Consider the following 144,179-nt stretch of genomic DNA (forward strand, 5'->3'; position numbering starts at 1 on the left):
AGTTCTCGTTGCCGGTTTCCAACCTCAACAACAATGAATGTTACGCAGAAATCAATCTGTAGTACCTAATAATTTCCTTTATTCTTTCAGTTAAAAAAAATCATACATTTCAAATAGTTTGGTTAAAAGTAAGCCTGCAATTCATACAAGATGAAATATCTGTGCCCACCCCTGCGAGGCTATCTGACAATTCTTGGAAATTTAAAAAAAAATAGAAAAGGTAATGCTCGGGATAGAAATTCAGACTGGCCAGGCGTCCCTCTTGATCCCCATGTAATCTACACTTTTCCGACGTGGAGTCATCTACTTCTGCAATGATTGTTCTCCAGTGATTTCTCTGCGTCGACACCTGAAATCTTCGATTCTTCTGCTGTTTTCTTGACAGATCGACTTCCTGCGTTTCGATTTTTTGGCTCTCGTTTATCTGGATAGACTGTGTTGGCTTCCCATTGGATCTAGCCGAGGCAACATTAGCAGTGCCTTATTGATCTTCCACCAGACAAGTACCTGTGCTTCATTTCAATTTGTTATTTTTCTCCCAGTCAGGCCAGTTCAAATCAATTCAATGAGGTCAGCCAAACACTTGGCTCATGTTACGTCGGGACACAGTCTGCTCATTAAATCAGCCTAAATTTTCCACCAAACAATAAAAAAACAGTTCACAAACAGCGTCTAATTTGGAAATTATTTCTGCTTCAGCAGATTATCGCAGGGTCCATATTGCCATTCCTGAGCAAGAACCAGTTCACAAGACAGTTCACAAAATAGCGGTCGCTAGAACAATCTCACAAAATGACAACCTCCATTCCTGTCACCTCATGACAACGAGAAAGACGTTTGTTTTGTCCACTCTTACTGTCGTTGATTCATTCTAATTAGCTCTATTGAAGATCATTATGCCTTCATGCCCAACACTCTCGTCATGTAATGCTGTCCCACTTGATGCATTTTATCCGCCCAGTAACTTCTGCATTTTCACAGTTAATTATTTGACGTTCCATTACACCCATCGTAGCATTAATTTCATAACTACTGCGTCACCATTTTCTTTTGCTCTCTGCTTTTCTTTGGAAACGGAAATTGTCCTCAACATTTTTTTTTTCAATTCCTTGCTTGATTTTAAAGTCCATTGGATCCTTGTGCGTCCTAGCATATATATTATGATCAATATTTTATCGTTGCTTTAACGTTAGATTAGGTTACAGGAAAAACCAACGACAGCTACAAAACTGATTTGACAGCAGCAATTCGTCAAATAGAACAGGACTGTCCTGAAGTGTAGAATTAGGATCAGTTGATTGATACTGAATACGGCTGTAGATTCCAGGCCTACAGGTCATATCGTCCCTGTTCAATACAATACAGGCTCCAAATGTGATTTTATTCTGGCAATTGCGCCGTATGTGTTGCCTGAGTGTGATGGTTAGACATGATGGACCGCACTTTGGTCGGGGGAATCGGTGTTGATTGCAGGCTGTCCCAAATATGTGCTCGAACTTTGATACATGTCAGAAAAATAAAAACAGGCCTGTGGATTGGGAGCAGTTTAGAATTAATCATATTGGGAAAAATAATACTGATTAGAGGGCGCATGGTGTATGAGAGTACACTGACAAAGGATGTACCAACTGACCCGAATATTTCCATAATTATCCGAAAGGGGAAGGGAAGTTTTGTGGAAAGAAACATATGTCCACCTAAAATGTGAGCCAGGAAATTATAATCGGGATCAAGCAATAAGCAGAATAAACATATGCTTCTGTTTTTTATTTTAACAAGAATGGCAGGAAATTATAATCGGGATCAAGCAATAAGCAGAATAAACTTATGCTTCTGTTATTTATTTTAACAAGAATGGCACATTCCAGATGTCCAATGGAACAAAGCATCTAAATGAGGTGGTGGAGTGATAACTAGACAAAAGGAGAATTAGTATAGAAATAGGACAATTAATGGGACTAATGTCCAATAACTTCCACCGGGCCTGATAATCTGCATCCAGGTGGAAAACGACGTGACTCTATTAAGAAGCATTTCCTTGCGGTAATGAACCCTGATACACTGCTGGTTATTTATATATACAGAAACTTAAAATAATATTCCATAGAAATCCACTGTATTTTCAACATAGTTATAACAGCAATGGAATAATGGAAGTGCCGTGAAATCTCTGTTTTATAAATGAATCTCACTGGAAAAATGGTACCGGAAGTTAGTAGTTTTCAGCTAATTATGCAAGAGAGTGAGGAAGTTTCAGCAGAAGATGGGGCTGGGGGAGAATGCGTTTGGGATTAGTCTGGAATTCGGACATTAAGGGATCTAACTGAGATTCAATAAAATAACTGCGGATTATTTGATATAAAAAAATTTGAGCTGCTCCCCGCGTCAGTAATTCATTGTTGTGACTCCATATATTGCTTCTGAAGCAATTAGTACGTTTAAAGCCATTTACCCCCAGCGCATTGTCCTGTCCTAAACTGTAAATCATTTGTACACTGAAAAATATCGCATATTATAGGTCGATATTTATTCTGTGAAAACTTGAGAGCTTTGGGCGCACGCGTGTCTTTCCACTCCCCCCCCTACTAAAAACATTGCGCTTTCCATTTCTCTGCAAAGTTGATGAATGTGCACTCTTCCATATCCACGTTCTTTACATTATGTTATTCCCTGTGAAATTTGTCTCCCCGAAGGCTGCTAAACGTCTCTGCATCGTGCTTTCAGGAAATATTGACCGCAGCCTTGTAGCTTCTGCACATCGGAATGCGTTGACCTTGATTCGTTATCAAAATCATCGATTGTAAATGTTTGCGAATAGAAATCTTGTACCGGCGGCAGTACAACAGTCGTTGTCTATAAATCGCAAAATGTACTGCTTATATTTTTTCTCAGTTTTCTGCTGATTAATTGACCCTCAGTCGATAGCAGGCTATAATTCACAAATTCTGTGAACAATATTTCTATTCCTTGGTGTTTCGTGTTCTAGAAAAGTTCAAAAAACTTTGATAAATTAGAACACATGAAATTCAGTGTAACATGCTGCCATAGATTAAGAGCTGGTTTACGGAGAGTAAACGGAAAGCAAGGCAAGACAAATTGTCTCATGTAGGAGGTCATAACAAATAAACTGCTGAAATAATGCACTGAGGCCACAGCTCTTCACAATCTAAATATGATATCCGGGATGCAGGATGTACATAGCTGCTTGACCGTTAGCAGGGGGAAGAAGATTAGGATTCAGAATACCCCGGTGGGCCTTTCCCTTGATAACAGGTATATGGTTTGTGATACTGCTTCGGGGTGGGGGTGAGCGGTTGGGTATGAATCACCGGTGGAGAACCACAGCAGCATGATGTCTGGTCTGTATTCTGGCTCTGTGGCTCAGAAATGAAGGAGAGGGGAGTGAGATAGTGACAGGGGATCCGTTGGTTTGGGGAACAGACAGGAGTTACTGTGGAGAAGAGCGAGACTGCCAGATGGTAGGTTGCTCTCCAGGTGCCAGCTTCAGGGATATCGCGTATCGAGTGCATAGTATTCTTAAACGGGACGGTGAGCAGCCAGAAGTCATGGTACAGATTAGCACCAACGAAATAGTTGAGATAAGAGATGAGGTCCTGAAGAGTGAGTTTTGGGAGTTAAGAAAGAAGTTAAAGTAGGACTCAAGCGTGGTAATCTGCCTGTGCCACGCGCCAGGGAGGCAAGGGACAGGAGGATACGACAGGTAAGTGAGTGGCTGAAGCATTGGTGCAAGGGTTCAGATATGTGGATCATTAGGATCTCTTCTGGGGTAGATAAGACCTGTACAGAAAGGACGGGTTACACCTGAACTCGACAGGGACCAATCTCCTTGCGGGAAGGTTTGCGAGATTGTTGAGGTGGGTTCAAACTAGGTTTGCAGGGGGATGGAAAACAGAGTGTTAGATTAGTTTATCGGTCAGTTTGTAAGGAGTAGTTGCAGTGTGTGCGGTGAACGTGAGGAAGGGTAGGTAAGGGAAAAGGCATACATGCAGTCAGTTAGATGGATTGAAATGCGAGACGTGTTGATAATAAAGTGATGAACTGTGAACATAGATCAGTGCATGGAATTATGATGTTGTGGCTATTACAGAGACTTGGCTTTCGCAAAGGCAGGAGTAGCTACTTGAGGTTCCGGGGTTTAGATGATGCAAAAGAGATAGGGAGGGAGGTAGAAGGTGTGGGGGTTGACATTGCTAATTCGGGATATTACCACTGCTTTAAGAGGGAGAACATTACAGAGGGATTGTCTGTGTGGGTGGAAGTTAGAAACAGAAAGGGAACAGTCACTCTGTTGGGAGTATTCTACCCGCCCCCAAAATAGCCACCGGGACACCGTGGAGCATATCAGTAGCCTGATGTTGGAATATGCACAAATAATATGGCTGTTATCATGGGTGACTTCAACTTTCCTAATATTTATTGGCGCCTCCTTCTTGAAAAAGCTTAAATGGGGCAGAATTTTTTAGGGGTGTACAGGAATAATTCAGGATGAAGACAGTCCGGATGGAGTATGGCCATGCTGGATCTGGTACCAGGCAATGAACATGGTCAGGTGACAGACCTTTCGCTTGCAAGCATTTCAGGGGTAGTGACGATAACATCCTGACCTTTAACATAGTCATGGACAAGGATAGGAGCAGATATCATGGAAAAGTATTTAATTAGTGGAGAGAAATTACAATGATATCAGGCAGGAACTTGGGAGGAAATTTTCTCTCGTAATTGCACTACAGAAATGTGGAGAATTTTTAAAGATCACTTGCATAAGGTTCTAGATGGGTTTGTCCCACAGTCCCACGATGTTTAACATGAGAGATGGAAGACTCAGTCAAGGGGAAGAAGGACGCTTATTTCAGCTTTGGGAAGCAAAAATCAATCAGGGCTCTTGAGAGTTATACTGTAGTCAGGAATGAGCTTAAGAAGGGACTAAGGATAGTTAGAAGGAGGTATGAGATGGTCTTGGCAAGTAGGGTTCATTAAAACCCGCAGACGTTCTATACAGATCTGAGGAACAAGAGGACGACGAGGGTGAAGGTAAGGCCGCTCACAGATATGGGGGGAAAATGTGTCTGGACACGAATGAGGTAGGGGAGAACCTGAATGAATACTTTCCTTCACTGTTCATCGAGGAGAGGGACTTGAGGGACTTAGATGAAGTGGAGGTCAGCGTAGAACAGACAATATGTTGGAGCACGTTGAAGTTAAGGTAGAAGCAGTGTTGAAACTACTAAAAAGCATGATGATAGATATCCAATGGATCGGATAGGATATACCCCAGGATACTCTGGTAAGGGAGGGAAAAGATTGCTGGAGAGTTAACAATGATCAACGATCAGGCCACAGGAATGGAGGATGGAAAATGTTGTGCCATTGTTCAAGGAAGGTAACATGGATAAACCTGGGAATTATAGACCAGTTAGTCTTACATTAGTGCTCGACAGACTATTGGGGAGGATTCTTAGGGACAAGATTTATGAACATTTGGAGACGCATAGTCCTATAAGGGATAGCCTGTATGGTTTTGTGAAGGGCACGTCGTGCCTCACGAGATTAATAGAGTTTTTCGAGGAAGCAACAAGACTGAATGATGGAGGTAGAGCGGTGAAAGTAGCATATGTGGATTTTAGCAAGGTATTTGATAAGGATCCCCTTGGTAGGCTACTCCAGAAGGTCATGAGGTATAGGGTCACTGGAAAATTGGTTATGTGGATTCGGAATTAACTTACCAACCGAAGGCAGAGAGTGGTTGTCGAAGGAGAGTATTCGACCTGGAGGTCGGTGACTAGTGGTGCTCCGCGCGGATCTGTGCTATTTGTGATTTTTTTAATAACTTGGATGGAGAATTGGAAGGATGGGTTGGTAAGTTTGCAGATATCACGAAGGTTGGTGACATTGCAGATTGTGCAGAAGGTTGTCGTAGGTTGCAACTGGATAATGACAGGATGCAGAGCTGGGCAGAGCAGAGGCAGATGAAGTTCAACCTGAGGTGTGAAGTTATACACTTTGGAGGATATAACTTGAAGGCAGAGCAAATGGTTAATGACAAGATTGTTAGCAGTGTAGAGGAACAGAGAGATCTTGAGGCTCTAGTATATAAATCCCTCAAAGTTGCTGCGCGAGTGGATAGTGTATTTAAAAAGGCATATAGTGTGCTGGCCTTCATTAGCTGGGGGATTGAATTCAGGAGAAGAGAGGTAATGTTGCAGCTCTCTAAGACCCTGGTCGACCACATCTGGAATATTGTTGTCATTTCTGGTCACCACATTATAGGAAGAATGTGGAAACCTTGCAGAGGATCTATAGGAGATTTAAATGAATGCTACCTGGATTGGAGAACATGCCTTATGAGGAGAGTCTGCAAGTTAAGACTTTTCTGCTTGGAAAGACGAAAGCTGAGAGGAAAATTGACAGAGGTATTTCAGATTATGAGAGGCACAGACAGAGTGGACAGCCAGCATCTTTTTCCAGGGCGGTAATACTAGAGATCACCCGTTTTGGGTGGGTGGAGGAAAGTTCAGAAGGAATGTCAGAATATTTTTATTTAACACGGAGTGGTGGGTGCCTGCAATGCATTACCGGGGGTGGTGTTAGGGGCTGATACGATAGGGTCATTTAAGCGACTCTTAGATTGGCACATGGATGAATGAAAAATGGGGGTTATGGCAGGTGAAGTAGAATGGGGGATAGATAGAATGTGGATAAGGTTAATATAGGTCGTCGCAACATTTTGGGCCGAAGGGCCCGTACTGTGTTCTACTTTCGATGTTCTATTTGTTATTTTAGCCTGTGGCCAGTCCAATACATGTATGTTCAGGGATTATATAGAATTGGATGACAGTAGGAGCTTAGAGAAGTCGCAGGGAGATTTTAGTAGCATCTCGAAAAGAAGTATCTTATTTAGTATATTCTGAGTTGGATATATTGCCATTTTCTTTTAAATTAACATGTGACGGAATTTGCAACGGTTATCCTCTCATATATTAAACAAAATCTTTGTTTAGACTTTTAAAAGTTTTGAAAATATCCCATCCTACATATTTTTTGGCTGGAGCGCGGGAAGAAGTCAATTGCTGCAACGTTATTTTATTCAACAGCGTACTGAACAACGAACTGAGAATTACCACTTATCAGCCCTACATGTTTCTCATATGAAAGCTTATTATGTATTTATTTGAAGCTTCTTTCCAGGAGATATCAATTTACATTTTCAAACCCTCTCTTGCAACGCAATTTTTATCACGGATGTACACCTATTTGCACTATGACTGGACAAACAATATATTATGCAGAGCAACTATGTCACAGAGGGAGTTGTCAAAAGTTTGAACTTCCTCTAAAGTAAACGGGGGCCGTGCCCAGATTAGGAATCAAGAACAAGTCAAGTGAACCTCGAGGAACATATGGCGTAATCGCAGAGAAAAATCACGGGCATGGGATAAAATGGTTTTCATTGGGATAGGGATTTTGCAGAAACACTATCCTCACACTGCATTTCGATCTACGGAATCAAATTCGTATTTTGAATATGTATCAACTTGTCAAGATCAATTCATTGCAGATGTATATATTTTTTATTAGAGGAGAGGTTGAAATTAAAGGAACATGGTGAGTTATTTTAAAAAATATCAAGAGCAAACTTTCTTGACCTGGCACTTCTTTCAACGTGGCATTTCCACTCTTGCGTCACAGATTTACACTGCAGGTAAAGGGACCCTTCGTCCCATTAGGTCCATATCGGCATTTTTTCCCATTTACAATATTCCTTTTCGGCAGCATTCGTTCTCTATCCTTCTTTATCTTGCCTATTCACGTCTTCGCCTAATTATAGTTTAAAGGTCGTGATTGCATGTGATTCTACTCTACCACGTCGTTTGGCAGAGAGATCCAGATATTAACCGTGCTCTGTGTAAAAAAAAAGCTTTTTATTGAAAACCCTATTTAAAACTCATTGCTTTCCTCTTAAACGTCCTCTGCCTTCCTTGTGATAATCGTACCAACAGAGACAAAGAAGATCCTGACAACTTCCACAACTTATGCCTCCTATAATTCCACACAATTGGACAAGTTCTCCTTTCAGCTTCCTTTACTCCAGGGGAAGAAAACCCGCAGCCAATCCTATCTCTCCCTTTCAGTAGTCCCACAATCCAGGCAACATCCCGAAGAATCTCATTGTCAAACTCCTCAGGGCAGCGGTTTCTTTCTTGCAATGTGATCAGCAGAACTGCACACAGTACCGCAAATCTGGTCGTATCGGTGTTGTGCAAATTTGAAACTTTCCATCTTATCTCTACTTGATATCGAATTACACAACCGTCCCAGCTCTCCGCAACACCGACAATGTTCGTGGCATCCGTAAGCATACCAAACCATTTTTCTGCATTCACGTGAAAATCCTTTGTCGAATTCCCATCACCATTAGTCTGTGATTTTTCGCCATTGTTGACCAGTAGTCGTTGACTTCTAAATCAGAAAAAAACAAACTTTCACCACCAGCTTCTGCCACCCATCACTTGGCCAATGTTTGTTCCAATTACCCTGATCACATTGGTTCCCACGTTCCTTAACTTTCTGGACTAGTCAACTGTGTGGCACTTTCTCAAATTGCTCACAAATGTCAGATAGACATTGTCTGCTTCAGTGCCTTCATCGATATTCTCAGCTACGTTCCTATAAAAATCAATCAAGTTAATGAGACAGGATTTCCTTCGGACACAGCAATGCTGATCACTACCGCAGTTCCAATGTACATAAATCCTATTAATTCGAATTTCCTTCAACAGTTACCTGGATTATCCTTTCTGCCTTCTTTAGTATGAGAAGAACTTTATCTAAAGTTAACTCGTCTGCTATCCCATCTGTGGATAATGAAGATGGAAATAACTCTGTCAGGTCTCCTGCCTTGCTTCCCTTCGTATCCTGAGATCAACCCCATTGTGACTGCGGTTATATCCATCCCGTTGTGTTTCATAACATTGAACGGCACCTTTTTTAATATTGAATTTTTTCGAAATGTCGATATACGCTTCCCCGATCTCATGATCTTCCATGACCTTGTAATTGGTGAATACTGATGAAACGTATTCTTTTAGAACATCGCCCACGTCCGAAGTCTCCATATGTACGTTGCACTTTGGACTTGTGGAAACCAGCCTGTCCGTGGCTACCTTTTTGTTCCGCTTCACATTGAATGGCTTACGATTCGTCTTACCCTTACTTGCCAGCAGTCTTTTATGTACTCTCTTTGCCCTCAGAATGTCTGTCTTAAATTATATTCTGTACCCTCTATATTCCTTATGAATATCACTCCAGTCTACTTGCCCACACCTGCCTTTTCTTTCCTAGTTTTCAGACGAAATCTTCAATATATTTGTCATCCAGTGTTCCAACACCAGACCCCATGTTCCTTCAATCCTTACTGTAAGTTCCTGGCACTGAACTTCTCTAACTCATTTAAAGTACTCCCACATTTAAGATGTCGTTTCAATCACTATATATTAACTGTGATATTGAAGTGCATTGTGACGTATTGTAGGATAAACGATTGTTAACTTACACTGTGGTCCATTTGGTCATGTATGCTGTCTTCAAGTGCACGCGAAAAAAATGAGTACCAGGAGCTTTGAACTTCAATGCACAATTTAAAGGAGATCTGTATTGTCAGTGATATCGATTATGAGATGTAACGTTAACGAAATCGTTCTTTTTGTATCCTCGGGAGTGTGAACATTCAATCAGGACAATTTTCGATATTGTAGTTATTTTTGTAATTCAGTATCTGACTCGCCAGTGACAAATAATTTAGTCAATACAGACTTATTGTCGGCAACTGTTCTGCCCAGGACTGCAAAAAACTGCAGAGAGTTGTGGGCACAGCCCAGCGCATCACGGGCACCAGCCTCTCCTCCTTGGACTCTGCCTTTACCTCTTCTTTTCCTGGTGAAGTAGCCAGCATAATCAAAGATCCCATCCACCCGGGACATTCTCTATTCTCTCGACTTCCATCGGGTAGAAGATACAGGAGCCTGAGGACACGTACCACAGACTTAAGGACAGCTTCTACCCCACTGTGATAAGACTATTGAACAGTTCCCTTATACAATGAGATGGACTATGACCTCACGATCTACCTTGTTGTGACCTTGCACTTTATTGCGCTGCACCTTCTCTATAGCTGTGACACTTTACTCTGTACTGTTATTGTTTTTACCTGTACTACATCAATTCACTCAGTAGTAACTCAATGTAACTGCACTGTGCAATGAATTGACCTGTACGATCGGTTTGCAAGACCAGTTTTTCACTGTACCTCGGTTTCAAGTGACAATAGTAAACCAATACCAATACCAACATTTAATTCCACGTCTTTGATGTTGGATCAGCAGCTAAATTTTGGAAGTTGATTCACGTCAGTGGTAAGAAGTCTTTGAAAAATAAACAAAGTAAGAGTGTTAATCGGCACTTGCAAAGGAATGGATTAGTCAAAGATATTCAACAGAATTTATTGAATGGGATATCCATTCTGATCCATTAAATTGTTTTTTTTTGACATGTATTGACATCAGTAGTGCAGTAGATGCAGTTTTCATGAATTTCAGTAAGGTATTTTTCTCCCAGATGAGAGACTATTGGGAAAGGTTAGTGCCCATTGACACCAAGGCAAATTATGTTGATGATCGCATGAACGTGATATGCTGAAGGGCCTGTTTCAGTGTTGTATGACTCGATTACAATCATCCAGTCGCTCTATAACTCCGTGAAATATTAGTTCTTTGTTTACTCACTTCAATCCTGCAAATTAAAGTGAATTGTTTCTGTTCTTTAAAATTGATAGTTTTTAACATTTCCATTTTAGAGCTCATGGCATGCAAAGAATCAATGAAGATATTAGGTGAGAAAATAACTTTGTTTGGTTTCCAGGAAGGCTAAACACAGGAAGCATCTGAAAAAGTCTGATATTGTTGCTGGAAAATGCCTTGTTACATGCAGAGTCGCTGGAGTTGAACCAGTATAGAGACTTGGATGCAGTATTTGAATAAGTGCCACGTGAAATTCTCGAGTAAAAGCTAACTGTTCTGTCATGGGATTGGAGGTGGTGGTAACGAGTATTGCATACGGTCTATAATATAAATTTCAGTTTTATGGCTCTTTTCAAGATGTTCGGATGCATGTATTGGAGTGGGACAAGTATGAGACCTTCGACCTCGCATTGTGCCATCTAAATTAATGAATTGGGGGGGGGGGGGTAAAATGTAAGATATCCAAATATGTTGATCACAAATTATAGGTGGGGCGTATGAATGTTATGATGGGAATTCCTGGACGCTGCAACACGTTATAGAAAGTTTGGCTGACTGGGTAGTATCTTGGCAAATGAAATTTAATGGAAGGAATTAAGAGCTCATTTTTTTTATAGGAATAACGGACACGACGAATATTATTGAAATACATAATAATTGCATTTATGTGGAGTTCAGAATATTCTTGGGTTACTTGTAAATGAAGTATAAGATGTTGGTATGCGACCACAGGACGTGGCTGGGTGATGTTGTATTGCGTTTATTGCAAGGGGTTTGGTTTTGTTATAGAGAAATATGTACCATACGTGCAGGGTGTTGGCGTGACTGCACACGCAATTATATAGTTCTGATCTTCTTGTTTAAAGAATGTAAATACGGACATTGGAGGCAGTCCAACAGGAAATGGTTATGCATATTCCTTGGACGAACGTGATAATTAGCAATAAACGACTAAATAAATTGTGTTTTTTGGGAGTGTTGAAGAATGCGTGCGATCTTGTTGAACCTTATAAAATCCTAAGTGAGATTGACAGGGTGGACGATGAGGTGTTTTCACGAGTGAGAAAAGGTCACACGTTGGGACCCGGATAAAAAGTTTCGGGACAGCAACCTAAAACTATGTTGCCCAGAAATTTCTTCTCGAAAAGTGCAGTAAACATCCGAAATTCTCTATCTGGGAAGTTAATCACACGGGGTCACTGAATGTTTATATAATGGAGAGAGATGTTTTATTTTGAAAGGTCTCGGAAACGGAAGTGAAGTGAAACTACCATGGAAGTGAAGATGAGGCCTAGGAAAAATGAACCATGATAATTTCGAAAGACGAGGCAGCCTTGACAGTCCAGTTAGTCCACTCCGCCTACTATGTGTAGTGTATTGCGTTCTTATCCATGGTCTTTATTTCGCTGTTCTGGATAGAACTCATTACAAACAAAATAGGTCGTGTCTCACTTATAGAATGTAATCAATGTTGCTGCTACTCAAGCTCCAACATGACGATCTCCCACCATTTGCTCCACCTAACCCTATGAACAGAACCTTCTTTGTTAATTTCTATCTCGTGCTGATGACTGTTTCTTACAAGAAAAAAAATGATGGGGCAACAATCAAATGTATTTAAAATTAAAATGATCGTGGTCATAGCTTCTTGATAAATGTTTCCATTGGATTCCGAGGAAGATAAACTCAGATTTGTATTCTATTATTGCAGAGGGAAAGCTGAAGCATATGGAGAACGGTAAATGACCTTGACATTCAATTATTGTGCACATCTATAAATCATTTCAATGATCCATTAGCACTAGGAAGAGTGCGCCCAGAACCCCGCCAACTTGCAATCAAACAAATTGAAAAAAAATCGAAAGGGAAATGTGGAAAAAGGTACAAGGGCATTCTTTTCGAAATGAGCTAATTGGGATTTTTGATGAATATCCGTGATAATTGGAGATAATATAATCATGACAGCGATAGTGAAAATGACAATCATAGCATGATGATGGTGAGTATATTTCTCGGAATAATGACTGGTTTTCCAATCGATGGTAATCCAAGTTATGACGTAGGCCCTCAACAAAAAGGATTTTAGAATGATGGCAGTATGTCATGGGTAAGTATTAAGATGTGCGTAGTAACTTTGATTGCGTTATTGGAGATGATGCTGATCTTGATTTCGGAGGTCCTGTTGATAGGAAACATGAAAATGGTGATGTTGATGCTTTGTTTCTTCTTTTTCTTTCGTTGTTGTTGGTCCTGACCATTCTGAAAGCTATGATGATATAAATTCTAATGTAGACATTATCAAGACGAAATAATAGTTAAAGAAAATTTTGTCACGGCATTTGCTATCATGATGACTCTGTCATCACGTTTTAATATGGTATTGATGGTGATGGTAATGTAATTATGTTTGACCCATATTGGAACAACGGCTTGCCCCGAGAGACGTAGTGAACTTTTATGAAACATTCGTTGAGTTAGTGCCTGAACAGTAAAATGATGGTTTCACATTACGAGCAGCTTTGATGGATATTCCTTTTTACCTTTTATTTTGCAAGAAAGTCGGTGCTGGGGTGGGTTTGTCTGAATTGCATCAGGAGCATGTTAGCACCAAATAATGGAGGGCCATGAGGATGCACAGAAATAAATGCATTACATATCAATCTTGCATTTACGTTAACATTCTATAACAACTGACCGCTCTAAGAAAAGACATAACAATGTAAATTCTAATACTGTTTTGTCTTAAATACCAGCATTTTTAATGTCCAAGACTTCAGTCTTGAAAATTGCGTTTTGGTGACAATGATTGGTTGTGACATTATGGGATAATCTAAACATATCTGGTTTCATTTAAACTTCAGAACTGGAAGATTATAAGAAAATTCCATCTGGAGAAGGTTAGCCTCCATTGAACAGAGACTCGAAACTATAGTACAAGATGCCAAAGAAAATCAGAATAATACTTGACGATTTGCTCCTTCAAGCCTGCTCCGCTATTGAATGCGATAATGACAGATGTTCTGTCAAAACAATATTCCTCATCGGTTCTCACTCAGGATTGTCAACCCACGAGTGAACAAACTTCTTAGTTCAAATTATCTCTCCTCATACTCTGTGGTTATGACCCTTCTTCTCAGATATGACGGCCAGTGTAAACATTCTCCCTCCGCCATTGTATCTATCCTTGCTGGTGTTTTTCTTTAACATTTCAATGAGATCCCTAGGACCATTTGAGTGAATACACGCCGTATCAACCCAGTCTCTCCTGCTGTAACATTATACCATTTGATCAATCAGCCTCGTGAAGATTTTCTCCATCCATCTGTGGCAAGTTTAACCTGACTTAAGAAAGCCAAAAACTCAAAGTAACTCAGGCGTTGTTTCATCGAGTCGATGTATAATTGGAGCAATATATCATCCCTATACTCGTAATGAAGGCTAAAATGCCACGACGTCCTACGTCCCTGCTGTGCATTCATGATTGCTGACAGTAACTGAATGTAAAAGAACTGCAACGTTTCTTCATATATCAACTTTCCTCAATTGATGTCCATTAAAATAAGATGCTGCCTTTCTGTTTATTTTAATCAGAGATTGGCACTTCACCTTTATCTACTTTGGGATGAATCTGCCTTAATCTCGCCACTGAATCAATTTGTTTATATCTTGATGAAGCCTCTTTGTGTCATCCATTTTATGACACCCGCCATCATAAGGATAATGCAGTTAGCTCTTTCAACCTCATAACTGGTTCTTAGTGCCAATAGTTGTTGTTCGAGCTCAGATTCCAATGGCACGGCACTAGGTATTGTCTGCCACAACAAAGAAATTACATTTATTCTTACTGTCTTTTTTTCTTGTCCGACATTACATTTTTCAAATCAAAGTAGTATATTTTTCTGAGCTCAATTTGTTAGCTCTGCTGATCAAAGACGATCGAACCATCCAAATATACCTCAGTCAATTTTTCTCCCTTCTCTGTTCTGCAAATTGCATCCATGGGGTTTTGCGGCTTCAAGTGTCCTTAAATTCCTTCAATATCTGTTCTATGCATAGAAATTGCATTTCATTTCTACTTTACAATTGTTTTCTGTGATGGCGTTTGGCTCCTGTTCTCCGAATACAGAAACAACATATTTCTCTAATTTCCTTGCCACTTATTTGCCCATTGTAATTTTTATGTCACTATCTTCACTAGTACGTTGTCACGACTATCTTGTTTACTCCTTTTTACATCTTTGTAGAAACCTTGCATGTTTATATTTCTTGGCAGCTGACGCTCATTTTCTAATTTCCTTCCTTTAATGAAACTGTTTTTCTGGTGGAAATTTAAATTAATCTTAATACATTTATGGTGAGTTTTTATTCACCAACTTTTACTTTTCTACCAGCAACACTGCAACTATGAGCAATAATTTGTTAGCGGGATGGAAATACTGATTTTTTTGGTGCCACGAAGGATTCGTTGTTACACAACGATAAGTCCATATTGTTTTTACAATAATTCAGTAGTGTTGTCGTTTGATGTACACGAAAAAAGTTTGATTCTTTAAGATAACCACCATATCCTATACTGTTCTTGGGAGATTTGTATCTTGGTTCTAATGTTTATTCAGCCATCAATACTCGATCGGAAATTCAGGTATGCTAAGCGCTCAGAGAGACCTTGGAAATAAGCAGAAAATCGGTTTGATAGAAGTGATTGGGCCGCCCAATAAAATGAGCAAAAACCTGGCCTCCATTCGGATACCATTCTCATATCTGAACAGAGCCGGATATACTACGGAATCTGTATGGGGGGGAAACCAATTGTTTACACCTGCCATGTTTTTAGAATCTCATTCCTTGATCTTTGACGGCCAACCTAATTGTTAAACTTAAGCAGTAGTCAGAAGATTTCTGAATTTTTTGTGTTTATCGTGCACCTTTCCACTTAAAACACATCACGTGAGGATCTAATATGTTAAGATTCCTGTTAAACATGCCGTATTACTCTGCAATCTGATGTTTGAAAAAGTTCTTTACTTCAATAAACATCACCTCATACGGCGGATTGGCAGAGGAAGTAACCTGCTCCTGAAAGCCATTGCAACAATACATATTGGTTAACCTAGAAACTGTACAATTGAAATTTTGAAGCAGTGGAAATATTGTTTTCGTTGAAAAATTTTGCAAGTTTCAGCTTGGTCAAAATACTTGAGTAGTTCCTGAGCTGAATGGTCGTCCTTGTTCACGTATCCTATTGCAGTTATCGCCGCGTGCAAAAGTCGTTTGGAGAATAAAGGTAATGAATAACAATCCTTCACTGGATGTCTAGGCGTATTATTCCATGCCTATTTTGTGTAAAAAAAAATCTCACAACACAAATATGCAATGTGATTTTCTTTAATTCGCAGGGTATTTTTTAATGAGTATTAGATATCCGTTTTGTCACCACTTTGGATGGCGTTTTTCATACTTAAGCCATACTTTCCCACCAACAAGCATTTAAGATAATTGTGGCTAAGACATTGGAAACGAAAATGCTACGTCTATTTTAATGTATCTGCCCAGTGAGTTCTGCCTTCCCTATATCTCTAAGAGGGGTATTAGATATCATTGGACATTATTTTGAACAAGGATGTGAACTTCTGAAACAAGTCCCGAAGCGATTTTGATCAACCACACTTTCGAAGTCACCGTTTCGCACCTTTCTACTGATGCATTGTTTATTAGTTCAGTAAGCTTGCGGTCAAAGAAAATGACATGGACGATGACTTGATGTAAATCATATATCAGAATATAATTGTACACAGGGTATGGAGTGAAAATTACTAAGCAATCACTCGACGTCAAAATTGAACTGCACTGTTTGGCCTGCTCAAAAACCAAAACAATCATGTACTTTCCAACTTGGAAACGAACTGAAAAGCAAGAATGCATACCCAATTCATGCTGGAATTTGGGTACATTAATTGCTTGCACTGAATTAATTCCACAATAAATACAATAAAACGTTGGAAGGGAAAGCTTTATCTGTCTTATATTGTGGCCAGCCAATCTGTAAACGCATCTCCCACCTTTTTGGGGGAATATGTTTGCCTGAACGAAATTTCAATCTTCTACCTGTATCTCAGATTTTCAAAATATGCATCGTTCGTTTTGACCGTATTGCTGTAACTGAAATTATCCCTTTTAGTGTATCCATGAAACTGCTTGTGTAAGATTCGGTAGTGTCGAAGCAACGTTAGTTTCAAAGAAAATTAAAATTGGTAAATAAACAATGAGATGATGATCAGGTAGCTACGAATTAATGGCAGTATATCTGGTGGATCTTTCCTGACACACATATTAACAATACAAAGCAAACGTACTGAATTCCGTGGAGGTGTGTAACGCATGAGCTTTCTTTGACTATGTTCAGGAATTTGAAATTCGCGGATCCTATTTGCCGAATGCATTTTATTTCTAGTTCCTCAGCAGGAGCCATTGGATCTTAATGAGTTCACCATATTGCTATTTCCTTTAATGTAATACATCTAATATTTGAGGCAGAGCCAATTATTTATTTATTGAGTAACATTATTATACAGTGTCTATGAATACCCAATTTTCTTACGAAAATATCGGCATGAAACCGCGGTGAATTGTTCCAAATTATCTCAATCAGTGGTGCAGTAGTTACTCGTGCTGACAAACGGTTTCTGAGACTCTGGGTGGAAAATCATATTGAGTATTGTCCATCGAGTTTGCACGTTCTGCCTATAAACTTGAGAGTTTCGTAAATTAATGGAATTTTGCAATTTCCTCCAGTTTCCTTCCATACTCCATGGATATGCTGATAGTTTGACTGGCTACAGTAAATTGCCCCTTACTGTGCCTAAGTATCGAATGAATGAAGGATGAGTTGTTGAATCAGTAACAGAATAAATTGCAGTCCGATAGAGAGAATTAAAAAAAATAGGAGTGGAACTGATGGGTGTGCCCTGTTGGGAATTGGCTGTTACTGGATGGGGAAAATATCTTCCTTCTGTGTTGTAATACGTAAAAACCAATAAAAGGCATTTGATAAATAAAATATTTTTTATATCACTCACGTTAGTTTCCGCCTCAGGTGCCAACAGCTAGTATACAATCAAATCTGCTGCATTGAGATGGGGGAGTGCAGAGTGACAGGGTGTTTAAAGTCCTGTGTGTATAAACATATTGTTGGTCTAACATTATGTGTGCCAGCAAATGTATACTGGACAACGATTGCAAGTCATTGTCCAGATTGAAGGCAGGCTGTCCGATCTGCTGAGATACAACGGTCCAATATTACGAAAGCAGCTGTAAATTTGGAGGCTCACGATCGCCCGAGATGAAGTGTTATCCGCCAGTTCCAACAGTGTCCCTCCCCGCTTGACACATGCTCCCTTCATCGTTCTTTCAACGTTTCTAAGGCTCCATTTTTAATATTCCTTCTCTTGTTCTTCTTCATACTCCGACCACTCCCAATATGATGGCGCCATACCACAGATGAAGACTAACGAATTCTCCTTCTACATTAACTCGCTTTTTTAGTCTGTATCAGGACCGGACTTCCTTTGTCAAGACATTCACTTGTGATATTGACACTAGTTTTTTTTTTCTCTCCATTGCAATAACCTATCTATTTGCACGTCGTCTTCCACCATCCAGGGACTGAATTAACGATTCCATTGCGCTTCCATTAATTTAACTGTGCTAGTCAAAAAAAGGTCTCCGGTGCATTGTCAACACCGCTGATTTGTGATTGGTTGTAGGACACCTGCTTTGAGTTCAGTCCGGTGGATGACCATGAGATCCTGTTTTCTTCTGCTTTATTTCTCCACCCCTCTTACTCCGATACAATTGCTAAAACGAGGCACAATACATGCCTTGGCAGCAACATTTTATCTTCCGACTGTACATGTAGCAGCCCACGGGTCAATAACGAATGCTCCCTCTTCAGGTAACTCTCTTTGCCTGTATCAGGACTGGATTTTCTATTCCAAGTCAGCCATTTGTGATATTGTATCAGATTTTCTCTCTCCACTGATTCAGCCTAATATGTTAGGACTCCCTATGCTCCCAGTTACTCGCAGCACGTTACCCAGGATGCCTGTATTTTCACCTTCTAACTGCCAAATTAAGGGAAACGAATGGTCATCCTTGAGAACCCCGGCCTAACAGTGTCATGGTTACTCAGTTTCTCCTGTTCATTCCTTCTGACTGCCTTGTCTACAACGTCAAACATTTTAAAAAATATTTCTTTCCCAGTCCGGCCAAACATTCTTAATTCTGAAATTACACTTTTTCTCTTTCCAAACATATTGACTGACCAACGAATTTTGCATATTTTCTGCATTATTTTATTGCCAACGAAGGAATATTTGGTGTGACGTGGCACTGATTCTCAAAATGAAGCTACATGATCACCAATTTACCTGCAGTGAAATGGTCTGGAAAAACATTCATGCATAGAAAAACGAGGGTTGCCGTTTTCATTTTCGGTATCGTGCTGCTCTCAATTAGAATCGAGATGTATTGAATATAATGACCCAATTTTTCTGTGGTGGTTGGGGAAGGAAATACCCGTCATCTTCTTTTCAGGGTTTCGCCCATCAGACTAAAGACGTCGGAGCTGAGGGCGTGCTAGAGTAAATACGCAATTTTTAGGTGTCAATCTGACTCGAGCATGAGAACTGGAAGAGCCAGATTTTCTTAGCAAATTATAACGATAGGAATATTAAAATAATTGTAGATATAGACTCAGGTGTTAAATTGCAAAACAGTAGAATGCGAAAGATCACGTTTGCGAAAGGGACAAAATATTATGGGGATACTTGGCAGTGCTGGCAAAATAATGCAAGCTGATGATTCCTAAGAAATTGATTAGCGAATCTGGGGCAAGCGTTGTGTATTGTATAACTGTGCATTTGGGAACCTTGTCCGGAATAAAATATTTCAAAGCAATTGCAGAGAAATATGGTGGTTGATATCTTTATTTCCCCGACGGATAGAAGTCTGCTAAAATGCATGACTTCAAGACATATCTGGCAGGTTCAAACAGAACATACATAAACATATGCAATTCAGCATCAAAAATCTTAGTTTTTCATCAAAATGTAAGCTAGTTAACCAGCACAACCGTAATCTTATGGTACCACCGTACAAAGGGGCAAATTGATTTTGTTCCATATATCGCATGGTGTGAACAGTGAACACGTTTGCACGAAGAGAGAACAGAAACATAGGTTAAACTAATCGGTCGCTTGCTTTACAACAAATCGACAAACATTAAATTGCTAGTTTAAGGTTTCAGAGCTTTTATTTTAGTTCCAATTAAGTAGATACCGAGAAAATGTTTGGCTATTTATAATGAAAATGGCTCATGTTTCCATATTAACCCGTAAATAACGTATTGCTCTCCGGCTGGATTTGTGCCAAATATCGAAAAATGCTATCATATACGACAAAAATAATATTGTGTACCAGCACCGCAATCAACACTGAGAACCTAGGGGATAAATAAGGGAAGAACGTGGTGGCCATTAAACGTGAGGATATTGCAAAAATAACAAAAAAAGAACGAAATGTTGTTTCTTACGTCAGTACATTCCTGAAAAACTAACAACAGTGCAACATGGGACACTGAAAGACGATGAATGTGGAAGTTTGGATTTACAAGCCCGGATAAAATGCAGATTCCATAGATTATAGATGCAAGGAAACATATCAACTGAATAGTTAATTCAACGTTTTGTTGGAATTAACTAAGGTTCTATCGAAAACAGTTTTGTTACATCATTTACAGATTTTACACTCCTATCGATAGCAAGATACACTTATTACAGAAGGAAATCAACACACTTCACATGAATTAATGAAAATGCGGTCTAATGTAGATCATACTACTGCAATGGGAATTCGTGTTTCGAGTGTGAATGGAAGGTGGTATTATAATAGAAAACAAACTCCCTATTAACACAGACAACGACACGGGATGCTGTAAAATCATCAACACATTTTGATTACCTGTCTACAATCTTGTGCGGTATGTTGCCCCGAACATTTCTTTTCGGTCTACATAACGCTTTTGATGATTAGAAACAAAAAAAAATTCTTGTTTCACTTTCTTCAGAAGAGAAACTTAAATCGAAACTAGAAGGTCAGTACTTTGCAGATTTGCAGATATTACTTTTCTCCTGCATTTATGTTACCGCAATTGGTTTTGTGAAATACTTTGCATGTAGTTCTTTTTGAAACGCGGCAAGTGTCCGCAAGTGATGTTTAGCATAAGTGGCTATGTTAGCACAACATGATAATGAGAATGTTTCGCCACCATGTACACGGTGTGGGAGAGAAAAACGGTCAAGAATTACCTGGAAATCGCTTTGAAAAACATAATATTCCCCTGAATCTCTGGCCAAAAAAATGAAGAGACACCATTCACAAAGGTATTGAAAACTGAAAGGCCATGTTTTGGAAGCACGCGGAAGCGCAGAAGTGTAACTCCTTCCAAAAAATAGTCTCTGGCTCACCATTAATTTTCTGTCCAATTAATTACCGAGTCCTCGTGTCCCACATTGGGTAGCCAAATGCTGGAGTAAAAGGAAGCGATGCACATGTACAATTAAATGCCCTAAAATGCATAGCAAATGTTATTCTTATGTTTTGTTGATCATGCCAATATTTGGTGGTTCTCTACTAGAGTCAGAACCTATCCTGCTGCAACAAGTCACAACAATGTTCTGTAGTTCATGGCAAAATATAAATTTCTCTAAAAGTCCTCAATGTATTGTTGGTACTCATTCGATTACATAGCCATAGGTTAATGGAGATTGATTCTGGAACGTCCGGGAATCGCAGATTCGTTTGTGTTTATTGAACTTCTGCTGAACATTTTTTTTCAGAGTTAAGCACACGCGAAGAACGCTTAGAAGATTTAGGTAAGAGATAAACTTGATGAATGATTCAAGCAAGTGACGTGTGGCCTAAAACAGTTGAAGTGCCTGGTAAGAAGTGGGCCATCTACATCTTAGGTTTCTTCCCTTTCTCATTTGTGGTGCAGTAAGAACTTATTTAAGGACAAATACCATTCTGTGGTTAATTGCACCCGAAAATTAGTTACACATAAAGAAAACTCGAAATCATATTTTCAAAATTAGCATGCGACTTGCTTTAATATTTATTTGTGGAATAGAGATTTTTTTTTCAGACTATCGTTACTAATAAGACAAGGCCACTCAAAACTTACTTCACTTTTCATCAACGTCAGTTCGATTTATCAGAACTTACATATTCTTTACTATTGAGAATTGACACAGATGAACGGATTCCTTCGTTTTTCCAGATGATCACGGGTTACATCCATCACGATGGACGCCAGATATTTCTCAACTGTTGATGCCGGACTGAATTATCTAATATTGCTTTGTTCCAGTCATGCATTCATTTTGCTAAATGTCATTTGAAAATTTTCAACTGAAAACATTTGCTGAAACAAAGGAGTTGTAAAGAGTAAGGCTTGTGACAACGGCCTTGTTCCTCCTTCAAAGTGCTTCAAGATTGGGCATAGAGTGCACCTCGGGGAAACTGTGACCGTTTTCTGTCGACATTTTTTACTTCTATTTTTCCAAAAATTTCAGTAGTTGCAAAAGCGGGGTAGCAATACTTAAAACAAATAGGAATTCTCTGATGGAGTGAGTGCAAATGAGATAGTATGGAGCTTCAATACCTTGTTTCCAGATGCACAAATGACAACGACCGCATATTTGTCAGTTCCACCGGAAACCACTCAGCAAACGAAGCAGTAGTCATCGTACAGACTGTCAGCTGAGCAAGTAATTAAATATTGCAGCTGCATGTAAATGTCTGAAGTTGCGTATTCAATGGAAAGTGATCGCTTCCAAACACCCCGACGTCTTTCCACTATCGAGAAGTAAAAAAGTCAGGAGAGTGACGGAATTCCTTACACTAACTAGAATCTGCATGTTTTTAACAATGAGCAAGAAGCTTGATGCCATTCAGTAAAAAAATTAACAGCCCGTTTGTGCAGCACCACTTTGAGCTCCCGAAGCATCCTTACAGTCCACCACCAGCATATAGTGGTTGATGTGGGGGACAGTTAGAAAATGCAATGTCGTTCTGAAAACAACACCAAGCTCTGGATCTCGACGCGACCAAGAATGAGTGAGACCACGCACAGTTACCGGACACAACGCCGCGAAAAATAGGCACGATATCTGGTTCAAAAATATGTTGAATTTCATTTTTACCTCTGGGTCTAAATGCGGAAAATCACATTCCAAGAATTGTGCAGTAGTAACTTCAACATGAGGCCTCAGAAGCTGCCACAAAAGTTCCTCTCAACCACTTTTTCAATTGCTGTTAGAGATGGACAAGAGATACGGCCCTTCACTGCGAAAGCGAAATTGTGGGAACATGAAACATAAAAGGAAAATATGCGCAAGTCACAATGTTGTTATTTCTTTACTACGTGGTCATTTCATTTTAGAGAACATCGACATTAAATGCATCAACTCTCCGTAAAATAATATTCTAATAGTAATAAGCATATGTATTCGTTGTTAAGTAATTAATTTCGTGGATAAACTAGCACGTTTCTAAACTTATCAATATTGTCCCCTCTTTCCAATGAAGCTAATGAAATCGATATTTGCGCTGAGAGAGAAAAAAGATTGAGTATTTCCAGAGCTAGTGGCGAAAAAAGACTATAAAAGAAAATATTAATTCATTTCCTCTCCTTGGCGTTGCTTGAGCTTGTAGTTGCTAATGTTTGTTGGAATTGATAAAGATGTCCGCTGTTATGAAACTGCGATCCAGAGAATTGTTTCGATGTTCAGATCTAAGTACCAAAAGCGTTAATTCAGTGTGTTGGTAGGTTTGCCTCTGTGTACCCAATTTGTCATATTCCTTGTCTGGCATGTCGTGCGTCAACATAAACTCCTGCATTGTGGTTTACACCTCTTCGGGTTGGTGAGGTGTTCCACGCCAACTACATTTTTCCAAGACTGTGTCGCTTTATGATTCAATTAACTAATTTTTATTTTGGATTTCTTCCTCACCATCAAACACGCGACCAATATTTATTTAATTGCAAGTGTTCCATTCAGTTTACCCTTGATGTCTGTCGCAATGATTTTGAAATCCAGGAAATAGTTACAGCTCAGTTCTGCAATTATGACTGCCAATAAGTACTTATACTCTCCTCCCTGTCTCAACATCAGCTTTTCAATATGGAAAACATTGTTCTCCCCAAACTAACCGGCACATAATCGTACTTTAGGGAGTAAATATATGTGTACAGCACCTCAAAGCTCTCCCACATGGAACTACTGAGTCCATCGTTGGATGCGTCAGTCCATATCAAATTTTATGAACTTATTTGGAGATAAAATAGTGTATGCTAGTCCTGATAAAAAATTAATCTAACAACATAACATAATAATAACATAAATGTAGATCCTTAAAGTTCTGTTTTCCTCTTGCTATATACTAAAGGTCAAAAACATGGTAAAGGGTGCACAGGAGGTCATGATGCAAAGGACATTACAAGATAAAATGATACAGTTTATGTGATTGCAGCTTTCATTCACGTGATTTACACCCGCGCAACTGAAATTATTCCCTTGTTAACAGAAGGAAAGCTGAAAGCAAGTCAAAAAGGTAGCTGTCTTCCCGTTTTTATCTGATTAATAACTGCACAAGTCAAAAGTGTCACAAACCAGCAACAAAAGAAACAAACTGAGCATGATTCAGTGTTAAAAACTATTTTATTAATCACTACTTATGATAATACGTAAAATAAAAGTAAAAATGTTAGTATGTTAGAATTCAAAAATGTTAAACCTCGAACATTAACCCCAAAACTAAACTCGTCGTGTGTGTGTGTGACAAAGTCCAAAACTCCCAGTTCCTGAATGGTTCTTAAAGTTCAGTTCCGCAAGCCATAAGGTGAAACATGAGCAAGGGCTTCTTCAACAACCACTGTTGTCTGAAGATAAGATGTAGATGTAGAAAAACATAGAGAGAGTACATACGAAATCCTAATGTTCCATGATGGAACCCAAATGACACTTCAGTGTTTACTCGGTAGTGACTTCCTCACCCCGAAAAGCATCCGAACCGTGGTCGTCCACACACAAATACCTGTTTCCTTCTACAGGTCAGCAACAAAGTGAACTCCACCGGATTACTTCCAACTTCCATACATGGATTTCAGTGGCAAACACAGTTATTGTTTCTCATCCATCGATAGAGAAAACAAGCAGGCTGGTGTCTCTCTCCCTTCTCTCTCTCTCCTTCTTCTTCTTCTGACTTCTTCAACAACGTCATTACGTCCTTTATCTTCTATTGACGTAAGCACGCCCCACACACACATACACACACACTCTCTATCTTAAAGGGACTTTCACTGAGTCCGTAACACCTCCCACCTAAAAAAAAAATTTCCCAAGAAAATTTTAACCGCGCATAGTTAGTAATGTTAATAATTATCATGCTACACAACTACAGACTATCAGATTAGTATAGATACATGTTTCCCATTTAACATCGGGAAAGACAATCAGCAATCACATTATCTTTGCCTTTAATGTGAGTTATCATGAGATCAAACTCTTGCAAAATTAAACTCCAGTTTAACAGCCTTCTGTTCTTGTTTTTTTGACTCGGCTCAGAAACACCAATGGGTTATGATCTGTATACACAGTCAATGGTTTCTGAGCGGTGCAAACATATACACTGAAATGTTGCAAGGCTAAAACAAGTGACAGTAATTCTTTCTCTATGGTGGAATAATTCTTTTGATGCTCATTAAATTTCTTTGAAAAGTAAGCTACAGGATGGTCAATATCATCAAGGTCACCCTTCTGCAACAACACAGCTCCTGCAGCTTCATCACTGGCATCTACTGCTAATGAAAATGGCTATTCAAAGTCAGGTGTTCTGAGCACAGGATGGTAGCATAAAATGGCTTTCAGCTTCTTAAATGCTTCTTGACAAGAATCTGTCCAAACAAACTTTACTCCCTTCTTCAGAAGATTAGTTAGGGGAAGAGCAATATCAGCAAAACTTTTACAAAATTTTCGATAATATCCAACCATTCCCAAAAATCTTCTAACAGTCCTCGTACCTGTGGGAATAGGGAACTCAGATATTGCTTGAACCTTTGCCTGAACAGGAGCTTGCTTGCCTTGACCTACAACATAACCAAGGTACGTCACAGTGGCATGGCCAAATTCACTTTTAGCCAAGTTAACTGTAAGGTTAGCCTTGGAAAGTCTTTCAAACAACCTTTCTAACGCAGAGATGTGATCTTCCCAAGTATCATTCCCAGTCACTAAGTCGTCAATGTAGGCATCTGTATGTTTTAACCCATGAATCACTGAATTAATCATTCTTTGAAATGTTGCCGGAGCATTTTTCATTCCAAATGGCAAAACATTGTATTCATACAATCCAGAAGGGGTTACAAAGGCTGAAATTTCCCTTCCTCTATCTGTTAATGGAACACACCAGTACCCTTTTAATAGGTCAATCTTTGTAAGAAATTTTGCCTTTCCCACTCTGTCTATGCAATCATCCACTCAAGGAATAGGGTAAGCATCTGACTTTGTTACAGCATTCACTTTCCTGTAATCTGTGCAAAATCTAACAGTTCCATCAGGTTTAGGTACAATAACACAGGGCGAACTCCAATTTGAAGTAGAATGTCTAATAATATCATTTTCCAACATGTATTTTATTTCCTGATCAACAAGTTTACTTTTTTCCACATTCATTCGATATGGGTGTTGTTTGATTGGTTTTGCATCCCCAACATCAACATCATGGGTAATTATCGATGTTCTGTTTGGAACATCTGGGAACAGATTTTTAAATTTTAAAATTAATTCTCTCATCTGTTGTTTTTGTGAAAGTTGTAAATGGTCCAACCTCGTTTCAAGGTTCTCCAGGATATTTTGGTTTTTCAGTTTCGATGGAACAATATTTGGTCTAAATTGGCCTTCCTCAACATCAACATCAAGCATTCTAGAAACAACCTTTTCACCATCCACCAAGGCCACAACTGAATCCCTCTCATAATAAGGTTTTAGCATGTTTACATGACAGAGTTGTGTTTTCTTGCGTCTATCTGGTGTTTTGATTATATATGTTTGATCAGTCACTCGAGATTCAATAACATAGGGTCCAGAAAAACGAGCTTGCAAGGGATTATTTTGGCTAGGGAAAAATACCAATACCTTTTGCCCCACTGCGAATGTCCTAGGCCGAGCACGTCTGTCAAAATATGTCTTCATTCTTATCTGGCTTGTTTTCAAATTCTCTCTCGCTAGCTGGCAGACTCTCTCCAACCGAGTTTTAAATTTTTGGACATAGTCCAACAGACTCAAGTGAACTTCCTCATTAACCCATTGCTCTCTTAACAGCTCCAAAGGTCCTCTCACCCTATGTCCAAATACAAGCTCAAACGGACTAAATCCTATTGACTCCTGGATCGATTCTCTAACGGCAAACAAAAGTAAATGGATACCTTCGTCCCAATCCTTGGTGTTTTCAAAGCAATAAGTCTTCAGCATATTTTTGAGAGTAGAATGAAATCTCTCCAGAGCTCCTTGAGATTCTGGGTGATATGCAGATGATACAATCTGCTTTGCTCCCAGCTCATAGACTGTTTGTTGAAAACTTTTTGACATAAAATTACTACCTTGATCAGATTGGATTTCTTTTGGCAAACCAAACAAGATAAAACATTTTACAAGAGCCTTTGACACCGTCTTGGCCTTAATATTTCTAAGGGGTATTGCCTCTGGAAATCTAGAAGTGGCACACATGATGGTTAACAAATACTGATTTCCAGTCTTAGACTTTGGTAATGGACCAACACAGTCCACAATCACCTTCGAAAAGGGTTCACCAAAAGCAGGAATTGGTTTCAAAGGAGCCACAGGGGGTTTTTGATTTGGTTTACCTACCATCTGACATGTGTGGCAGGTTCGACAAAACATCACCACATCTTTTCTCAAACCAGGCCAATAGAATTGTTTCAAGATCTTCCCTACAGTTTTATTCACCCCAAAATGACCACCAAAAGGCATACTATGGGCCAGGTTTAAAATCTCATCCCTATAAACTTTTGGAACAACAACCTGATGAATAACTTCCCATTCCTCAGTAACAGGAACATGAGGAGGTCTCCATTTCCTCATTAACACTCCAGTTTTGACATAGTATCCAGTTGGCACCTTTTCAATCTCCTCACATGAGAGAGCTTTTTCTTTCAATTCTGTCAACTCAGGGTCCTTTGTCTGTTCCACCATAAAATCCTTCCTCGACAAAGACAAATCTTTAAATTCAGGCTCACTATAAGGATGTTGATCCTCCAGTGAAGACATAAAAGTCTCAGATAAGGCATCATAATTTTCTTCCTGTTTAGGACTGTCACAAGGAACTACATCAGACTGCACCGGACTGTCTGTCTTGGCTAATTCTCTAGCTCTAGCTCGAGTCACCGCACATGATGGGTAAACATCTGGATCATTCTCAGACTCATCAATCCTTGGTTTGGTTGTTAACCGTACCACAGGATCACTTTCTCCATTTGCAAGGTCATTTCCCAATAACAAAGAAACTCCTTCCACTGGGAAACTAGGTCTTATCCCTATCTCGACTGGTCCTTCTACGAACTTTGACTTTAAAATCACCCTGTGAAAAGGGACAGACATGGTCTCACCTGTAACGCCTCGTACTAGATTTACTTCACCAGTGTCACTTTCTTCACCAAAATTTAAAACACTGTCCAGCAAGAGAGATTGACTAGCCCCAGTATCTCTAAGAATTTTCACTGGCACCTGGGGTGACTCATCATTCAGTGAAACAAAACCCTCTGATACATACGAACGGAATTCTTTTCTCACCTCCTCCAACTTTTCCGCTTTTCCCTCTTGCAAGGACTGATCTTTAACAGCATCTCCTAAACCTTTTTGATTTTTAATTGCCTGAAAGCAAGCATTGGGCCCAGCTTCCTTCTTTTTCTTCAAAAGGGCACAATTAGATATCACGTGGCCAGGTTTCCTACAGTAATAACAAGTACGCTCAACAGGTTTCTCCAGCCCTGGCTTCTTTTCATCTTTTCCTTTTTGATTACTTCCCAATTTAATCTCTGGTTTACCTGGATTGTCTTTGTAACTCTTTTGAAAGGTTTTAGGTTGTCCCCATTTGGATTTATGGGTTAAAGCATAATCATCTGCCAACCTAGCAGTTTCTTGTAAAGTTTCCACTGCCTTTTCATTTAAATATGTTGTTAATTCAGCTGGAACACATCTTTTAAAGTCTTCCACCAGTATCAATTCTGTCAATTTATCATAATCCCCATCTACATTTTTAGCCAGGCACCATCGTTCAAAACATATTCTCTTTCCATTGGCAAATTCCATATAAGTCTGATCTGCAGATTTCCTCAAGTCTCTGAATTTTTGTCTATAAGCCTCAGGGACCAATTCATAGGCCTTCAAAATAGCTTGTTTTACCTTGGTATAATCAGCTGCATCCTCAACAGACAAAGCAGAATAAGCTTTTTGAGCTTTACCTTTAATCACACTCTGTACCATAAGAGCCCATCCTTTCCTTGGCCAGTTTGAACTCACAGCAACCTTTTCAAAATGTTGGAAATACTGATCAACCTGATCTTCTTCAAAAGGAGGGACTAATCGAACCTCCCTGCTGGCTGAAAAACCATCTTCAGAATCAGATTCCAAACTCCTATGCTTCATTTGTAACTCATGCTGCCTCTGTTTCTCCTTCTCCTCACTATCCAGCTCCATCCTCTTCAATTCCATCTGCTTCATTGCTAGATCAGCCTCTATCTTCATCTGAGTTAGCTTTTGTTCAGTCTCTAATTTCTTTTGTTCGGCCTCTAATCTCTTTTGCTCTCGTTCAGCTTCTATCTTTAACTGGGTTTGCTCGCGTTCAGCTTCTATCTTTAACTGGGTTTGTTCTCGTTCAGCCGCTATCTTTGCCAGCTGCACCTGTGCCTCAGAAATTGCTATTTCACTGCCAGGAAACTGTTTTAACACTTCCTTCTCAAACACCTTCTTTTCCACATAATGGCCAGCTATCAGTCTCTGAATATCTGCCTTTCTCATAGACTGCTTTACTTCTGTAAGGTTTAGCCTTGTAGCAATCTTTATCAAATCATCCTTTTTCGCCACCTCCAATCCATTTTGGGTTGGTGACTCCAAAAATGCCTTAATATCCATTGATGCTGGTTTCCACACACACAAGCCAATTAAAAAGAATTTATCAGACCTCCCTCAAAAATCTTTGGATTGAATCTCGAACAAATCTCATCAATCTGGGGAACAATCCCAGACGACACTCGTTAACCTTGGGAACTATCCCGGACCAGCCCCCAATTTTGTCACAAACCAGCAACAAAAGAAACACACTGAGCATGATTCAGTGTTAAAAACTATTTTATTAATCACTACTTATGATAATACGTAAAATAAAAGTAAAAATGTTAGTATGTTAGAATTAAAAAATGTTAAACCTCGAACATTAACCCCAAAACTAAACTCTTCGTGTGTGTGTGTGACAAAGTCCAAAACTCCCAGTTCCTGAATGGTTCTTAAAGTTCAGTTCCGCAAGCCATAAGGTGAAACATGAGCAAGGGCTTCTTCAACAACCATTGTTGTCTGAAGATAAGATGTAGATGTAGAAAAACATAGAGAGAGTACATACGAAATCCAAATGTTCCATGATGGAACCCAAATGACACTTCAGTGTTTACTCGGTAGTGACTTCCTCACCCCGAAAAGCATCCGAACCGTGGTCGTCCACACACAAATACCTGTTTCCTTCTACAGGTCAGCAACAAAGTGAACTCCACCGGATTACTTCCAACTTCCATACATGGATTTCAGTGGCAAACACAGTTATTGTTTCTCATCCATCGATAGAGAAAACAAGCAGGCTGGTGTCTCTCTCCCTTCTCTCTCTCTCCTTCTTCTTCTTCTGACTTCTTCAACAACGTCATTACGTCCTTTATCTTCTATTGACGTAAGCACGCCCCACACACACATACACACACACACTCTATCTTAAAGGGACTTTCACTGAGTCCGTAACAAAAGCTATTGGACTTTTCAAAAATCTTGTTAGAGCATGAAATATTGTGGGATGAAAATAATGTATATCATGCGAATTTTTAATTGGGTAAAAAGCGACGGTACATTTTTCTTGCGAATGGGCGACCAGAAAGTTTATATTTTGCGATTCATAGCTGTGGATTTGAACGGCCATTTTCTTCAATAAGATCTGGAATAGCCAATTGGACTGCATTGCCTGAAAGTTAATTTGTCATTTCCAAAGAGAAATTTTCAACGAACTAACCGTATGTATATTGCCCGTTGGTCACCGTACATATTTTTGGACAATTCGTCCTGTTTCTTCAAAGAGCATAAAGGAACACGACAACCGAAGGGCAGTCTGTGATTCTTTGTTCATGCATTACTCGGTAACGAATGCTAAGTGCTCGCCGACTTTGCAAACGTGATATACGGTAACGCTTGCAGGCTGGGACCAGTGTTTCTATCTGTCCTCTGTGTGCTCCACTGCCAGTGTGAGGCCAAACGCATTGCAAAAGAAAAACACCCATATTCCGCCGAGATCGTCTACAACCCATTCGTATGAACAAAATGTCCAATTTCACTCCCTGTGTTCCTTTGTCTCTCGTTCTGAGTTATCCATGTGGTCCCTCCTGCATCTGGTTCCATCTGACTAGCACCTACTAGGTTTCCTATCCAATATAAAAACGGATTACTCCTGCCCGAAATCTCTTTCTTATCTGGTTCCAATTATCGCCTTCTTCTGGTTATCAGATTCCATCATCTGCAACATTGTGTGTCTCTGCTTTTCATATTCCTACCTCTGTTTCCCCAAGGCTCAATCTACAGCTAGTTGTCTCTCTCCATATGTATCTCTATCTCTATCTATCACCGACCAAGCGGTGTCTCCCACCTTCGCCGCTCACTCTCTCCCTCCTGGCTCATCTGCCCTCTATCTCCCTCATCACGTTTACATCTATCGACTTCACCACTCCCTCTTAACTCTTTTTTGCCGGTTATCCTCTCTCCACACACTCAAACCTGATATGGGATCTCGACCCGAACCCACAGCAATTTCTTTGCCTGACAGTTGCTTCTCCACCTGCTGAGTTTCTCCAGCAGTTTGTTGTTTGTGCAGAAAATTGTTCGCATTTCTTTCTTGCTTTCCGCATGTTAAACGTTCTAGGTCAGTAATGATATATTAACCCATCGGTACATTTAGCATGGTCAAAGTACAGGATAATCATATTCATAAGTAGTTCCCTGAAAGTGTACACAGTTAGACAAGATGATGAAACAGACATATGACACGCCTGCTTTCATCAGTTGGGGCACTACGTGAAAGAGCCTGGACGTAAAGTTACAGCGGTGTAAGACCTCAGCGATACAGTACCTGCGTGCCGTTCTGGTCTCCATACTATATGAAGGATATGATTAGGTTACAGAAGGAGAAATAAAAGAATCACGAGGATGTTTCCAGCACTGGAGCGCTTGTGTTAAAAGTAAATGCATGATAGGTTGAGGATGTTTTCCCTGGAGCTAAGGAGGCAGAGTTTTAATTTGGCCGGACAAATGACACAGCATTAGTTCATTAATAGTCAACACTGCTCAGCTTACAACATACCCATCCGATAACTGATGTATTAAGCGAGATGAAGAAATAAGGAAGATGTCCATGATATGTGCTAATCACGTGCTTTTCATTTCCCAGGCCATTCTGCCGAAAACTCCAACAATAATCGACTGTCGTATCCATGCGCCACTGCGAATGGATGTTTTGATTTGAATAAAGACTTTGCATGCATAATTCGCTGCTAATTTGACATTATTGACGTGCATTGTGCCCTGAGGTGTAAAGTATGATTCAAGCAAATACCTGTCTTTTCTTTTAGTGTCATGGACTGCGATATATACCCTTTTAACCGTGGTACATTTTGCATACTTTTAACTCTTCTGACATGATTTGGGTCGTGCATAGCACGGAGCAACTATATATCGGTTTTCCCAGGAATACATTATCATTGTCTGCGTTCACAGGTCATAGGTATCGGTTGATTTGACAGTAGACTAAATCACATATATAAATGTCATGCTCCGAAAAAATAATTGGAAATCTGAAATATAACTTTACGAACTAGTCTTGGGTTGGCCAAGTGACAGAGAAAGTACTGTCACTTTCAGATGAAGATGTCCTGATTTCTCTGCGATTATTAATCGACCTTGGTTTACTATGTTTTCTGCACATTTGTGGATTTTATGCAATTTAATGAAATATATTTTGAATTTACTCTGCAGCCCCATGATAACCATGGATTATTTCTTTATTGATTGATTAATATGCAGCATGCTCCAGTATTTTATTTTCAGGGCCAGTATCATACTTCTTTTTCGTTTTGCAGAACTATTCTATTGCAAACAAAATTTAAGAGCTGCAGGTGAGAGATGCAGTACCTGCATATTTTAGGCCGTTACATATATCGCTTTGTAAATGTTTTTCAGCGTATCAGAAGGAACACATGTGCATTCGTGCTCCACGTCCATGCCAATTGTCACTTAAACTCATCGTGTAATTAATACAACAGAACTTCATTTCGTCGCTCCATTCTGCACAATTGAGTTATGTATTGCGCGACATTAATCTTTACTGAAGGGAAGCAACATTTCGGAGGCTGGCTTACTTTGATTCGCCTGTGTGACAAACAGCACTGTCTGACTGACGAAGTAAACCTTGTTTTCTTTAATCGTCCCTTCTTCTGTTGCATTGACTGAAATAAATACGTTTAGTGAAATACCTCATACTATTTTGAGCGAAAGTTTAATGTCAAATAGAAACACTGAATATATTTAAATCTATATATTTTTCATAGTTTTTTTTACTGGTCCTCCTTGTACCGTATTAAAATTCGGACGAAACAGATTTAATTGAACAAGTTTAATTGCATAACGTGAAGTCAAATATATCAATGCGGACAGATTAATAGACAACCTGAATTCTTTACGACTTACTCCAATTAAAATTCCACGAAAACCGATTAGTTTGTTTGACAACTCGCTTTCGTTACAATTTGTCCTTTTTTGCAGAAGAAAAGCTGAAAAAGAAATCTGATGGTAGTGAAATTCAATATTGACGAACCGCAGTTTCAAGTATTGCAATTTCCAATACATTAATTTATCTAAAATTTTTGGTAACTTCTGCAAGTGGTGTACACAGGCGTTGTATGCTTGAAGTGTCCTGCATCGACGAGGCATTAACTGGAAATCCAATATACCAACACAAATAAATAGTAAAGATGGAATGCCAATGAACTCGACGAAATGCAAATGAATATCCACTCAGTTTTGCAAAATGATTTTTCGTATCACTAACTCCCCGATAATAGGCTTGAATTTAACCTGTATATGTGTGACGATTCACAGGGTAGAAGTTGATTGTATCCCAAATCGCAGCACTACATGCTGTCATAAAACAACGTTTTTTTTCATCCTTTGTTCATGAGAAATGCCAAACAGTTCTTCCCAATGTTTTATCTGATGTCACTTGATTTTTATTTTTAATATGTTGACATTGAACGATGTACATTCATTTTGGCTATGAAGCGGCAACAGTTTAATAAAGCTAGAGACACAAACCAACCCCTCACCCATATTCTAATTCTGGTCGTGATATTTCAAGTTACAATCCATTTTTCTTCAAAACATTGAAGCTGTCTTTCCACTTGCGTGGATGTAAATACGTATTACAAATGGACGGGTAGGAATTATATATATTACTACCAAATTTGTGATAAGCGAGCCACAACTACTGCTGATCCTCGTTTATTTTTTTCTCTTTTCTCCCACACGGCAAACCTAGCACGACAAGAACACCGAGTATTTCGTTAAAAAAAATCTTCAGAAAACGAGGAACCTTCGCTTAAAACCGTTAAATGTCTCCATGTTATGTTGACCAACATTTCGAATGTGCATCCTTCTTGCACGTTCCAGTTCTCCCAAATGACAAAACGCGTCACTCTTTAATATCGCATGATTATTTGCTGATGTTTTAATTACCATGATGAATCTGACAATTGTGAAAAAATAAAATATACTTTGAGGTTGCGCAATACAGATATAAGTCTTGTGCATGGAAGGAATACATATGCAAGCCTACATGCAAAATATTCTTTAGAAAATCAAGGACGGTTTCCATTGAATCGTTTTAAAAGTAGACTCATGAATATGTGCGAAACGGAAATGCCAATTTTGCCTGATACATCTCTCTCTCTCACACACACACATACACACACACACACACACACACACACACACACACACACAAACACACACACGTAGAGAAGAAATGGGTGCCTCGGCTCAAAGAGTGGAATTGTGGTGACGTTAAACTGTGGGACTCGGAAGATGGAATGAAGGTCTTCGTTCTTTTCTGTAAATTCTGTGAAATTCTACAACTAATAAACAGTACTGCACTATATGTCATTGGACGAAGTATACTTCGATCATTTGTTGCTTTGGACTGGACTTTGATTCAAAGACAATTGTGCTCGATAAGACTTCACAGAACTGTCTTTGGTTAGAAGGACGTCATTCCGCACATAATGTCCAAGTGAGATGCAGGAAAGAACAATTCCGTTCTTTCCACATGATCCCGAAACATGTCGTTTAACTGCAATTTTAATTTGTTTTTGAAGGTACTGATTATCTTTCTCTCCAGTACCTCACTAGTATTTAATCCCGATTACAGAGATTCCATTGGCACCTTTCAAGCGTCATTCTCCAAATCACCAATATGATGATTTTAATATTTCTTATGGAATGACTGCAGTATTTAATTTGTACTTGGTACTGTTTTTTTACACATCCTTCCAGTTTGTGGAGAGTATTCCACCAATATCGAGTTGCCCGACTCCAAATATTCCAAAACATATTCTCCTCAAGACGGTGCACTTACGGAATTTATATCCTTCTACTTCATACCACTTACAATGGTGTTGTTTTACAGTCTATTGATGGTTAATATATGATCAACGAACTGATAAAATAAATCTGTGAAGAAATTTGAAGTTTAAAAGAACTCGAAGTTCAGTTGAAACGCAATTGATCAGAGTTTCTTACTTATATCTTGCAGCCTTAAGCGAATGCGAAGATAATTTAGGCGAACTAGGTGGGGAACTCGAATTTCACTTGATTTAGTTCAATTGTTACATATTCAAAGTGTCATATCAATATATTTGGTTTCTACTGCACGCATGACGACAGACGATAGAGATTGAAAATGTGCATTAATGAAACATGGCACACTGATTACTCTGGAATTGACAGTTAAGTAACGTAAGCATTTCCATGTCAATTTAACAAGATAATTTGATCAATTCATATCGGACAACCGTTTCTTTAGTTACACTGAATCAGTTACCAAGTGTTCAATTTTATTATAGCTTGACATCAGATGTGTACGATTGTATGGTGTGTTGTAGCCCAAGTTCAATTGCTTCCCCATTCAAACGTCATCAACCAAGAGCCTGTTTGTTCACAGTTAGCATGTTCGTAATTAGCATGTTGAATGCTATTCTAGAAGACACTCGATTGTATCGACAAGTACAGAATGTGGGATTTTTCGTAAAGCAAGGTCTGATTCGTTAGGCAAAGGCCAGATGATTGTTCTTGCGAATTAATGGTATATTTTAACCGCGTTAATTTGTAAAAAATTGTGTCCTTGCCAGAGGGAAAACTACAGTCACAATCTCGAGGTAGTGTAAACATAGAATCACGAAATTATGAACATTATTCGAGAAAACTGCCTCCAATGTAGTTGCAAAAAGAATCTGGCTCTCTGCAAAATGTTTCTCGTTTTAATGAACCTGAAGATGGTATTTGCGAGAATGTGCAAGTGATGAGTTGTTTCATCGGACCAGGAAAGTATAACAAAAATAATAGCGTGCCTTTGATAGATTTATTGTGAATGTTTAAAACGTCAGTAGTTTTGACTAGCCGTCACTGATGCATTGGTATACGTTACCAAGGTGCAATGAACAAAACACACAGAATGAAAGGAGTCTAATTCAATTGGCTGTGAGGAACTAGAGAGAAGACGAGTAAATTATTTCCCCATATGGAAGGAATCATTTGGATCTGAAGGCGATGCCTGAAAATGGTAGGATTAGAGTTAATAGAGTCAATCACTTGTGTTTTCAGTTGAGGGTGAATTTTAATAATGACAAATGTCATTAAGATGAGAGCAGAATGCCCAGAAGTCGCTTATGCCGGTAGCTGGGCATCGCTGCTTGCAGCAGCGTGATCCAGCATGAAAACATGCTAGGAGTGCTTGACTCCCAGAATATTGGAGTAGACGGGATATTCCTGTCAAAAAAAGACGTGATCGACAGTAAGGCATTGTCTGTAGATTTTCCAGCTGCCACATATTTTACTCTTATTTGCGAATGGAATTTATGCATGTTAAATACATTCAGAATCATTCAGTTTTTGCACTTGTTATGTAATTTAATTTCAGACAGGCATTATGACAATGAAAAATGCGACATGAACAAATCATTTATAAACATACATGATGCATATTCATTGAAAAATAACGTTCACATTCAATTACACTTTATTTGTCAACTTGCACTGCACTTTCTCTGTGACTGTAACATGAAATTCTGCATTTTTATTTAACTTTTTGTACTGCCTCTGCTTGAAAAAATGTACTGATGAATGGAATTATAGATTTGGATGACATGTAATCAAATTTTTTTTTTGCCCTATATCTCGGCATATGTGACCATAGAACCATAGAACCATTCAGCACACAACAGGCCCTTCGGCCCACCATGTTGTGCCGTCCATCAGACCACCCTCACACTACCTAACCCCTTCCTCCTGCATATCCCTCTATCTCACGTTCCTCCATATGCCTATCCAACAAGCTCTTGAACCTGTTCAGTGTATCTGCCTCCACCACCACCCCAGGCAGTGAATTCCATGTACCAACCACTCTTTGGGTGAAAAACCTCCTTCTGACATCTCCCCTGAACCTCCTACCCATAACCTTAAAGCCATGACCTCTCGTCTTGAGCATTGGTGCCCTGGAAAGGAGGCGCTGACTGTCTACTCTATCTATTCCTCTCAATATTTTGCATACCTCTATCATGTCTCCTCTCATCCTCCTCCTTTCCAGTGAATAAAATCCTAGCACCTTAAGCCTCTCCTCATATTCAATACTCTACAATCCAGGCAGCATCCTGGTAAATCTCCTCTGCACCCTCTCCAATGCCTCCACATCCTTGCTATAATGAGGCGACCAGAACTGAACACAGTACTCTAAGTGTGGCCTAACTAGAGTTTTGTAAAGCTGCATCATCACCTCGCGGCTCTTAAACTCAATCCCGCGACTTATGAAAGCCAACATCCCATTGGCCTTCTTAACTGCTCTTTCCACCTGTGAGGCAACTTTCAATGAACTGTGAATATGAACCCACAGATCCCTCTGCTCCTCCACACTGCCAAGTACCTTGCCGTTTACCCTGTACTCTGCCCTGGAGTTTGTCCTTCTAAAGTGTACCACCTCACGCTTCTCCGGATTGAACTCCATATGCCACTTGTCAGCCCAGCTCTGCATCCTATCAATATCCCTCTGTAGGCTCCGACGGCCCTCCACACTATCCACAACACCGCCTATCTTAGTGTCGTCCGCAAACTTAATAACCCAGCCCTCCATCCCCTCATCTAAGTAATCTATAAATATCACAAAAAGTAGAGGTCCCAGAACCGATCCCTGCGGGACACCACTGGTCACTGCCTTCCAATCCGAGGGCACTCCTTCCACAACAACCTTCTGCTTTCTACATGCAAGCCAATTCCTAATCCACACAGCCAAGCTTCCTTGGATCCCTTGGCCTCTGACCTTCTGAAGAAGCCTACCATGAGGAACCTTATCAAATGCCTTACTAAAATCCATGTAAACCACATCCACCGCACTGCCCTCATCAATCTTCCTGGTCACCTCCTCAAAGAACTCTATCAGGCTTGTGAGGCAAGATCTTCCCTTCACAAAGCCATGCTGGCTGTCCCTAATCAGTCCATGATTCTCAAGGTGTTCATAAATCCTATCCCTGAGAATACTTCCTAACAGCTTACCCACCACAGACGTGAGACTCACCTGTCTATAATTTCCTGGCCTATACCTATTATCTTTTTTGAACAAGGGGACCACATTCGCAACCCTCCAATCCTCCAGCACCACCCCCGTAGACAACGAGGACTCAACGATCTTTACCAGCGGTTCAGCAATATCCTCCCTAGCCTCTCGAAGCAGCCTTGGGAAAATACCGTCAGGCCCCGGAGATTTATCTGTATTAATATTATTTAACAACTTCAACACATTCTCTCTCTTGATATCAACAACCTCGAGAACATTACCCCTACCAGCACTCCCTTCCGCATCATCAAGACCCCTCTCCCTGGTGAATACCGAAGAGAAGTACTCATTCAGAACTTCTCCCACTTCCGCCGCCTCCAGGAAAATTCTCCCACCTTTGTCCTTAATCGGACCTACCTTCACCCTAGCCATCCTCCTACCCTTCACGTACTTGAAAAAGGCCTTGGGATTTTCCTTAACCCTACTAGCCAAAGCCTTTTCATGCCCCCTTCTAGCTCTCCTCAGCCCTTTCTTAAGTTCCTTCCTCGCTACCCTATATTCCTCACGGGCCCTGTCTGAACCTTGCTGCTTATACCTCACGTATGCTACCTTCTTCTCCCTAACAAGTCGTTCCACCTCTCCCGTCACCCACGGTTCCTTCACCCTGCCATTCCTTCTCTGCCTCACCGGGACATATTTATCCCTAACATCCTGCATAAGATCCCTGAATATCGACCACATCCCCATGGTACATTTTCCTTCAAAAAGGACATCCCAATTTACACTCCCAAGTTCTCTCCTTATAGCCTCGTAGTTAGCCCTTCCCCATGTGAAAATCTCTTGTCCTGTCTGCACCTGTCCCTGTCCATGACAATTTTAAAGGTTATGGAGCAATGGTCACTGTTCACCAAATGCTCGCCCACCAATAGATCCTTCACCTGTCTCGGTTAATTTCCTAAAACTAAATCTAACATGGCATTCCCTCTAGTCGGCCTGTCAACATACAGCTTCAGGAATCCCTCCTGGACACACTTAACAAATTCCGTCTCATCCAAACCTTTGGCACTAAGCAGGTTCCAGTCTATATTTGGGAAGTTGAAGTCTACCATTAAAACAACCCTGTTATTTCTGCTTCTCTCCAAACACTGCCCGCCAATCTGCTCCTCTATATCTCTACTGCTACCGGGGGGCCTATAGAATACTACTAGTAGAGTACCTGCTCCTTTCTTGTTCCTTAACTCCACCCATACGGACTATAGAGATGATCCTTCTACAACATCCATCTTTTCCACGGCCGTAACAGTGTACTGACCAGTATTGCCACCCCTCCACCTCTTCACCCCCCCTTCCCTATCCCTCTTAAAACACCGAAAACCAGGAATATTCAACATGCACTCCTCTCCTGACGTCAGCCACGTCTCAGTAATAGCCACGATATCATAGTCTCCCATACTTATCCAAGCCCTCAGTTCATCCCCCTTATTCCTGACACTTCTTGCATTTAAGTAAACACACTTCAGTCCATCTACCTTACTACTTTTACAGCCTGTATTCTGCTTCTACTTCCCCAAAGCCTCTCTACCTGTTCGATCTAACTTTTACCCATTCCCTTCTTCCTCTGACCTACTTCTCCGGTTCACTTCCCCCTCACAAACTAGTTTAAACCCTCCCGAACCGCCCTAGCAGATCTCGCCGCAAGGATATTGGCCCCCTTCTGGTTCAGGAGTAACCCGTCCTCTCTGTACAGGTCAATACAGGACAATAATAACTCAATTGCCAATTATCAATTCAATGTGAAATACACTGTATAATTCACAATTTTGCAGTTGGAATGGACATTGTTAACATTCTTATTTGGGAGGAATCTAATATTCGGCAGAACTGCGATGCTGGTGAATTCTCAAAATGGAGAAAGCAATTAAATTGATATGTTTCATTAGTAAATGAAAGACTATACGGTTTTTGAGGAGTAATCTGGATAGAAAATACATCTGGAACCTGGAAAGGACTGAAGCACGAAACAACCATGGTGTTCGAAACAAACGATCTCTGATTCGAAACAAACGATCTCTGAATAGAGCCGCGCCGTTTGTTAAGAGTGGTGAGAAATGCAAACAGGATGTTTCCCAGAATCAGTCAAAACATAGAACGTACCATCAGGCTATTTCGGTACAACTATATAAAATGTTACTTTGGCCACGAGTGGAATATTGTGTTCATTCCTGACCACGGCACTACAGAAAGGAAGCGATTACACTGGAGGGGGTGCAGAGCGGAATCACGAGGATGTTGTATGTGATGGAGCGTTTTTACTCGGAGGATTATCTGGTTGGATGGATTGTTTGCCATGGAGCTGAAAAGCCTGAGAGCAGACCTAACAGGTATTTAAACTTGCGAGTTGAGAAACCCTTGCCCTCAGCACAAGTGCCAACAAAGAAAAGTTAATAGAAAATTGTACGAAGAAAAGGATTGAATGGATATTTGATTTTGACACTTAGGAATGTATTTTACACTTCCTATCCTGTTCCCACGTACTTCCACAAAATGTATAAAGTATTTAAATAAACGATCGAAGTGTCATGGCCAAGAATTATCAGGTCATGGTGACAAACTAAAAACATTATAACATCAAGGGCTGCATGGATTTATAACGTCACAGACGCTGTTCACGTTCAATATAATTTAGTGACTGCATTTTTGTAAGTAAGCTCTCAAGGTAACCCCCTTACCTTTTTCTCACAAGTAAACGCATTACCTTCACGTCAATGGCAAGGACTGTGCTTACGTAGGCATAACTAGGCGCCACAAGTAGACCGAATACCCTGTCAAATCATTCAGAAGTGCACAGAGTTGATGTTTCTTCCATGGATTATATGAAGCGCTCACGGCTGCAGCACAGAAAAAATATCAGTTTTCAGTTAGCAGGAACGAAATTGTTAGTGCCGTCTGAAACATCAGCAAGAGTGTAACGGGATAGACCTGTGAAATTTTTCACATAAATATTGGTACTGAGGCGAAGTTCTGGGCTTATAATTTCCAAACTAACATCAAGTAAAATGAGAATAGCAGGCCACTGAGTTCATATTTATTTCCACATACTTGATACTGCAAATTACTTCATCGTGGTCTCGCATTAGAGGAAAAATACGGCATGTTATTAGCGACCCTGGTTATGCCATTTCAATTATATCGATCACGAGAAGAGTTGCTAGGTGGATGAATGGTAGCAGCTGTGTGGTATTTTCCCACGATCCTTACTGTAATTACCCTTTCACCCCGTCCATTATCTCAAGCTCTATTACAATAATTCTGATGACCACGATTTCTAAATGAGTGAATCTGAGGTATAGTTTCTCTAAGGTGGCTGACAATTCAGCACCATCGACATTCTGCTCAGAAACACTCTCCTCCCACTCAGTGCAAGGATAATATTTTTCCCGACCCGTGCCCAAGTTCAATTTAAGTTTCCGTTACCATCAATAAGATGCCATCACTAGAAGTATCATCAATTTCCAAAACCTTATAATGTTGAACAGCGACCATTTCATCCACGGATGATGGGTTCGCACTTCCACGTGTCAAATTCCAGTCCGCTCCGTACATCAACTTCGCCAGCGATCGCTGGAGATAAAATATATGTAGAACCTTCTATTTTGCTTCTGCATAGGAAGCAACCTGGGATTCAACTGCGCTTTCTGGTTGGTCGAGAGATTCACGTGCCCATCTTATCATCTTGTGCACTAATTTCGGTGTGTAACGTTTGGCGATCTGCTAGGAAATGGCAAAAGAAAGATTCAGTGAGAGGTTTGCATCACCATTTCCGTCCAGCTAGGAAGATTAGCTCTAAGTTTCCATTTGTCACCTGCTTTCTTGCTCATTTTAGTACCACTCTGAAACATCCTTCTGGTCCTATGTTCCAACAAAACTGATATGAGCTCGAAGCTGAATGTGTTTTGTTGCTTGTTATCAAACTTCGTACCTCGGAGTTCAGTATAAGTTCAGCTATTTTCAATAGGCACTTTTCCATCTTGCTGGAAGTTGCCGGAACTTGTGGAAGAGCAGGGGATGCGAGGAATGTGCCGCAGTACGGGCCGCTATTCTGGGATTGGTAACGCAGTGCTGGTGTTTCCATTCGATGTTCCCTCCACGCCGGTGATGATGAGGGAAATCACTGTCGGTTCGCCAGGGGAGTTGGTTCTGTTTATGTTTCGTATAATGTATTGTTTGGCCCACTGATATATTTTGAAATTTTACTTATAATGTGTGTGAAATTGGCAGTATTTGAAGCGCATTCATTTATACTTGTTATATTTGCAGTCTTTGCCAGTCCAAAACGTAACTCTATTTTTGTCTCTTCACAGTTATTAAAGGACATGCTGAGCTTTTCCAGAATTCTCCTTTATTTCGAATTTCCACGCACTGCTATATTTTGTGCAACAAGGTTCAAGCACTTTTACCCTCTGGCTTTCACCTACTTACACTACTACCGGAAGAGTCGCGGGTATATGGAGCCTTCAGCTTCTTTTCAAATCGGCAACAATGTGCGAAATTCATTTTCGCTTGGTCTCCAACCGATCTGCGTTGCGTACTGTCCCCCATGCCCACACAAGTGTATACAATCTTATATCAGTTATTTTTGTTTCTTGTTACCCAGCTCTGAATATATGTCAGTTAAATAAACGTTAATTATATTTTCCCGCATATTCTACCTTGCCAATGATTGATTTCCTCCGTTGCTTTGTTTTTGTAAGAAATTCGTATGAAGTCATTTCTTTACTTTGTTTCCGTTTTGCATGCCGAGGTTAAAAAAAAACAGGCTGTCTTTCCAAAGAGCATTTTCAAAACCTCGATCATTTTTAATGACAAAACTTGAGCAAATGCCAATACCTGAACTTTAATTCCCTGTTATAGAATTGAAAGAAACTATGGAATCTTTAAGGTACTCAGGTGGGAAATTTTCCTTCTGCCTCCATACAATACTATATCGGTTTCTGATCACAATATCTAGAATATATCCTGATGTAGAGTTGTGTGTGGATTTATTTTAGACAAGGATTGTCTTGATGTGAACGAGAAAATCTTCAAGTGTACACAGGCGAGGGTGTAACATTGGTTTTTCCTCTTGCACTCATGGAAGACAGGTCCAATAGTTCATAGCCGTTCTGAAGCAGAGCAAGTTGCTAACTGGATCTAAAATTGGCTTAGTAATACGAAGAACAGTGTGATGTTTGATGGTTATTTGTGCGAGTCCAAGACTGTAACCAGCGGTGGACCGCGAGAAGAAGTGTTGAGAGTCTTACCATTTGTAAAAGGCTGATGATTTAGATATGGATGTTGAATATATAATTAGGCATTTTGAAGTTGACATAAAAATCAGTGGTTTAATTAATAGTAATGGCATCGTCTCCCCCCACAGTTTAATATTGAGGAACTTGTAATGTGACAGAGCAATGGCAGAAGGAATGCAAAGCTTATAGTGCGAGAGTGATGCAATTTGTGAGGACCAATAATAGTAGGACATATATAAATATGTATAGGGTCCGACACAATAAGATGTACGTGGTTACGGCGGATACGTTGCAGAGAAAATTCCTCCGGATGCTGTCTGGTAAGAAGCTTTTCAGGCACGAGCAGAAAATGGATTGACCTTGGAAGAAAAAAGGCTGTGAGGGGACATAATGCAAGTAAACGAAGTTAGGAGTGGCATAGATTGGGTAAACAATTGGGCACATTTCCGCATATGAGATGGATCTAAAATTATAGGTCATTTTTTTTTACGGTAAGGAGTAAAAGGTTTCGGCAAATATTTGCGATCTGTTTGCCACTCAGACGTTGGTTGGAGTTTGGAATACACTGATTGGGCACTGGAAACAGATTATTCTCAAGCACGTATAAGTTGTGTGGGCGAACACATTGATGAACGAACGTACAGAGGCTATGGACGAAGTGCAGGTAAATGCAATAAGATTAGATAGGAAATTCATGATCGACATTGTCGTGGTGGGCCAAAGGTCCTGTATCTGTGCTGTATGTTTCTTGAGCATGGCCCCATATTATGTACGACTGCATTTAATGAACGTGTTTACACGCAGCAGACACGTTGAGGAGCTTAGCGATAATGCAGTTAATTTGGAAAGTGAGATTTGTTCATATTTTGACGCAAACGTATAGAATGCAATTCAATTCCAGTGCCTCTTTACAATCAGCAGAACGTAGAGTAAATTCTCTCTGTGGACAACCGAACACAGACTATCGGCTAATGCAGTTATTTTTTTTTACCGGTTTATCTTACGGTCGTATGCGCTGCTATAAATAAACAGATGTAGCATAGTTATATGGGAAAGTTTAAGAATTCTGCAACAATACTTCAAAAATTCTGTCAAATTGGCGATATTTGCCCTAAAGTGATGCACAAATGAAGTGTGTGTGGAGATACAGACCCACCTACCATATTAACAGTTAAGTCCATTGCATGCATGTGGAAGCATAGATGATTTGTCGGTATGATCAAACGACCCATCAAAGAGTAGTCATATTTAGGTTAGTCTGTACAACTCAATAATGTACTGTATGTATTCATCTGACAGATGATTTCAGCTTTGCCAACTGACTGGTAGTGGCATCTTCGCAAAACACATGATTTTATGCACTTCCGGAAGGACGAGATGCATGCAAAATTGAAATAAAATTCTGGCGATGAAAGGCACGAGATATAAATATGTATTTTTCCCTAAAAGAATCGAAGCTAGAAGAGAAGGAAAAAGGTACCATTATCAGAAACTTTTGACGTACAAATAATTAAGTAATTGCCTTGATTTATCACTTGTTCTTTTGACAAATATTTTATGCAGAGCTCCAGGAAATGTTCGTTTTTATTGCTTAACATGGAATGAAATGTCGATTTATCAAATAGGCTAGAAGGGATCGAACAGGGACACCGCTTGCACAGATTCAAAATTTAGCAGCTTCAGTAAAATCGTGTCTTGGTTTAATTAGATTATGTGGTTGATGAAAGGAGGTGACGGGCGAGATCTGCTGAACAAAGCCGACAGTTCTAATTGCAATACCCCAAATTAATTATGCAACAGTCATCACGTTTGGTGCTTCATTGTATGTGTACTTGTAAGTGTTCGCCAAAATGTCTCAAATCTACTCGCAATAATACTACAAATGTTTTCTGTTCTGTTGGAAACTTTAGGCCGAGGGTAGGATAACGTCAATTGTCAACATCTTAGCACGGATAAAATTTTCCAGATTATTCGTATCCAGATTATACATATCACTTTTGTGTGTTGAATTTCTTTCAAATGCTCTGAGCTTCAACTGAATTCAATTTGTGGTATATTTTCTGTATTTTATTTGGCATAGCAGCATGTTTGGAATTATAGTGAATATTTCCAAATATCAGAAATATAGCGCAGTTTCTCTATATTTATCAGCAGGTCGCAAAACAAACGATGCATATTCAACAGTTTTGTCATTAACACCAGATGTATCCCAAGACTTTTTTGTGGTCGGCAAACTTGCCGCTTCAGGTCCTTGAATATAGTTCTGCGGGGAAAACCCTGGGATGTCAAAGGGTTTCACAGTTGGGGATGTTCTTTATTCTCACAACATGTCCTCGCTCCAGAATATAAATTGGATACGTTGGAACTGGTGGAAGAGCCAGAAAAAAAAACAAAAACGTTTTCAATTACAACAGAATCGTTCTGTTTAGCTTCCTGGAGCGGCTTCATCAGTGCCAGAGCTGGAACCTAAAACATAACAAACCAGAAACTTGTGAACAATATGTTTAAATTGTTCAGTTATTTACACGAAAAGCGAATATTGAAATTTTTGAGGTAATGTTACTGAAATATAAATTATTAGATTACTAATTATAAATATAAATTGCCCCTGCTGAAGTAGTTCCTATTTTCACCATACATGCTGATAGTGGTTGTTTTCAAAATGATTGCTATCGTCCTCGGTGTTGCAATCGGCCCATACCACTTCTACCATTGTGGTTAGTTTGCAATCAATTTATTCAAGCAGTGGTAATTTGAAATTTGACGGCGAGATTAGGGGCTGTTTTTATTGGTCTAATACAGGCAGAATCGTGATAAAGTTTAACAAGTAACTTGTGAAAAATATATACACCTAAGTTAAACTGATGACGTTGAAATTTTCAGAGAAAAGCAAATTTGAAGAAATGCTGGAAAACTTAGGTGAGTCCAATCGCGTTTCAATTTTGAAATGATTATTCTGTTAACCTTCACACCGGAAACAAGATCTAAATGCTCGAAAAATATTATTTTTTGGAGGTGTTCACGAAGGACTCATGTTATAGTTTAATGGAGAAGTGTGTCAACATGTTTATTTTCGCTGTTTGTTTAACACTATATCAGGTACTGCATTTTTCAATCTCGGTGCGGAGAATACAGAACCTTCATTAAACTGAATTTTAACCAACATTACTCTGCATTCTACATTATTCTGCAAAATGAGAACCGTGGACACCTTCACAGCTGTTCCTCATATCTCCCATTGTCACATAAGCTATCTTAAACCAATATTAATATTTTCTTTTCTGGTGCGGAATTATTTTCGCAATGTTATATTGATATATTTTGCGTCCATCTGAGTTTTTTTCGCGAAATCTAGGACAAAGTTTTATAAATGGAGTAAATGTTGGGGGACTACCTGTGGGATGCGGATGGGCAAATTAAATAATTGTTGGATTTAGGATTTATTAGTGAGAAGATTGCGACAAAGGAGAAAAAACCGATTCGTCTCATCAATATGGATAAGTAATGTGAATGCTGCTAGAATTATTGTTCCCACATTTTCAAAGTGACCAATTTATTTTTCAGCGGAGAAATGGGAAAGAAAAGAGAAAGGTAACAGATCTATTCAATATCGTAATTCCCAATGTCTTCAATATTTTCATATCTTCATACCTTCTTGTTTATGTAATATCAATTAGATTTATTATTGCATGTTATATACCTTGTTTCAAATGAATCGTCCTGGATTCAGATCAATTAGCATCTTGATGAAGGCTATCTCACCATTAAGAAGAAAATTTGCACAGGAATATTTTACCTTTGTTGAGCAGATAGTCAAGTCGGTTATATCCAGTATTCTTACTATTATAAATCACGCCATACATGATTTTTTAAAGTAATGCCATTTCATACATTACACTTTATCTATAATGATTGATTGTAGATCTGGAAGATAGATATTTGTCGTTGCAGATGAACTGGTCACCGGGGTTTTGCGAACTGGAGCATTTGTCTCACCAAATGGCCACCGGCCAGCACTTTAGGAAACTCCAGCTACTCAATTCTGCCGAATGCATTGATATGCAGAAATACTGGTGGTGTATGTTCACGATGTGCATGATGTGTGCTTGAGTTTGATTGTTGAGAAAAAAATGCAGGATTATTTCTATGTTTTAAAGTCAGAGCGTGACATTGAAATAACTATTTACATGGACGTAAAATCACTAAAATATTGAGAAAAATGAAACAAGAAAATAAAGTAAAACATTACAAATAATGTCCTGTATTATTGACACGCAATCTTCTTTGACATTATTCTTACCTCGGGCTTCTTTGCTCATTCCAACCGGATAGAGAATCGGACAGATATATCTCGTGCAATATTCTGAAATTTAGCTTCAACGCTAGGTTATGGCTGTCATATTGAAAAGAACTTAAGAACCACAAAAGTCAGAACAATTGTGTGCTAATTGATCCCTCGATGCTTGTTGTATTGATTAGTGCAATAGCCGAGTCAATATTGGCAATAGCACTGCTTTACTACTCTCTTCCCATGTCCCAGAAGCCGTTTGTACTTTGGACATATGTCAGTGTCTGCCTCAGATATATTCAATTGCTTCACCAGCACCTCTCACTCTGATAGAGAATATCACCTATTGATGATTCTTCTGGAGAATAAAGTCCTCTTCATCTTCAGCAAAGACGGATAATACTTATTCTAAAATGACTGGTCCAAGTTCCAGTTCCATATAGCAGCAACAGATGATTGCTTTTCCTTCGTATTCACCGTTTAAATGTTCCTTCCCCTATATTTCTTTCTGATCACCTCTTAATCTTCTATATTCAAATATTTCGGTGTTACTTGCTCCGAATGTTTTCATGTGTCAATACATTCATTCCTGGAATCAAACCAATGCAATTACTCTGGCTTGTCCCGGAAGTAAGTATATCATTTTTTTTAGATGTGGAGACCAAATCAATGCCCATTCATGGCTCTTGTGTAGAATAACCAGTGCACCAAAAAATTACATGAAAAACCCACGACATTTATGCTTCATGTACCTTACAGGAAATATCAATTTCCCAACGCGTTCCTCGTTACTTGCAAGACTTAAATGCTTTTTCTTTGCAGTTGGCACATTTGCTTGACTTCCAATCTTCTGAATATCATTGTGTTGGAACGTATTGAAGTCTTTCGCCGTTTCAAGAATAAAATACTTCCATTATTCCTAACAATGTAGAGAACGCCATATTTTGCATATATATCAAATTGTTGTCCACTCACCTATCCTGTCTGTCAACTTTTGCAGAGTCTTTGCGTCTACCTCACACTGTGCTAACTCCGCTCTCTTTGCGTCATGGGCAAATTTAGCTAAAGTGAATTGATACACAATCGATAGAGATTTAAAAGAATTAACGCCGCGGCTCTGATTCCTCTGGTATTTCAAATTTGATCGCTTATACGAAATGTCCTGCATACCTCCACACGATTTTTGTAACCCAGACACATTCCGAAGCCGATCACCATAATACTTCTAACCGTGTGCACTCGCGTGTGGACAATAAACTTTCCAATGACACCTCATCAAATACTCCCTGGAAGCCGAAATATCACATCGACATGTTGTCCAACCTGCATCTTCATACTTCAACCGAACAACAATTTTGCAAACAAAGTTTCCCCTGCATAATACAAGTCAGTTCGTTTGCTTGATTTCCGGTCTTCTGCATGCACTTTGTCATTGAATGAACAGTAGATGCCAAACTGTCCTGTAACTGTTCTTTGGTTTCAATATTTCTGTCGCCCTTCTTTCTTGGATGGTATCGGTACAAACTGGCAAGGAATTACGGTAGTCTGAAAACAGCTCGTCCGTTATCTCTGCAGACACACGAGGATCGTTGTGTGTAGAGCAACTTGTCCAGGGCACTTGCAAGACTTACTATCAGCGGCAATTCCATCGCAGCTGTCTATTACAGTGAGCACCATCGTGCACTGCGAACAATTGTGGATATCCTTGGATAGCCACATTTTCTCCAGTAAGAAAACATGCAAAATATATTCACTAACAGTGCGACTGCATAGCCAAATTCCCACCCCCAGGTTAGCCGTCATAATTTTCTGTCAGTTCCTGCTGTTAGAATAAATGAGCAAGGCACCTTCCTCCAGATTCAGGCGTTTGCATTTTCTTGGGTCTCCATTGTGCTGTCAAGAGGCCGCATCATCTTTGAAAAAAGTTACCGTTGATCAGAAAAATGGAGGAACTGTTCCACGATAATTATTTACATGATATATCGCATAACTACATAATAACATATATATTTCTCAGATTATTCACCATTATATATAACGGCATGCAACTGCAAGATGTTAAGAAAAAAAGAACAAGATGAAAAAAATATTTAAGTTTACGTTCGTAATCAGAGTTACAAAACGCTTTCATGTCAATTGCTCCAAGCTTACCTTATCTATTTGGTGACTGTGGAGTCGACTATGAATTACTGGAGGAGGCATCTCTGTGTAACAATAAGAAGACTGCCAAACATGCAATAATACTTTGGTGTGCATGGAGTGTGAAGAGTACTTTGGCTCAGCAACAGGATCCACATCGTGGAGTTGAGTTGGAGATAATCTGCCAAATTTAGTTTAATGTTGGAAAATATGAAATCATGTACTTTGGTGGGAGTAATCCGAAGACATATAATTGGAAAAATGAAGAGAAACTGCAGATTCAAGAAATAGATTTATATTTCGCCGTTCTTCTGCATGACTCTTGAAAAATTGACATCCAGGGTCTGTAGGTATTTGTTAAGACATATATTTGCAAGGATTTGCTACTTAGAAATGGAAAATCATTGTTACAGTTGTACAGGGTTATCGTCTGGCCGTGACTGGAGTGGCGCAAAAAGTTTGGGTCCCTTTATTTAGTACAATCTAATTTTCATTGTAGTTTGAAAGGGATTAAGAAGGCTAACAAATATTGTTTCGAAGAGTGTTGACCTGAAATTTTCATATGGTCTTTCTTATATTTTATATTTTATTAAATAAAAGATGTGGAGTACATCGGGCACATTTTTTAAAAATTATATTTCTCGCACATGCGTTTTTTTTCGTTCACAGGCCTAACCCCTGGCATGAAAAGACTACCTTATCCCGAACGTTTAAAAAAAGTTGGATTTGTATGCTTTGAAATTTAGACTGGTGAGAGGTGATATCAGTGAGATATATAAAAGCCCAAAGCGACGTGGCATGGCAGATGTTCAGAGACTTTCTTCCGTGTTCAGATAAATTTCTTTTGTTCATTTGTACCTGCATTTCATAAATATAAGATGAACAACAGTCAGCAACTCACTGTTAAGAACAACCGGAACACATTTATGACCATGCATTTTTGACATAATCATCTGCCTTGTTATCACTTTTATTTTCTCTTTGAATTCATTGACAGACGTATTTCAGTTAGGCTCCAAATCAAAGAAGAAACTAGGAAAGTTTCTGATTTACTTGTCGAACACGATTAGCATACTTTCGGTGATTTTACCAGCTCAGTTGTTGGAACCATTCAGTCGCAGCTTATTGAAAACAGTTGAAAATCAAACAAAACAATGCCGTTTTTATAACAATAAAACATTATGTGGTGAAATTAGTATTTCGGTTAACAAGTCAACAAAACGGAACTGTCATTTCAGGATAATGATCTGAAGTTGTTAACTGAACAGACAATATCCTCGTCAGTTAGCTCTGTTTCTTTGGCAAAGGACCAGCAGAATTATGGAGTAATTTTTACATTTATTTATTTACTTATTTATTTATTTATTTATTTATTTATTTATTTATTTATTTATTTATTTATTTATTTATTTATTTATTAATACATGGTAGTGTATGAAAATATGATGTTAAGTTACTTCTCTCTGGTAGAATCACATGATAATTTGGAAGTACAACTGTAACTATTTTTTCTTGTTCATTGGTGATATTGTCTCCACCACAGAACTGAATATCTGCGAGCAAACTCTGAAAGATTTACGTGAGTAATGAATATTACTTCCCAACGATTGTGTTCTTTATTTTAACTTAAATAATAGACTAACCCCTGATCGAACGTATTTGTTACATATTCGTGGTGAACTGCCAGTATCATTGAACTATATAATAAAACAGCAACGAGGGACGCCACTTGTCTCGTTTTGTCTTTGCTGGTCTAAGTAACTCAAGTGAGAAGGAAGTTCTAGTCGCATTTCATTTACATATGGATAGCATCGGATTCCCAGCTCCTTTCCTGTTGATGAGCTCAACACTCCAATTTGATGTAAAGTACGTTGAAAACATTGCTTGCATAACCTTCACTTTGTTATCACATGTACTTTATTATCTTATCGTCCAGTTATAAAATAATTCATCTGGAATGATGTTTCATTCACCTTATCCACTGTCACGCAGAACAGTCTTGCACATACATTCCAAAGTTTTCCCTTCCTGCAGAATTTTCTAACTCCTGTTATTTATTGCATACTTTTGTATTGATGCAACGCCCCAATGTCTGTTCTAGAGATCAAATTTCACCTATCACAGTCGGCCCAGCTTATCTATATTAAGTCTAAAATTAGGAAATGACCCTTTCTTCTTCAATCGCAAATGTAACATTGATTTTTTATCAATCGTCTTCACTTTCACTGGATAGAATTAATGCAACCAAGAATAAAAGTATGAGCAACTAAATTGCAGAATGTGTCTAATACAGTCAATTAACCATATTTGCCATTGGATATTTTACTTCATCCGCAAACAGATGGAAAAATGAAGGCAAGAAACAAAGGTAGCACACGTAGAAATGTATTGTCGCTATTTGTCAAGACGTACACATACCAGGTTTTTATTGTTATTCCTTTGAGATTAAAAACATTCTTGTTTGGAGAACGAAAGTTAGTGTAATGCCTCCACTGGATAAAAGGAGGGCGTTCACAAATTTAAATTTGTTGCCTGCCTGGCTAAACCTGATCCGTGGAGTAGCTCTGCACTATTGATCTCAGCTCGAGGCTTGAAAGACAAAACAGTACTTCCCCCCTGAGTTCGGTCCTTGTTCATCTTTGGAATGCCCATCAGTATCGTGTTTACAAAGCCAAGAATAAAAATAGAATGATCGGGATGTCAAATTCAATTTTCTGCGTTAATGCTGGAAATGCCCCAAAAGGAATTTTCTGAGGTTTACGTGCATTTGAAATGTATTGGGCCTTAACGTTTGGCAAAAGAAATGGCCAAAACACCAGTTGACAAAAGTATTGTCACTATATTGAATTGTGCCAGCAAAACATCTGACCCCATATGTTTCAGAATCAGAATCGGAATTCGGTTTATTGTCACTGACATATTTCGTGAAATTTGTTGTTTTGCGGCAGCAGTACAGTGCAAGACATAAAAACAAACAAACTAATAAATAAAAAGATAGATAGATAAACAAACATACAGATAAATGAATGAAATAGATAGATACATACATACGTTCACACATACAAACATACATACATAAATACATACATAGACGGAAAGACAGATAGATTACATACGTAGATAGATAGATAGGTAGGTAGCTAGATAGATAGATGGAAAGAGGAATAACTAGACAGTGATCATGGGTTCATTGACATTTCAAAACTGTTTCCGGTAAATTATGCAACGTCATTTCGAAAATCTACTGTCCAAGAAGAAACAGATATTTGCACCAACCCGAACACGTCAATAATATTGAGAATATGACTTTCCAAGTAGTTGCACAGGAGTAATCACCAATAAACGTTTTAAACTCTGAACGAAGAAAGAAGGAATGTTTTTAATGAATTAAACTAAGATGGTGTGGATTGCAGATTCACTCAGCGGAGTATGTGAAGCAGGAAGATGGTGTAAACTCTCTTTTCGTCCGGGCCTTTTCGGATTATGTATGAACTACCGGTTACATGATGTGTCGTGGAGGGGTTCTTTTTCAGATGTGGGCCTGTGGCTGATGGTGTAACATTATACATGAAAGAATTGGATGAGAATGTACGTGACATGATTGGTAAGTTTGCGGATGAAAGGAATATCGCCGGTGCACTGGAGAGTGAAGGAGGCTGCCTACCTTTACAACAGGAACATGATCACCTTCAAAATTAAGGCACAAATGAATGGCAGATAGAATTTAACTCAGACATGTTGTAGTGATGTATTTTGCAACGTTAAACCAGGGCAGAACATACACAATATATGGCAGGGACCTTGGGCGTGCTGTAGAGCAGGGAAATATGAGAGTGCAAAAACCTAGTTCAATGTAAGTGGCATAACAGAGACACAGGGTGATGAAGAAGGCGTATGGCATGCTTGCTTTCATTGGTGAGGCGCTTTGTGAAAGAAGTGTGAAGTCATGTTGCAGTTGTGAAAAGCTTTGGTGACACTATGTTTGTGGTATTGTGTACTGTTCTGGTTGCCATAATATATAATGGCTTTGTTTATTAGTATTGGTTTATTATTGTCACTTGTACCGAGGTAAAGTGAAAAACTTGTCTTGCATACCGATCGTACAGATCAATTCATTGCACAGTGCAGTTACATTGGGTTAGCACAGAGTGCATAGATCTAAGACAGGAAAAACAATAAAAGTACAGTGTTAAGTGTCACAGGTACAGAGAAAGTTCAGTGCAATAAGGTGCAAGGTCAAAACAAGGTAGATCGTGAGGTCAGAGTCCATCTCATCGAATAAGGGAACCGTTCAATAGTCTTGGCACAGTGGGCTACAAGTTGTCCTTATGTCTGACAGGCTCCTGTATCTTCTACCCAACAGAAGATGACAGAAGAGAGAATGGCCCGGGTTGGTGGGGTATTTGATTATGCTGGCTGCTCCACCAATGCAGCAAGATGTAAATACAAGTCTAAGGAGGGGAGGCTGGTGCCCGTCATGCACTGGGCTGTGCCCACCACTCTGTGCAATTTCTTGCCGTCCTCGGTAGAGCAGTTGCCGTACCAAGCCATGATAGATCCAGATAGGAAGCCTTCTATGGTACATCGATATAAGCTGGTAAGAGTCAAAGGGGATAAATCGAATTTCCTTAGCCTCCTGAGGAAGTAGAGGCGCTGGTGAGCTTTCTTGGCCATCTCCATGATTTGACCAGGACATGATGTTGGTTAAGTTATAGTGCAGAAAAGAAATCACAAGGATGTTGCGGGACTGGAGGGCTTGAGTTTTATGGAGAGATTCGATAGGTTGGGACTGTTTTCTCCGGATCGAAAGAGGCTAAGTGGTGACCTTATGGCGATTTTGAAAACCACGAGAAGTGTAGATATTGTATATGATCACACTCTTTTCCCAGAGTAGAATGATCTAAAATTAGAGATCATATATCTAATGTGAGAGGGGATAGATTTCAAGGGAAACTGAGGAGCAACTTTTTTCACACAGTGGATGTGGGTATATGGAACGAACTGTGGTAGATACTCCGATGTCAACACCGTTCAAAAGCCCTTTGGTCATGTAAATGTATAGAAAATATCAGATGCATATGGGCAAAATGCAAGCACTTTTGACGAGGCTAGGTGGACACTTTAGTCGGTGTGAACGAGTTGGACCGAAGGGCATGTTACCGTGGTATATTACTGCACGACTCTGATATATGTCAGAGTTGATGTGAAATCTTTCACTCACACAAGGGAAAATACTTACTTCTTTTTCCTGTATTCCAGATATGCTGAACCGTGAACACGATTTGCAAGAATTAGGTTTGAAATGTTGTCGTGCTTGTAATATCAATAGTTTGCACTCCAGGCATTCATGGAGGAACCCACCCTTGAAGAGTTTCTAAATGTCATTATATGTTTCATTTTTACCGGTTTGATGCGCCGAATGGTGATAGAATCACCCAATAAAACGTAGTCACTTTGGTAGTGTATGATTCTTTCCTGTCTTTCCATAAGTTATCCAATTAATTTCTTTGTTGAGATGTTCGGTAAACTAAGGACAACATCCGAAACAGGATTATATGCAGTTTTCATTTGGAAATATGTGACCCAAAGAATTCAAGCACATCATTCCACAATTCATCTGAAACCCAATTGCAGAAAATAAAATGTTCCATGCTTATCGCGTTTTATTTTGCATGGGATATTATGTACCTGCCTTCTCATTCAACATTGGTCAACTATTTTATCACCAATATTAAATCCCACCCACCCGATACTTCCATAAATATGGTGCCCAAAAATAATGACGCAGTGATCCACATGTGATATAACTCGACACTTTAGGAATGGTGCACATACCAGGCAACCGAATTTGGATGGATGATCATATCAGGGGTAGGCGGGTTGATTTTCAGAGAACACGATTTTTTTCGAATCAAAATAAATCGTCATCATTCATCACGTTTCTGGGATAAATATCCACACCTTTACGTTCTAGTTCCGTTTTCTCATTACCATGGTTCATGTTACCATTGGGCAACGCTACTAAATCTCGTCTTCTGTGAAAGGAACAGCCTAAGATTCGCTAAAATGGAAATTCATTGAATAATTCCCGTTTGATTTTTTGAACTGCATAACAGAGGACACACTGAAGGAAAAAGATGAAGGTACGTGTTTGAGATATTGTTTACTTTAAAGAGAAGAATCTGACTGCGTCCACCGTACATGTACTGATAATACAATTTAAAAATTAATGAATAATCTATTATTTTAATTCAGGCTGGTAAAATAAAGTTACGGAAGTGTGGCGTAGGGCTGGATCCAAATAAGTACTTCGTGTTAAGATTGGAATTTACGAAATAACAAAGTACATAGATTGAATATAAAATAGGATTAAGTTAAATAACTGGACATTTATGTGTTTTCTACACACTCAGGGAGAAAATAAACCGTTTACAATTTATATATGTTGATAAAATACGCAGTTTAAATGGACACGCCAAGTAAAGTGATATGTATCAGTATTGAGAAGTAATGTACTTGATTTAACGAGGGGCAAGTAATTGAAAGTGAAATAAAGTTTGTTGTGCAAGCAAAGTATCGCAGCCCAGGAAAGGACTTTTGTTATTGCCATAGAAACTCGCACAATTTGAGCTATTCATTAACGATAAAACACGTGATCTAAAATTAAGTACACAGACTGATTAACTTCACTTTTCAATAAACCGATAATCCTAAAACCCAGAGTTGACGAATTGGGCAGAAAGATGAGCATGCTGCACTGTGCACCATCGCATAAGACAAGACTTGGCTCTCTCTTTATTTCTTCGTAAATCACCTACATGTTGAAATAATAAAGGAGGATAGTGCAGTTATATTTCCATCTAAGCAGAAAAAATGAACTTGCTAACTCCTTTCTCAGAGACAATCATCCAACTACGATACATTTTAAAGAATAAACATGTGCATGTGTGGCAACAAACCATGTTAATGAATACTAACTAATTTGATCAAATACTAATTCAAGGAAAAGGGTCATTAATCCCACAAGGGTCACCTGCTACTTATCCTTCTTGGTGGTCTGTCTTTAACGGTTTTTCTTGAGGAATCGCTTGTACATGCCTTGGACAATTTGACCTGACAAAAATGAGAGGATAACCATCGCAGTTAACCGTAATTAATCATAGGTGTGCGAGGTATACGGATTATTTAAAATAACTGAATTAATAAAATGCATTTATTTGAGAAGTATGCACGGTAGTTTGTCCAGTAGTTCTTTACTTTAAGAAATAAAGAAAAATGTTGATATTTTATTGTAAAAAAGTGTTACTGTATATTGAGCGTTTTGCGAGGTCCTATAATAGTTGCTTATACATGAGTTGAACGGATGGTTCTAAGGACAATGAAACAAGTTTCCTCTTGAATGTAAAAAGGAATTTCATAGCGTCATAAGTCTTAAGGGAAAGAGAACAATTAGAATGTAGGTTTCACTGATATGAGCATCAGTTTTGGAAATCAGGTGCCTTGCAAAACTATAAAATAAATATGTTCCGATGACAACGAAATCATTGATCACGTTTTTAAGTGTAGACATGCAGATATATTGGGTTGAAACGCTCATTTGTCGTGTCGATTTTCCACGTCACTGACAAAGGATAGGGAGATAAAATATTGCTGCAATGTGAAATTTCATATCGTAACTTCTTGCCTTTCAGAACTATTAAAATGCAAAGAAAAAACAGCAGATTTAGGTGAACAAATATTTGGTTAATATTCACCAAGTTTTGGATCAAGAATTCTAATTCTTTCAATTTGACTACAAATGATGTATTTGCAGGTGTTTCTCAAATGCTCTTGTGCAGTTGGTACCATATCCAGTTCGCAAAATGCTTGCACTCTGGAGGAATTTACTTGCTACAGTTCTGTGAAAAGCCACTCCATTTATTCCAACTTTCTAGCTCGTTTCAATCAAACGTTACAATATTTCAAATTCCTTCTGGAAAAGTGAAGCTGAAACATTTTTCCACAGCATTAATATCTCCAATGCAGTTATGTTCCAAAATTTCATTAACTATTTAAAATATGTCATCTTCTTAAATGTGTCACCTCAACAGAAGGATTCACTTTAAAGTTTCTCTAGAATATATTCTAATATAAAAAAAAATGCTGCCCCGTTGGAAATTTCTTCTATTGAACTCTATTTATACATTTGTGAATTTGCAGAAACGCTGGAGTGCTATTTTAAATTAAAAGAAAATAAAAAAAAAATACTTTGACCTTGAAATTGAAATGTTTGCGGAATATTTAATCGCAATATGGAAGTTCGAAGTTCTCAAAATTAGTTCCCTTAAAATTGAGTTTCCTAACAAAACAGGTTGTTTTCATGGAGCTCCAGTCTGAAGAGATGTTGTATGGTTTCCAAATGTATAGCTGCGTATAGCGCATTTTACCCAGATGAACCGATGCTATATGTTGATTTAGAAAAGCAGTAACAGCAAATGCCGAACTGCGAGTATGCCCGTCGGCCTCAGTCGTTGTGTATTATTTCTTAGTGCAGGAAGTCATTGCTTAAATATAAGAGATGTTGGTGTCGCAAATGATAACCGACATTTCCTGTCGTCCTGCTCCCATTAATTCTTCTCTTATTTTCGTTTACATGTGACACAAACTTAGACAAGACACTGAAAGCAAAAAACCAAGGTAGATAACGTCCATTTCCTTCTGTTTGAATAACAATGGGTATTTAACTCAAACTACCAATCCGATGTCATACGTAAAAATAATGCCACAGAATCATTAATTGCGCGTTGAAATGTGAAATATTACAAAACTGCAGTTTGCGAAGAAAACAGAATCATGGCACATCAAGTATCTCCAAATATTACACAAGGGCAGTACTGCTGGTGATAGGTTCATGGACAGTTTTTATTTATATTTGACTGCACTGCATCCAATGCCAGGTTAACTATTTTGGGGTTTTAAGATGTGTGTAAACATTATTCTATTCCGTTTATCGTTGAATTCCATTCATGCTCCCCGATTGTTGATGCTTCTATGAAGTGGAGTATTGTTCCTCCATCCGCTTTATCTTTACACTTCATGTTATTACTTATCAGCTTCGGATCCCGTAGAATTTTCTCTATTCCAAGTGGAGTAAATATAAATTCACTTTCCTCTGCAAACCAGTAGGTTTCTTCAAAGCCACAATCATCTGAACAAATCCCTTGCACAACCTCTCTTTTGTCTATTTAGCCAATTTTATTTTTCGTAAATATTGCCCCGGGAATTTGTGACAATAATGCATTTTTGGTCTAACGAATCATTTGTAGCTCTTCAATATGACGTTATTCATTTTTTATTACCTGCTTCTGATTATGAAGCACGTTTTGCAGGCCTGTATTTTTTAATGTACCATTCAAATAAAGCACTAGATTTCGATGTTCTTACTTATATCATTGTGTTCACCAATTGATCTTGCCTATTTCATTGTTGCCTTTAGAAATGTATCCACTCAGATTTATCAACATTAATTTTCATCTGGAACATAACGGCCCTTTCTTACAGTCTATCCACTTTTCTTGCTGAACTTTTCGCTCAGGTCGCCATGTCTCCTTGACGTACCACTTACACATCTCGATGCTCTGTCCTACACTACGAAGCACAATCCAATAGCATAAGCAACAATGCCCCAAAGACAATTCCACGCTACTTCCATCCTGGTTAATGAAAAGAACTGTTTTCATTACTCAACTTAATTTTCCGCCGAAAAACCAATTTTACAATGAACCAATTTTATAATGAACCAATTTCATTGTACGGTCTTCATTTTTTAATGACAATCTCACCAGGTATCAATGTTTAAAAAGCCTGTTGTTCATTGGGTTATAAAATATCGACGTGGTTCCCTCGGCGACAACAAGGAAGCACTCTTTCAATGTGACATAACTTGTCTTAAACAAACCCATATTAACTGTCCCAAACTAAACTTTTCCAAATCCCAACAAATGTTTTCCTCAGCAGCAAGCTGAAACTGACTGATGTGTAATTACTGAGATTTGACAATACGAATTTCTTAGCAAATTTGCGAATTATGTCCTTGTGTCCTCAGGCGCCACGAATGAATCTGTAGATATATGAGTGATTGTGGAAAATCTAATATCTCTCAACTCGCAAAGACTGATTACATTTGTGAAAATTTTGGATCGATTTTCCAGCTAACCTTCAGGGGAAATTTTGTTACAAGTTAACATTTTTGAAACATAGCCCATACATTGGAGTTTTTCTATTGCAAGATTCTGATATCAAATATTTATTTACTCATTTAGTACCTATTCTATTCCCCATGAATAGAATTCCTTCTCTGTTTCTGATAAGCATCACACTTTTTTTGGCAACCTTTCACCCATTATTGTCACCAGCATATATATGTTTCAAGATGGATGCTGTCTGGCCTGCTGAGTTCCTCTAGCACTTCTTGTGGATTGTGTTTTAATCTACTTTTTTGTCAGCCTTCTTATGTTTATCTTTTCTTTTTTCCTCTCGTAGTTTTTTCTTACTATCTTCGTGAATTTTATGCAGTCGGCCCTGATGGGTGAACAACCTGACATCGATCATGTGCATCTTTATTCTGCTGTATGTCACCTTTTATGAATGTATTTATTCAATTGTCTGCAGGTTTAATTTCGTTACACCGCCATGTCATTGACATTTAATATTTCAGCATGAGAAACACTTCCTGTCGTTACCCAAATACAAAATCGCCTGAAGTTCTTGTTTTCAAATTTATTCAACCCAGATGTAACCTCGTCCCTTTGGAACTAGTTATAGTGGGGGGTTTATTTTATTAATCTGATAGACATACTACTTCATTGCTCGTCTTAAATTCATTGCATTAAAAAAGGTGGTATTCTTTATATTACACAACTGATACTGACGCCCGTGCTGTAGATTATTTCCAGGAGGCACAGAAATATTGCTTTCGTCGGCGGTAGAGTCAGATACTTATCACGAACGCTCACTGGAAAGTGGAAACTCTCCATCCCAGTCGCACATATCCGTGTTCCATCCCTGGTGTTAATTTTATCACACATTGTATTGAAAATGTCATTCTACCTCTTTATTATTACCCGCTGACAAACTTGAAAACTTGTTTCTAAAAGTTTTCTAAGTGATTGTTGGCATTTAAGAGGACCGTAAGTGTAACTCTACTTCCACCGTTTCGTAATTTTAAACAGATGGTTTATGTCCTCGGTCGTCACGTGACTTCCACATTCTCCACGATTGTAAATCTTTCTTCAATGTTTTTGGCCACGATATCGATTGTTCTTCAGTTGCTGAACAGGATCTATCCAGGAATATTTTGAACTAGGAACAACAACATTTTTATTGCCATGTCCCTCATTGCCTTATTACCATAAGCCAGTTGGACAGTTGCGTTCGTAACCCCTCAAATGTTACTGTTAATATTCATGCATTTACAGATATGAAATATAAACATATGGTAGAATTAATGCACTCTGTGAATATATGCCCGTTTAGAAATAAAGCCAATTTTTTTTTATGCGATTGTAAAATGCAACTTACCATTCCCACGTCAATTTTCTTTTGATTTTTCCGCTTTTTTGTTGAGGATTCGGAGTCATGGTCTGTATTGTTGGAGCAAGTGAAACAAATGACTACTGATCCATAAGGCTGAGAACAAAATGCAAAAATATAACTTTGAATCCCCCAGGCCAGCTGTGGAGTTTAACTTCAGGAATAATTCAGAAATGTCCCCTTTTCCTTCCACTTTGGCTTCCCTTTTTCCTATTTTCAGTCCCGAAGAAGGGTCTTGACCCGAAACGTTGACAGCCTGCTTTTCTCCACGGATGCTGCCTGACCTGCTGAGTTCCTCCAGCATCACAGGGTTTTTCAATTCGGAAATTTCGTGGCATAAAATGAATGCTCCAGTATCCTCTGACACAATTTTGCCCAAACAGTAACACACGTACATCAAACGAGGCGGTTACACAGGTAGGACATGTAGCCCTAGAAGTCCTTAACCTTAACTGCAGCCTGCATGAAGTTCCACGGCATCAACTTTACTGGGGGCAAATAAAAGCCTCTCTGATTAACATACATCTTCCTCCCTCTGTCAGTGAATCGAATCCCATCTAATTTTCTATAAGTTTAAACGTATCGTGGGAGGGTGCGCTTAATTCAACACAACATACTAATGTGTGGTTTATTTTGCTGTAGCCCACAGCAAGCTTAGTAGATCCGTGTATTTACCGATAACCAAGATAGTCAAATGTGTCCATGGTACAAAAATGAATCCAATACAGTGTAAACCACAGGTATAAACATGGATACACCATGTTTTAGTTTAAAGTTGCAGATAATAATATCATCCAATGTATGTAATCAAAATATAGGAGATGAATAATATTCGACTGCAGTACATGCACAAACTAATAAAGGTTATTTCTGAATGAAAAAGAGATAATTCATGTGTGAACTATATTTGCATTTTCCAATGTTTGCATATACGTGGGACTTAAATGCAATATATTTACAACTCATCTCTCCCCTCCCACAATATTCACCGCGAATCACACAAGAAACCTTTTTTACATTATCTTTCTCGAAGCTATAAAATAAGATTTTTATCTTGCTGAATACCTGAGCTACTTTAATGTGTGTTTTCTGCGAGCTATAATTCAGTTGGAAGTGCAGCGAATTTTACGTTGTAGCTGCTGGAAAGTTACGTGTGCAATGGTGTGTACAAATTATGTTTATCTTATTGAGTTGCTTTGACAATTACCTGATATAAGCACCTCAGTGAAGGATTTCCAAAACATACTTTGGATGTCTCCGCCCAAAAAAAGGCTTCGGTACCTAATTCCGAAGGAAAGTAAGACCATTGAGGAAAAAAGGCCAGGCTGCCTGAATCAATTCTGGCCCTCATGGAAATTCACAACTTCTTTGCACGTGTTCTGAAGCTTGCTAAATCCACAGTTAGCTCAGGTTACACTCTGAACACGTTATCGGGGTGAATATGTAGAAAATGTTACCGATTTTCCATGCAACATTATGATATTCTTGCACGCGCTTTAATGCTTAGAAGCGACAGTACCTGAATTGAGAATTAACAATAATGGTGAGCAGCTTAGTTGGCATTGCGGCAGTTATCCAGAGATGGAGAGATCGGAAGGCCAAGAAATGTTCAAACCCTTAATCGTCTGCACTCTTATGCAGTACTTCAAAATCTTCAAAAGGTTCTTGCAAGATACCAGTGATATAGACCGTGAACAAACCCGCCAAACATTTTATTTTTAGTTGTAACCTTGACAGAAATTTGTTTACATTCATCATTAGAAGTCTTGCAGTGGCGAACACATAATTGATTCAAACGGAAGATGTTGGCTTATTTAACGAACACGAAAGAAAAAAAAATGTTCGTTGATAATTCGTTGAAATGTTCGCGAGTTAAAGCTGACAAACAGTTGAAAATTCTTCATGCATAATGGTACACATCCGTTCTCTGCATTCTGTGTAAACCAATGCTAATTCAGAGAACAAAATGATAAGACATGAAATCATGGAAGAGAATTTATTTTTAATGTTTCAATCGCCTTGGAAGAAGAACCAAATATTTTAAGACGTCCATGTCCAGTAGGTCATTTTCAAGCAGTTTGTAACAAGCTGAATGGATATTTTGTTATTAGTGTTGGTAACTGGCTTCTGAAATGCTAAACCCATATCAGCTCGACACGTTAGTGACATGTCCACAGTTCACGGCTTAACAACACCTTAATTTGGTGTCAGGGACAGTCATTCTCATTTTAAAATTCCATTGGTGAAATGGATTACGGGCACAATGTCCCAATTAACACAAATAATTGTCAACATATTAAATCATATACACATATTGACTCCGGAAACATTTAACTGAATTATATTTAGTTTAGAATTAACAATCTGGTTGGTAGCATCTCCTTTTAACTGCATGACCTTGCGTTTCAATGTTACTTAAGAACTGAACACAATATACATGCTGCATTGTGCGTTGCTAAGTGGAATGTCTGCTCAAGTGTTTGATATTTTGTTTGAATAAATATTTATCCCAGGTGCATACAGTGCAGCTGTACAAATTATGAAGCATTTCCAAGTTAGCTATGTGTTGTACCTTTGTGTAACCTACGGTCACGTATCGCAGACTATAGGAATATCAGCCACAAACACACGATTGGACACTTTCATGCATTTAAATAAAAGATACCAGGGTTTATTTCTTTTTACCTTTTCGTATGAAATCATAACGACAAAGGAAATATGGGGGCGCTGTTGTATACTCTGTGCCAACATAAATGACAATCCAAAAATAGCCGTTGAAACATAAATGACCTTGAATTTATCTTTAGAAATTGAAGACTTGTACAGTAAATCAAAACAATTGGGTAAGCATGTGTTCTATCAATTTTCGAAAACTAACTTGTCCTGAAAAGGGATGCATCGAGGATTTGTACAATTAACATTGCCAAGACAGAACATTCTTCACATTACACATTTGATGCACTGTATAAGAAAATAGTTTGAAGAAGATGCTTCCTTTTCAACTAAAGTCAGCTATGTTAGGCATCTTATCAAAGTGAAGGAACGGATGATCAGTAGTTCAACTGGAGTCTGGCATCACGGAGTTCAGGTGCAGTTGATACCATTCAGGGGTTTTACCAGATATAAAGCTGCATGGATTCTGTAAATAAAATGAAAGTTTGTCGCGTTCAGCCTGTTGAATGAACGGGCTGGTGGTGGACATCTCGCCCGACTGCCATTCAAGGGAAGCCGAGAGCAAGCTTGAGGAACAGCACCTCATATTCCCGCTGGTACTGTGCAGCCATATGCATTCAATGTCGAATTCTAAAACTGTACTTCACTCATTCTTTCTTTACATCTAAGTCAGAATTGGCTCCTTCTGCCTAAAACCCATCTAAGACTTTCTCTCAGTTTTTTGCTCTTTACCACGGTAACAGTGCTTGCTGACCCAGCCTAACATTCCTGAAATAACAACACATGGCGCAGCCAAATAGGCATATTCTGCCTCTTCCATTCAGTTCCGTTGCCCACTCGCTTATCATAGTTTTTGTATGTGGATCGACCTGAGTGTGCCAGTAAAATCCAATGTGGACATTGATAAGATAAGATATCTTTATTAGTCAAATGTACATCGAAACACACAGTGAAATGCATCTTGTTTTGCGTAGAGTGTTCCGGGAGCAGCCCGCAAGTGTCGCCACGCTCCCGGCCCCCATACAGCATGCCCACAACTTCCTAACCCATACGTCTTTCGAATGTGGAAGGACACCGGAGCACCCGGAGGAATCCCACGCAGACACAAGGAGAATGTACAAACTCCTTACAGACTTTGGCCGGAATTGAACCCGGGTCGCTGGCGCTGTAAAGCGTTACGCTAACCTCTACACCACCGTGCCAGCGACTGTTAGTGCCAACATCCTTGGAAAATGCATGTTATTTATCGTGATGTCATTTATGAAGAAGTGATAGAGAGCAAAACAATCACTAACCTTCCAGTCGAACTTCAACAATGGGTATGGTGCGAGATGGTTTTGAAACATATGCAGCAGAAGAACATCTTAAAAAGTATTTCCAGCTTATGCAGTCACGAAAATAAATCATGTTTGACCAACCCAGCACAGTCATTTGAAGAAAGAACTGGTAGATCAGATAAATGGGAGACACATAGCTCTGGCATATATTGATTGCAAATGGCGTACAATAAGATGTAAATTAGAACAGCTAAAGCACAGATGCAGATCATATTCTGGTGTGGATTGACGATCAGTTATCTAAAACAACGGAAAGAGTGGAAAAAATGTTGTTCTCATTTTTACAGACTGAGAATTCTGGACTAGGGCTGTATTCTGTACTAGATGATTTTGTTGAGGGGATGAAATTTGGAGATGAAACTGAATTTTGTGGGATTCTGATTAGGGAAGGGGATTCGGACGGGAAACAATAGCTGAGAATTATGCAAAATATGCAAGATGAAGTAAACAATAAGGAAGTTTTTTATATAATTTGGTGCAGAGTACATAGAAACAGAACATTACGTAAATCGGGAGATCCTTCGTTAAACTGATGTCAAATGGAACGGCGTCCTGCAGAAATCAATGAAAGTCAAGGTACATATGAAACAACAACTAAAGAATTCAGCTGGTATTATGGGGTTCATTTTGATTGTATTTGGGATCAAAAGTGGAGATCACCCCATAATGGTACATAAGTAAGCTGACCCTGCGCCAGGAGGATTTGCTTCTCTTATTTCCTTTATTTTCATATAATGTGTATACATGCTAGAGATGGGATGAATCAAAGATTCACTAGACCAGCTCCAGGGAGAGCGGTGTTGCGTATCTGGAGAGATTAGAAGTCCAAGCAATTTAGTCTCAGGAGTTCAGAAGAATGAGTAGCGACCTCATTGACTCTGAGAAACTTACGAGAGTGCTCAAGTAGATGCGTGCAAATCGTATATTTTCCTCATTCGAGGAGTCCAGGAACAGGGATCTTGGCCTCAAACGTGGTTTTATTTATGGCTGAGATGAGAATAAAGTGTTCATGCAGACAATAGTAAACCTTTGGATCTTTCAATCTCGGAATGCTCTGAAGGCTCGAGTTGATGCAGAACAGATTTCGACAATTTTCGTGATAATTGGATATGGCGATAGTGAAGGTAAATAGCGCTGAGGAGAAGATCTTTATCAATGGTCAAGCCAGCTCGAAGGGCAAATGGTCTGAAATTGTTCCTACTTTTCATATTCTTATGTATGAAGTATTTGTACACTTTGTTGACGATTGGGATGAGACCATTGGACTGTAGTTGCCTGACTAGTTTAACGGAACAGAAGCAGAACTGAGGAGTTGCAGAATAACGGAGTCAAGACAACTTTGTGATGCATTGCGACAGTGGAAATTGCAGCTGAAGGATATAATTGTGTCTATTTTGGCAAGTAACTATGTACAGCTGGAAGAAACTTGTCTCAGAGTTGATCAGCTGCATCCACGGTTCAGAACTGGATTCATGCTGCAGGGCGATATTTTACAGGAAACCTTGTTCCAAGAAGTTGTTAAAACATTTATATTACAGCTCGAAGGTGCGGAAAGTAAGGTGCGACTGACTGAGACATATTTATGAATTTTGAAAGCATACATTGGCCTATACCTGGTTACCGCAACAATCAAACGACTGTTACATTCTTTCAGTAAGTGTGGAGGAGGGTACCTCCCGCAGAGTGAATATGTGGGGCTGGGGTGGGCTGTCATAAACATGCTTTATGTCACTACAGTTTGCCTTGGTACAAATGACCAAACGTTTTAAATACTGATAAGGAATGCAATTGTAGTAAAGGAAAGTGTAATCAGGGAGGTTTGTTTTTTGCAGATGGGTGACCGAGTACATTTCAGCTTCTCCTCTGTAAAGATTAACGACATCTTTTCTGGCTAATGAGGACTCAGTGTATAAGAGAAAGATACTGCTCCCATCAACTTCCATGTTGGAAAATAAAAACAAATACAGGGGAAATAATATAGTTCCAATAAAGCAATATGAACGCATTGCTAGATTATGAAACAATATGTCAAAATTTGACAAAATGGATCTGCAATTTTATTTGGCAAACGAAGAGTAGGCACATTTTCCATGGCAAGAGACAACAGTGTCGAAGAAACGGAAGTTTGTTTTTATACTTTATTAAATGCAGTTGTACAGGTCTGAGGTGTGAGTTAAATATTCTTGTTTGGAAGTGATTGAAATATATTGCAAAACACTAGAACTCACTACTTATGAAGAATGCATGCACAGTTCAGAAGTAATTTAGAACCGTTTCAATCCAAACAAACTGGAAAAAGGATGTTCCAGATGTGAATATCAAGAGATGATAGGGAGAGAATTGGGTGAATGGAACATAATTATTATTTTTCCAAATAATTACAGAGCAAAGGCATTGGACAATTTCCGTGCTCATGTAAGGGCCAAAGCATCATTGAAGAAAGCACGTGTATATGCTTATCATTATGTTAGTTATTTTTAGATTGTAACTGGAAGAACAGGGCAGAACATATCTATAATTGTGATGCCTATGGAAACCCAGTATTTTCCCCATGCCACATAATAGGTATTGAAGTAAAACGCGTCTATTTGCAGTAATGTCGTCGTGTGGATGCAGGATAGTTTCACGGACGTGGAATTGAGAATAGAATGAATAGTTAATTTTCGAGTTGGATGGTGGCAGTTAGTGTGGCCCCAATTGAGATTCCAACTTATTTTTAAATCGTTAACAATTATTTGGAAAGCAGATTAATTGACATGTTAAAATGCGGATAGTGGCAAAATCTGTAGCAGTTTGCGCTGCGAGGAGTATTTAAAGGGCATGCAGGGTTACACAGACCGAAATATACATGCAAGATGGAATATAATAAGTGAAGACCTGAAGTTATCCAAGTTGCATGAAAATGAAAGAAGTGCCAAAGGTGTTTTTCCGAAAAAAATATATCAAACAGGGCAAACGTGTAAAGCTTAGAAACCAAAAGATGGCAATAATTTTCCTGCGGTTGCGCTGCAGGTCTTCTAATTATTAGCGGTGAAAAGAAGAACAAAATTTAAGTCCGTCACCAACGGGTGTAAGAACAACAAAGGACTTCAATTTCCCCTTCGTAAATTACATAACATTGGAGTGAAATTCGCAGTGTCATTGGAATGTTTAATCTGCGTCACGGAGGACTTTTCGGACAGAACATCGATGGTTCAACTGGACGACGGCAATATGGAACCTTATTGCAGGAAACACAGGCAGAGGTTTGTATGGTGTGTACGGTAGTCTTAGAAATGTAGTGAGGTTGCATCTGGGGGTAACATACTAAATTAGGGGCAGGCCGAATCAATATCAAAAGATAGGCATTGACAAATGTAAACTGACACAGTTGTAGGTCAGTCTGTATACGACAGTTGGAAGGCATTCAAAAGTGAAACAATGATTGTTTCTGTAAGTATGAAAGGTAAAGATAACGTCCCAAAGAACAATGCGCACTTAGGATTATAAGGAGGTTGATAAAAATACATATGACAGGCATAGAGAGTTGATAATCATAGAACATGCAAATGGTGATCAAAAACTGGAGGGAGAAATAGGGCATTGCATGTCACTGGAGGATAAGATTAAGAAAAATAATAATGCCTTTTTTCACTATACTGAAGGCAAGATGGCATCCAGGGAAAAATGAAGTGCTAATTCGGAACCAAAGCCGACATATGCTTGTGGACCAATAGGATATAGTTGAGGACTTAAATTAGTACCTCCAATCTGTATTCATTTATTGGAAGTATATTGTAGTTGCAGAATTCACTGCAAGAGAGCGTGAAATCCTAGAAGAAGTTATCATTAAAAGAAAGGTGCATTAGATATCGCAGTAGGATTCAACATGGATGAATTCAGAGAAACTGATGCAATCTATCCCAGCCAAGGGAAGTATTTGCTGAGGCTCCCAATGGGATTTTTTAAAACATTTGATGAACACAGGCCAGAAGCCACCGAAGTGGAGGACACCTAAAGTTGTATGTTTATCTAAGTAGACTAGTAAGTATAAATCAGAGACTATCAGTCAGCTTGGATAAAGCTAGTGGTAGGGAAGTAACTTAAAATAAATCCAAAGGTAGGGTACTTGAAAGGGCAGGTGGTATCAAAGTTGATCAGGAAACTCTGTCTGACAAAAGTGAACGAATTTATGAAAGAGGATACAACGTATATTGATGAAAGCAATGCATTGTATGTGGCCTACATGACTTGAGTCAGATCTTTGACAAATAACAATGCGGAAGACTGATTCAAATGGTCAATATCCATGGGGACCCGGTGTCGTCCATAAATCAATTTTCCCTTTCCGTCCGCTGTAAATAACACAGTGCCACAAGGTCGTTTCGAACAAATACCTTTACTAGCAGTGCACCGCTAGAAGAATTCTCTTCAGCACTCACTAAGAGTCGCTTCCCGAGTTCTCCCCGAACAAAGGGCAGACAGACATTTATACAGGAATTGTCACGCACATCCCATGCAAACGGTGCCGCGAGTTTCGGTCAAGCTATAGAGATCCCGAGACAGCTATCACACCTTTTGTCTTAGTACAATTGAGTTATAATCAAGGCTTTCAAAGTCAGGTATCACCCTTCATTGTTCAGACCAAGTCTTCACCTCGATGTTAATTACACTCAGTATCGCCACCGTCTTTATATCGGAAAGGTTCGTCACCCGAAACAAAGGCAGTTAACATACTTAACATTCCAACCTAACGAGTGGGTCAGCAGCTTGCTAGTCCTTGATAAAGAAATATAAATAAATAAATTGTTTGCCAGTTATAGGTATGGTTGCATTTCTTAACCCTTCACTTCCTCACCGGGAAGATGGTAAAGTGAATCCAAAATAGTTTTGTTGTTAGTCAGAAAAGTGAGATGATAAATCGTGTTTTATTTCCCGCGATTGGGGCCCTATGCCCAGTAAGGTATCACAGGGATCGTGGCTGGGATCTTCAGGGTTGGTTATGAGTAAGAACTTGACTTACGTTTGAATGTGGAAGACATGAGAAGTACATTCGCCGATCAGAGAAATATTTGAGGTTTTATTGGTAGTCAGGAGATGACAGGATGAAATTGATAATTTATTAAGATGGGCAGAGAAAAGGCAGATCAAACTCACTTCTTATAACTGTGAGGCGATATATTTGGTAAGATTAATAAGACTAGGACATACATAGCGTATGGTAGGGCCGAAATCCTACATCAGAAATGAAGTGTGATTGATATTGAAGTCCCAAGGGCCTAAATGCTGACAGCTCAGGTAAAAAAAAGTGAAGAAGGCGTACATGATACGTGATTCACTTGGTGCGACATATAATACTTTTTTAAAATGGGGGGTATGGCATACATTTATTGAAGAGGTGTCTTTCCATTGATGGATTACGTTGTGTAGTTCTGGTCCCCGCACGAGAGGAAGAGCGGAGGAGATGCAGCAGGATTTTGTAAGAGATTAAGTGTTCCACTTATGAGAAGTGATTGGATTGTATGGTTATATTTCCTTCGACCAGATGACAGATGAGGCGATGCAGAGAAGAATGAAGTATACAAATTATAATGGCACTGGATAACAAAATGTGACAAGTATTTCTCCAGATCTGTGCTCCCTGATGCCATGGGAAATTTGATCAAGGTAATGGGATAAAGAGTACAGTATTATACGATGACGGTTTTATTCAGCCAGAAGGCAGCTGGAAGTGGTTACGTCCTGACTGAGAGGGTGCTGGTCCCTCGAAATCGACAACGTTCTAGACATGATTTTGTTTTTTTTTAATGCTGATGCTAGCAATATAAACAGAAACATAAAATGCCTGAAATACTCAGTAGGTCAGGCCGTACGAGTATTAGGAGAAACAACGTTAATGTTTCAGGTCGAATCCCCTTTGTCCGAACTGTGAAGGAGACAAAAGAAGCTTATTAGCGGATCTCCGCTACAGATCCTCTGTGACAAATGCATCCTGTTTTCAGATATTTTGGTCAAGTATGAACGATTACACAGATGCTGCGTAAATAAAAGCTTCCACAATTACAATGAAATGTTTTGTCTCTGTGTTGAAAACGACTTATGATAGATGTTGTCAGACAATTTACATTCCAAACAACTTGCAGCACATTCATATTGGCAATCAAATCAAACAGTGATCTATAAGCACACTAAGGTCCATTTGAGCAATAATTCTGCGCAATAAGTCATAATTTAACCTAAAAACAACGTTCTCCTCTTCTTTGTAACAACGTTGATGTACTTCGTTTTCCACCTTATATTCTATTTGCCATGTTCTCGACCAATAACTCAGCTTGCCCTTTATACCTGTCAACTTTTGCATATGCCTCCGTACTCAAAATACGCCTTCGACTCTCCGATTTGACATCAACAAACCTGAAAATACAGCACATTATTTAAACCTGCTTGCTCTGTCATTACTCCATGTTGGTTCTGCTCAGTTCCAATTATAACTCTGATAGTGCCCCAGTATAATGTAGACCATCATAGACCTCAGAATTTTATCTGTCACTAATGATTCCGCCACCATAAATTGTTCAATATCATTTTTCACTTAGGCGATTCAAGTGACCATCTAATACTTCTGGAGTTTTGTTGAAGCCTCCGGTCCCAGATGACTGCAGGTCCCAGTTTCCAAGTTCAATGTAACTGACAAAAGAAATGCCAAAACCAGACCTTTCCAGATCTCATATCTCTAATTTTGATGCTATGCCATATGGTACCAAAGGTCTCTGTTGTGGTGAAAGTTTCTTATGTCCATAACTCTTTTAATTTCCTGTAACTAAATACATTCTTTCGAATGGCTCAGGGCCACAGGAACGATTGCTAAATATATAAAATTTTGTGAGTGATAATCAGATTATTCACGATCGCTAAATCCATCTCTTTAAAATATCTGGGATGGAAGCATCCAGAATTTTGTGATATCTCACATTTTAGACGCACTATTAATATATTTTGACTGATATTTAGCTCCGGCACTTCCTTGTTCTCTGTAAGCTCTTGATGCACTGATATATCATGTAGATTTTCTTCGTTTTCCTCTACAGACTGAACAGATTTAGCAATCCTACAGCTATTTATTTATTCTCCGTTCTAAAAACGTCTTATGTCTACATAAGTGGCGCACGCTTACCCACTCACGACTTTTGCATTATGTATATCCATACAAGTGCTTGAAATTATTTTATATTTCTTGTCAGTCGCTCTAAACGGATATTCTGTGTTGCACTTCCTGATCAATGTCTTGGTCCCCATTTTCTCCATCCGAATGTACCCTGAAGTGTAAGATGCGGATGATAAACATTACGAAGGAGATCTAAGATGTTTACAAGTGCATCGAAGGAGATCTAAGATGTTTACAAGTGCATCATGGGAAGTTTCCACTTTCATAAATGTGTCTATACAAAGGAGTAATCACCGTAAGATTATTGATATTTTAATCGGTACTTCTTGTTTAAATCAAATCTTGATCGGTGATATGTGTCGGAGTGCTATTCCTGGTTCCGTATATGAAAAAATACCAACCATATTTCAGACAAAGTTTTGTCAAGTTTCATCAATGGCGGGAAGAAACAGAAGTGTGATCTGCAATGCCACATGGAAACAGGCTTGATAAATAAATATTGTTTTCCTCGTCGCAATCGTTAATCCTGGCAAGCAGGCTAAATCTTCTTCCACGACAAATAGGCTGAGATACTCCCTTGCATTAAACTGGAAATGACACCAATTATTGAGCAGTATTTTTCACTTATTCTCGGCTACAATGCCTCCAGGTTTTCAAATGTTGCGCTCAGCTTTACGCATATATGTTTAATTCATGGTAATAATCTTTCAATTATGTATTGTTCAAACTTGCATTTGATCATGTGGTTTTGATCTGGCACACAGAAAAAGTAAAGCAGGGTAAGCCGCAACATATTGCAAAAATATATCAGATCGTAGTATCACCAGGTGAAATTGTACCCGACATTAGTTGCATTATGTTTCCTTTGTCAAACGATCGCTAGCCCGACTTAGAGTCAAGTTTCATTGTGTGCATGTATTTAACAAATATCCTTACATATGGTCTGAATCAACGTACCTGAAATGAAGTAAACATATCCCATCCATCATGTATCCATCTTGATGGACATTATGAAACCCGTTGAAGCGATGGTTTCGTCGAGTTCTTGAATATTTCTGTAATATCTCCGGTCACACAACTCGCTCAAAGTTGTTCTTCGAAATGTTATTTGGCAACTCAGAAGTTTTCATAACCTTTTTTAAGGTCAACATGCAACCTGTCCTCTGATAACAATACTAGATTTGTAACCGGAGCAATATTAAGTATTAGACCAAAATAAAATAAGCAGCATTTGAATCGTAACTGCCTTAACAGTAAGACCTCAGTTTCCCTCCCTAGAAAAGTTTTATAGGCTCTTAAAGGAATTTCGTTTAGTTGCAGAAAAATTGTTTCATTTTTAAAGCTAGACGCCTTCTTATTTAAGGGAAAAATGCAGTGGAATTTACGTTGTTTCAAAGAAAACTAAAACCCAGAAGAAAATCGCTCTCTTTTATGTCTGCATAAACAATGTATACATTGTTTCCAAATGCCGTTGCTAATGGTCTGGTATCTATATTGCAGAGCTAAACAGGTCTCAAGATGAACGAATTTTTTTAGGTGAGAATTGATATTGAATATATGAGCTCTCGATGAATATATTTACAAATGGCTGTTAAAATGTACCAAACTGCATAGAAAGTCCATTATGGAAAGTAATGTCATCCCAAACATCACTCTTCAGATAGCCGCAGACGCTTTAAGTGCCGTTGGCCTTTTGTTGTCTGACCCAGTTTCATCACTAGACATAGTTTCGCTGAACAGAAGTCTGTTAAAAACCAAGGGAATCGTAATTGGACGGTCAGATTACAGACTTTCATTTCTATGGATTACGATCTGGACAAAATTTGCTGCATAATTTCGTATTGACGATGTTAGTACTTTCAATTGAAAGATAGTTCTGTAATAACTCAATAACCAACATATGTTCAACGGGATTCATGTGTCGTGATGGTTGGATATTCCCTGTTCCGTTCAACCGGTTCGCATACAGCACGAACTGGAGGCATGCAAGCACGGAATGACGTCAGGTAGTTAAATTCCACTGCTTAGGTACCGAACAGTAAATGCAAGTAAAACACGTGGCAAAAATGACCACATCGTACCACTCAGGATCTAACCAATTCTACATACACTCAAATGCATTGCAATGGCAATGTCACCGGACAGCTAATTTGCCGAATATATGCTGATGCTAGTTCAGCATTGAACAGAAACATAGTTTCTGCCGATCAGTGAATGTGAGTAGATGTTATAATAAATTCATCTTACTAACCGAGTACTCATAGATTTTTAACAATACGAAAAGGTCAGGCCAACAACAATCTGATTTACTGCCGGAGGAATTGGATGGGTACCAATATAGGAATTATTAGAACTAACTGTACATCACCCAAGGCAAAATCTAATTCTCTTATAATAATAAGTACGTTGAAAAAATAAGATTTCCGCGGTATAAGTGATCAACCGTTAGTTATAAAGGATGTTAAAGGTGATATTATATTGAACATAAAACATTGCGGATTGCAAAGATTACAAGGGTTTATAAAAATCTTAAAGTTGAATCCGAAAATTGGTTAATGGAAACATATTTCATCGAAAAAGGACATGGCATACGGGAAATACGCTCAAACTCTTCTTAGTTTGACAAGCAGCATGAAAAAAATAAGTAAAATAGTTACAAATGGTCTCATATAATTCAAGGAAGGGTTACCATTGCTTAAAATAAGGGAATTGTAGAAATGGTAGATTTTCCTCTGAATCTGTGCTAATGTAAAGCAAAAGCTAAACTGCGTTACTATATTGTGAAATCCTTGGCGGACATGAAATAAAAGACAAATAGCAATAAATTACATTAGTGTAAATGTGCAAAACAAAGAAGCAGGGCTAATGTCTGACAATTCCTCTGCTACTATCCCATGCTTTCCATATTTCGGAGCAAGGTAAATGGATTCCAATAGATCAGAATAAAGTGTGTAACAGTATTATACATGGAAGAAAAGAACAACGAAAATCATATGAATACTATCCAGGTATTCCAAGAAATGTTTATCGCAAGGGGCGTTTTCTGACAAGACTCTCGGTAAACATAACAAAATTAAGCAGAATATTGTCCTTACTTATTCAATTAAGTTATTTGCTAGTGCACCTAATAAAATACATTAAGGTGGGAGAAGTCGCATTTCATGTACTTTTTGGTAGAATCATTCATAACTACAAACCAGAATCTCCTATAGCAGCAGGAGAAGTGGGACGAAGAGCTGTTTGTCACCAACCTCTTCATCGAATATAAGTAACGACTATACTGCTATGTCTGTAGCAATGATGTAAAACCCATGCACAAACAAGGAAAGCAAAATCACACATGTTCATTCGTGGTTGCAGACTAATTTTGCGACAGACTGGCTGTATCCTGCCTTCAACTTCGAAGTTCCAAGGAAATCACATGCTTCCTTTAATTCAACTTATTTAACTTACGTATTTTACCATAACAGAGGAAATATTTAACGAAAAAACCAAAGGTAACCTGTATAACTTAACTTTGAATTAATGGACTAAGCCGTAATGAGTGCTGTTTCTTTACACTCATTTCCTATGCCGTTTAGGAACAAGTGACTTGTCTCGGTCTGCTGTATAGATACATCTTATCATGCATTCTTTGAACGAGTTTACTGAGATCATTATGTTTCTGTTGAACGGAACTTCGCCAAAGATGATACATTTTTTTTGTTCAGTGGATTGATATAGCTGCAGTCTTTCAACTTTCAATATGGTCTAAATATGCCAAAGAAGTTGTGACAAAATAAATTCTCGAGTCACCTGATAATGTCTGTGGCAGGGAAAGGAACAAATAAGGTATAGTATTTTGGATACATGACGAAGAATAAGTTTTCTTGTGCATAAGTCACCTTATCTGAAGAATGGGAATAATTGTCTCTCATATCCTCTGAAACTTGAATATATTTGGAGGTGTCACGTTACATTACTGAATTTAAGCTAATGAGGAGCACTAACTCAATAATTCAAGTACGTCGACGAGTGTCTAAAATCCTGTTATCAGGTAATGCGGATATTTCGTGAGGAGGATGAACACACTGATCTACGGAGTAGAGTGGACGAAGGTCATTCCAGCTTTCGAGCCTCTTCGGCTATTGACTTTCGTCATAGCATAGCACTAAGTTCAATTGTACTTTGGAATAACCGGGTTGTCACAGAGGAAACGTTGGAGAGATAGACACCCATTTACTGTAGTCTGAGATAAGAATTCATTGATATGTAAAAGGTTCCGTCCGTTCTTGACTTGGTTGAGTAGAGACGGTGATTCCCCCTTCTGAGAGAAACTACACCTTCTATGTACTATTGAATAATATGTTGATAATGGAGGGATAAGCAAATCGGTTTCCGTTGCTGGTAGTTCGTCATTGTAACTCTGTTCATAAACACATAGTGGTGACTCAGTCTTTTGATATTGTACGCCAGAAATAGATATACAGTTGATAAACATAAAGGCGAACAGTTTACGGTACGTTGATCTGGACGAAAAGAGGTTTGCAGTCAGATCATCTATGATCTTACTTATTAAATTCTGTTTTCCTATGAATATTGAAGCATTGTTTCTAGAATTTTGTTGACTATCAGAAGGAAAGGAAATGTGTTCTCTAAAATGTGCATTGTGAGCTAATAGTCAAGATCTCATATTTGTCAGTATTGCGTACGTGCATAATGACTGAAATAACAGTATAGATTTTCGAAGTAGAACACAATATTCCTTCCAGTAATTTACATATATTGGATGTCAAGTACATAATCAGACGTTCTATTTAGTCACAGAGAAGGTTGAATGAAAATAATTTACATATTGCAGCTGCATTTTGAGGACAGCTTTATCTCAATGGAAAGTTGCATGATGCAAATCGTGTGCATGAAACCATTTCGGTGCCAAGGAAGTAGCATTCAAAACGTTTTCCGATAAAAGCAGACTTCGTGTTGCATGAGGATCTGATTTGTCTTGTCAATATTGGCTTCCTTCCCTGCAAACGTTTATATTGAAATTGTCATATGGTTGAACTTATCATGTGTTTGCTTTATATTTTGCTTAGAGTTGGACGAGATACACCAACAATACAGTAAGTTATTTATTACATTGTCTCCTCAGCTTCATAATTCCATAAAATATTGTTCTTGGCTTCCTTAACTCTGAATTTGCGTAGAGATCGGCTGATTTGTTATGAAGAGGTTACTTAAAGTACATAATTGCTATGATTTGCTCGCAATTATAAACATCCGTTTATTAGATGTTAAAGAAAACACGATGGCGTGAAGATCTCAAACGCATGGAGTACTGTTGAACCAAAAATTCAAATGTTAGATTTATTTCAGCAATGTTGTTTATGGTATCTTCCGGTGCACAAATTGTCTGCTCTTTTCTCTGAACCACAGCAAGAATCACACTCAGAATATTGGTTATTTGTTTTCGAATATTCAGGAAAAATAATTCTAATATTGTATCAACCATCTGCTCTACTTTACCCAGCATGTTATCACCTTGAAATTAAATAGACCAGACATCCTTGGCAGTGGCGTCCCTGAACTGAGGTCTATTCTGAAACCCTGCCTATGTGACCTTCATACTGAGACACAAAAACTTCTGCAGATGCTGGAATCTGCAGCAATACACAAAACATGCTGAGGAACTCAGCAGGTCAGGCAGAATCCATGGAGGGAAATAAGCAATCGATGTTTCGGCCCTAGACCCTTCATCAGTACTGGAAAGTAAGAGGGAAGAAGCCAGATAAGAAGGTGGGGAGGGGGGAGGAGTACATGGAGGCAGGGGATAGGTGTGTTCAGGTGCTGGGAGAGTCCAGGTGAGAGGGGGAAGGTAGTGGGTGGGGACACTTTTTCTACGTTCTGTGGGGCAGGAGCAGACATAAACAATGGGTCTACCAGGGTAGTTGGTTTAGTGAATCTTGGGTAGGAAGTATAATCGTGTCATTTCTTGCACCCGGCACTCCCCTTGCGGCCTCTTGTAATCGCTGATGCCCGGCACATATTGGGGACAGCTTCATCGAGCACCTACGCTCCGTCCGCCACGACAGCCAGGAATTCCCGGTGGCCACCCACTTCAATTCAGTATCGCTTTCTCAAACTGACATATCCATCCATGGACTCCTATACTGCCACGTTGAGGCCAGGCGCAGTTTGGAGGAACTACACCTCATATTCAGCCTTGGTAGTCTCCAGCCTGATGGCCTCAACATTGATGTCTCTAATTCCGGTAACCGCACCCCTACTTTTGCTTCTCCCTCACTCCTTTTTCGCTTATTCCTATGGCTCCTTTCCCCCCTCCTGAGACCCGTCTATCTCCTCTCCTCCCCCATCCTTCATTCCATTGTCCATTGCCCTCTCCTACCGTATTCCTCCTTCTTCAGGCATTTGCCTCGTCCACCCGTGACATCTCAGCGTAATACATCTTCACCACCTTCCGCACTCCCTCACGCACTACCTTCCCCTTCTCACCTGCACTGGCTTATCACCTGATCTCACCTATGCCCTGTTTGCGTCTACTCCTCCCCTTCCCCCCACCTACTTATTGTGGCTAAGGCCCTCTTTCTTTTCATGAAGTGTGTCGGCCCGAAACGTCAACTGTTTATTTCCCTCCATGGATGCTGCTGACCTGCTGAGTTCCTCCAGCACTTTTTGCGTATTACCTTTCACGCTGTCTTGTTAAAAACGATATATTTCATTGAAGGAAAAGCAAACATTCACAAATTATGTGTGGTAGTTTAGCAATATTGTATTAAATCGTCGGTGATTTTAGTTATCCAAATATGTGACATTACAGTATTTACAAAATCAGAGATGAAAGGGAACTCCGTGTGTAGTGACAGTCATTATTCACGTGCTGTGAAATAGTTAATAGCCAGTAAGCAATCTGTTTCTCAATGTTTACTCGAATTTTCGTGAAACAAATACAACAGCAACAGTTCCTTACCACTTGTGACCACAACGATATGTATACACACTGATATATGCACAGGGATTTTTTTTACTGGCATATTTTGAATGATAGAGAATATTCCTCAGAATTGTCTGAATACCCTGCCATTTATTTCTCTAGATACAATAATGATCGCAAATTATGAATGATAGAGATGCGCTTGAGTAAAACGTCTTTGGTTTGAATTTCGTTGGGCTACAACAACTTGGTGAATTTCATCTGGTTTACCTTTTTTCGCGATAATTTGAATTTGACGCCTAAAACTAAAATAAAAAAAAACAACATTCTGGAAACACTCAGCTCTTTAGTCAGCATTTGTATAATGACAAACAGTTGATAATTTAGGGCCGAGAACCTTTCTTTCGAAGAGGCGTTCGTGTGGATTCAACCATATATTCAGTGTTCATAAATATTTGTAACATTATAACACCGGTAGGTGTCTACTGAATAAATATTTTCAAAAATCGGACCGTCTTTTCCTGGCAATATTATTTCGAAGGCAATTTTTCTTTCTATCTGTGGCATCGAGTTCTTGCTTTATGGTCACCTGCCAATTAAATTACAGCCTTTGATACAGGATCCATTACCATTTGTTGAACCGTAGGTTTTGTGACAGGAATGCCTTAATAACCTAATTTCACGCTGAAAATACTTCTGTATTCGCGATCCATTATTGATTCGCATCCCTGTAATCAATATTTATGCTGGTAGAGCTGGTGTAACTTTATGGATTTGTTGTTGTTTGCTTTGCATGCAAAAGGAACATAATTTCTTGAAAATCGTTGAAGTAAGCACCACTGAATCTCCAGCTACACTTCTGGATTCGTTGTCAAACATAAAAAGAAACTGGTGCAATACACCCCCCCCCCCCAGAGCAACAGAAGAGAGCAAACCCCGTTTCTTCACGGAGTTCACATTCAAAACGTATCATTCACTTAATGTGAGATTATTGGTAACATTTAGGGTTGTATGTTGCACGGATAAACGATTTAACAAATTAACCTTACTCACGAGAAATGATTAAAATAACTCATATCGGGGAGAATCTGAATGTGAGGAGTTTACGATGGAATTGAGAAATCGCATAAAAGAAAGCAAATTGATAATATGTGCTTTGGCGCAGAAATTGCTGCGGAATTGGAGGTAAATCTGCTTGCCTCGTGTTTAGGATTCAGAGCTTTCCCCGTTGTGTACGAATACCGCAGATACATGTACCTTTGAATACAAGATTCGGCAGCAGTCATTTCGCAGTAAAGTGCATAGGGACTTCTTCTTGCAGAGCGCTCTGAGATGCTCTGTCCTGGAGCATTATGATAAGCGGATCATTAGGGGAATTTAAAAGTGAAGCAGATAAGCTCTTGAAAGATCAAGTATTTAATCCTTTTACAGAACTAACGCTAAACGGCATGAGGCCTGGTTCAGATCTGCCATAATCGTACCTGATTGGTTTTTGAGTGGCCAAGTGGTCGGTTCCTATTCTTATTTTTTTATGGCTCACAAATATTCTAATTCGTCGGATGAACAGTTTCAGTTCTGAAATTATTACGTAACTTTGTTCCACAAAGTAAACATTAATTGCGGTTAATATGACTGGACCACTGTCTGTTGAAGGGCATTCTTATTATGGCTGTATATATAGCCCCTCCAGAAAGGATGACAATGAATTATCATCCGTATTCAACTGTCAGTTTTATTAATCTGGCACATATTGCCATAATCATGATACCTCTTCTAAACATTATGTTCGTATAAAGCTCAAGGATAAACATTCTCCACTTTCTCCCAGAAAGAGACATCGAAGAAAAAGGTTCAGGTAAAGTGAATGATTCAGTCAGAATTTTTACCTCCGCTGAATATATATTCTGGTTGTATAAAATGAACTTATTTACGAACTAATGACTTTGGTTCCGAGCATACAAATAAGCACAGGAAATCTAGGTAGCTTGTCAATATCGAAAAAGAATATGCTTTAACAGATATGCTGCTTTCCGTCTCTAAGTCATGTAATGCGCATATATGCCAAATTCAACTGTTCATCCACGCTTCTTGCCGAACAAAATACAGCGCCGGGTATCCTGGAGTATTGTTGAATAATTAGTTCACATCATTGCTGAACGCTCGTCATCGTATTCATTTCTGCTTATAGCCACGTTTATTACAATCACCAAATGAATCAAAGATTGAGTATATCAAACTGAATCCAAATTTTAGTTGGATGATTTGATAGTCAAGATATTTGACAACAGTAACTATGAAAATTCAAACTATAACAGATGGATACCAATGTTGTACAATGAATAACCATTGAGCCTGTTTTCTTATTTAAATATACAAGATATAGCAAAGAAGAGTAGAGAAATAGGTGAGCAGAATACGACATAAGAACATGAATAATTGTACCGAAATTAAAGCAAAGAAAACACCCATAGTTTCTTGCAATATGAATAAAAATAAATCAAATATCGTCAACTCCCGGCAAGACACCTGTGGTGTTTGAAAATAACTTCAATAATCATTCATCAGAAAAAATAGAGACGGACTTTCACCAGAACAATTATCCTTTATTAGAAATTAAAATGGATTAAATAACTTTGTTTTCAACTGAAGAGGATAGTAGGAGTGGAGGGAGAAATCTATCATTGCGCAGAATCCAGCATAATATTGGTTACGCCATTAGAGACCCGGGTCATTGAGTTTACAGCAAAAACGTCTTCCTCGCTCCATCACGATCATGTAGAATATTTTGGATATCCACACTCCCATTCTTCTTCCCAGATCCTTGCTAAAGCGCCTTTCTAAAAGGTTCTTGAACGTCTTGTCGCAGCTGATGCACCACTTCCTCCAGCAGAGTCCCATATATCAACCGATTTATTTGCAAGAAAAAAATCCCCTTAAATTTCTTTAAATAACTCCTTCTCGCATCTTCAATATATGCCTTTTATAATTTTTTTCATATCCTCCACACAAACAACATGCACTCTGACCATCTACCCTATGTATGTCTCTTATAATTTCATTTATCCCGATAAGGTCGCCCCTCAACCGTCTTCACTGCAGGGAACACAAACTTAACCGATGAAATCCCTCTCGATAATGAAAGTTCGAGACACTTTAATAATCCTGGTGTGTTGGAATAGTGTTAACGGATTTGTGGGCTAAATTTCCCAGGTTATTATGAGTTGTTTATGGGTCTGAACTACTGAGGAATTTTACGGTGCGGTTTCTTTCTGAGTTTCTATACTGGTTCATTAGCATGATGTGCGGATGTACTTCAATTTTTTTTTAAATTCTACATATTAATGTAACGGTATTGATTGATCTGTTTACTGTTTTATGAGGTTGCATAACTTTTTTGAGCCTGTGTTAATATGTGAGTAAAATTGTTTCATGGGACAAGAAACTTCTTACTCCGGATTTGCTGTTTTGGAATACCTATACGAATTTAGGCAGAGGTGTTTTGGAAAAGTTGCACAGGTTTCAGATGCAGAACGAGATTCATACTATGACTCGCATAAGTATTTCCCGGTGCTGAACTGCGATGCTTCATTGAGATACTGCACATTTTTCCGCTCAGATGTATTGAAACACCTTTTTACATTCGATGTGCGAACAGTTTTCCCAAGATGAAGAGGCAGCTGTAGATTAGATCTGTATAAGGCAGTAGGTGCTGAATTGTTTTTTTTGTATTTAAGGTGGTGAATTGTTAGGTTTCTTTAAAATACCGAGATAACGTGCTATGCCGATGTGAATTATTTATTTCAAATGCAGTTTTGACGGTATGTATTCGTCTGGAGAGATGAAATATTTTGAAGTGCTGCAAGGATCTCAGATTCTCTGTTGCTTTTCATGGTTTATTAATCTGAAATGTTGTGAAATTTTGTGTTGACTTCTAGTTTTGTGACAACGATGGGTGCATTTGCATCTTTGCATCTCCATTAGTTTGATGGTTTACTCTTTCTTGCTGATGTTGAAAGGTGCTTTGATACTCCACTGCGCAGACTCATTTCGAAATACTTATGATTTTGAAATTGTTTGCACAATGAAACGTCCAAGTTAATTTTATCCGTGTTATATGTCGTAACTTAGATTTTTCAACACGACGCATGTCTGTGTCGTTTTGTAGAACTTCGTGGCTTTAAAAGTGTAGTTGGTTTAGTGCAGGATTACGTGCAGAAATAACATATATATTTGTACATTAGCCTCCAGGAATGTTTATAGTGCAAAAAGTGCAACACCTTTGAATTTTGTGAACATTGTAGATAATTTCAGCCCCGTTCATCTTGATTTGTGCTGTAATAAAGCAGGTCCCTGCTCTATTCCACAATCAACATGGGATCCGTCTTCATCCGCTGCCTTGGATGCTATATTTCCCCCTTTCCCCAGAGACTATATTCCAGAGAAAACGACATAAACAGTGCAGATGCTAACTACTCAACTCTTTTCTCGTTGGACAAATCGTTCCTCAGCCCTGATACAATGTTTCGACGTTAACAATTCCATTCCTCCAGAAATGCTGCTCAACCTGCTGAGTTCCTCTGGCAGATTGTCTGTTACTCCAACTCCCAGCATCTGCAGTCGCTTGTGTGTCCATATTTTTGTTGACCTGCTACTTAACCTATTTCAGCACAGTTCACGGTTACACGGGCGCGTTAATGGGTAGGGCTGTGTGTGTGTTTGTGTGTGTGTGTGTGTGTATGTGCGTGTGTGTGTCTGTCTGTCTGTCTGCCTGTCTCTAAATCACCTTCAATTACAGCCTTATCTTTTAACATCAGCGCATTGACCATTTGCTCCATCAACATTTGATGAGTTAATAAGTTTCAGTTGTGACAAATCTCGCATTCTGATTAAAAAAACACAATTAAACGGTCCTCACAATGCTCCAGATACTGAAGAGGCCGCCAAATTTAGTCAACATAGTATATAGAAGCACGCATTTAAGGGGACAGACGAGTTAATAACCCATGATTTGCATAGCAACCTGGTCAAGGAACTCCATGTAGTGATCTGGTTGTAAATTATTCGGTCTTGCACTGCAGCGAATACAGTTTCTGTTCGGATCTAGTTCGCGTGTGCCTTCGTTCTTTCTATACATTCATCTTACTAAGCTTCACTAATTTCCTTATTTCCCTCATGCATATTTGATCTCGTTCACAGAAGAATTAAAGATTGGTAAGTCTGCGTGTCCTAAATAAAAGGAACCCGTAAAGTCAGAAGAGAGCAGGATAACATCCTGTTGGGTGCAGTTTATTATCAGCACAAGATTCCCTTTGATACTTGATTTCAAAATGGAATTCCTCGAGTCATATTCTTCAGAGACTCGCACCTTCCGACAAATATCCTCGGACGCAGATGCACACAATCTCGCAAATGTATAATTCCTTTAGTGTGCCTTCCGCACAAACCATATTACTTTGTTGGGTATTTTCAAAATGACGAAAATTACATGCATTAGCGAAGTCAGCAAATTAATTTAAATGACCTAATTCTAAGACTGAGAAACAATGAACAATTGAAAGGTAGATATAAAAAGAAACAAAAAAAAATGTATGTCATCATGAACAACTACTAAAACATTTCTGAACTCCACTAAGCTATTCCTGCGCATCAATGTTGGGGAAAGCCTCCTTGGGTACATATCATGGAATCACCATTGATTCTCACTCCACTACTGGGCTGCAAAAGGTGATTGTGTATTAACCTCACCTGAGTATTTTATTCATTAGGTTATGTGCCATATTAACTTTAAAGATGCTTACTTCTGATATATTGTTTCCTTTTTTTCATATTGCGTGTGTGAGAAAGGAGACGGTCTTTTAACCGAATGATTCATTGCATCAGAAACATCACTGTGAATTAATTAATTACACCGGTTGTGAGGAGCATACATTTAGACAACAATGATATTGTCGCGCCGATGTCTGGCTAGAACAGACATATCTGCAGAAGACATTTTGATTATAGGAGGGTTTAACGTGCACAATTAAAGAGAATTGGCAGCAAAGTTCTGACATGAATTAAGAATTGGTTGGAAGATAGGAAAAAAAGAGCAGGAATTAACTGGTCTTCGTGTTCCTTGAGAAACAAGGGCTGCCAAAGGGGTTTGAGGCAGGACCCCGCATATTCACAAGATAATTTAATGAGTTAGACCATGGACTTATATGCAATCTGTCCAAATTTGCATACAACATATTTCTGAGTATTAATTGGAGTTTTAACGAGGATGAAGCGCATTTCCGGTATGATTAGGACAGTTTCAGTGAGTGGGGAATTGCATGACAGGTGCATCACAACGTGAAGTACATTTTAGTAAAAAAATAAGCCATGTTAGTAGTTGAAGGAAGTTCGATTGACATATGGCAATAACTGTCCTTTTACATCTGTCGCTAAAATGATTCATGCAGGCTCAGCAGGCTATAGGGAAGAAAATGGTTTCTTGGCCTTAATAGTGAACTGATTACAGACACAGAGATCGGGCCTCAGAAAAATAACAGCTTGAACATTGTCTGAAGTTTTTGTCTCACTATAAGAGGAAGGCTGTTCTTGGTACAGAGTCAGTGCAACAAAATTTCGGCAACCTGGCTTGAGAAGAGAAATTGGATTGCTTCGCTTTATGTTGTTGAGAGTTTAGAAGAATTATTAGGAATCTGAAAGACGGATTGGGAGACCAAATGCAGGAAGGATATTCCTGCTATCTGGGCACCCTGCAGACTAACAGCCGCAACACTTGAAGGGTACGTGATATTTGTTTGAGCAGAGAAGAACTTCCTCCTCACAGGGTTTGGTGAACCTGTGGACCTCTCATCATATAAAATCCATAATGCAAACCATTATCTATATATAAGAAGTAGATGGATATATTCTTGACGATAAAGTGATACCGATGTATGAGCAGAAATCAGAAAGAGTTCATTAAAATAATTGAAAGACCATGATCATTTGTAACACTGGAGCATGCTTGGAGAGCCTATTGGCCTCGTCTTCCTTCTACTTTCTACGATAATAGATATCACGCATCGATTTGGACAGCTGGAGATGAACTATCACACTATTAACTGAAAAACCTAGGGGACCAAATATTTAGCAGTTTGGAATCACTGTTTTTTTAAAAAAATTGTTTCTCGCGTATGTAACTATAAACACTTCAGAAATGCAAAACAAAAATGCTGATTAATTGTATTTTTACAGCACTATGACCTTTATGATTGTGATGAATACATTTAAAATGACAAAATTAAAACCTAAGGCAAGTTCTGTTTGTGCTCTTTTTGATACACTTTTCGGACTACGAGACCTTTAATGGAAGATGTATTCTTCCCTGGACCAAACGTAAGAACAGAAATCGTCTTGCATGTTCCTGGAATTACAAATAATTCGATCACATATTTGCACATCATTCCAATATTGCAGAACGAGGAATCTGTCAGGAAGAACTGAAAAACTTAAGTAAGAATAATATTTTGGTCGATGATTCATTTTCCTCATTTTTTATTTTCCAAAACATATGTACAGAGAATTTAGAAGGTCTGATGCGAAAGCACTGAATGTGATAGTGTTCAATTTTCAAGGACAATTTGAAACATGTGATTGCAGATCTATACCAAAATTAAAAAAAACTAACAAATCATGTTAGTAATCATGTTTGTCATTGTTGACAAATTGCTGTGCACTGGACTTCATTTGCTGTCCAGTTAATTACCATTGAAACATTTTCTTTTGTACGTAATATTGTGTTTTCCTCAGAAGCACGATCTGAATTTGCTCTCTTCTCGATGATTCGCAACTGAATTGGAGTTGGAGCGGGGCATTGATCAACACTGGGTTTCCTTCAATTCAATATAACCTCACATTTATACCGCATCTGTCATTTGAGGTCACGTTAACTTTCAGTGCTTAATATAGCTGTGACAGTTTGCACGACTGCCTCTTTCGGTATTTATAGTATTGTGGGAATAGTTCGACTAAGCTAATATTTTTTCTCTGAATGAATGGATTTGGAGCCTGGCTGTGTATTAACAGTAGAGTTTAGCGGTAAGATTGACAAAGATGATGAAACCTACATTTACGTTCGCTATATACGAAGGAAAATCGATCAACTTGTTATTACTTAACACTTTGACAGAAGAAAAACTAAAATCAAAGGAAGAAGGTAACTGCATAAGTAGCGTGTTGCGTTGAATGGGAAAGTAATTCCTTCGTAGAAATTGTTTAATTGGACAAACATGTTGTATAGCTCTGTTCTAGGAAATAATATGAAGGTTCCAACAGGGCACTAAAGAAAATCACTCTGTCCCTATGTTGCATGTCGACTGTCAGCAGAGCAATCGTATCCGACTCCTCACCCACTCTCCTTTTCCCCTGTATGTTTGCAGCATTTCTTCTCTTACGTCTCCTCAACTCCCATTTGATGCCATAACCATTTCAGAATAACCGACAGGTAGTAAACAACAGCAATAACCTGGCTGATCACTCTAATAATATAATTGGAAGTGAACATCAGAAAAAGCATGTTAAAGAGAGAACACTGAGGAAATAGTTAGGTACGCAATGAACTATTTGCATCTGTTTCATGGAAAAGGGTACATCCAACATAAAAATAACGAAGCAGACAGTTAAGATGCTGGATTTGTTAGCCATTGAGACTACGGTGTATTCGAAACGTCCACTGAATTCAAATTATATTATTCACCAGCAATAGATTTTATTCACCCCAGATTTTGAGAGCATTACAGCAGTACCTTGCTATGGCATTTTCTAAAATTTCCAATGTTCTTCGGATATATGATTAATGTTGGAAGGATGGAGAGAAACAAGTTGTACTTAATTGTTCAAATCAAAACTTAAGTTTAAGCCAAAAAAAAAACTACAAGACAGCCAGTTTAATTTGCGGGGTGAATTTTAGAAACGTTGATGGTGGATTAGATTAACAGTCACCTGGAGAGAAATAAAAACAATGTTATTTAATATCAGACAGCACGTATTAATGAAGGATAGATTGTATTTAACCAATTTGAAATAGTTTGTTTTAATAACAGAAATATCTGGAGTGATGTATTTGGACTTTCAGAAGATATATGACGACGCCAGGCAGCATTCCCGTCGACAGACTTGAAACACATGGAATGAAAGGAACTTTGTTAGAATGGGTACCAAGTGGACCAAACAACAGTTGAGGAAGTATCAGGTGAATGGTTCCTTAGAAGGTGGAAGAGAGGTATTCCCCAGAAATAAGTGTTATGGCCGTTGTTTTTTCTACTTTTTATTAGATGTCTAGACTTTGTCTTCATGTCGTTATGCTTTGCACTGTACTGATGCCACAAAACAAGTGTCACGGCATACGTCAGTGATAATAAGCCTGATCCTGAATCTGACTTTGTAATACAAGGTACAATTTCAAATTGTGAGGGTGACGGAAGCTGTGGAATTGACGAAAGTGCATTGAACAATCATGCGTTTTAGTAATAGAGTCATTGTGTATAAGAAAACTGGAAAATAGACCGGAAATCTATAAAAGTGAGGTCTGACCTCAAATACAATGAGGAGCTTTCTTTGACTTTCACATTATTGGAATGATATGAAGGCAATAGCCGAATTTCAGAGAGAGAGAAAAAAAGATTTATGAGAACTGTTTCCATAAGGAAAGGCAATAACTGCACCTATTCATACCAAGCATGGGTAAGTGTTTAGAACTGCGGAGTTGCTCTTTAGAGAACTGGTATGAATTAGATTTTCCGAATGATTCCTTTCAGTTCTGGAACCAGTCTCTGCTTTGAAGTAGTTAAGATGATCTTTCTGCTGTTGAAAATAACCGTATGGTCTGAGGCAATTTTTTTCCTGCCAGAAGCAGAGGCCAAAACAAAGAACATGCAAAAAACGTCCAATAAGTAACGTGTAAGCTTCATCCATATATTTCCCAAATGCCCATTGAGACACATAACTTGTTACATTACTGAGAAGCGCATGAAAAAGGAAACAAAGATGGAATTAATAATGAAACAAACGGTGTGAGAAGAAATATAAGACTGTTGGTATTACATCCAATATGCAGGAAAAAGGTTGGTGGAGAAAAATACCACAACGAACAGTCAGCTTAAATGGCAATATTTGAGATGCAAAAATCGAAAGTGGTTTACCATTTTCAAGTCCCACCGCCGTTTCAATGTTACATCGAATTAGACTGTCAAATTGAAAGACGAGTTTTTTCATTCAAATACACAAAATGGAGAACTGTAGGATGAATCTCTGTGGCAAAAACAGTAATTTTTTTGGATTGTCTGTAACAGAATAGAATGAATTATTATGAATAAAATTGTCAATATTGGTTATCAATCGGAAAAAAACTTAGTTTATCTTCATCCTTGTTCAATCTTTTTCGAAGTACATTTATTTGCTTAGCATTTTCGCTTATAACCCCTACTTTTTACATCAGTAGTTTTATGCCATGTCTGACACTGCTGCCTGATTTTCAATTCAATGTTGTAACGATGTTATCCATCGCCAATAACACGTTGAAAACCATGATCGCCTCAAATTTGTTTCCGTGATGGCCCTATATTCATGCAATCTGATCAACCTGTGAGACCATGCTATTAAAGGGACTGCACCAGGGGAAAACTGAACAACGATCGTTTTCGTAATTGTTCTGAATAGCAAAGAAAACCTCCGTTGAGCCGGCTATTCGCTCTTCCTAAGTTCGGATAACAATATTTTAGTGAAAAGATGAGCTCGAAAGCCAAGAGCATCTTTTACACATTGGCGGGTTTGTTTTATTACCATTGGTGATTTCAGTATATAACCATAACGACACTTTAAACTTATTGCCAGTTTAGGCAAACCTTAACATTGTCAGGCAGTGAAGACCATGAAATAATTTTAATGTCCAACAAATAAACAGAATTACATGACATTTGCACAACAAAACATTTGTCATTTTAGTTATTGAAATGTTGGGCGGAATATGTTGAATCACTGAAAAGTGAGTGATCCCATGCACTTCGCACTGTTTTTCAGACTTAAATCTGTTGAGTAACAAGCTAAAAGAACTCGGTAAGTGATGCAAAGCGCACGGACAGATAGTATCTCATTTATGTATATTCATGTCATATTTTTAATATATGCTAACATTCATCTCCAAATACAACGGCAGTCCATCGTCAAATTCTAATAAATCATTGCAAAGAAGATGCAAACTACAAAATGCTTCTTTACTGTTAGTGTATATGTTCGAGTTCATAGTATGCGGACAATATTGTGAAGTAAAAAAAGGACCGGGTCTCTGTGAAATCCAATTTATTTATTACGGAACTTCGTGTATTAGAGCCGGTTGTATCGATGTTAGAAAATACATATATCGGAATGCGTTAGGTGGGTACTTTTGAAGACATTTGGTGTTCGGAAACAATCGTCTAAAAGTCAATATTTGTTGAAAGTTTAAGTACATAAATTGTTCCATTCGTTGGAAAGATACGTTTGAGATCAGATAAGACTGTCATCGAGAATTGGTGAGAAATGTTATTTCTGAGCGCAGTTATGGAATGCGTCGCCTGAAGCATGTTTCAGATAATGAATGATTCAGAACGGGTCTATTCATTGTGTTGATATTTTTTGGAATGTGGATGTCGCTGGCAACGTCAGATCATGGACACCATCTTCAGGTCGGTTTCAGTCATTCGTTGTGACGTACATTATTGAGACACAACGGCCTTTATTTTATTACCATGCTGTTGTGTGGGACTTCAACAGTTAGGTGCAGAAATATCAAAAGAATGTCGCGACATTGCAAAATACGCATCATTTTCGACATGGGGTTGGGAAGGGCTGGTTGGTGACATGCAGGCCGTGGTGATCCTTTGGGCCTGATGCCTTTCATGCTGTAGTTCATATGTTTGCCAGGCGCTGTCGTGGAAATCCAAGCAAGATATTTCAGGATATATTTTATGTGGTCTCACTGTAGCAATATTATGTCAGCCGCAGAGATAGAGTGAATTTTCGTGTGCTGCTCGTTGTATTAATCAGGCGTGTTGCTTCGCATAATTAATTGTTGTTAATTGTTGTTCGGTATTAAATCATCCAGATAATTAGGAGCATTACATCATGGACTTGATTTGTAGCTGTCGATCATGGAATGTGCAGAAGTGGTAATGATCATCTGACTTTGAATATAATTGTGTCGCTAGCGCAAGTTTGCAGACCATACAAAGTTAAACGAGATTGTGAGGAGAAAGGAGATCGTCAAGGGAAGTCAAAGCCGGTAGATAAATTAAGTGGGTAGAAATTAACCTGGCAGATGCAAGTGAACTTGGAAAAAAAGTGAAGTGTTTGAAGATGTTGCACAATGCTTAAACCCATGTTCATTTATCAATGATGTGCGGTATCAGGCATTACTATTTTGATACAGAAAACCACAATCCGTCTCTCTTTTTCTTCTTCTTGTGTTCAAAAGTAGATAAGTGCGAGACAGATTCTTTGTTGCTCTCTGTATCAAAATTGGAGCTGACTGATATTTTGAGCGCACTGACCAACTAGTGCGATAAATCAGATACCTGCTTGTATCGACAGGGAAATGATGCAGTTAATCAATATCTCAAATAAATGCACAACATTGGAGAAATAGCGGATATAACAGCAAATGTAAAGAAAAACATAAAGGTCACGCTTCGCGTCGATGATATTCATTCATTCCAAATGATAAAAATTAGCTGCCTATGTTTTATGAGTTCAGATTAAAAGAGAGTCGACTTAAAATCGAACTATTTCTCATTCTGCTGTGCACTTCTTACAGTATCTTGTTCTTCAGAGCATTTTGTGTAAATGAGTTCACGTGAAGTTGACAATGGGTGAAAATTGGATGGGTCATGGGATATGCCACAAATCTGATTAAGTCGACAAACTTATGTGTTTTTGTCAATCTGAGCAGTCGTAAAATTTTGTAAGGAGGGATACTTTTTGTTGCTGAGGGCCGATCCACCAAGCTATAATTGGTCATTTAAATGCTATTATTTATTGGATTATGTTTAGGTTGAAATATGGTTTGGAATGATTATTTATGCGACTTAAGCATTTAAAGGGAGAGGGGTCGGAATGCTAGAGCAGTCAGTCTGCTCAGAATGGATGAGTATATTTTCGAGCGAAATCAGAACGAGTGAGCTCGTTTTGACATGTTGTTGACATGTTCTTAATGTAGGCGAGCCTATCACTGATAATTTCGATATTTTAAAACGTGAAGCCATGTGGCCGAGAATTCAGCTATTCTGCGAATCAAGATCGTCCCTTAAGGCCAAGTTTGCTGCAATTAAATTTTGATACTAACCCGACAAAAAATGTGTATGGTAGTGGAAATGTAAGCTTGACGTCCCACTTTAGGGAAGTCGAGAAGCACTCATTTCTTAATGGAAAGCGAAATGAAATTGAATTGCAGCCAACTTGGTGCGTAACTAACTGAGAAAATTTTGTTCAAAACAGATGTAAAATCTGTGCTGACATTTTTATCTTTGAGGTATGATGAGATTGAAGACGGAAATGCTGGATTTGAGAACTTGAGTACCGTGGGCTGACGCCAATTAAGGGAGGCCAAAATATATCAGGCAATGGATGAGTCAGATTAAACATGGGGCGTAACAGCCATTTGTGGACATCAATCCGTTAACTTGCACATGACTAATCAGAAGAATATGTGATTTCAGGTAAATATTACTGGGTCACTAAGTTTAGAACTGGGGGGTGGGGAGTGAAGCCAGTACAGACATTCCCAAACGGCAGAAGACAGTGCATAACATCTGCATCCTCAACAATTAAGATCGAACAAAAATCAAGGTGATGTTGATTTCATTGTATTTGTCGGCCTGTACAAATTCATGACCAGAGCTCTGGCATTATTAATGTGGTCGAATTTCAAAAATTTCATTGTCTGAGACGATCAACACGCAGTATTGCCCAGACAGTGTGCACAGAGGCGCGTTTTCATTAGTCCTTTTAAACCAGTGCTGAATATTACTTTTATCTGAAATCCGTCAACTTGTTGCACGACCAATGCATACCTTTGCAGTGCACATAAAACTCAGTAACGTGTTGTTCTGCGTGTTTTTTTTTAACTTAGTTCATGAAGTTAAAGCAGACTCGTTTTATTCAAACCAACGTTCGTTGTACAGAACAGGTCACTTATCTCGAATTCGTCCCATTTTGATCTTTGGCACTAACTTTTAATGTTAGAGTCGATATGTTTATGCTACCACTGGAGTCATTGTATCATAGAGATATACAACACGCAACGAGCTTTTGAGCCCCATTCGTACATGCTGATCAAGGTGCCTTCCTGAACTGGTCTCATTTGCCTGCATTTTACCCGTATCCTTCTGAACATTTCCTATACATGAACCTGTACAAACGCATTTAAAGGTCGTAATTGTATCCGCGTCCACCACCTTCTGGGCCGTTCATTCTCATGTGTATAAAATACCTCCTATGTCACCTTTGACCTTTTCCTCTCTCACTTTAAACCTGAGTCCGAGACTTCTAAAAGTTCATACAATTATAATGCCACAGGTAAGGTGAAGAGCCAGTGTCTTTTCCCACACTGGGTAAACAGAGGGTGTCCATTCTCCTTATCTATGCCCTTATAATTTTATAAACTTCTATAATGTTGCCACTCATATTCTTCCGCTGTAAGACAAGAGGTTCCCAGCCAAAAGCGTTTTTACTTATATATCAGGCCCGCTAGTCCCGGCAGCATCTTTGTGAAAGGTTTCTCCCCCTTTCCCAGCTTAACTCTGGAGAAACATGCAAGGGAAGATACAAAGCATGTCCATTTAATTTAGAACAACCTGGTTGTGAATCTGAACTCATAATTGAGCCTGGATGCAGGAACCAGCACCCAGTCGAAGCTTGAATATTGAAGGCTGTGAAAGAACGGTGTTTCAACCTATTGCATTCAAATCTGGTCACAGATGCTGAGCAAAATATCTTCCGACAATAATTGCAGGAATGAAGAACTGTGCCTTGGTGCGAATAACGTGAAGAATCTGCGTTTCTTCTAATTTAAAATGAGGAAGTTGAGAAGAACTGGTAGAAGTCTTTAAAATCTTCAGGGAAATCCACTGAAAACATTGGGACAGACTTTTTCCTTTGGAAGAGGGGCTGTGAATTAGACGGCAAATAACGAAAGTGATTGGCTACATAAACCAAGTTGACATGATGAAAATATTTTGGGCAGTGCAGGTAGGGTCTGCGATGCACTGTCAGCGGCAATACTGGAGGAAAATACAATGTTGTCTTTCAAAATATACCCAGAAAATATTTGAAATGAGGGGAAAATAATGGTAATGGATAAAAGGTCGGAGCAGTGCGGCCAACGGGATTCCTGTTGCCTCGTGACAGCATGGACTTGATAATTGATTGACCCGATTCCATGCAGTGATTCCATGTGATTCTCGTTGTTGGCTTTCAGAAATTCCAAATGTACCCAATTTATTGTCGCTGGTGAAAGTAAAACACATTACGGAATATATTGACTGTGTAACAAAGTATATTCAGGGAAAACTCGTTGTTGATATTTTTCATTTTTGTATATTTTTAAAATTTATACTGAATTGAAAATAACACCGAGACAACTCGACAGCGATAAGGCAAATCAACGCATTTTGGCTGCAGCTTGTGCAACATTGTATCTGTAAATCTATCTTGTCATTCCATTTGCAGATGTGGAAGCCATGTCACTGCTCTTCAGTTTTCCATTTGTTCGTATCACTGTGTTTAAAATGACTAATCCGTTGAACATAATTCACGTGTTCATATGGTCCTCAATACAACAAATTAAGGCTTTGTGATGAATATTGAATATATTCAGCATTTTCTTTGTCCACAGAAAATGCAAACAATGGTGAGAATTTAAATTTTACAGAAATCTGGTTACACAAAGGAAATAACGACTCGCATGGGTGTCATTATAAATGCCTTTGCTTGAGCCGAAGACATTTCAGATCGGTATTTCTCGGCTACATTTTCATGTTATGTTATGCTTTTACCTCAGTTGAAAGAACTTCCATTACAGCAATGATTTCGAGAATACTTTTTACTGCCCCCCCCCCCCCGACAAATAAGTCAATCAGTCTCGTTTCTTTTAAGATGATTGTCCATTTGAAAGGCGATAATGCAGCCTAGTAAAAGTTTTTCGAATTTCATACCTGTCAAAATTTTATCCTCCGAGCAAATTTCAGACTTCGTCTGTATATTTTTGCATTATATCGTATTATTATGACATTTCTAAGAGCAAAACTAAGCTTCCCATCACTGTAATAGGAAACCATTGCTATATGTAATCCACCAAGTTTGTTTTAGATCTATTATGTTCTGATCTGGCTATAGATAGAATTGATGGTAAGTTTATTGCGCAACAGTTTGAATTTTAGATCATATAGTGGGGTTTGAAATAGACAGCCCAGAATTCTCCGTCCGAACGGATACAAACGGTCGTTCACGGAGTTGCCTTTGCTTGTCGATCGTTTGCTGTTCTGTGTGCGCATTCAAATACATCAGGTGAACCGGTCGAAAGCAACATCAAATAAGACAAAATCGATTTTGCGTCCCATTCCCGTCCTTGGTTTGCTGTGTAATCTCTGTATCATTAGTGCACGTCGTTGCTTACATCAGCCTTGCGTTCATTATCCCCTGTCGAGAGTCGCTCCTTCATCGTAGTGTGACACGGACTTCATAAACATATATTCCGCTCGCCATCGAATATACATCAGTCAGTTATTAATTGCCGAAATGTATTGAATACTTACTGGAAACCACTCAAATTCAAATCCTAGCTGTTTACCCTAACTACTTGTGGACTAACCGACACACGCCATAGCGTTTCTATAATTACACTTAGTTTTTAAAAGAAAAAAATTAATGGAAGCACCGTGAATTCTAACTTTTGATTGATGCCAAAGATTCAAGCAATGCATTACGATTTCCGCCCATCTTGGGAGCTCCCTTCCATTCGAAGTAAATTGCATGATTTTAGATTCGATGAAGTTTGGGTCAATATCACGAAGAAGGACTGTTTATTATCTCAACAGGAGGCTGCCGGGAGCGAAGTTGCAATATACATTTTTATTGACGGAATTTAGAAATGAATTTTGCGGATCATTTGAATGAATAAGATGTGACAAATAAGAGGGAGCAGAATTGTCCGCAATATTCTAAAATTCATCACCATTAAATTCGTGCCGAATCCTTCTACCCGTGGTGTGCCGACATACGTTTTGAAATAATTACCGTGGATATTTTAAGATATTCTCTCCTATATGCAGGGGTCATAGATAATTACAAAACTCTGATCGATGGTGATTTGTTAGAAGCGTGTATTTAGAGTAGTAAATGGGTAGAATAAATTCAACTGAAATGTCAATCTACGCTATCGAACAAGGATGGAGGTGAAACGTTCTTCTGTAATATAACCGCCGCAAATATATATCTAAATGTTAATGCACTTGATGGCGTCAACTTTTTTCATTCACATTTAATATTATACCTCTTCTGTTAACACGTCAGTGAGTCTGACATGTCGTCAACTGACCGTGTGTTTGCAAGTCAGCAGCTATTAATTCTGTACGTTATTTTTTATATAATGACCTGCACTATCTCCGGAAGCAAGCTACAGAAATCTATGTTCTATGCAATTATTCCCGCGCATATCTTTTTTTTTCAGATACTAAAGTAGTGCAAGACGTTGATGGTCAGTGAAACAAACGTCAGGAACACGCACGAAGCAAGACACATTTCGAATTAAATTCTGGACTGCGTTACAGCGAACGCAAGATTAGAAGCCGAGTTGTTCTCTCGACCTCTTGATCCTGCTGTGCCATTCCAATGCATCATATGTGAACTGATTGTAACCTTAACTCCAAATTCCAAAAACTCATTCACACCTTCGCCCCCTGCCACCGCTATCACCGCCACCACCACCATCGCCACCACCACCTAAAGCTTAATTAACAATGGTCGGCGGAACATTGTCTCAAAGACATACAGAATTATTGCTTCCAGCACCACTTGAGCAAGATTTATGAATAGTCAAGAAGCTTGGAGAAAAGATAATTTGTTTCAAAACTATCTTAAAATAGTGGCCCCTTATAAAAAAGGACTTTGGTCTAGAATCTGCCGCAAAAGAACAGAACAATCTTTACCGCTCCAGATCTTATACTTTTCAATCATGTCGTGTTTTAGTCTCATAATTTCCAGATGATGTCAGCTTATATTATTTATCCATATCGCTCATATAAACCCGGCCACTCCATATAACTCCACTGAAATTCACCTCAACTGCTTCTTATTCATGTGTGCCTTGCACAATATCCACACAGTACAACAAATATCTTTCCGTTTCCGAGCTGCTCGTTAGGTAACAAAAGATTGCGTTTAATGTATTTGTTCTTATTATCATTATCATTTCGGCAAATCTAACTGCACGTCACAAAACCACAGTCTCTACCGAAAACGAGGCCAAAACGAGATGGTATATCAGAACACAATCTCTGACATGTTCTCCTGCATTCAGACACCATTATGACTTGGGAATATGCATTAGTCATTTATTCTCACTGGAGTTAAATTGTCGAATTTCCTATCCAATGGTTTTGGGGGATAACAACAAAAATGTATTAAAACCACTTCTGAAATCCAATTGGAGATGTAAATAAATACTGACTTTGTCAACGTTACCCAATCCGGTTGAAGAAAAAAATAATACAGATGTTGAACCTGGGGGCATGCGGATTCTGTGCAATTATGATACGGGAGCTAGACATAGAATTTTCCATTTGTATGGCGCCCGATCACATTTTTCTATGCATTATTTACATAGGGGAAGCGTTGCGGGAGAAAATTGCAGGCAAGTTTCTTCCATTTCTGAAAGCAAACTTCGAGTTGTATGATTTTGCACTGTAAGTTACATATTTGTGTGTTGACTGATCCTTGACTTTTGCGGACGTAATTGCGCCACAGAACAAGGACACAGAAACAAATATAACTGTTTCAATTGTGAGGTAAGAAAGAGAAAAACTAGGATAGAGAGATTTTGAGAAAGACATGCCAGGTCATTACATCTCTAAGGTAAAGAAAGATCTTAGACCAATAGCAACTTCCCCTTTGATTACATTGATTTTCAATGTGAATTCATTGTAATAGTATAGTAACTGGCTGCACAATGTTTTGGATGCGAGAAATTATGTCTATGTTAGGGTCGTCTGACAGTCCAAATCACTTTCAATTTCTGAATGTCTTGCCCCTTCATCAGATTTGCCACAGAATAAATGATGGAAGTACTCTTTTTTCGGAACTTGTTGTTTAAACTAAAATGTAACCGTTATTTTCATTCTTATTTTTGCTCAGAAATAACTTTTCTAAAGAAAAGTCTACAAGAAGCAGGTGAGCAGGAAACAAAGAAACAAACAAGAAAAATGTATGAAAATGGAAGTGTTTGTGGAAGAGAAGAAATTCCAGCATTTAACCTTGGAACAATAGGTTGAATTGCACAATGGCCTTTGAAGAGTTGGCTAGATTTACCTGAAACTGCATCTCGGGAAAATATGTGGTTTTAGGAAATGTATATCCTTACAACGTCATGTTTATGCGTCAAACCTGCAACAGCAATATGTTGAATGTATAATCGCTGGTTGAAATAATCTGAGAAGCTACTTGATTTCAGCACAGTTCGTCATAAAAATTTGTAGGGGTCGTTGTTTGTTAACTGACGTATGAAAAAAAAACAAATGTTCCGAAGAAGGACGAAGGCCCTCTCCACTTAAGACCTGTTCCATCATTCAACAAAAATGCATATGCAGTGACGTAGAACCCCATTAACCTAACTATATATTTTTTTATCGGCACAAAAAATGCAAAATTACGAGATAGACTAACAAAACGTTTTTTTCACGGAAAATCGAACCTGTTTTGTTGACAATAATCACAATGTTCCTTAGTAAATGATTGATTTACCCTGTCTCCCTACTGCAAAATTCTGCATGAAATGAACTCATTAATTTCCTTCCATTCCAGTAGGTTAACTGATATTTCTTGATCTTTATTGCAACAGATATATCATATTCAAAATTCTAGAGGTTTTAATTCATGGTACTTTCATTCGACTGACAAATTGGGCCACGTTTCTTTCCAAAATTATTGAAGACTTTTTTTTTTATAGTTACTGGTGGGACGAAATTTCTCGACTCTGCTCATTCGTCCTTGCACACAAATTTAACTGAAACGACTTTTCTACATATTTTATACAAGTCATTTCAAATAAATAAATGCAGACCCTGATAAATTAATGTATGAAATGGTTACTCTTTATGAAGTTAGACAGAGTTTCGAATTAAAAAAGCACTATTTCTGTATTTTAATAGTTTGTTACTAATTCACAAATCCAAGCAAGACACATGATATTTACCCTAGTAAATGAATTTCTCCAGTTATGTTTTATTGCTTACTTTCTGAGAAATGATTTTTGTTGTTGTTGATTAAAAGTTTGGATGTGAGAGAGTTTGATTGTCTCGGGAATCAAGACATCAATTAATTCCGTTAACAAAATAAAGCTTCCCGCTGAAAGTTAAGTTAAATATGAACAATTAAAACATAAGCTTTTTGTTCTTAATATCTATTTCCCTTTGAGGCGTTAGCTTCTAAATCAAGCCAATACTTTGCCGCGGTGTGTGTAGTCAGTTGAATACTGAAATTTATCCTCTCAATTAAAACAGGAAGTGCATCTATGTTCTTTGCTTCAGGTTGCTCTTTTGCAAATATTCTGCATGGTCATGTTCATCAGGAATGATCGTCGTCTCACAATATATACCGAGGCGTCTCCTGTCAAATGACATTTTTTGAGCTGAGTTCCACAGTTATTCCACATTAACTACCCACGCACCACTTTTCGAAGAATGGGCACATACATTCTTGGATGCGACCTCGCTGGGAATGCAATCATTTCCCAGAACGTAATGAATGTCAAGGATGTTTGTGATTGCAAGTCGACTAGTTTTATTTGGACGGAAGTTATGGATATAAGAAAAATGAGTTCGTACTCATCCCAAAAGTGGACTTCACTGAGTAAGATTTGTGGAAGTGCATGCTATGATTAGCCGTGGTGCTTGAATTAGTTGGCGTCATTGGATAAAGAGAAGGTGAGTAACCAACCATGGAACCCTTCATTAGCTCGCCTGGAGTTTGAAAAGAAGGCGCAGATGTCATTTTCAAACCAATGCAAGAAATCGATTATGGAACAAGAATAAGCATATAAATAGAAGAAGGTTTGCTGTCGTCCGTGGGTTGGAATTTGCAAAATTTGTGACAACAAATATTTGAAATTTGAAAACTATCATGAATCCATTTCTTTCCTCACATACATTACATAAACTGCACTCACGACTTATTTCTGTTGGATCCTCATTTATTGTCTTTCATTTGATACGCTTCCTGAACATGTCAACCCATTTGTTAAATGAAAATCCGCATTCCTTCTGCTCTCCTTTCATTTGAATTATATCTGTAGTTCCAGCTGTTTATCTTAAAGCACCAAACGCCATCTGATAACTCCTGAACTATGCAATCAGCTGAAACGAGGTATACTTTTCTGGGGATATTAAGAGTACCAGGCAATATCTATGGTGGATGAACAAGTATAGCCATATCATCAAATACATTCTTTTGTTTCAGATTTGCAGGCAGAGCGTACAGTGTTTTGGTTTTGTCCTAAATTTGCATTTCCCTTTGCTGATATTCACTGAGCTCTGTCAATATACCCTCTGCTATTTCCATAGAATTCTGACAATTCGTAGAAATTTAAACATTGGTGCGTTGTAGCTCTTTTTTTTTACTAATTCCTCAGCCCTGATTCTTTCTGAAATGACTGTCATTCTGATGCTACCTGGTGTTGCTGCTTTCCAAATTGACCACGAACAATGGATTGCTAATAGACACTTTGCATTTCCTTTTCCCTTTTATATTTTCACATCTCCGCCACGATTAACCTCAGTACTGGTGTTGTGCAAGGCTCAGTCCTCAGCCCCTTACTTTGCTCCCGATACAATCATAATTGTGTGGCCATATTCTGCTCTAATCACAGCGACAGCTTCGCAGATGCCGCCATTGTAGAGGGCTGTATCTCAAACGACGACGCGACAGAGTACAGATAGGAGATAAAGAGTCGACTGACATGGTGTCAAGACAGCAATATTTCCCTCCCGGTCAGCAAAACCAAAGAGCTGTTAATTGACTTCAGCAAGTGGAGCAGAGTACACGCTATTGCATGTATCAATGCTGTGGAAGTGGAGATGATTGAGTGCTTCAAGCTCCTAAGTGTGAGCATCATCATTAGCTTGTCCTGGTCCATCCACGTAGATATTAAGGCCACGAAAAGCTCACCAGCACCTCTATTTGCTCAGAAGTATAGGAAAATTCCGCATGTCCGCGTCGATCCTTACCGTGTTTTATAGATGCACCATAGAATGCATCCTATCCGAATGCATCACAGTTTTTATCACAACTGCTCTGCCCAACATCGCATGAAATTGCACAGTGTTGTGGACACAGCCCAGTCCACCATGAAATCCAGCCTCCTCTCCACTGATTTCTAAATTTCCCGATGCGTCTGGTAAGCAGTTTACATAATCAAAGACCCATCCGACTCCTGTAACTGTCCCTAATTCCTCCTTCCACAGGGGAGCAGGCACCACCAGGCACAAGCACAGCTTCTATCCCGCTGTTATAAAATTTGTTGAACCAACCTCTTGTACGATAAATTTGAACTCTTGACCTTTCAATCTACCATGTCATAGTTCTTGCACATTATTTGTCTGTGTGCACTGCACTTTCTCTGTAACAGTAATTGTAACACTATATTCTCATTCTGTTCTTGCCTTTCCTTTTGTACTACTCAGATGTGCTTATCCTCGGAGTGATCTGTATGGACAGCATGCAACACAATGTTTCCCACTGTATTACGGTAAAAGTAACAATAACAACCTCGTTACCAATTGTAAATTACAATTGGGAATAGAAATTGCGTTTTCTATAATGAGCAAATATTTCAAGAATCCTCCATTAGAAATTAATCATCCTATCAATATTGCTAAAACAACCGATAGCAAATTCCAACCGACCTATCATTAAAGAAAGATACTTGACTACTCCGTTTACACTTACACACATTTTGAAACTTGATTTTGCAGACGGTTTCAGAGGGATAATTGACAATAACCGACAGTTGCAATCTGTATTACAAAGCTGAATAATCAGGGGAATAAAATTTACGGATGAATACAGAAAAGTGCCAGCAGCTTTACGGTCATTCATATTTCTTATACGTTAGATGGTCTTATTTTTGTACTATATAACTCCTCGCCTTTGTTCAATAGAACGCAACATACGATTAAAAGAAAGAGGTACATCGGGATGAGTTTTTTTTCTTACTTTTCAGTATTGTGGGCATTCATTGTGTCTGCGGCTTTGTTAGCTTATCAAGTTGTATGGGCAAATGTTATAAATACTTTGTTAGTATGCTTACTGGCTATCATTTTCGAGGTGCATGAGTACTCCTTTAAATCTGTCATCAAGACATTAAAGTACTTTTATTTTATTTTATTTTATTTTATTTAGGGTAAATATCAGAGAGAATCGTCACCTAATATCCAGTATATATACGGAAGGGGTTAATTTTAAACAATTCAGCACTCAGTGTCTGAAAAATGCCTTATTAATATAATGGCGGCATTAAGACGTTTTTCAGTCATCCAGAGCCATTGGTAGAAGAATGGAATTGAAAGCGTGAACTAATGAAAGTTACATTTGAAGTAATCTCATTTTGTTCTGTGAAATTAAGTAGGGTACCTCGTGAGGTTTCTACCTCCTTGCCACAAAAGAAGACGATAAAATGTTTTACCAAATTTATAATGGGTCCTTACTGAATTGGAAATAAGTTACCGATTTCTGAAAGGATTATCGAGATGAATAGCCTGCACAAATCTGGCAGTGATTGCCAATATTGCCTTCGAGTTCCGACGTTCACGTTCTACCCAATAAATCCACAATAAAACCCTTGGGATTGAACATCTCCCTTGCATATATATATTGTGGGTACTAGTAATAGATTGCGAACTGAGCTGAAAAGAGTAGCAAAATAGATACTGGCTAGCCAAAGGTGTTGCGCAATTTAGAGTGAGAGTGATCTACAACGGGACAATGACCTTTAGATAAAATACCGTCCCTTCTGTTAAAATGAAGCTAAAGCTTTCCTTACACCTTATCCTTTATCACATCTTTATTCAACATCCGGACTTGCTGATCCTTTATTGATTGGAATGTTATTCTGGAGATGTATGAGCAACTGTTCATTTCGTTATAATTCGCTTGGTAACCAATAATCTGACAAAAGCCATTATGGGAAGCACCAATCTATATTTCACGTGAATGTAGAATAATTGAAAGCGGTGCATTTTGCATGCAAGATGGACATCTCGAACTATTTACGGGGGATTAACATCATCTTTCGTTCTGAAACGTCGTTCGTGACGGAGATTGGAAAACTGGTTTATTATTGTCACACGTACCGAGGTACAGTTAAAAAAAACTTTGTTTTGCATGTTATCTATGCAAATCATGTTATCAAATCAATGCATTGTTGTAGTACAAAGGAAAACAATAACAGTATGCAGAATACAGTGTTACAGTTACAGAGGAACAGCAGTGCAGGCAGAAAGTAAGGTGCAAGGCCATAAGGAGGTAGATTGTGAAGTCAAGGGTCCAAATTGTGAAGGGGACCGTTTAGTCGTCTCATAACAAGCTGTAGTTCAGCCTGGTCCAACCTGCTTCCTGAAACGATTAACCTATGTTGATTGCTTTACAGAGGCACGGAGAAATGTAGACAGAGTCCATGGAGGAGAGGCTGGTTGCCATGATTGACTGAGCTGTGTCCACAGCGCTGTGCTGTATTTTGCGTTGTCGGGCAGAGCAGTTGCCATAGTAAACTGTGATGTATCTAGATAGGATGCTTCCTATGGTGCATCGATAACAATTGGTGAGGGGCAAAGGACACATGCCGAATTTCTTTAGCTTCCTGTAGAAGTAGAGACGCTGATGCGCTTTCTTGGCCATGGTATCCACGTCTCTGGACCAGCACAGACCTTAGGTTATGTGCACTCCTTGGACCTTGAAGCTCTCAACACTCTCGACCTCAGCTCCATTGATGTAAACTGGTAGTGCAATTTGAATTCAAACTTTACATTCTTGTACTATCACCCTTTTCAGAAAAATATGTCTTAAATGAAAATCTGAGAGAGTGCGGTAAGTAGGCACAGTCAGGTCCAAAATATATTTTCTGGTATTTCTGAATGAGCACAAATTGGTGTTAATACACTCACAATAATCTTCAACTTGTTCGGACGTTTAATACTCCAGGTGCCAATTGCCATATAAAGAACAGTCGTCGTTGGATTAGATATTTTTGCACATAATTCACTGTGTACCTTATTTTTATATGACGATGATGATGTTGGTGGTGACCTTAACGATTGAACAGAAAACCACCTTATTTGTTAGAGTGTCATGTTCACACGTCCGCACACGAATTCTGTGTTTTTTTCAACATCATGTTGGTAGCCAAATTATGTTCATTGATTAGGGATGGGTGTTTTTTTCGTGTTAAGCATAACTAGATGTCTCATGGTAAGAATACTTAACATTCCCAAAAGGAATTATAATATATCCTCAGCTTGACATGAATTAATTGATATATATATATATATATTTCGTCGAACAAAGTCCCGCTCAGTTGTCAGAATGAATTTAATTTCGTGATGTAAGTGGAGTCATGGAATAATTGAAATTAATTATGTTGACTGGAATATGAATATATGTTTCATTATGACACGGAGTGATTAGGTCAATTAGCCTCGGTTCCAGGGTAAAACTTAACAATTAACTTGAGCGTGACCATTTCGCCAACACAAGGCAACCGACATCAATCACCATTTCATCGTTTCACCGTGCATCTGGAATTTATTTCCCTTCAATGATGCAGTATGGCAAGGAGTTCACATTCCTCTGTATGATATCCACGTTATTGCCCAACCAGTCAGCCTGTTCAATACAGTGAATGCGTTGTTACATCCCCCACTCTTAGTTAGTTTGTACCAGCGAGGTTTTAAATGTGACCTTTCGTCTCTTCTGCCAAATCATTATAATATTGGGGAAGAGAAGCAGGTCTCTCAAGTCTACCGCATGGGTAAATATAATTATGATTCATCTCATGTTTTGCCTCTTTCCATATTCCTCAGTTGGAGATTCCTCAAAGAAAAATTTCTTATTTAAATATTCCCAGTGATATAGCTTCCACGTCCACCGGGTGTAGAAAATTTCAGAGATACATACTTTTCTGCGAACGGAAGAGACCCACCACCCTCAAATTGTTGATGTTAATCGTGAAAAGCTGAAACACAAGAAGAAATCTCATATCGCCCCTCGAGTTATAGCCGGACAAGCCAGAAATAATATACCGAATCCAATTCTTTTATTATTGTCTCAAAACCATTCTACAATCCGTGTTATCATATTATGCCACTCTGCACTTGTTCCAGTCTTGCTAAACAGCTTTCCCTGGGAGACATTTTCTCAATATTCTCAGAAATGTAAACATACTATAACCACTGTCTCCTCTTACTTGTTCTGCTCGCCTCCCTCTTTTGCCTCCCTCTCTGTTCTTTATGAAACATCTAAAACCAGGTACTTGAAGTAAACATTCCTGACCCTGAGCTATCCAAGTCTCTGTAATGTCTACCACATCGTAGCTCCAAGTATTTATCCAAGCTCTAAGCTCATCCTCCTTGTTCATAAACTACCTTGCGTTAAAATAGACACATCTCAAACCGTCGGTCTGAGCACGTCCCTTCTCTATCACCTGCCTATCCTCCCTCTCGTACCGGCTACAAGCTGTCTCTATTTGAGAGTGGCGTCACAGGTAGACAGGGTTGTAAAGAAGGCTTTTGGCATCCTGACATTCATAAATCAAAGTATTGAGTATAGGAGTTAGAATGTTATGGTGAGGTTGTGTGAGTCATTGGTGAGGCCAAATTTGGAGTATTGTGTGCAGTTCTGGTCACCTAACTATAGGAAGGATATCAGTAAGATTGAAAGAGTGCAGAAGAGATTTACTAGAATGTTGCCAGGTCTTCAGGAGTTGAGTTACAGGGAAAGATTGAACAAGTTAGGACTTTATTCCTTGGAACGTAGAAGAATGAGGGGAGATTTGTTCGAGGATTACAAAATTGAGTGGTCTAGACAGAGTTGATACCAGTAGGCTCTTTCCAGCTAGATTACGAGAGATAATTTGTTGCTGGGTCACTGCTGTGTTTCAATGTAGAAAGAAGTTATTACCGTCGTCTTTCTTTTGAGGATCATTTCAAAATTATGTAATAAAGCATTCATTGCCATGCGTGTTAAATATTGTGGGATACCGACATTTTAATTATACCGTTCTCATTTCTTGTTTAATTATATCGCTCACAGTGAAGCTAAAAAAGATGAATGTTATTGTGACACTTCGATTTTAAACTTATTTCTAATGATGTTCCAAACAACAACATTAGTTCGGTAGTTATTGACACTGTGTTTCTAATAACACGTTGCATATTATTATTAACAGATGGAAAGCTAAATAACAGGTCTAAAGGTGATGTCATTAATAGTTTACACTTTTTAACGTGGAGGGTTCAGTACGTTACGTTTTATCATTTACCACCACTTCGACATTTTTCATTCACGTATTGTTGTTTTGCATTGCTGAGCATCACTGATCAACCTATGAGCGCCTGGACCAAGTGGTGTTAATGTGCTCTGGAGGCATGCGCGTATGAGCACATCAACGTAAAGTATTCTACAATAATTTTAAAAAGAAACTGAATGTTTACCGCACTCTGCAGACATTCGCAATCTCACAATCAGTCCAAACCATAACGCCCATTGCACAATAGGGTGATAGATTTGCACAACATTGAAACTCGCCTTTTGGCCCACGACGAACACAGTGGCGCGTGGAGACCTATCCGAATTAACCCCATCATCCGTCACTTGCCTGGTCTGTAGCATTCTGCGTGTAGCATATTCAAGTACCCATTCAGGCAGTTCTTAGATTTTGTGAGAGACGCTGCATGCACCACTCTTTCAAACAGAGTGTCCCAGGTAGTGACGACTATCGAACTGAGAAATGTTCCTCTCATTTCCTCCCTGAATCTTTTATCCTTTATCTGAAATCTATATCCTCTAGTTTCTCCATGGCCAAAGGCTTGCTGCAATCTGACATGTCTGCATCTCTCGTATCCTATATAACTGATTAAAACAGCTTCTGCTCCATGGAAAACAGACTTAGCCTGTCCACTCTTTCTTCTTCCAGAAACGCTCATTCCCTGAAAACATTCCAGGCAATAACCTGTGTTATACGACAAAGTAGATGCAAAAAATGTAATAAAACACATAGGACAATTCATGCCAATTCCATGATGGATTTAATCACAAACAAAGGGTATTATACGAAATAAATATGTTGTGTCAATTAATACTGTCAATCGCTGCATTATTTCCCAAATCATTATCTTTTGAAAGTTGTAGATTGGTTGGCAACATAAAAAAAAAATCCGTTCAGATGAATATTTAGCTGGAGATCTTCCCTTACACAGTTTTCCATTTAGTGTTTGATCCATATAGTGTAACCAATGAAAGATTTCTTCACTCAGTCCTTTGCGGCAGCGATGACTCGAAAATCCAAAAGCTTCACCATTCCGAAAACATTATTTTCTGGGGCCTTTGGCATTTTGGGTGTACTAAACTGATGAGAAAAATCTGAAATACTGCCAATTCCACCTTCTACCAGAACGCATTTATTCGGAAATCTTACATTACGTCATCACCCCCCGAAATAACGGGTCTTCTATGTATTTCCTCAACAGAAGTGGAAGTATTGAAAGGCGGATTGGACGATACAGGTACATTAAAATTGGCATTCCCTGGTTGCTCTGCAAGCCTCTAGGAGATGACTGGTGCAGAGGAAACATGGTCTGCTTCGGCAGAGTACTTTTTTTAAGGGGTGGAGTGGAAGACAAAGACCTTTGTGACTGTGGCCAAGGAACATCAATCAGCACGGTAAATAAATGGACATCCACAGGCTTGTTATTGACTTGATACATGATGTGAAATATGATGTATTGACGAACAAACTGAGCTCTAGTGAAACAGAATAATTTCAGTAAATGTACTGCCAAACTGGGCTGATAAATTTGCACAGTGCTTTCTGCTTTAAACTATTTGAACTCCATATAAAGTTTCAAGGTGAACAAATACTTGTTACATTTCCATTCAGTCATCTTCCAATATATTTCATCAAGAACCAGGTGATAATTCCTGACACTGACAATTTTGGAGTAAGCACTTAAGCTTCTTCTCGAATGGCTCAAGAATATCTTTGGTATATCTCAGTTGCTCGTTTGCTTCTTAACACTGTAAGCTCTATTGCGAGTCATCCTCATCTCTCGTGATAAATCATCCGCCTGAGATGCTGTGTATCCCAACATTTTCCAAAGATTATTTTCAGTTTCTGCATCTCTTGTGCTTTTAGATCACGAACATATATGCTCCTTTCTTCTTTGCTCATATCCTTTAGCGCTGATGGAAAACGTAGATTACCGCAAACGTTTTATGGGGAAAAGGAGAAATTAGAAAGTCACAAAAAGAAGCATAGAGTCACATCAGGGAAATGTCGGAAACACTGAACTTTAGCTTTCACACTGCTGAACGCACAACGGTAAATATTATATATATATATATATATCCCCTGTGCATTTCATTTATCAATATGCTACTTCCCGCTTAACGTCAGAATAAAAAAAAACAGAGTCAATTTTTAACTAAATGGAGAAAACATATCAAAGTCATTGGGTTGCAAGCTCATTGCAGATCTGTACCTTGCATTTAATGGCATTTCTTCAGTGAAAATAATAGTCAGTGACGATATAATAACACGGCAAGCGGATAATGCCAATTCCACAGAACAGTGCAGACATGTAATTAAAAATGCAATATTTGCATGGAATGAAGATCGTAATCAAGTTGATACTTGCACTCAGTCCGCATAACATCCGGCACATGTGCACACTGAAGAATTAGCAACTTTGTGCGTCAGTGAGCCATAGAACAGGAAAAGATGCCTTTCATTTCAGCAAGTCCTCGCAGACGATCAAGTCCCATTTACTCTCATCTGATTGTATTCCTGCTGATTTATGTAATTTCTACCCAGATGCATTTTTTCAAACTAGAGATAATTTATCGCGTCCAATTATAATCTAGACGACCTGAAGGAGACCGACCAGGTCAAAAGAGGAATGTACAACTTCCATACTGACGGGTTATATTTTCGGATGGATTGAGAATCATTATGTTGAGGTATACCTGATAGTAAATATGATTCAGGGCATTCCACATGCAGTTAAGGCTGAGGTGAATTAAAGTCCCAGAGTAACTTATGATTACGTATAACTCCTTGGAATTTTGAAGTTTATTATTAAATGAAATTATTCTATCATTTTTAACATAGTCATTGTTTCCTTAATGTTTTTTGCCGTTTACACTGGTTTTATATTTCACAATTTCCTCCATTTTATTTGCCATGTCCTCAACTCATGCTTATGTTTTCAAGTTATGGTCAGTGTGCCGTGAAATTGGATTACTTTAGTTTGATGAGTATCATTACTCTTGAACAGGTTATTTCTCATACCATTGTATTTGAATTTCCAACTGAATACTGTACGTATTTTCACTGCCCTTCTAAATGTTTAACATAAACTGTTTGAACCCATTATTTCTATCGCCGATATCTTTTCCATTGAATATAACCACATATAACAATGACCACTTCCTCTTTCTGCAGAGACATTCTTGTTGAAGAAAGTGTCCTGAATAAATTTTAAAATGCCTTCCCGTTTTTCCCGTCGGTTCTGCAATGTCGTGTCAATATCTGAATCATAGATTCATAGAATCGTACAGCACAGGAAGGGTTACCTCCATTGGAAGCTTGTTAATGTTAACCATTACTCTGTGTGTGAAAAACCTACACCTCAGATCTCTTTTAAGTTTTTCCCATCACACCTTTTGTCTGTGCCCTCTTGTTCTAGACTCTCTGTCTTGTTAAAACGACTCTGACTCTGTAGTTTATGAACGACCATCATAGTTTGATAAACTTTTATATGGATACCTCTCAGTCACATGCGTTTAAATGAGAATGAACACAGTCCATCCAATCTCTTATAAATTTAATCTTCGATTGCAGGTAACATCTGCGTGAATCTTACTGCTGTCTACTTGCACCACATCCTTCCTGTAGTACGCGACTAATATCTATAAAGACTTCAAGTGCGGCCCACCAATGTTTTGTGCTGCTGTAACATGACATCCGATCACTTCTACGCAATGCCCCTGCCTATGAACTCAAACATATCTCATGCCTTCTTCACTACTCGATCCAACCGTATCGTCATTTTCAGCGAATTACGGACCAGCAAAGTTCCCCTGTACATGAACACCCCTGCTGTTCCTGCCATTTACTCCAAATGTCCTCCCAGAATTTGACTGTATAAAATGCATTACCTCATGTTCTCTGCATTAAATTCCAGCTGGCACCAAACTTTCCGGCCGATCTATGCTCTGCTGTGCCCTTAGTTAACCTGCCTCACTGGGTCTGACTTGAACACTTTCAATTTGTCAGTAAACTTACGAATCATACCTCCGATATTCTCATCCAACTAATTAATATACATGAATGTGGTAATGTCACAATGTGGCCAATCCTATTGCTCTTCTGATAATTTCCTACTAATTTCATTATCTGTTATTCCTCTCTCACCGTTTGGTAGCCTGGAATATAACTTTCCCCTTGGAACAAAATTGCAAATTAATGAACTTTCAAATTGATCGTAGGTATATTTTATCTCTGCACAATACTAAAATATGTCATTGCGTCATTCTCGCCTTTCAATTATTTTCTCTTCCTTATCATATTTCGAACATCCACATCTTCGGAAAATGATTACATGACGAATATTTCAAGTAATGCACGTAAATTACTATCCTACAAGACACTTGCTTTTCCCAGCCCACGAGATTGATTTGTTTCGCAAGTACTTAGATAAATTGTAAACCTATCAATAATTTCTACACAACAGTTCCATATTCCCATATGAATACCTTATTATTCTCCACACCAGATATATCCAACAATTCCGCGCCAGTTAGATTCTTTCTGCTGCACTTATGAGTGTCCATTGCACCAAATACAGATCGTTTATAACATTCCCAATCCCAAAGCAATGCTTCCCCTCAGATATTTCCCCAGTTGTATTCCGATATATGGCATCAATCATGAACTACCCAGAATGCCTGGATAACCAGAAAACCTTTGTATGGTGCCCAGCCACGCGCTTGTTTCAGCAACATTTCAGACTCTGTACTTTTCATCAATTGGCACGTGTATTAATCCAGAGACAACTTTTTCCGAGATTCTTCGTTCTTATATTATAAACTCATTACTACCGTACATCATTCCTGATTTCCGCACGCTGCAGTTTCGGAGGATAACTCGAAATCTGATTTTCAACTCCCGGCCACCAAATTTCTCCTTATGCTCTATGTGATTTTTTTTTTACCCTGGCACCACTCATCGTGGCAGCCTGAGGTTGTTTGTTGCAGAATTGCTTGACTGCCTGAACATTCAACATCCTAGCGGCAACATAGCCTCCATAACCGTTAGATTTGAACTTTTTGCAGCTCTCGCCTATGCAGTACTAATTCCCTGCAGTCCTTCGAAGTATGTATATTCCCAGCAACTACCATTGAAACTGGCATGCTTCCCTGAAAATGAAACGATTCAACCGAATTCTTATTGTAATTTCATACGGCTATGATTGGGTGAGCCTAAACTCTCTCCAGTTGTTGGACAGTCATGCAGCGGGTCTTAAATTCTCTGTATTCGAAACGTTTCAGTGGCCTGCGGTTATTACTGCTCCCTTATGTAAGGACATCTATTTATTGAGCTCGATCAATCTGACACAGCATATGGGTCATTCACATATCCATTTTACGACGTAAGTGAATATGATTTCGCTCAAATACTCGCCCACAATGTTCGTCCCAATTTACCGTTCTACCCTCTATAAATATACTAATTATTGCTGCGAGATCCTGACTGATTTACCGTTACACTTTAAATTACAAGTTTTAAATGCTACGATATTCGGCCTTAGTAACAGGCGTGTTATTATTTTAATTTCTTGATGAAAGCAGCAATGTGTTCAAAAACCCGAACATATGTGAAAAAGAAATCATCCACAGGCACGATAACCTGACATTGTTTAATTTCTTTTCAAATCCCCTGAATAATGCAGAGTTCCACCATCACTGGTTTTCTCTGCACAGTATAATTTGCAGATTGTGTTATTTCGGCAATCGTCTCAATTCCACATTTTGTTAGTAATGTTATGTTATTTTTTCTCACGAAAGAAATTCAGAAATTGAAAAACTATTGTGAAAAGAAAGGTAGGTTAAGTTTGATATCCGTTGGTTTCTCTTCCCGGACAGCATTAACGCTGCAGGTGCTTAGAAACGATGGGCTATTTGCTTAGTCCCTCCTGCATGTCAATAGAAAATGTTTCTGTATGAGGAATTTTCAGCGTATGTAAATGTGACATGAACTTTGGGGCCACATTCTTTTTTGAACAGCGAGAGATTTCATATTGATTGTGCGCGTTTATCAGTGTGACATTTTGTCACAGAAACGATTAATATATACATTACACTGAAAATGACACGTCTTTTTGTATTTGAACCGAACAGAAGAAGAGATAATCCAAAAAGATAAAGGTAATCACGGCATTTGCTGTTCATCATAATACTGGCGCTAACTTTCGATGAGGTGTTCTAAATTTAATTGCAAGATAATCAGGGAATTAAACACAAAACTGCTCTTTCGCAAAATCACACAAAGCATTACGTTGTGCTTTCGTCAACGGAGAAGATAGACATCAGCATATTGTGAAGGACTAGCAATACTTTAGCCGTTTTAGTTTCATATCCATTTTCTGCTCTTAAAGTGAATGCAGAATACAACAGAGATTGTGGCATTAAATATTTCTGGTGTCCACTTGCAGTGCGACACGCCTGAATCTCGCAAGTAACTGCAAACCTTGGTTGAGCGAAATCACTGAAATAAATCAGGCCCGGACATTTTAATGCAGCCTATGTTTATCATGTCATATGTCTCCTTCAGCACAACGGGCGTGATCGCATTGTTCTGAGATGGTTTTGATGATCTGATGCATATCTGAATAACAGAATTTACTTCTAATTACATACGGATAATAATTGAAATTTATAAAGCAACACACTTAATTACATTCTGAAATAATCATTAATCCTGACTTTAATATACAAGGATATCAACAAGAACATAATGAAAGGAATGTACTCAATGTAATTTGTTGGGCCAATGCAAAAAGAATGTGGCTGGGCGAGTTGTGCAACCTGAAACTGATTTCCTGCTTCGGAGCCACGCGAATTCTCGACTCGCAGAATTTAGAATGGGTGTGCACCGGCGTGTGAGTCCAGGGGAGGGGAAACGTGGGAAATTAGAAGGTCTGGCATGAATCTCCCTGAGCATCCAATTAATGGATGTTGTCATGTACAAATGGAGAAAACTAGAATTGACATACATGCAATTTACGCAGTCGGTTGTTCTCTTTGGATGCGGTAAACAAAGGCACGATAAATATGTGCGGGAGCAGGCCACCAGACACCTCAAACTTGTCCTGCCATGAAATATGGTGATGACTGAACTGTGCTGCCCTCCGATCCTCTTCTGTGCCAGTTCCCCACAACTCTCATTTCCTCCATATCTCCGTCTTAAACATATCTCATCATTTTGCCTCCACACCCCCTTGAGCAGAGATTTACAGAGGTTCACTGCCTTCTGGGAAAATAAATTTCTATACATCTCAGTTTTAATGGTTGTTCCTAAGTTGACCCTCGTGCGTATGATTTCTTGAAAATATATTAATATATAACCTATCAGACACCCTTAAAGTCCTACATGTTTGACAAGGTCAGCCCTCGGTCTCCTGAACTTCAAAGAATACGGACACAGACTATCTAGGATAACCCAAGTATACCAGGAATTAGACTAGTGAATCTCTTGTGGAGTGACTCTAAATCTATTGTATCCCTTTAGAATTAAGAGGATCAAATGCGTGCACAATATTCCAGTCCAGGTCTCACCAACACCCTGCAGAACTGTATACTTACACCTGCACTTAAACTCCAGTCTCTTTGCAATGAAGTCCAATATGCCATTTCCTTTTTTAACTACTTGATGACCGTGCGTCGTAACAGATCGTGGTTCATACATTGGGAAGACAGGATCCCTCTCAATTTAGATAATTACTGGCCTTTTGATTCCTCTTCTTGAATTGCATGCTCTCACACCTCCTCATAATCGACCCTCACCCCAACCACTGCATGTACAGCCATTTGCAGAATCACGATGCCCTCATCGGAACAATTCCTTCCATCTGTTTTATTTTTCAATCATCATCATACTTGTAAATATCACACTTTGTTCACTCCTACAGTTCTGTAATACAAAGAGGAAAGGGCTTAGAACCACAAACGATTCCTGGGGCATTAAAGAAGTTACTCTTCCAGCCGGTAAATGACATACGTATATCAAAACTTTGCTTTCCATGTGACAACAATTTTCAAATAATGGTAACGCACTTAACCCGCAGATTGTTACTCTTTCTCGTGGAATCCGTAATTGTAACCGTCATTAATTTCTGCTGCATGTTATGCAAAGGCGTTTCGATGCCCACCGCTGTAGTGCAATCTGGCCCGGCGACTGCTGTTCCACAGATAAGAGGATGTTAAGGACCCATCTGGTTGGCACCAGTTCAATAAAGCAGTGGTCAGGCATATAATTCTTCCAACACACCGGGCACCCTAATTAAAACCGATATTCAAGATGGGTATTAAAAATAAACCTCGTTTCGGCTGCGAATTGTTTCAATTACAGGTCCATGTTTATTGACTTGTGCAGTCCGTGCACATTTTATACAACTGATTCACCTTCATGTCTTCCTTGTTTCAATGGAAACACGCCCAGTCTGTTCACACCTGACACAAACCTAATGTCCTACATTCAACTCAAGAGCATCAGTTTTCCAATTTTAGCACAACCAAATGCTTCCAGTAATTTCATGTGTCGGTTTGCACAATCCAATGTTATTTTAACTATTCTGGAAAATATTATTACCAGATTAAGCTCATTTTTCTGCATTCTCCACCCCGGCTAATAAATTGAATAATTGTCTTCGCTATTAATCCCCTTCTTTAATGCTCAACTGACATAATCAATCAGAAAAAAATTGCGTTCCACAACTTATTGCGCTCTTCGTTGCCTTTGTATGCGCACTCACAGACTTTTCTTTTTGCCGCATACCTACCGAATAACAACTCATGTGTCTTCCTGTAGCAGAATGCTGCACTCCTTCAACCACATTTAGAAATCACAGCTTCCTTTTTGTAATCGCAACTACAAGTGCACACATGAAATAAGGAATGTAAGTTATTTACCTTCTAGTCAGAGAAATCTCACATTCATATACTTCCTATGACATCTGTTAAGCAATAAATATTCAACATCTCTACAGAAGTTACTTGTGTGTTACGCATTCAAAATCACCAACAAGCACCGCCGTTCTCATACTACATTCACGTGAATTTCATTTCAAAATAGAGATTAATATTTTGACTGCCCTCCTCAGAAATGATTGTATGTTTGATTTCCATCTAAGACGATGTTAAATAAGCGTTTATTTTTTAAAGAAATACAGAAACTTAGAAGCAATATATTACATTGCGGTGAGTGACACTGAAGAATTCCTTTTCACTTTTTTATCATTTATGACATTGTTAAGTTTGGTTATCTATGTTTGGAATTCCTTAACAAAACTTTAACCATCTTCTCTTTCCTTATCTTTCATTTAATTTCTTCTGTAGGGAGTACATTTGGGGGCTGGGTAGTAGGGGGCGTCTGTAAGATTAGCTTCATCTGGGGGTAGACCCAAAGGCCCAATTAATTCGCTGTGTGGAACCCAAGTCGATTGAAGTTAAGTATGTGACTTTAAATTACACATGCAATCTTACAGATTAACAGATTTTTTTCATTCTCATACTGAAGGGTTTTCTCCCTCCCCAGGTCAGGGCCGGGGAAGTTCGTTAGGATGGATTCATCAACGTGTATATTGGAATATTATTCAGGCATCGCCATTGCTGATGGATTTGATGAGAACTGGAAGTGTGAGAAGCTCTTTATGAAAAACAATGAAGTTATAATTGACCATTCCCACAACATAGAGACGTTCTCCACTTATATTTGCCTAGTCTGCTGAGTTCCTCCAGCATCATTTTCATCCAGGTTTCAGCATATGGAGTCCTTTGTTTCTCTCCTCTTATACTTGACAATCTTGCTTCATGGCGAGAACCGGCTCGCTGAAAGGAAAATTCTAATGAAGGCGTCATCCAAGAAACAATAAAAGGTGACAATTCACTCTAGTTATATTCCGACCATGTAAGCAATGAAAACATTGAAAGTTCAATTGGATAGATGTTTCAGATGCATCACGCCAAAATTAAAAGGGGAAAATCTGGAGAGAATCAGCAGGCCCGGCAGCACCCATGGACAGAGGTTAAGGGTATGGGAATGAGTTATTTCGTCTAAACATTATTTCCCATTTGCCGAATTTGAAATTTGTTTGATAGTCAACAATTCAACGTCAACGAATTGCATGAAAACTTGTATAAAAATGATACAACTCAAGAAAGAAAACATCTTGAAACTTCAACGTCTGAAACACATTACAAGAAGTACTTAGCTATTCCAAACAATTTTAAAATATGGCACATCTATTTTCCTTTCATAACCTTAAGGACGAAGTTTTCAACATTTCTCTCGTAATTATATAACATTTTTACCGGAGTAAAATGAGCAGATGTCCTTGTTTTTCAATTACTTACGTTATGCCTTATCTGAAATGGCGACGGAGATTTGGGAATTGCGTACTTTGATTAGGAAACTTGTGTTTTCTGTTCAAATATTTTGACCACAGATTTTCGAATCTGTTTGTCGTCATCCAAGGAAGCTGGGCAATTCAAATTTATCCAGAGCACATATATACATTTTCAAATGTTGTCAGGCTGCAATTGCAGGATTGTCGTGTAAAACGACTCTGTTTCATTTATTCCTTTTAGGCATAGTAAGTTCACACTTTACCCAATCAGTTATGTACGTGACCTCAGAGTAACTAATTTGATAATTCCTCCTTCAACCGTTAGCTGCCAATACGAAACGGCGCTCGCTACGCGATAGCTCTGCCTGCAGCGTTTATAACACATAGATGAGTTATTGAAGAGCATAGAAAAAATATATGTCTTCACTCTTGTATCACATTGATAAATCGTGTTCCATGTGGGCTTATAAGCATTTTCAGGCCCCCTCTTTATTTGTCATGCCAATGCCGATTATATGAAAAAAAACCTTTCATATGTGTCAATACAGGTACCAAAATGCGTTTCTGTTTCTTTTACAAAATGATAGGAATCCACATGATCATTTCCTGAGAACTTTGTTTGCGATCCGCGAGAATCTATCTAAAACGTATTATATATTTGAGTTAAATTCCAATCAGAGAAAGAGTTGAACAGTAAAGATAACGGTAAGTACGTACGTTATAATAATTCATAAATTGTAGAATTCTCATGCATAAAAGCGAATATATATACTTTTGAGTCCATGCCGGCTGCAGGACCTCATTATCCATAGATTACCATATCTGTTATTTCCTTGAGATTTTCATTAAATTGCCAAATCAATTATCGTTTCAATGCACTGGTTAGGTCAGTTTTACCCAATTTTAGTCCCACTTTTAAGGGATATTACTGAGTTTCAGTTAAATTAATGGTGTTGACTGCTTATTCGGCGACCCAACAAGCCAACTGTGAACCGAAACTGGACTATTAAATCTAACGACCAATCGTATTATATGCTTCGTCGTTCTCGGACTTAATTTGTTTAGCATTCCAGGCGTAATTTGTGATTTACTTAATAAATTAATAGATGATAAAATGCTTGAGGACAGCCCAATCTGAGAACTTCAGGTTGCATTATATATCCTGGACAACCACAGATGTCTGAGTGATCATCAACTTTAGAAGTTCCATCTCCGGAGTTCGAAGACTCTTTAACCGCTGCCCGAATTGGCGTTAAGTTGTGGAAGTCACAATGCCTTACAGTCATCGAGTTATACGGCACGAAAACAGATTCTTTGGCCAAACTGGACCACGCCGACCGGAATACTCCTTCCAAGCTCGTCTAATTTGCCAGAGTTTGGCCCATAATATTCTGAAACTTGCCAATCCATGTAACTATCCAACGTATTTTCAAATTTGTTGTTGTACCTGCTTGTTTTCAGACAGAGGAAGTAGTTGAAGTAGATGAGTGAAGTATATTTTTGGATAGAAGTAGTTGTTGAGGCAGGTGCAATGTTAATGAATGTTAAGTTTCAGTAGGAAATCGCACATCATCCCAAAAATATCTTGACAAAGAAGGGAATGGCAATGATTATGCATAGAAAAAGCAGAAGATAACTGGATTCGGAAGTATCTTACAACATCTTTTACATAAGTGATATTCGGCGTTGATTGCTAGTGGGACAAGAAATCCATTGAGTGGTCACAAAAAGCGCAAGAGTGTGGGAAACTGCACAAGAGAGTAACGCTGATTTTAAAGTAGTCAATAACATAATGGACAGATGTTTATTTATTTGCAACTATAGATTAAGACTGCTATATTCGGACCCTCATAGCTGTATTAAAATATTCTGAGCATCTGCAAGAAATTCTGGAAAATGTGGCTGGCACTACAGAGGGCTCGCAACATAAAAATTGAGCACATGCCGTAGGTGGAGAAAAGGGATGTCCTGGGTAAAGTTTAGGGGATTAAAACGTAAATTAGAAGCGATCTGACTATGACTAGACTTCTCACTGTGCAATGCACGAATCTGCACAGAAACAGGAAATAAATACACAAAATCTTTCAACAGATTGCGCAACATTCTGGATTTTAGTTCTTGAAGATGGGGCACAGAAACTGGCTGGTGTGGAAAGTTCACTGGCTAGATTAACAACTTCAATAAAACTGGAATTGATGTTCTCGGGAGGATGTACCTTCTTGTTATAGGGAAAGTTCGAACGACTTCATTAGAGCTATAAATACATAAATAATGACAACTGAAGCAATGATTAAGAGATAGAGGGACATGCTTTGAAACACAACACGAATTGTGACATTTTTAAGACTCCCGAGAACAACAGGTCACGTGGAAATCTGATATCTTGGAAAAACAGCAGACTATCTCCAAAAAACAATAGACTCCAGGTGGAAAGATGGAATATGTGCATAAAATATTGCGATGACAAGCGGGGAGGTTAATGAGAATATTGAATAAAGGAAATATTGCTGTACTGAAACACAACATGACCAAGATCTTTGAAGGATAGGATCGATATATATATATATACCGTAAATGCATTTTGATGTTACTATGCTCCTATGAAAATACAGCAGGTTGCCAACGGCTTATAAACTTTGAGGAGGAAATCTTCAGTTAAAAGGACGACTTCGTTAGTTCCATTACAGACTTTCACTTCAGAAATGGAATAGGCAAAAGGGTGAACTTCTTCCATCAGATATTCTTCCAGAATGACATGCCTGATAAAAAGGGAGGTAAGGTTCTTTATTAGTAAGTTTATTACGCAAAAGGAACGAATCGTGGCAGCACTTGCGTATTGGAGAGGAAAGGCGGCAAGAGGAGTAAGATTCAAGGGGCTATACCAACGAAAATATTTTTAACCTGAGATGTGAATTTTGTTTATCTTTCCTCAAATCCACCGTGATCTATTGTGTGTTCCACGCATTTTCTGCCGTATTTTATTTCAAATTTCCAACATCTGCATTTATTTGTAAAATTATGAGAGGAAATAAAGATCTTGTATCATGTTGAGCCGATTGTGGAAATATTTCACTGCAAGACAAAAATGTAGTTAATTGTAAGGGAGGCCATTCAAGTGGTCCCGAAAGCAGACTTCCATATATATAATAGATAGATAATATTCAACGCGTGGCTGAGAAAACTATACCAACAGACGAAGGATAAAGTGGATATGTATTTTCCATACTTCTGGAACATTCCCCAGAAGTATGAAGAGAAATGAAATTGAATGCAAAGCTTTCTCTGTGACAAAATTCGACAGAAAAGAGGAGAAAAAAAGACGGCGATTTATAACAGATGATAGATTGTTAACATAAATACAGTAAGAAGCAGATTGATGTCAAATCGCTGAAGGTTGAGAAAAAGGGAATGAATGTGGTTGATAAAATGCCAGTAGATGGTAGGCAGTATATGAGCAGGGAAGTGTTTCCAATTTCTAAGATGGACACAGTCACAAATCAAATATAATAACTACTTCTCAAGTCACAGAGAAAAGAGTAAGGCCTGAATGAGACAATAACAGTTGGACGAGTTGTTACCGGCGTCTCAGCAAACATAGAAGTAATTGATATTTTAAATTTTGATACTGGAAGAGCGAAGTACTTCTGGATTATATACAAATGCTGGGCTAAATAATGTCCACGTAAAGGGAACGAATGAATGGAGTGTATAGACAGTGGCCGGAAAATTTAAAAAAAATGCTGTGTCCGAATATTGGCAGATATCCCATCCGTGTAAAAGCGGTTAATGGATAAGTCATTAACAGCTGAGATTCAGATTAATTTTAGTAGTACGTTTGGTTTTCCAAATAATAAAAGCAAACGAATTTGGCAAAATGAGGGCAAGTTTAGATGGTTTAGTTCATGAATGGATGAATAAATAAGGAATAGAGTGGTTATTTTTGGTGAATTGACAATTCCGATGGATGAGGAGAACGTCCTTGATGTGATATGATGTAGGTGGACATGCACTATTCGCTGATAATTTCCCACTTCATTTGTTTGACATTTACTTTGAATTTTTTAAAAAAATGTATAGCCTTACCATGACAGTTGGCGAAGGGAGCGATTGCTTACAGCGGTGAGGTATGTGGCGCTGGGATTCTGGTGGCAGGCATTATGGATGATGAAGAGATGAAACGAGCGAAAACTAATTTGGAGACAAGGAGACAACTACCGACGCAAGTGATGGTATACCCGTTTGGAAGAGTTTAGTTTTCTGGATTGCACCTGTTGCTGTGCAGCCAACATTCATTGACCATAGCTGATTGCTGTTGAGTAGGTGATGAGCTTCTTGCACAAATATATTCCAGCAAGTGAAGTTATTCCTGCCATACTACTGTGAATATGTCTGCGTTTTAATCTCAGAAATACTGCAATAATCGTAATATTTTACCAAGGCATGATATGCAATCTAGAATGGAAAAACAGATGCTGTTGTAAACATGTGTTTGGTACCTTAGCATTCTTTGTGATAAGGATCATGAATATGGACGGCACTGTTGATGCAATTTTCTGAATAATTGCAATGTAGATAACAGTTCTACATTCTGAGGTATACAAGACATACATGTCAATACATGTAAGGTATTCCAGTATGGGAGATCAAACCCGGGTAGGGCTTATAGGTGAATGGTATGGCGCCGGGGACCATTATGGAACAGATTGACCTAGGAGTGCTCGTGCATATTTCGCTGAATGTGGCTTCGCAGGTAGATAGGGTGGTGAAGAAGGCGTTTGAAACGCCGGCCTTCATCAGTCAGGTCATTGATTATAGCAGTTGGGAAGTTATATTGCAGTTATGTAAGACGGATGTGAGGTCCCACTTGGAGTATTGTGTGCAGTTTTCATCACTCTATAACAGGAAAGATGTTATAAAACTCGCAAGAGTGCAAAAAAGGTTTACCAGGATGTTGTCTTGACTTGGGGACCTGGGTTACAAGGAGAAGTTGTGCAGACTAGAACGTTATTACTTAGATTGTCAGAGATTAAGGGCTGACTTGATAGAGGTATATACGATCATGAGGGTCACAGACAGCGTTAAAGTGCATCGTATTTTAACCAGGGTGATGATGCTAAAAGCAAGGGGGCACAGGTTTAAGATCAGAGGCGAGAGATTTAAAAGAATCATCGGGGCAGGTTATAAATGCAAAGGAATCAGCTGCCAGAAACAGAGATGGAGGAGGGCACATGGGCATGATTTTTAAGTCATACAGATAAGTACATGGATGGGAGAGGTTCTAACGGCTATAGACCAAGCTCGCACTGATGGGATTCCCAGTCGGCATGGACAAGTTGGGCCAAAGTATTAGTTCCATGCTGTCATGCTCTATGGCACTGTGGTTGGTACAAAGTGCAGCCAATGCGTGTTAAGAGAAAGAACCCGAGGCCTTTCTAGGCAGTTCCAGAAGATCAACGTCGTTTTGGATGGTGTCTTCAGCGTTTATCAAAAATGCACACGTCCATGTAAGTGGAGATTATTCCATCAAAGTCCAGACATGCGTCTTACCTGTGGTGCAATGTATTTGGCATCAGTGTTTGAATTATTCTTCGCAGGATGCTGTGCGTCTGACATACAGTTGCATCCAATTTTTGATACATCAGGCCCAGTCCAGCTTCTGATCAATGGTGGCACGCAAAGTTTTGAGAATTGCGACGGCTTATCAGCAACATATTGAAAATTAACAACACTGGTAGAAACTGCCTTGTGTGGTTATGTTATTGCCTGGCACTTTTACAGTGCGCACATCACTTCATTCTGAACTATTAACATATATATTAATGAATAGTATTGCCATGTGCTTCACTGGATTCCTTAGTAGATTAAGTGCATAACATTAAACATGGGATAATCGTCAGCAAGCATCCTGACTTCGGAAGTTCCGATGGAGGGAAGATCATTGGTGAAGTAGCTCAATTTCGTTGGGCATAGTATGCGTGTAGCCTGTCTTGCTGCTCGAATGAATGTTCTCCGAAAACTTTTAAGCATGCACGACTTCACTGTTTAGAGTTTTATAGATTAGTATCAACGTACTTCTGGTGAACCAGAGTTCCTTGAGGTCTTACTCTGTCATATACAGTCTGTATAGCATGCATAACGATAACTGCCGTAATTTTGCAGATGACTGAACCGCAATTAACGAGACTTTTTTTTAGCAATGAACTGGACAGTTGGCAAGGTAATCCACGTTGTCGGGGAGATGGCTTTGTTATGACAGCACTGCCGTAACTTCCCTGGGTCCGTAGCTTATTTTGGACGACAGGCCTCGCATATCCCTTCCGGAATAAAGTTTTGAAACATGATTTGTAATGCACCCCGTGCTGTTAGGTGCTGCCTTGTGTCACGCTTAATGATTATGGTGGTCTCTGTAAGTATCCCAAAGCCATATAGAATTCCGTAACCGTTTTCTCTCGAGGAAGATGTAAGCAGAAGATCATAAATGATGTCTGTCAATGCCAGAGCGGAAAGATGAAAGGGCTGAATGAGGAGAGATCGGCAATGATAGATTTTCTGAAACAATCGCATTTAATACCCACATGCGAAGTCCAATTCCGTTTGCTTCATTATTTAAATCTGTCATTCACAAAATGTGTATGACCCTTCTGCCCATTTACCAGTTTACAGCAATATAGTAGGTGTCATTCAATCACTTCTGGGGTCCGAATCATCATATACCTCGAACTTACTTCTCTGGGCCGCTCTCTTCCTGGTCGCCGTTAGTTAAAACTAATTTTATGTCTATGGGACGCCATAGAAATTAAGCTGTCTGTCTTAAAACAATCTGCAATTTATCAGAGTTAGATAAAAGTCTAACAGCAACTCGATATGTTCTCTATTGGGAAATCTTTTTAGAATGAAATGCTGGCAGCCTGAAGTTCTGCACATACTCATTATAATTATGCTCGTCCCAGAGAATGCACGTTATGAGAAAATGTTTCATGTATTCTTATCAATATTGTAAAATGATTCGATGGTTTTTGATCTTTTATATACGTTTTGTCTTAATTGTGAGGATAAAGGTAAAAACCCTGTCCTCTGCGGAAGGCCACAATCAAATGAAAACAGAAAAGTTGAGATATCACGACGTCAGCAATTACGATTTCACATGATGTTTGAAGGAAACGTTACTCACTGTCCTCTTCCCCAATGAAACAGCATACACTGCTGAAAAGAAAAAAAAATCATGACCTATTATAGGGAGGCGATAAAGGGAATTTCAGAGGATTTAACAGGACTGCAGATGCATTACAGTGTATCTGGATTCTAAATGGTCCAGGCGAGCTGAAGAGACCAGATTTCCTGAAGGACTGTAAAAAACCAGGTGATTTACATGACTATCAGACAGTGTTGTCTTCAGTGTCACTAAACTTCTGTTCGTTTGCTTGCATGTTTCACTTCAGATCATTAATTAAAAGCTACCCTAACAGGGTCACAACATGTGGTTTCGGCCTTTGCGTTATTTGTATAGTAACTCAGCCGTGTGCACCATCGGAATATCATTTGCTTGGAACAACAGATCATAGGAGATCGCCAACACACCATCGGCAAACAATAGCAACCGTACTGCCAATCTATATGATCATGGTAACTTTCAGCTTGCAGGAGATTTTCCAATGAAAATATTGCCACTAACATGAATATGTTTTCAAAGAAAGAATAATTGTAAATGTCAGCTTCTTTTGACCGGAAGTCAAAGGCAGCTGAGGAAATTCCATTCAAGTGATTTGACAACTCTGCGCATATACATCATCATCAATATGGAAGTCATGAAACAAATAGAATCTCGATAAAACATGAAAGGGACATCACCATTAATATGAAAAGCCACTTGAAATGCCAATCTAACTGACATTTCGGGAAGTTGTAGGGATAAGAAAAATGAGTGCTGAACTGACAAACGAAACCAGAATTCCTTTTAATGAACAACACAGATCACTTTTATGCTCTATTATCATGTTAACTGAATAGGTTCATATAAGTTCAGTATGCGTGAATTCTTGTAGCAGCATTTGACTTACTCCGTGTGTTAATGATGGTTTACCAAATTTCAGGGGCTATAATTCAAACTAATTTGCAACCTACTGAGTTATTTGTTTTTGGTCCCCGCTGTTGCAACTATCTTCCACTGTCAATTTAATAGGATTACATGCAATGCTGCAAACAAAAATAAGGTCACGCAATATAATGACCTCTTTCTGGCGAGAATGCATGTTATAACACCGAGGATTTTCTTGCTTCTTTGGGTCACATGCAAAATATTTATGGCCCAATGAATTATTTATAATCGTTTATCTTGCTTGGTAGCATAATTTGCTTTCTCCCGCAGCAATAAAGAAATTGAGGGATGACAGCATAGAGAAAGGTGAGTGGAGATAAAAATCATTTTCGTAAAGTTCCAATGCTACTGTTGAGATTCTTACCAGGATTTAAAAAAAAATCAGCTTACCTTTAATTTTATCCCTGCACAAAATCAGGTTTCAGTCCCATACACTAAATTTAACTTATCTTGCTCGAAACGATAAACCTTGAATTTAACTGAAGGGGAAATATCCCAAAAATATTTTGTACTGTAAATTATCGTCACCAAATTGGATATACCGCATTGACAGAACACGCAATGATTTGATTACATTATGGCGGAGACAAGCTGTCACCTATTATTTGTCAGGACGTCCATTAGAAAATTATGTTTCTGTAAGCAGTCAGGATTCACCTATGGGTTAAGGCTCCCAGGGCGATAATTCGAGAACAAAGCTAACTGAGATAACTTACTTGTTTTTGCCGTTGCTACTCCAGAAATTCTACTTCACTTGTATAAAAAAATGCCACAAAGAGTGGCATTTCAAACAGCTTCAGTTAGTTTTTACGGAACCTGGAATACATCAAAGCGCTAAAAGTGCTCGCTATGTCGCGCATAAATGCCATAACCACGTATATTCACAACAAAAACATGGCAGAATTTTTGATAATACGATTTAGTGGTTGGCCAAATCAGCATCGATCACATCAGTCAATTGAAGTATTTTGCAAAGAAGAACATTGCTTGGTGGCACAATGAACATGGTATGTTTATCCAGGAACAATTAGTTAATAAAAACAGCTTGTAAAACTTGTATTATGGTGCAAAACAATTTTGCAGTGTTATTTTGGACGATATGATCAGTAAAATAAAAACCGTACCTGGTAAACTCAGACAAATATTCACCGATGCTCATAGGGAATGAAACTAACACTCAATTATGAAATACTAGGTGTTGCCAAAGTGATTGCCCATAGAATATACTCCCGTCCAAAACATAAAAGAGATCGTTACCCAACAACTTGCACTGTGGAGGAAATATTTCTGCTAAGCTTTCTGTCACAACTAATTCATAAAACAATTATTTCTTTATGTTAAAATAGAAGAAATGATGAATGCTAAACACAAAGGTGAGCGTGTGTGCATAATGTATTTCGTGGACGTAGGCAGAGACAAATGGCAACTGCGAAAAACATCTCATTTGAACAAGGGCCGCGAATATGGAGGATATGCGAGTGGAAACGAAATGTTTGATACCCGGCAACCATATATAGTGATGTCATTGATTTTACTTGAACTAATAGAGACACAAAGAATTAAACATGGAACGCCATTGCTTAATAATGATGGATGTGGACGTGATATTGGTGACTGTCACATATAATTCACTATCATCATTATATTGCTACAATGATCTGAAAGAATTACATGGTCAGCTAACACTTTATTGTGTGTGGCATAGTGACTTCCAATTGAACATGGAACCCCAAAAGCCTAAAGTTCAACGTCATTGAATTCACTGGAAGTTAAAAAGTTAAAACTGGAAAGACAAAATTCTGATTAATAGCCAGGAATTTGGGAAGTTGTGGAGGAATCGCATGCAGCTGAGGAATCTGTCATTTAGAAATGTATAGTTCATATTAAGGTCCTCACAGATTGTCCTGGTGTTCTGCCTGGCTCACCGAAGTGTAATTATTTCTGTTAAACGGGAAGAATTAAACTCAAGTTCATGATTGAAGCCTTGTTGCTCTTTGCTTTCAATTCCACATTCGATGAAAATGAAGGCATTTTAATAGTTAATGCTTTTTAAATGAAATAGATGACAGAGGCTCATTACGTCGTTGAGAATTTTAAACGTTTCCCTTGTACTTTTAATAAGTGGTGCTGTTAGTATGCCCAGATTGTTGGAAGTGCTGGTAACATTATTGTAAGTCATGTGATTTTATAGTTTTTTTTGCAGCACAGATATTCGTAGGTGTGAAAGCCACGTACTAGCAGTTCAATGGACCTCGTAGATATTATCTTCCTAGATTTTGGCCGTAAAAATTCATTCTCAGTTTCTAAAACAACGGAAGATTTTCCTCTCAAAGATACATAATAAAGGAATGGTTCAACATACTGGGGGTCTGGCACAGCCATCTCGTAAGTGAATTCTACACTAATTCCAAAAAGAAAACACGTCGACTTAATCTCTCTTGTATTTTATTCAGGGAAAAACATGCAGACGTTTAGAGATGAATTTTGATAAAAGTGTGATCACTGATTCTTGACTACCCAGTTTTGCACATCATCCCTGTACATTTAGGGGACATTTCAGAAGTATTTTTCTGGTATTTTGTGCTTATCTTTCCTGCAGCAAATGGAGGCTGAGGAAAAAACTGCGACGGACCATGTTGTTTCAGAGTATGGGCTGGTAGTTTAGTTGGCCTCATTTCACAGCTGTTGTTAAAATATCGATAGAGACTTTCTTTCCACCACAAAGAAATGCATTACTAACATTGGATAAAAAGTTTTTTTCTTTTCTTCCGTGGTCAAGGTATTTTGTCTTCATTTCTAAGACGAACATCTGCTTACTCTCGCCTCCTCACACTGACACTCGCCCACATACCCGCCCACATTCTCTACCAATGACACCAAAACCAAATCTCTCTACAGAACTAGAGAATCTGAGAACACATGTTCAGGATTTCGGTAAGCAGAAATGTATTTCAGTCACACTGTTTGCTTTTTGGACTTCCCGTTCAGTTATCACTCCCATGAAGTAACGCTGTCTTTATCTTTATTTCTGTCTGAATGAAGAATTTCCTGCAGTTACTGTGTACAATTTATATAAAAATTCCATCCGTAAGGATCATATCTCCCTCGAAAAAAGAAGTAAGCGTCAGCAATCTAGAAAATATCAAACTCAATCGGATGTGCTATGGTGTTATCGGCCCATTATGAAACAATTACAAGTGTCTCAATACACTTCAGTGGGACATGGCAGCAGATAATTAATTTCATATCGCACCTTGAAGCTACTCCATAGTTTGTTCAGTGTTTTCCTTTGATCTCCCACGAATTGGATTCCAATCGCCATGCAGAATTGTTAATTCATTCGATATGGTTTTATATTTATAACACAAGCAAGATGGGCACGTGAACAATGTATGTTGTCGAAAATAGGAAAGTGCATTGAGCTGAAACCCCATTGACTCTGCACTTCCATTGGGCCATGTGAATAAATAATGAAATAATATCATTTGGAGGAGAAAAGGCTGCAGGGAATCCAGAAATGCATGGATTAACTGCAGAAAAATGGACACAATTAGCACCCGTGTAAAACGACGTACAGATGTTGCCTGATTGCAGACTCATTAAAACGAATGTGTCTTAAATATTTTCCTGATATCCAGGCAAACCGTCAGTCCAACTACAATCAGCAATCGGTAATAAATACTGTCTTTGAGAGCTAAACTCAAATGCAATACAAAAAAAGAAATAAAGTCAGAATATTGTTCTTTAGGATTCAATGGGTAAGCATTTTCTGAGTGCATATATGCATTTCGAGGAAAGATTTTATTTGACCTGGAAAAAAAAGAAAGAATGCACTTATTTAAATCACAAAACAGTTCAGGGAATGGAACAAAATTAAAATGTGGTGAGAAAAACTTCGGGCTGATGCACAACTGGCGTCTCAAAATACCAAAATAGATATTACTCTCCTTTTAGATATGTCACTCTCTCGAACAAATTATTGCTGCCAGTTTAGGAGGTCATGACGTCGATTTACCGTAATTATGTTTGCTTCATTTACAGTCATGCATGGTTTTCGTTCTAGTCTGCCTCGTACGCTCGCACCACTTCGTTTCTTTTTCTCTCCCGTTCCAATTTATATTTTACAGTCCCTCTTCGCCTACCCAGCCAAAACTTCCGGTGCAATGATTTTTCCGAGAGCTTGAACAAACAAAGACTCCTTCTTGCGAGGCCGTTGTGAATTCTTTCGCCTAGACCACTGTGATCTCGTTTTCAAAGTTTCATTTTTTCTAAACGATTTAACATATTTCTTAATTCGAGACGGTGGGATAAAAGAGATTAACGACGCTTAAGTACGTCAAATATATAGGGCATCGAAACAAGGATGAAGTAATACATTTGCACCAGTTAATCTTAAGGTAGGAGGAAACAATTGAATAAGGCAAATCATTCTTCCATCTAACCCAATGACAAAATGAAGTGTTGACCCATTAGCTCTCTGCCACGCAGCAACGCTTGAAATCATCCATGAAACCCTCGGTATTTGAATTAAAACGGCACTGATTATTGTATCGTGTGTAGTATCTGCTACTGTTTGTCGGAGGCATCTGCTGCACATAAAGGCTCATTGTACGATGTTGTTTTGAAATTTCTGGCAGAGTGAAAACATCGCTCTAAATCAGCAGCAGATTTGTTCATGAAGCCAATTACAGGAAAAGAAGGCTAATCGGCCTGCTCTGCCTTTCAATAAAACCATATATGAACAGAGAATAACTTTAAGTTCCCGTCTTTCCGCAGTCGTCTTTCACCTTCATGCTTATCAAGTAGTTATCTACCACAGTTATTTAATTGATAGACTGTTTTTTTTCCTTCCTTGCAGAAGATAATTCCAGAGACTCACAATAGGAGGAGTAAAGTAATAGACACTACAAACAGGAGAAAATTAATAGACGTAATGGGACCGACAGATTGAAGTTTGTTTATTTTAATGCGAGGTGTACTATTGGTAAGGGTCATGAATTGAGAACAAGGACCAGGACGTGAAATGAAATGTTCCGGCCATAATTGTGACTTGATTGCGAGAAGGACACAATGGTTACGTATAATGTTCTAGTGTTTGGATGCTTTAGAAAAGACAGAGAAAGAGGTAAAAGAGTCGGGGTGGGGAAGTTTCGCTATTATTCAGCGACAATGTCACAGCGACAGTCAGAAGGAACATCATGGACGGCTCATTCACTGAGTCTATATAGGTAGAATTCAAATATCTGAAAGGTAAAATCACTCCACTAGGATTATAGTACAGACCGCGCAATAGCCACTGGGATATTGAGAAATAGACATGCATACAGATTAGGAAAGGTGTGAAAACAATGATGTTGTTGTAATGGGTGATTTCAGCTTCCATAACATAGACCTCCTTAGTGCAAGAGGTTTAGACGGGGCAGAATTTGTTTGGTGCATCCAGGAATATTTCTCAAATTATATGTAGATAACCTAACAAGAGGATGGACTATTCTGGACTTGGTGCTGCGTAATAAGCCTGGCCATATGACTGAGTTTTCAGTGGGAGAACAGTTAGGGAACAATGAACACAACTCCATACGTTTTAAAGTATCTATAGATCAGGATAAATATGAACTTTGCGGAATAGTATTAAATTGGAGAAGGGCAAATTACGAGAATATCCGGCAGAAACTATGGAGAGTTAATTGGGAACATTATTTTTGATCAAGTCCATATATGACATGGAAAGTGTGTTTGACCAACTACACAGATACAGGACAGGTATGTTCCAGTAAGGCGGAAGGACAAGGATGGCAAGGTCAGTGGACCTTAGATGTCAAGAGAGGTGGTGAATTTAGTCAAGAATAAAAAAAGGAAACGGGTGTAAAGTTAAGGAAGCTAAGATGAAACCGAGCTCTTGTGGATGATAAAGAAGCCTGAAAAGAATTCAAGAAGGGAATTAGGCAATCCAGGAGGGACAAGGAAAATTCCTTGGCAAGTAGACAAGTGAAGAGAATCCCAAGTCATTATATGCACAGATCAAGAGCAAGGGGATCACCAGGGAGCGTGTAGGACCACTCAATGATAAAGGAGCTGACATATGCTGGAGGCGGAGGATGTGGGTGAGGTCCGAAATGAATACTTGACATAAATATTTAACAATGGGAATAACGTGGAGCATAGGGAGATCAGTGTGGAGCGAAGTAATTTGCTGGGGATTTTCGAGATAAACAAGCAGGTAGTGTGGAATCTGCTAAAGAACATGAAGGTGGATTGGGCCCCAGGGACTGATGGAATGTACCCCAGATTATCGAGACAGGCAAAATATGAGATTGCTGGGGTCATGATCAATATCTGTGTGCCTGCTCGAGCCACAGGCAATGTCTCGGAGGACTGGCGAGTAGCTAATGTTGTTATATTGTTTAAGAAGGGAAACAGGGATAATCCTGGAAATATAGACCGGCGAGTCTCACATCAGTGGCACAGAAGTTCCTTGAGAGAACTCTTAGGGATAGGACATACTGTAAGCAATTGGAAAACCATGTGTGTGTGAGAGAGAGAGTTACCTGGATGTAAACGTAGATGGATGGGTTGGTCAGTGAATGTATGATACGAATATTGATGGTGTCGTGGACAGCGTAGAATTTTGGTAAAGGATACCGCGGGATATAGATCTGTCGGAGATATGAGCGGAGGAATGGCAGATGGACATTAATACGGCTAAATGTGAAGTGTTTTCCCTTGGGAGATCAAAGGTAAAGAGACAGTACATTGTTAATGGCAAGACCCTTAAAGTGTTGCTGAGCAGAGCGATCTTGCTGCCTGAAAGTGGCTACACAGGTTTATAGGGTGGTAAAGAATGCATAAGGGATATTTTCCGTTATAAGTTGATGAATTGATTTCAAGAGGCGGAAATTTATGTTGCAGCTTTATAAAATTCCAGACAGGCCGCATCTGGACTATTGCATTCAGTTCTGGTCGCCCCATTATAGGAAGATGTTGAGGCTTTGCAGAGAGTGCAGATGACGTTTACCAGGATGCTACGTTGAGTAGAGGGCATGTGCAATGAAGTGAGGTTGCACGAACATGGATTGTTTTCTCTGGAGCGGCGGAGGCTGAGGGGAGATCTGATAGAGGGTTATAAGATTATGAGAAGCATGGAAAGGATTGACAGCCAGTATATCTTCCCAGGGTTGAAATACATAATACCAGAGGGCATGTATTTGTGGTGAGAGTGGATAAGTTAAAAGAGATGTGCTTGGCTGGAATGCGCAGCCTGGGCTGGTGGTGACGGCGAATACACGGCGGCGTTCGAGGCTCTTAGATAGGCACGTGAACGTGCAGAAAATGGAAAGACATGGGTATTTTGTAGGTAGAAGGGATTGGTTTAATTAGATATTTGATTTCTAATTAAATTGGTTCCGCACAACAAGGTGGGCTGAAAGGCCCGTTCCTGTGCTATGGTGTTCTAAGTGTATGGATATAAAGAAATTCTCACTCATTGCTCTCCAAATGGGTATTACTTTTCTTTTGAACAAAGTCGGTACTTCTCGACAATACATCCTTACTAATCTGTTTCTGTGCTGTATGGAACAATGTTCGATGCCTCCGTAATGTTCATGGCAGCTGAATCCCATCTCTCCACCCTTACTGATGAACGTCAGCTAAAATATTGGATTGGGGCATCAGTAATCACTTCGTCACTCCTTCGGCCGTCTTCACACACCATGGATTCCATTCAAATTAATATCACGTACGACCGTGACTCTTTGTGGTTTTTCACGTGAAATATTCTGGGCCTAGGAACGAAAATATGTGACATAATTTTAGTGAGAACCTATTCTAATCTCATAATGAAACAACTAATGTCTTCGACTGCGAAATTAACTCAGTAGTTATAGACTTATCTTAAGCTTATCTGTACCCAACAACGAAATTTTTAAGCACATTATGAAGTTTATCTACTTCCCTAAATCAGTCCTTGTCCATAATGAGCATAATGATTATTTATCAACTGCATTAACCAATCCTTGAATTCAAAAATCACGTTGATGTACCTCTGATGAGGTATTATTCATGCTTAGCGTGTAATTTCGGTAATACCAAAATAAATTGCGGGAAATAATCTCAACCTGCTCTCGCTAAAGTAACATAATATAATTTGACATGATACATAAAAATGGTTTTCGTATTTGCATGGAAATAACCGTGCAAATATCCTATTTCAGTTATATAATGAAACACGACATCTGTGCATTCTAATACCAATTTCTATTCAAAGTGACACATGTACATTTCCTTTTTGAATATGATATGAGTGGATGCATCTTGTACAAACGTGTCTATGATTGCACTCTGTGTGGAGTTACTGTACTTCCCTGTGATACTGCGAGTTTCCTCCCGAAGACGTGCTGTTTTGAGCTGAATTTGCGGCTCCAATTTGCCACCGGTATCTGTTAACGGATGGAGAAATTATGCGTCCATGTGGGTGGGGTTTTCATGTCCTTGCGTGAGATAAGATATTGCCGGAATTAAGTGTGGGAACGCGATTGTTCTAAAAGCAATCATGGATTCCATGGACAGAGTGGCGTCTTTCTATCGACCAGCGACATAAAATGCAACATCTTTTAATTAGCTGCGTAGGTACTTTTCCAGTTTCCATTATTGACATATTTTAATCTTTCATTCCCCGCGCATTTTTTGAAAATATTCTAAATCATATACAAATAAAACATGGAACATAGACCAATGCAGCACAATACTGGCCCTTCGGCACACCATATTGTGCCGACCTTTAAACCACGCGTAAGACTAACCCCTTCGTCCCACATATTTCCCTATTTTAACTTCCTCCATATGCTTATCTAACAATCTCTTGAACTTGACCAACGTATCTGCCTCCACCACCACCCCACCCCAGGTTGAACATTCCATTCACCAACCACTCTCTGGGTGAACACCTTCCCTCTCTCCGTCTGAGATCTCCCTTCTACTTCCCACCCATTACATTAAAGCCATGCCCTCTTGTAATGAGCATCGGTGCCCTGGGAAAGAGGCGCTGGCTGTCCACTCTATCTATTCCTCTTAATATTTTGTATACCTCTATCATGTCTCCGCTCATCCTCCTTCTCTCCAATGAGTAAAATCCTAGCTTCCTTAGTCTCTCCCCATAATGCATACTCTCTAAACCAGGCAGCATCCTGCACCCTTTCCAACGCTTCCATATCCTTCCTATAATGAGGCGACCTGAACTGGACACAGTACTCTAAGTGTGGTCTAACCAGAGTTTTGTAGATCTGCAACATTACCTCGCGGCTCTTTAACTCGATCCCACTAATTATGAAATCTAACATCTCATAAGCTTTCTTAATTACCCTATCCAACTGTGAAGCAACTTTCAGTGATCTGTGGATATGAACTCCCAGATCCCTCTGCTCCTCCACACTCCCCAGTATCCTGCCATTAACCTTGTACACCGCCTTGGAGTTTTTCTTTCCAAAGTGTACCACCTCACACTTCTCCGGATTGAACTCCATCTGCCATTTATCAGCACAGATCTGCATCCTATCAATATCCCTCTTTAAGCTTCGACATCCCTCTACACTATCCACAACACCACGGACCTTTGTGTCATCTGCAAACTTGCTAACCCACCCTTCAATCCCTCATCCAAGTCATTAACAAATATCACGAAAAGTAGAGGTCCCAGAACCGATCCTTGTGGGACACCAGTAGTCAAAGCCATCCAATTTTAATGCACTCCCTCCACCACTACCCGCTGCTTTCTACAGGCAAGCCAATTCTGAATCCACACGGCAAAGCCTCCTTGGTCACTTGCCCTCTGACCTTCTGTAGAAGCCTACCATGTGGAACCTTGTCAAACGCCTAAGTAAAATCCATGTAGACCACATCTACTGCACTACCTTCATCAATCTTCCTAGTAACCTCCTCAAAGAACGCTATCTGGTTTGTGAGGCAAGATCTTCCCTTCACAAAGCCATTCTGGCTGTCCCTAATGAAGTCCATGATTCTCTAAATGCTCACAGATCCTATCTCTTAGAATCCTTTATAACAGCTTGCCCACCATAGACGTAAGGCTCACTGGTCTGTAATTCCCTGATCCATCCCTAGTAACTTTTTTGAATAAGGGGACAACAATTGCCACCCTCCAATTCTCCGGTACCATTCCCGTGGACAACAAGGACTCAAAGATCCCAGCCAACGGTTCAGCAAGCCTCCCGAAGAAGCTTGGGGAATATTCCGTCAGGCCCCGGGGACTTATCTGTCCTAATATTTTGTAACAGCTCCAACCTATCCTCTCTCTTGATATCTACATGCTCTAGAACATTAACCTTGCCAAAACTGCCCTCAGCTTCATCAAAACTCCTCTCCTTGGTGAATACTGAAGAGTAGTCATTGAAGACCTCATCCAATTCCACAGCTTCCAGACACATCTTCCCATATTTGTCCCTAATCAGACCTACCTTTACTCTCGTCATCCTCCTGCTCTTCACGTACGAGACAAAAGCGTTGGGATTCTCCTTAACCCTACTCGTCAAAGCCTTTCCATGTCCCCTTCTTGCTCTCCTTAGCCACGTCTAAAGTTCCTTCCTTGTTACTCTATGTTCCTCACGAGTCCTATCTAATCCTTGCTGCTTACACGTTATGTATGCTGCCTACTTATTCCTAACTAGTTGTTCCACCTCCCTTGTCACGCATGATTCCTTCGCCCTGCCATTCTTTCTCTGCCTCACCTGGAAAAAAAAAGCCCTGGCATCCTGCAAGAGATCCCTGAACATCGACCACATCTCCATAGTACATTTCCCTTCAAAAATGTCATCACAATTTACACTCTCAAGTTCTAGCCTTAAAGCCGAATAATTTGCCCTTCCCCAATTAAATATATTCCCGTCCTCTTTGCTCCTATCCGTGTCCATGACAATGCTAAAGGTTATGGAGCAGTGGTCACAGTCCCCCAAATGCTCACTACCGGGAGATCTGTCACCTGACCCGGTTTATTACCTCATACTGGATGTAGTATGGCACTCCTTCCGGTCGGTCTGTCACCATACTGTAACAAGATCAGTCCTGGACACACTTAACAAACGCTGACCCATATAAAGCTTTGGCACTAAGCAGGTGTCAATCAATATTTTGGAAGTTGAAGTCTCCTATGATAACAACCCTGTTGTTCTTGCATCTTTCCAATATCTGCCTCCCGATCTGCTCCTCAATATCCTTGCTGCTACCGGGTGGCTTATAGAATACTCCCAGTAGAGTAACTGCTCATTTTTTGTTCCTTACGTTCACCCGTACTGACTCTAGAGATGATACTTCTACATTATCCAACCTTTCTGCAGCTCCAATAGTATCCTTGACCAGTATCGCCACCCCTCCTCCTCTTCTCCCACATCCCTTTTAAAACACTGAAAACCAGGAATATTCAATATGTATTCCTGCCCTGATTACAGCCTGCATGAGCCACAATATCATAGTCCCATGTACCAATCCAAGCTCTCAGTTCATCACCCTTATTTCTGATACTTCTTGCATTTAAGTAAATGCACTTTAGCCTATCCACCTTTCTACTTTTATACCCTGTACTCGGCTCTTTCCTGAAACCCTCTCGACATGTTAGATCTGACTTTTCCACATGCCGTCTTCCTCTGACCTACCCCTCTGGTTCCCATATTCCTCGAAAACTAGTTTAAACCCTCCCGAACCACCCTAGCAAACCTGCCTGCAAATATATTGGCCCCCCTCGGATTCAGATGTAACCCATCCTCTCGGTACAGGTCCCACCTTCCCCAAAAGAGATTCCAATGATCAAAAAATGTAAAACCTTCCCTCCTGCACCAATTCCTCTGCCACGCATTCATTTGCCATCTCCTCCTATTCCTACCTTCACTATCACATGGCACTGGCAGAAATGCTGAGATTGCTGCCCTTCAGGTCCTTTTCTGCCTAGCTCCCTAACCGCACTTTTCAGGACCTTATCCCTCTTCCTACCTATGTAGTTGGTACCAACATGTACCACGACTTCTGGCTGTTCTCTCTCCCGCTCAAGAATGCAGTGGACCCGATCTCGGCTGGAAAGAGTCTGTCAGATGTCGAGAGAGAATTTGAAAACCAGCCAAACGAAAAAGAAAACATGTTTTGACAGACGAGATCGGACAAAGTAATTTACGGAAGGGGGAAAAGTGTTAGTATTTTTCCCTAGTCAAAATAACCCGCTGCAGGCTCGTCCTAGCGGGCCGTTATTGTTGAATCCAAATTAAATGATTTGAACTATGTTACAAAAACTCCTGATAGACGCAAGAAAACAGCTCTGTCATGTAAACATGCTTAAACCTTATTACGATAGAAGTCCAGTTGTGGCCATGGTGTATAATGTGGATGTTGTTCAGAGGATATCTGAAGTTGATACTGGGGAAGGTCAATTTAAACCAAACATTGGTTCACCAAAACTGAAAAAACAAATTATCTTAGAAAACCTTGAAACACAGTTGGATCATTTACAAGTTTCTCAAAAACAACAGATAAGACAATTAATTTTAAAATTTAAAACTTTGTTTCTGGATGTTCCAAAAAAGAACGTCGATAATTAATCATGACGTTGACGTTGCGGATGCAAAACCAATCAAGCAACACCCATATCGAATGCATGTGGAAAGAGTGAACTTGTTGACCAAGAGATTGAATATGTGTTAGAGAATGATATTATTAGTCGTTCCACTTCAAATTGGAGTTCAACCTGTGTTATTGTGTCTAAGCTAGATAGGAATGTTAGGTTTTGCACTGATTATAGAAAAGTGAATGCTGTAGCTAAGTCAGATGCTTACCCTATCCCTAGGGTGGATGACTGAAGAGACGGAATGAGAAAGGCTAGATTTCTTACAAAAATAGACCTACTGAAAGGATAATGTTGTGTTCCATTGACAGATAGAGGAAGGGAGATTTCTGCCTTTGTAACCCCTTCTGGATTGTATGAGTACAATGTTTTGTCATTTAAATGAAAAATCCTCCGGGAACATTTCAAAGAATGATTAATTCTGTAATGTATGGGTTAAAACATGCAGATGCCTACATTGACGACTGAGTGGCAGTGAATGAGACGTGCGAAGATCACATCTTTGCGTTAGAAAGAATGTTGGAAAGAGTTTCCGAAGCAAACTTACAGTTAACTTGGCTAAAAATGAATTTGGCCATGCCTCTGTGACGTATCTTGGTTATGCTGTAGGTCAAGGAAGTTAGCTCCTGTTCAAGCAAAAGTTCAATAAATATCTGAGTTCACCGTTCCAACGGGTACGAGGACTGTTAGAAGATTTCTGGGAATGGTCGGTTAATATCGCAATTTTTTTAAAGAAATTCATGATATTGGTCTTCCCCTAACTAATCTTCTGAAGAAGGAGTGAAGTTTGTTTGGACGGATCCTTGACAAGAAGAATTTGAGAAACTGAAAGCCATTTTATACTACAATCCTGTGCTCAAATCACCTAACTTTGAAAAGCCATTTTCATTAGCAGTAGATGCCAGTGATGAAGCTGCAGGAGCTGTGTTATTGCAGAAGGGTGACCGTGATGATATTGACCATCCTCTAGTTTACTTTTCAAAGAAATTCAGTGAACATCAAAACAATTATTCCACTATGGAGAAAGAATTACTGTCAGTTTTAGCTTTGCAGCATTTTGGTGTATATGTTTGCACCGCTCAGAAACCACCACTGACTTTGTGTACAGATCATAACTTATTGGTTTCTGTGCCGAGTGAAAAACAAGAACAGAAGGCTGTTAAACTGGACTTTAAGTTTGCAAGAGTTTGATCTCATGATAACTCACATTAAAAGCAACGATAACCTATGTGCTGATTGCCTTTACCGATGTTATATGTGAAAAATATATCTTTACTAATCTGATATTCTGTAATTGTGTAGAATGATAATTATTAACACATTTCTTTACTAACTGTATGCGGTTAAATATTTTGCCCCTGTTGGTCAACTTAATTTAGGGTGGAGGTGTTACGGATTAGGATACTATTTGGTGAATGTCCCTTTAAAACAGTACAGTAGTGTGTGCGTGTGTGGGGGGGGGGGGGGGTGGGGGTGCGTCATTACGACAATAGAAGATACCGACGTATTGACGTTTTGGTTCAGTCAGAAGAGAGAGTAACACTGCCTGCTGGTCTCTGTATCGATGGATGAAAAGCAATATCTGTGCCTGTCACTACAATCTACGTATGGATTTTTGGAATAATACAGTGGAATCCACTTTGTGGTTAACCTGTAGAAGGAAACAGTATTTCTGTGGACGGCCACGTCTAGAATGCCTTTCGGGGTGGCAGATACTTCGGAACAAAACAGTGGAGATCATCAGTGACTGAGGTGTCGTATGGGTTCCATCGCGGTGCATTTGGATTTCATAATTTCTCTCTATTATCTCTCCACATTTTATCTTCAGTTAACGGTGTTTATGCAAAAGCCTTTCCTCACGTTTCACCTTATGGCTTGCTGAACTGAACTTTGAGAACTATTCCTGGACACGGAGTTTGGGAATTTACCCCCTCCCCCCCCCCCCCCCACACACACACACACTTCAAGTTTAGTTTTTTTGGGGTTAACGTTTAATATCTAACATTTTTACTTTTAACATTCTAACATTTCTACTTTTATTTCCCTTATTATCATAAGCAGTTATTAATAAAATAGTTTCTAACACCTACGCAGGACTCGGCGTGTTTCTTTTGTTGCTGGACGTATCAAACCAAAAGGCATAGCATGGAAACACTAAAGACAAATCTTGTGTAAAATACTCAGCAGTCATTTTCTGATATCTTTTCATTTATTCAAATGCTCAGCATCTGAAGATTTCTTGAATTTTACTCGACCAACCGTGTTTTTCGAAACTAATTGGCCAATTTGTAGAAGCAGGTTAAAGCTTAATGTGGACAACGCTTTCGAACTGTTGTAAGTGGTCGTTCAAAAAGTGCCCATTGAAGATCATACCTTAAATGTTTCAATAATATTCAAGCCGTTAAAATGCTTGATCTCAGCATGGACATGACATCCGCTCAGATACATGTTACATTAAGTCACCATCAATTATTTATACGACCTGGAGAAATTTATAAAGCGGTGTACTCGAGTGGTCAGTAGTCGGGACACTTATTTCCTTAACATTGTTAGTGAGATGCCTTTTGTTGTGTACTGCATTATGTCATATTTTGCATTTAAACCAAGGAGCAGTAAGTGTAGAGAATACTGGCAAAGTAGTACAGAGTATATTAAGTCTGAATATAAGTGGGGCCTGAAAGATACAATGCAGTACGAATAATGCGAAGTGACATGTTGCAGCAGGAGGCATTTGGAAAATGCGACATAAATGGAAAAAAATCACGAAGAAGCCAGGGTAAAAAGATACAGATGCACTTGGAGGATTGACCTGGGTAAGGATGCTTGAGAAAACGATGGAAAAAACATGAATAACGTTGAACAAAGACTTAATATCCGGAAAATACCGAAGCCATGTCCAAAAAATCAAAACGTTCTCGCCAGCAAAGACAACGTGGTTTTCATTTATTTTATATCACCGCACTTTAGTAAAGATGTAAACGCCATACAGATGGAACAGTGGCATTTATTGGTATAATACAGGCAACGAGGAACTGCAGGTATCTTAAGTGTATGGAACCGATATCAGTGCTGTATCTAGAGGCGAATGTGTTGAGAAATGACATTATAGTTGGAATATAAATGCTCCAGACGACTTGGAGTTATTTCCAGTGGCAAAAGTGGCGTAACCAAGTGAAAATATGAGAATATTGACAACAAAACCTTATGACATGGGAAGATATGTTTTCATTTTACACGAGATATCTAAAACTAAATTTAGCGATGATCCTGTCAGTAAAGACGTGACGAGTGAACGTTGGTATTTACTGATGAACATAATCAGAAACAAAAACCTATTGTTGTGCACTTAGTCTACTTCAATGCGCAAGAAAGCAAAATGTTTGTGGGGACAATGGTCAGGCGGTGTTTTGATTTTAGTACAGAGAACGGCTTAACTATGGTGATTATTCGCAATTTCAGTAACAACAGTAATAATAATACAACTTATGTATTTGCAGTAGTAGGCACGATAAGTGATAACTGAACAATTAGAAAATAATGTGCGCGATATTGCAATAGTTTCAGTCATTCAAACTGTCTGGTTCTTACGCTTCTGGTTTAGTCTAGTCTCTCACATTATCCAATGTTAGTTGCGTCATTAGTTCTAGTTACATTTTCAACTTTCAAAGCTACTTGCTGATTCTGAAACAGTATGTTTCCTCAAACCGTGCAATGAACCAGTCCAGCGCATCTCTCAATTTATTATCCGTTTCCTCTCGAAAGTTCACACATCGTAAGAATTGTCTTTGCCTTTATCGTGCCAGATGTAGTTTAAAGAAAAAAAGATGTTGGGAAATAGAGAATTTATCAGACAGCTTAATTTTAAATTACTGGATCACTCTTTTCAGATCTACAAAAGGTGGAGATTGATCTCAGAGAAAGGATTGTGTAACTGTGAGGGGAATGGTTCCATTTTACTGTAATTTACTCCCAGTGAATTGAAATCTGCATTGATGAGTAAGGGCAAATGTGCTTTCTGAAGTGATACAGGTGCATCCGATCAGAATCCGAACAGTCACCTTCGCTCAAATACTGAGTCAAGACCCACATAAAACTCATGTTTCTGTCATCTACTGATAGACTTTATTGTCGCTGATATGCACAGTTTTACTGGACAAATCATACGCTTGCCAATAGCGATTGAGATACATTTATTTTTATACTGTAACTGATTCAAACAATTTGCTCATATTTTGAACAGCATTAATACAAATGCAGTTTCCGTTATCCCGATTTCCATTTGAGTGGGCATGGAACTGTAGGTATTTCGGAATTGTTGATGTAAATGTGTCACTCCTATCCTCCGCAGCATTGTTTGAAGGACAACGACTTCTGTCTAAAAACTGTTTTCTGTTTCACGGTCGTAAAAATACTTTCTCAAGTAAACTTCTAAATTGAGCACAGACAACGTCATTTGTCGGACATGACTAGACTACCTTCAGCATCAGTTCACAGAATATCAAGGAATTACAGCTGTGAATCCCCCGCAAGATCCATTCCCTCCGGCATTTTGCCCATTGTTATATCTCCACCATCCCCTTCCCGATGGAGTGGATGCAAATTATTTATCATGGTCATTGATTATTTCCTTCGGAACATTGCAATAATGATTGAAAGTGAATTGGGTGGTTGTAAACTAATTGCGACCATTTTAAGTGAGTGAAGAAGTATTTCTTTTCTTGCTTCTGGCTGTCCCTGTTTTATTTTGCAATAAAAGTTCCAGATTTCTCGCATTGGTTGTCCCGACAAATGAACTTCCCAAAGAGATTCAAATTCTGTGTAATGTTTTGACGATGCACATAAAATTGCAGGTTGGAAATTACAGCAGTGG

Source organism: Pristis pectinata, chromosome 20, assembly GCF_009764475.1.
Source record: "Pristis pectinata isolate sPriPec2 chromosome 20, sPriPec2.1.pri, whole genome shotgun sequence".
Taxonomy (NCBI): domain Eukaryota; kingdom Metazoa; phylum Chordata; class Chondrichthyes; order Rhinopristiformes; family Pristidae; genus Pristis; species Pristis pectinata.